This window comes from Budorcas taxicolor, chromosome 18, assembly GCF_023091745.1.
Source record: "Budorcas taxicolor isolate Tak-1 chromosome 18, Takin1.1, whole genome shotgun sequence".
Classification (NCBI taxonomy): domain Eukaryota; kingdom Metazoa; phylum Chordata; class Mammalia; order Artiodactyla; family Bovidae; genus Budorcas; species Budorcas taxicolor.
This window is the reverse complement of record NC_068927.1, coordinates 47,894,882-48,032,594: the sequence shown is the minus strand read 5'-3', so window position 1 is coordinate 48,032,594 and position 137,713 is coordinate 47,894,882. Positions and strand designations below refer to the sequence as shown.

The 137,713-nt window shown below is 50.0% G+C and overlaps 10 protein-coding genes across 13 annotated transcripts in view; 5 read left to right on the top strand and 5 right to left on the bottom strand.

Annotated features, from left to right (window-relative positions):
* Positions 1-3,518, bottom strand: part of CAPNS1 (calpain small subunit 1) — a 6,079-nt gene extending 2,561 nt beyond the window's left edge. Inside the window, exons 1-6 of the mRNA XM_052655343.1 lie at positions 3,313-3,518; positions 2,334-2,367; positions 1,939-2,028; positions 1,713-1,770; positions 1,551-1,615; positions 106-174 (exon numbers count right to left, since the gene is read on the bottom strand). Of these exons, the coding sequence (XP_052511303.1) occupies positions 106-174; positions 1,551-1,615; positions 1,713-1,770; positions 1,939-2,028; positions 2,334-2,367; positions 3,313-3,509 (513 nt within the window). The 5' untranslated portion in view covers positions 3,510-3,518. The remainder of the gene's footprint in view (positions 1-105; positions 175-1,550; positions 1,616-1,712; positions 1,771-1,938; positions 2,029-2,333; positions 2,368-3,312) is intronic.
* Positions 3,519-20,044: 16,526 nt separating this feature from the next.
* On the bottom strand, positions 20,045-28,475 carry TBCB (tubulin folding cofactor B). The gene is made up of 6 exons (XM_052655344.1): positions 28,291-28,475; positions 27,753-27,896; positions 24,298-24,394; positions 23,431-23,622; positions 20,471-20,543; positions 20,045-20,318 (listed from the first exon to the last, which is right to left on the bottom strand). Exons 1-6 carry the CDS (start codon positions 28,402-28,404, stop codon positions 20,204-20,206), a joined length of 735 nt encoding a protein of 244 aa, XP_052511304.1. The 5' UTR covers positions 28,405-28,475; the 3' UTR covers positions 20,045-20,203.
* A 399-nt stretch (positions 28,476-28,874) lies between these two features.
* Positions 28,875-30,303, top strand: POLR2I (RNA polymerase II subunit I). Its single transcript, XM_052656403.1, has 6 exons — positions 28,875-29,148; positions 29,232-29,286; positions 29,576-29,649; positions 29,737-29,811; positions 29,922-29,973; positions 30,201-30,303. Exons 1-6 carry the CDS (start codon positions 29,090-29,092, stop codon positions 30,261-30,263), a joined length of 378 nt encoding a protein of 125 aa, XP_052512363.1. The 5' UTR covers positions 28,875-29,089; the 3' UTR covers positions 30,264-30,303.
* A 51-nt stretch (positions 30,304-30,354) lies between these two features.
* OVOL3 (ovo like zinc finger 3) lies at positions 30,355-32,227 on the bottom strand. Its single transcript, XM_052656923.1, has 4 exons — positions 32,134-32,227; positions 31,995-32,059; positions 31,052-31,253; positions 30,355-30,563 (listed from the first exon to the last, which is right to left on the bottom strand). The coding sequence occupies exons 1-4, from the start codon at positions 32,225-32,227 to the stop codon at positions 30,355-30,357; spliced, it is 570 nt and encodes a 189-aa protein (XP_052512883.1).
* Positions 32,228-37,485: 5,258 nt separating this feature from the next.
* On the bottom strand, positions 37,486-87,266 carry WDR62 (WD repeat domain 62). Its single transcript, XM_052655906.1, has 32 exons — positions 87,090-87,266; positions 76,209-76,300; positions 74,551-74,613; positions 72,243-72,300; positions 71,840-72,010; positions 70,542-70,679; positions 69,954-70,136; positions 67,429-67,589; positions 65,735-65,924; positions 62,947-63,084; positions 61,253-61,431; positions 58,900-58,991; positions 56,533-56,658; positions 53,069-53,136; positions 52,844-52,965; positions 52,035-52,110; positions 50,651-50,762; positions 50,327-50,390; positions 49,497-49,622; positions 47,294-47,427; positions 45,013-45,065; positions 43,597-43,815; positions 41,698-41,825; positions 41,297-41,400; positions 40,833-40,940; positions 40,427-40,561; positions 39,928-40,042; positions 39,705-39,831; positions 39,571-39,622; positions 38,790-39,410; positions 37,844-38,001; positions 37,486-37,749 (listed from the first exon to the last, which is right to left on the bottom strand). Exons 1-32 carry the CDS (start codon positions 87,264-87,266, stop codon positions 37,486-37,488), a joined length of 4,554 nt encoding a protein of 1,517 aa, XP_052511866.1.
* A 634-nt stretch (positions 87,267-87,900) lies between these two features.
* THAP8 (THAP domain containing 8) lies at positions 87,901-101,388 on the top strand. The gene is made up of 5 exons (XM_052656590.1): positions 87,901-88,027; positions 99,071-99,263; positions 99,375-99,731; positions 99,912-99,983; positions 101,062-101,388. The coding sequence occupies exons 1-5, from the start codon at positions 87,945-87,947 to the stop codon at positions 101,200-101,202; spliced, it is 846 nt and encodes a 281-aa protein (XP_052512550.1). The 5' UTR covers positions 87,901-87,944; the 3' UTR covers positions 101,203-101,388.
* Positions 101,389-103,171: 1,783 nt separating this feature from the next.
* CLIP3 (CAP-Gly domain containing linker protein 3) lies at positions 103,172-116,371 on the top strand. The gene is made up of 14 exons (XM_052655918.1): positions 103,172-103,290; positions 103,608-103,831; positions 107,496-107,635; positions 107,720-107,813; positions 108,016-108,177; positions 108,559-108,677; positions 109,177-109,413; positions 111,960-112,095; positions 112,216-112,344; positions 113,210-113,353; positions 113,422-113,545; positions 113,756-113,820; positions 114,191-114,263; positions 114,848-116,371. Exons 2-14 carry the CDS (start codon positions 103,666-103,668, stop codon positions 114,900-114,902), a joined length of 1,644 nt encoding a protein of 547 aa, XP_052511878.1. The 5' UTR covers positions 103,172-103,290; positions 103,608-103,665; the 3' UTR covers positions 114,903-116,371.
* Positions 116,372-116,790: 419 nt separating this feature from the next.
* On the top strand, positions 116,791-122,605 carry ALKBH6 (alkB homolog 6). Of its 4 annotated transcripts, none has more exons than XM_052656225.1 (7): positions 116,791-116,873; positions 117,689-117,771; positions 118,088-118,156; positions 120,046-120,106; positions 120,489-120,640; positions 120,853-120,969; positions 122,186-122,605. In XM_052656225.1, the coding sequence occupies exons 1-7, from the start codon at positions 116,849-116,851 to the stop codon at positions 122,447-122,449; spliced, it is 771 nt and encodes a 256-aa protein (XP_052512185.1). In that variant the 5' UTR covers positions 116,791-116,848; the 3' UTR covers positions 122,450-122,605. The 4 variants fall into 4 exon arrangements, with proteins under 4 accessions (XP_052512185.1, XP_052512187.1, XP_052512188.1 ...); XM_052656226.1 differs by lacking the exon at positions 116,791-116,873 and adding an exon at positions 116,911-117,133; XM_052656227.1 differs by lacking the exon at positions 118,088-118,156.
* A 684-nt stretch (positions 122,606-123,289) lies between these two features.
* Positions 123,290-128,274, top strand: SYNE4 (spectrin repeat containing nuclear envelope family member 4). Its single transcript, XM_052656631.1, has 8 exons — positions 123,290-123,417; positions 123,824-123,974; positions 125,034-125,177; positions 125,724-125,918; positions 125,990-126,238; positions 127,189-127,266; positions 127,950-128,008; positions 128,094-128,274. Exons 1-8 carry the CDS (start codon positions 123,290-123,292, stop codon positions 128,272-128,274), a joined length of 1,185 nt encoding a protein of 394 aa, XP_052512591.1.
* A 6,310-nt stretch (positions 128,275-134,584) lies between these two features.
* On the bottom strand, positions 134,585-135,632 carry SDHAF1 (succinate dehydrogenase complex assembly factor 1). The gene has a single exon (XM_052656379.1). The coding sequence runs from the start codon at positions 135,571-135,573 to the stop codon at positions 135,217-135,219; it is 357 nt and encodes a 118-aa protein (XP_052512339.1). The 5' UTR covers positions 135,574-135,632; the 3' UTR covers positions 134,585-135,216.
* Between the last annotated feature and the right edge of the window lie 2,081 nt (positions 135,633-137,713).

Sequence of the window (137,713 nt, the reverse complement as noted above, 5' to 3'; positions counted from 1 at the left end):
CTGTGGGGACAAGGAGGTCAGGATTCAGCTGGGCCTCATGGGGCGTGGCATTTCCAAGGCTTGGGGCACTGTCTTTGTGCCAGTCGTTTCAGAGGCTGAACACACCTGCCACTTTTTGATGTTGTTCCACAAGTACTTGAATTCTTCGAAGCCCAGTTTACCAGTCGTATCACTCTGGTGGGAGGGTGTTAAGAATAGCCATACCCAGAAGTGTGGACAGTGTACATGATGATGTAAGGACCAAGCAGGGGAGTCTGGGCTAAAACCCCAGCTCCCATCCCACCCTCATCCTGTCACCTTGTGTGTGGCTTCATTGTTCGTTTTGCCCATAGGTACTTTAGTTTGTATTTCTAAATGATAAAGACTCTCTTTACACATAATCACATGAAATCCTCATTTATAACATTCTTTGATAGTAATTCAAACTTACAAATATTAGGACATGTAAAACACCAGGGTATCTTAGAACTCTAGGGAAATGAGGTGATGAGTAAATACCTGATGTACTTGTGATAAAAAGTGAAGGAGATATTGGTATAAAGCCCTCACTCAGCTCAGGGCTGGCACTTGATAAATTCTCAGTAAACAGCAACAATGGCCAAGACTTATCACATGACTTCAGATAGTGCTAAACTTCTCAGGAACATCACTTGTCTCACTAAATCCTCAAGATACCAGCCCCATCAGTATTGTATCTGGGTGACAGAGAAACAGCTTCAGAGCTGAAAAATCTACCCAGGTGAGATCATAGTAACAGTGTGTGCAGACCACTTACTCTGTGCTACCCATTGTGCTAAGCATTTTGCATGAAACGCCAATTTGGTATCACCATTATCACTCACCCAATTTTATCAAGAGGTAAACTGAGGCACAGAGAGGTTCAGTAACCTTGCTAGGAGGCTGAGCTGCATTTGTTTCACCCTAGACAACACATGTATGTCATCACATGACATGCATATATATGTGTGTCTATAATGCTTTGTGCATGCAGTATGTGCCTGTGTCCAAAATCAGTGAATGATGTGTGTTCCCATGCACACGCCTCTACATATCTTCATGTATGTGGGTGTGCCCTTATATATGTGTGTGTGCATGTGGGCAAACCTATGGCAGTTACAAGGTGGGGTTATAAGGTTATAAGGTCCGTTGAATGATTGCCTCTCTAGGTCCTGCCTGGTTTCTTCATCTGTAAAATGGAATATAATAATCATACCTGTCCCACAAGGTGGCTGTCAAGTAAATGTAAGTAAAGTGCCAGTCATGACAGCTGATGTTATTATGTGTTGCCACATGTCCATAGGTGGGTGTGTGTTCTAATGTATACGTGTCCACATCTGTGGGTATGAAAGCTACACCCTGACTGCCCCAGCCACTCTCGCAGAAAATCCCTTCTTGGGAATTCCCTGGAAGTCCAGTGGTTAGGACTCCTTACTCTGTCAGGGCCCCAGTTTAATCCCTGGTTGGGGAATGAAGATCCCACAAACCACGCAGCGTGGCCAAAGAAAATTCCCTCATCCTCAAGTTCTCCACCAGACTACTCTCAAGGATACATCCATTACGGCCACCATGCTTCGACATGTGTCAATGCCAAAGCCATCAGTCTTCAGATCAGGATCTGTGGGATACAGGTTGAAGGTCAAAGGCCAGAGATCACAACTACCCCAGCCACCATGCCTCCAAACCTGCCCTGTCTGCTGACCCCAGTCACTCACGTCGGGTCACCACTTTGTTGAGAATATTCATGAGTTCTGTGGCGCTGACCTCCATGTCCTGGGGGAAGAAGTTAGGAATGGGGCAGGGGTGACTGCAAGGGGTCTGAGGGTGTGATGAAGGAGGATGGGAACTTTGGGACTGCCATGGTGGAGTGTACATGTAAAGGGCAGCCCAAGGGAAGGCATGGAAGGGTTAAGGATGGGTCTGGGGCCCCTGTTTACTTACATCTCCAGCCAGCTGGGCAAAAAGCCTCCGGAACTGCCGGACCTCCTCACTCTCATTGGCCTCGATGTTGGAGTAATGTGTGCGAGGGGGCTGCAGAGGGAGGAGATTTCACAGCAGGTAGGGGGAAGGGTGCCCTGGCCGGGGCAGCAGTACGTTGGGAAAGTCTGAGTGGGCTGAGCGGTGAGTGACCAAATGGCAATGAATAGGAATGGATATAGCTAAGTCCGCAAAGAGTTGGATATGACTTAGCGACTGGAAAATAATAGCTAAGTTTGAGGATTACAAGGGAGAGATTCAGTGAGATAAATTTCGTAAGGAAAGGGATGGGGCTTTTTCAAAGGGACAAGGATGGGTGTTGGAAAAGGCCTCAGAATGAGAAAACAGTGGCGGCTTACCAGGGGCTCTGGGTTGTACTGCGCAGCCGCCTCACTGAAGGAAAACATGGGGGTGGGGGTTAGTGCCAGGGGGCGGGGCCTCCAACCGGCAGCCAGCCCCCACACCCCATCCCTCAACCCCTAGCTGGCCACCCTACCTACTGGCTCCCTCCGCCCTCATCAGTGCTTGTCCTCTCCTGTCCCTATCCTTGCTGCCCTGGTTGTGCCCCCACAGTAAGATCCCCCTTGCCAGAGCACACCTACATAATGGCAGATTCCTCAAAAGACCCAGCCCCTTCGAGGGCTGCCTCATAGAAGCTTGGCCCCAGCTTCCCGGGGCCCCACCCTCCTGGGTTCCACCATGGCTTCTAACGTTTGTGTCTTCTCAATATCCCACCCCAGCTCCATTAGTTCTCACCCCTTCATATCACACTCAATGGCTAAGACCTACCAGGCACCTACCGACCCCTACTCCCCCTTCACTGCTGCTGCTGCTGCTGCTAAGTCGCTTCAGTCGTACCCCTTCACTAGGACATTTTTAATCCAATCAGTTCCCAGCCTAGCCTTGCCCCTTGATGGCCTTTTCCCCAATCCTATAAGGGCTAGACCTCTTCTGAGCACACCTCATTGACCCACCTACGAGGGCCACACCGCGCGCACAAGGCTAGCCTTGCCCCCAAGAAGTGATAACCAGCCTCATTGGCTCCGCCCCCTTAACGTTTGTCTCCAGGTTAGCGGAAGTAGGCCCCGCCAGCCCCATTAAGCCCCACCTCCCAAAGCCCCGCTGGTCCCATCAGACTATGTCCCCTCAATAATCAGAGTACCCCCATGTCAAGCTCCGCCCCCATGAACTCATTACGGTCGGCCCCCTCAAAGCGGGTCTCCTAGCCCAGGGCCGGCCCAGCCTAATTAAGGTTCCTGGTCAGTGTCCAGGTTACCCCATTCTATTGCTGGACAAGCCTCCTCCTCGGGCCACGCCCATCACCAGGCTCCGCCTTACCTAATGGCGCTAATGACCCCGCCCAGGATGCGCATGGCAGTTCCGCCGCCGCCGCCACCGCCGCCGCCGCCTCCGCCACCGCCGCCGCCTCCGGCCCCGCTGATAAGGCCTCCAAGCACATTCCCTAGACCCCCGCCCAGGCCCCCGCCTCCTCCGCCGCCTCCGCCACCCTTCAAGAACGAGTTAACCAGGAACATGGCTGATTCCTAAGGAGGGAGAAAGGGGTTAGATGGCTGTCTCGTCCCTGAGCCCGCCCCTTCCCCCACAAAAATACGCATTTCTGACTGCTGGACGTGAGGAAGTAATATGAAACCTCTAGGCGGAGACCTATCCTCCGGCTGGGGCTTAAGGGCCCATTCGGGGTGAGGTCTGGGCTTCTGGGGGAGGTGGTTCTTGGATGGTGGCATAAGGACAGAAAATCAGGTTTGAAACCTCCTTCCGTTCCAAAGGTCCGCATCTGGCTTGAAAAACTCTGGACTGAGTCTACGCATAGGCATCATGAAGTACCAGGCACTGGCCAGGTCAAGTGGGATTCTCAAGGTGGGAGGTCCCAAGCTAGCGCTCGAATCTGAGATCCAGAGCCCTAGAGGTTTGAGGCGGGTCAGAACCGTGGGTTAGAAATTCTCCGCCTGGAGGCCCCTGACATAGAGTTTAGGAAATCCAGAATGTGGGTTTAAGGATTTAGGTGCAACCAGCAGTGAGACTAGACTCATTGCTGGGTCTGTGGGATCAGGTCTAAGATTTTAAGTGTCGAGCCTCGGAGCCTGGAATAACGGAGTTCCTGTTAGAATTGAAAGGACGGATCGTGGTCCCAGAGGCTGCACCCAGGGCTGAATTTACTGGGTACCTCTCCACGGGCTCCTATTTTAGATCCTGAGAGGAAGGGTGGAAGAGTCCCTGGGGCGGGATAACTAGGCCGGACAGATCTGAGAGCTCGAATCTGAGATCAAGGGTGTAGTGGATCCCTGAGGCTAAGATTTTAGGATCTCTTCGGGTCTGGAGGCCTCCAGGGCCGGAATTACAGAGTGCAGGGGGAGTCCGGACTGGGCGCTCACCGCCTCGTTCACGCGTCCGCCGGTCCGCTCGTCGGTGTAGCTCTGGGGCCTCCGGCTGCGTCCGACTCCGCAGGGCGGGGCGGGTGACTCAGGCTGCCAAGGCCGGGTTAGGCTCTGCGGGGTGGCCCAGCCCGCATCCGCCCGGTCCTAGAGCCGACATTAAGACTGCGCGTGCGCTTATCGGTCCCGCCTCCTGTGATTGGATGCCGCTGCCCAAGGTCCACCCTGCGTTTCTAGTGCCTTGCATTCCCGACACCGCCCTGAGTTGACAGATCTGAGGTCTTTCCCTATTCTGTGTGGTCCCAGGCACCTGGGAACTAGAACTCCGAGGGAACTTGGGCAGTCGTCGTGCCCAAGGCCACCTAGTGTCGATTTTCGCCCCAAAGCCTGCTGCCATCGTCTCACAGATGTGGCTTTCGGTTTCCTCTGAAAACGACTCCCGATACTCTTGGAACTTGTCTCCTATCCCAGCCTTGTCACGACAAACAGCGTCTGTAATTGTGTTTGGCCCACAGTCTGGGACAAGTGCCCGCTTCTATGGCGGGGATCCTGCAGGCAAAGCCCTGATGGTGGTCCAGTTTCACCTACGAATCGGACCGCCTTGTGCCTCCTGCATCCACACCCCTTGACCCCCTGAGCCAAGACCACTAGAATTATTTTTCCTGGACGGGTCCAAGTGTAGTCTCAGTCTTCTAGTCTCTTAAGAGGGGCCCGGATACAGGAAGAATCCGCTGGCCCCATCCTGGTTTCTGAGGCTGGACGTTCCCAGGGTCGGTTGGTGGCCGAGGTGGGAAGTGCAGCTGCGAAGGAAAATGGCAAAGGAGGTCACCTTTGGAACACTTTCGCTTGCTGTCTGCTTCCAACCTGTAAGCGCCCAGGACCTTTTCAGGGTCCCTCGGAGGGAGCTGTCTGTCTCTCTAGCCCTTAGGCGCTGCTCTGGAAGCTGACTCAGGTTGGGGTTGAATCCTGACTTTGCCCCTTAATAACTTGGAATTCCTGAACAGTGACCTGAGCCATGATTTTCTAATCTGTAAAATGTAAATAAAGGTCTCCATGCCCCACTCTCTAGGCTCCTAACAGAATGAAGCAGTAAAGGCTTAGTTAAATAGTAGAGGATACTCTGTGTCTGTTCCTTCCTCCTGGAGCCCTCTTGGGTTCCTGAGGTAGACTCTTGCTCTTCCTTAGTTAATACAGTAAGTCCCCTACATACAAACCCTCAAGTTGCAAACTTTCAAAGATGCAAATTGTGTTTGCATGTCCAATCACGTAAGTTAGTTCACCTGTCTGGTGTACATTGTCAGGTGCATGTATCCTCTATAAGCTGTTGTGCTTTTGTGTGCTTTACACAACTGTATAGAGTGGGCTTCCCTTGTGGCTCACCTGGTAAAGAATCTGCCTGTAATACAGGAGACCTGGGTTGGGAAGATCACCTGGAGAAGGGAAAGGCAACCCACTCACTATTCTGGCCTGGAGAATTGCATGGACTGGATAGTCCATGGGGTCAAAAAGAGTCGGACACAACTGAGTGACTTTCACTCACTCAGTCACTCACTCACTCACTGTATAGAGTACAGTAGTATAGTATGTTTATTTCCAGGCCAGGATGTCCAGAAGCAAGCATAAAAGCAGTGATGATGTACCTGGTACTACTGTACTTTTTAAGGTACTGTACTGTAAGATTAAAAATGTTTTCTTATAAGTTGAGAAAGCCCATGTGCAGCAATGAAGATCCAAAAGTAAAAATAAAATATTAAAAATTAATTTTATTTAATAAAAATAAAAAATAAAAATTAAATATTTTCTTTATTTTTTATGTTTGTTTTGTGTTATTTGTGTGATCAGTATTATAAACCTATTACAATACAGTACTTTATGGCGGTCTGTGTTAGTTGGTACTGAGGCTAACTTTGTTGGATTTATGAACAAATTGGACTTACGAGTACACTCTCAGAACAGAACTCATTCATAAGTAGGGGACTTACTGTACAGATAAAAAGAGCTGCCAAGCACGTTCCCAAGTACTTTACATAGTGGCAACCCACTCCAGTATTCTTGCCTGGTGGGCTTCAGTCCATGGGGTTGCAAAGAGTCTGACATGACTGAGCTACTGACACTTTACATGTATCAGCTCATATGTCCTCATAACAATCTTTGAATGGATGCTATATATCATCTCCATTTCACAAATAAGTAAACTGATTCTGAGGGTAAACTCCCTAGCTTGTACTCTAATTTTTTTTTTAATTATTTAAAATTTATTTGACTGTGTCAGGATCTTTGTTGCATCATGTGGGATCTTACGTTGTGCCCATGAACTCTCTAGTTGTGGTGTGCAGGGTCTGGAGCATGTGGGCTCAGTAGCTGCGACATGCAGGGTTAGTTGCTCCTCAGCCTGGGGGATCTTGGTTCCCTTTTCAGGGATCTAACCTGCGTTGTGAGGCAGATTCTTAACCACTGGACCACCAAAGTGTTAGTCACTCAGTTGTGTCAGACTCCTTGTGACCCCATGGATTGTAGCACACTGACTCCTCTGTCCATGGAATTCTCCGGGCAAAGATACTGGAATGGATTGCCATTTCCTTCTCCAGGGAATCTTCCTGACCCAGGGATTAAACCCAGGTCTCCCACATTGCAAGCAGACTCTTTACCGACTGGACCACCAGGAAAGTCCTTAACCTGTACACTTAAGCACTACTGAAACTGAGCAGGACTCTGTGAGGCTCCTGGGCGTGGAAGCCTTTGTGTTCCCCATTACTTGTCTGCAGGAAATAGGCTTCAGCCTCCTTGACCTTCCTTGAGTTCCAAAGGGCAAGTTCAAACAGTTACAAATCAGGGAAGAATGAAACATACATACTTCCCATGAACAGTATGAAAAGGCAAAAAGATATGACACTGAAAGATGAACTCCTCAGGTCGGTAGGTGCCCAATATGCTACTGGAGAAGAGTGGAGAAATAACTCCAGAAAGAATCAAGAGACAGGGCCAAGCAAAAACAACACCCAGTTGCGGATGTGACTGGTGATGGAAGTAAAGTCTGATGCTGTAAAGAACATATTGCACAGGAACCTGGAATGTTAGCTCCATGAATCAAGGTAAATTGGAAGTGGTCAAACAGGAGATGGCAGGAGTGAACATCAACATTTTAGGAATCAGTGAACTAAAATGGAAAGGAATGGGCGAATTTAACTCAGATGACCATTATATCTACTACTGTGGTCAAGAATCCCTTAGAAGAAATGGAGTATCCCTCATAGTTAACAAAAGAGTCTGAAATGCAGTACTTAGGTGCAATCTCAAAAACAACAGAATGATCTCTGCTGGATTCCAAGGCAAACCACTCAATATCACAGTAATCCAAGTCTATGCCCCAACCAATAATGCTGAAGAAGCTGAAGTTGAATGGTTCTATGAAGACCTACAAGACCTTCTAGAACTAACACCCCCCCCCCACCACCAAAAAAAAATGTCCTTTTCATTATAGGGGACTGGAATGCAAAAGTAGGAAGTCAAGAGATACCTGGAGTAACAGGCAAATTTGGCCTTGGAGTACAAAACGAAGCAGGGCAAAGGCTAACAGAATTTTGCCAAGAGAACACACTGTCAAAGCAAACACCCTCTTCCAACAACACAAAGAAGACTCTACACGTGGACATCACCAGATAGTCAATACAGAAATCAGATTGATTATATTCTTTGCAGCCAAAGATGGAGAAGCTCTATACAGTCAGCAAAAACAAGACCAGGAGCTGACTGTGGCTCAGATCATGAACTCCTTCTTGCCAAATTCAGACTGAAATTGAAGAAAGTAGGGAAAACCACTAGACCATTCAGGTATGACCTAAATCAAATCCTTTATTACTATACAGTAGAAGTGACAAATAGATTCAAGGGATTAGATCTGATAGAGTGCCTGAAGAACTATGGACAGAGGCTCATGACATTATACAGGAGACAGGGATCAAAACCATCCCCAAGAAAAAGAAATGCAAAAAGCCAAAATGGTTGTCTGAGGAAGCCTTACAAATAGCTGAGAAAAGAAGAGAAGCTAAAGGCAAGGGAGAAAAGGAAAGATATACCCATCTGAATGCAGAGTTCCAAAGAATAGCAAGGAGAGATAGTAAAGCCTTCCTCAATGATCAATGCAAAGAAATAGAGGAAAACAATAGAGTGGGAAAAACGAGATCTCTTTAAAAAAATTAGAGATACCAAGGAACAGTTCATGCAAAGATGGGCACAATAAAGGACAGAAATGGTATGTACCTAACAGAAGCAGAAGATATTAAGAAGAGGTGGCAAGAATACACAGAACTGTACAAAAAGATCTTCATGACCCAGATAATCACAATGGTGTGATCACTCACCTAGAGCCAGACATCCTGGAATGCGAAGTCAAGTGGGCCTTAGAAAGCATCACTACAAACAAAGCTAGGGGAGGTGATGGAATTCCAGTTGAACTATTTCAAATCCTAAAAGATGATGCTGTTAAAGTGCTACACTAAGTATGCCAGCAAATTTGGAAAACTCAGCAGTGGCCACAGGACTGGAAAAGGTCAGTTTTCATTTCAATCCCAAAGAAAGGCAATGCCAAAAAATGCTCACACTACCGTACAATTGCACTCATCTCACACATTAGGAAAGTAATGCTCAAAATTCTCCAAGCCAGGCTCCAACAGTACATCAACCATGGACTTTCAGATGTTCAAGCTGGATTTAGAAAAGGTAGAGGAACCAGAGATCAAATTGCCAACATCTGCTGGATCATCGAAAAAGCAAGAGAGCTCCAGAAAAACGTCTACCTCTGCTTTATTGACTATGCAATGCAGGGGGCACAGGTTCAATCCATGGTCAGGGAACTAAGATCCCACATGCCACAGAGCAGCTAAGCCCACAAACCAGAACTAGAGAGTTCATGCACTGCAATGAAAGACCCTGCATGATGCAACGAAGTTCACACAAAGACCCAATGCAGCCAAAAAAAAAGAAAGAAAGAAACAATAGTGCAGCTTTGGGACAGGATCCTCATTCTGCCTCAAGGGATACACTGAATACCTCTGAGCTCTGCAGAATTAAAACCTCCACCGAATGGAAGATGTTAGATGCTTGATGAAGCATTCTTCATTCCAGAGAAGCTCATCAGGAGACCACCAGGAGGTCAGATTAAAGGAGTGCAGGCCCAGCATACTCCCTCATCCTTATCAGCAACCCTGCCCTTGAACCATTGCTCTAAAACTCCTCACCAAGTCCTCCTGAGTTGGTACACAAGTTTTGAGGGCACAAGCCCTCTGTGTCTCCCTTTGCCTGGCAAAGCAATAAAGCTGTTCTTTTCTACTTCATCTAAAACTCTGTCTCCAAGATTCAATTCAGCACTGGTGCACAAAGGCCAAGTTTTTGTCATCACTTACCCGAGTGTATTGACTCCTCAATAATATAATGAATAAATAGCCCAAATAACAAGGTCACAGCAGACAAAACTCCAGTCACAGCTATGCTTCCTGAGGGCTTGTTGGGGCTGCTCTGCAGGCCTTATCTATGATGCAGGATCTAACAGGAGAGAAAATGGAGGCTGGGTCAACTTGCCTGAGTTCACAGAGAATGGCAGGACCAGATCTGAACCTGGGCTTGGCTGATGCCAAAAGTTTGCTTGATGACTGATCTGGATTCCTTTCTGGCCATACCCCTCCCTGCCAGTCTGAGTAGCTTCCTCCTCTGCCCTTTCCTGGGCTCACTTGCTGCCAGGCCTTTGCATGGGCTGTGTCTGGAACACACTTCTGCCTTGTTTGCCTGGTGTTGTAACCACTCAAGCTTTGAGGAGTCACCCCTTCTAGGAAGCCCTCCCTGTCTGAGCCTGAGACTGAAGCTGAAGTTTGCAGTTCCATGCTGGTAGCATACATTCTCATAGCACTCACTGCCAATTACAATCATCTAGGTCTGGCTCCTTCATCTCTCAGTTCTGACCAGCTCTAAATCTTAGTCTGCCTCTCTAGCCCACTCGTGCCATTGTGGATCCCTCTTGTTGTTGTTGTTCAGTTGCTAAGTTGTGTCCACCTCTTTGTGGAGATGGACCCCATAGACTGCAGCATGCTAGGCTTCCCTGTCCTTCACCATCTCCCAGAGTTTGCTCAGATTCATGGCCTTCGTGTTGGTGAAGTTATCTAACCATCTCATCCTCTGCTGCCCTCTTCTTTTGCCTTCAATCTTTCCCAGCATCAGGGTATTTCCCAATGAGTCAGCTCTTCCCATCAGGTGGTCACAGTATTGGAGTCCAGCATCAGTCTTTTCAATAAATATTGAGTTGATTTCCTTTAGCTTAAATTCCACCTCCCGGAAATTTCTTGGTGGTCCATTGGTTAGAACTCTGTGTTTCACTGCTGAGGGCTAGGTTTCAACCCCTGGTCATGGAACTAGGATCTTGCAAGTCACACAGCATGGCAAAATAAATAAATAAATTCCATCTCTAGGCTGTCAGCTTATGCCCAGGTTTCTATCTTCAGCCCAGATATTTCTATCTTTAGGCTCCTCCATTCTGTATCCTACTCACTGTCTCCACAGGGGTCTTAGAGATGTGTCCAGCTTGGGACATCTTTACCTTCCTCCTCACCTTCCCCAACTAGTTTAATGGCATCTCCATCATTCCAGTGACTGAGATCAAATACCCTAGGTTGGCCCTTAAAAATTTTTTTGTTTGTTTATTTGGCTGTGCTGGGTCTTAATTAAAGCTCGAGGTATCTTTTAGTTGAGGAATTGGGGATCTAATTGACTTCCCAGTAGTAGCATTTAAAAGCCAGTGCAGGATGCTCAAAGCTCTAATCTTCTGATGCTCTCAAGTTGCCTAGGCAACCCTGGAAGCTATGCAAGCACTGAGGTGCCACAGGAAGGAAGCTAGCTGGATCCCTAAGCCATGGCAAGGAGCACATCTGCCAATTTCTTTGAGCAAGAAATCAATTTTGAAGTGTTAGTCTACTGAGGGCAGAACTCATTGTCACCACCATATAACCTAGCCTATTCTGACTGATGCATGTATAAGTAATTATGATGCCATGAGTTAACCAGAGAGATGGGATTACTTGTCCAACATCATACAGCTAGGAAGTACCAGGGTCAAGATTCAAACCCAGGAAGACTGACTTTGTAGCTTATGCCTTTTTTTTTTTTTTTGGTCATGCTGCCTGGTATGTGAGATCTTAGTTCCTTAATCAGGGATTGAACCTGCATCCCCTGAAGTGGAAGCATGGAGTCTTAACCACTGGACAGCTAGGGAAGACCTGTGGCTTATGCTTTTAATCCTTACCATTTGCTGCCTCAACGATGTTAATGTTACAATGCTACCACCAATTAATAAACTCATAATAGTCATAACTACCCTAGCTCATATCTCCTGAGGGATTGATGTGCCCAGGCTGAAGTCACAGCATTTTTATAGACAAGTCTTGCCAGGCCTCTCACAACCCTCTTAGAATGGAACTAACGTGAAAAGAAGTGGAGGTTCAGAGAGATGGAGTCATTTGCCTGAGGGGATGGCAGAGTCAGGTATGAACTCAAACGTCGTTGATGCCAAATTGTTTCACGATGACTAATACAGTTTACTGTGCTTTTACCTCACCAGTGTATTAGTCAGGGTTTTCAAAGAAACGGAACCAATAGGATATACGGAGAGAGAGAAAGAAAAAGACTTATTACAGGGACTTCCCTGGTGCGCCAGAAGCTACGACTCCATGCTCCCAGTGGAGGGGGTCTCGTTTCCATCCCTGGTCAGGGAATTAGATCCCTCTGTGTACTGCAACTAAAGGTGCCTCACGCCAAAACGAAGATCACAGATCCTGGGTGCTGCAACTAAGATCCCGCACAACCGAATAAATCATTTAAAAAAAGAAGAATTCAGATCTATGTGGCCTCCTCTTGAATGTGGGTGGATTTGTAGTCACTTTCATCAATAGACAGCGGCAGAAGTGACTTCTGAGGCTGAGTCAGAAAAGGCCATGCAGTTTTTCCTTGGTTCTCCTACGACACTTGCTTTGGAGAAAGCCAGCTCTCATATACAATGTCCAACTACACTGGCACAGCCGTTATGGAAAGAACATCTGAGGTGCTTCAGTTATAGGCCCCACTCAGCTCCCAGCCAACAGCTAGTGTCACTGCCAAGCTGCTGAGTCACTTTGGACATCCAGCCTGCTCAAACCTTGAGATGACTGTAGCCTCAGCCAACTTCTGACTCAAAACACAAGAGAGATCTCAAGTCAAGTTCATCCCAAATTCCTGATCTACAAAAACAGAAAAATGGGAAAAATTAAGTGGCTGTTTTAACTTGCTGAGGTTTAGATAAAATTTAATGTAGTTATAGATAACTGGAATACAGTTACATTAACTACTGCTGTTGCTGCTGCTGCTGCTAAGTCACTTCAGTCGTGTCCGACTCTGTGCGACCCCATAGACGGCAGCCCACCAGGCTCCCCCGTCCCTGGGATTCTCCAGGCAAGAACACTGGAGTGGATTGCTATTTCCTTCTCCAATGCAAGAAAGTGAAAAGTGAAAGTGAAGACGCTCAGTCGTGTCCGACCCTCAGCGACCCCATGGACTGCAGCCCTCCAGGCTCCTCCGTCCATGGGATTTTCCAGGCAAGATTACTGGAGTGTGGTGCCATTGCCTTCTCCAAACTATTGCTGTTAACAAGTTAAAAACCAAGATTGAATAGCCTCAAACAATATCTACTATCTCACATTGTCTGTGGGTCAGGAACTCAGGAGTCCTTCCTCCCGCTGGCCTACTCCAGGCCTATGCTGTTAGCAAGAGGCCTGCCAGCTCCTTGCTGACTGAGTCTTTGCAGGACTCAGTTTCTCAACCACAGGTTGTCACATATGGAAAGCTGGTTTCTCTTGGAGCCAGTGAACCCTGAGAGCAGGATGAAAACACAATGCCTTTTGTGAACTGATCTTAGAAGTCCCACATAATTTTTTCTGTTATATTCTGTTCCTTAGAGGAAAGGCATTAAGTCCAGTCCTCACTCAATGAGAGGGTCTTTTTTTTTTAACAAACTACTGAATTAAAAAAAAATTATTTATTTGGCTGCCTTGGATCCTAGTTGCTTTATGGAGCATTTTTTGTTGCAGTGTGCAGACACAAGTTGTGATGCCTGGGCTCAGAAGTTTCAACACCTACTTGTTCTGTGGCATGCAGAATCCTACTTCCCCAGTCAGGGACTGAACTCCGGTCACCTGCACTGCAAAGTGGATTCTTGTTTTTTTTCCTTTTTATCTTTTAGAGTTTTATTAGATTCATAGCAAAACTGAGTGGAAGGCAAAGAGATTCTCACACACTCCTTGCCAGCATAGCTTTCCCCTTTATTAACATCCCCCACAAAAGAGGTGCATTTATTGATCAATCTACATTGACACATCATTTTCAGTCAAAGTTCATAGTTTACATTAGGGTTCACTTTTAGTGCTACGCATTCTGTGGGTTTAGACCAATACACAAAGACATATATCCATTGTGCAAGGTGGATTCTTAACCGCTGGACCACCAGGAAAGTCCCAATGGGAAAGCTCTTGAGAAATGAGTCCAAAAATTTGTGGACATATTTTATCTATGTATATATTTATTTATTTGTTATTTATGTTCTCTTTTTTTAAATAAAAAATACATACTCCAAACCCCAGAGACCTGGGGTTTGATCCCTGGGTCAGGAAGATCCCCTGGAGGAGGGAATGGCAACCCTTTCTAGTATTCTTGCCTGGAGAATTCCATGGACAGAGCAGCCTGGTCGGCTACAGTCCATGGGGTCGCAAAGAGTCAGACACAACTGAGCGACTAACGCTTCACTTTCTCTCTTTTTTTTAACTGAAATACAGTTGATGTACTTTATGTTAGTTTCAGGTGTGTTGTAGACATATTTTAAAATCACAACAGGGATTACAAATTTAACCTCTAATTCTAATCCTAAAGCAGTCAGACATATCATGTAAATCAGTGAGCCTGGTGTAGAACGACAGGTCGGGGCGGGAACCCTGGTGCAGAGGGGAACCCAGGCCCTGCTGCTCTGGGCTGTACTGCCCCATCTGGTCCTTGCCCTTCCCTTACTGCTCTAGGCCACGGTAGTTCCCCAGTCTCCTCTTCATAGACGCACCTGGGCTTTTGCCAACAGGAAATGTGGACAAGAGACCAGAGAGAGCTAGGAACTTTAGCAGCTTCCTGCTGCACTAATTTCCATTTGGTTTACTGGCTCCTGGTTGGCCCCTCGGCTCCTCCATCTGCTGTGTAACCACCTCCATGTGTTCATGTCCCTCAGTTTTCACATAGGAGTGGTTTCTGCATGCTGGTTCGGTCCTGGCGGGTACAGCAGCTCCAGCCCACTGGGCCGAGTAGAGACATGGACATCCTGGTATGGCAGAAGCCAGAGGCCAGGGCTGTCACAGGGAATGTTTGGATATTTCAAACGCTGGGGACACCCAGGCATTCTTGAGATCTTTTCAGGGAGTCTTTGAAGTTAAAACTATTTTCATAATACCACTAACACTTTTTTCTTTTCCACTCATTCTTTCACAAGTGAACAGAGGAGGGTTTCAGAGGTGATATGATAATATTCAGTAGTTCACATGCAGAAGCAGATGTGAGAACTCAGCTATCTTCTCTTAAGCCTGACATGGTGGGCTTGCTGAATCTTAACTCCCCAACCTGGGCCCTTCACTGTGAAAGCTCGGAGGCCTCACCACCAGACAACCAGGGAGTTCCCTAAAAAGATTTTCAAAATGTAGGAACATGTCACTCTTCTTGCTAGTTTTTTTTCAAAAGTTATTTTTTTTAATAAAAATGTTAATAATGGTAACATGTCTATTTTGTTGGTTTAATTACTTACTTATTTGGCTGTGCCACATCTTAGTTGCCACAAGCAGGACCTTCTTTCTTTGTTGCAGCATGTGGGGAACTAGTTCTTTGATCAGGGGTCGAACCTGGGCCCTCTGCATTGAGAGGGTGGAGTCTTAGCCACTGGACTATTATTTTTTAAATGAAAGTTTAAAATTTTTAATCTCCATAGTGGTAAATATCTACAGATATAAGCCACCTAAACAAAAGCTGTCTGAGGTTCTCAACAATTTTTAAGAATGTAAAGTCCTGAGACACAAGTTTGAGAACCACTGGTCTAAATGTCAGCTGTCATTGCTTTATCAGTAAGTTGAGGTGAAGAGCCACCTCCTGAGTTTAGCAACAAGTAAGGGCTTCAGCAATAAAAAGTTTAGTTTTTGTGGAGTTGGGAGAGGGTTGCAGGAAGGACCACCTAGACATCTCTTTCCTGAAGTTTGGTTGTGGTTTTATAATGGATGGATCAGGCTGACAACACAAGAATCCAACCTTGGATTGTCATGTCACAAAGACAAAGACAATCTGGTAACGTGTGCCTCCTGAGACAAAAACTCAACACCACCCAGAAAGTATATTTATTGCAAAACTGAACCTGAAGCTGACCTAGTTTTTGAATCTACCAGTTTGTAGAACACACAGGGATAGAGGACAGCAGCGGGTACAACCAGCCAAATCAGACTGTGGCAAATCACACAGGGAAACTGTTGTAGAATAGAAGATTTAGAGCATTAATAGCCAAATACAGCGCCTGAACCCTATCTGGATTCTGATTTGAACAAGCCAACAGTAAAAAGTCATTTATGAAACAAATGGGGGCTTTGTTTCGTATATAATAACGCTGACTGTATATTAAGTCATACTAAAGAATTACTGCAGTTTTGTTTGGTGTGAAGACTTCATAACTTTTAGAGATCCATTTAGAATACAGATATACATCTGGATGAGATGATATATGTTGCCTGAGACGTGCTTTAAAACAATGATGGGAGAAATAGGAGGAGGCCAGAAAAACTGAAAACAATTGGCTATATGTGGACAATTACTGGCTCAGTTGGCAAAGAATCTGCCAGCTATGAAGGAGACCTGGGTTCAATCCCTGGGTCAGGAGGATCCCCTGGAGAAGGCAATGTCAACCTACTCCAGTATTCTGGCCTGGAGAATCCTATGGACAGAGGAGCCAGGCAGGTTACAGTCCATAGGAATTGCAAAGAGTCAGACATGACTGTGCGACTCTCACTTTTCACTTTCACTTTTTTCATTGAAGCTGGGTGACAAGAAAAAGGGGGAAAACATTTTTTTTTTTCCTTTAAGATGGGTGCGCCTTGACCCAGCTTGAGAGCTAATCAGGAGTCCGGAGAGTGACCGGCTGAGATGCAGGAAAGCAAGCCGGAGGCAAGAACACGCCGGCCGCGAAGTCGCCTCTGTTCTTTCAGTGCAGCCAGAAAGTGAGCTCTGGTGCCCCCGCCAGGACACTGGTTCTTAGTCTCTGATTAAACCAAGGCGGGTTCGGTAGGTCTCCTGCGTCTGCACTGACCAGCTCTCCGCTAGGGAGCCAAATCCTTTCACCCCAGAATTCCCCGCGCCGCAGGACGGCAGAAAGACCTTCGCTTCCAGACTTGCACAAGGTTAGACCGAGGGTGTCGCTTGGTTTTCTGGGAAACTCAGTTCGTGTGGCAGACTGAGACACCGCCCAGCGAAAGCGGGCCTATGCATGCGTTGCTGCCCCCCGCGGCGACTGAGCGGTCATTGCCCGCATCTGGGACCGTGCAGAGGGTAAGGGTTAGGGTGCTGCAGCTTCAGGGACGTTGGGGAGGCCGGTGCCAGCCTGGAAAACCCTTTAGGAGAGAGTGGCCCCAGACCTCGCCTAGAAAAGATGGGATGGGAAGAAAACGAAGAAATTGGAGCCAGGACCCGCAATGAGGATTAAATGAAGCCAGCATTGTAACTGCTGACCGTATACAGGCATTGTTATTCCTATGGCTTATACAGCATTTACCTGCGTGCCTGGCTCTGAATTTAAGTGCTTTAGATGTATTAGCTCCTTTAATGCTCATAAAATCGTTTGAGGTGATTACTATTATTGGCCGCAATTAATAGAAATGAGTCTGAAACCCAGGGAGAAGGACTTGTTCAGTACCCCAGCTGGTGAGGGACAGAGCTGGGGTTTGAACCAAGGCTGTCAGGCTCTTTCTCCTTAGGTTACACTACCTCTTAACCTATTGAATTATCCCAAGTTTGTAACTGGTACACGAATGAATTCAAGTGAGCCATTAGCATGCTGAGTCAGCCATTTATCACAGTTCCAGGAACCAGGGAAAAGGTTGCATTCACCCTAATTTTGTGTTTAGCACCGGGATCAAGTTTCTGATCAGCATGAATCACTGAAAGGATTACTTCAGGCCCACAAAGCCTAGACTTCTTTTGTTCACATGACTACTATTCAAATATCCTCCATCTCATCCCTTCCCTCATACCAGCACCACCTGGTAGATTTAGTGATTTTATTCTCCTTTCCCCTACGGTCAGTAAACTTTTTCATACGAAATATCACAGTCAAAAAAATAAGAGAAAATACTTGGTAATTATATGTTTGTCTGCCTTCAACTCCCAGGCCCATATGGAGTTCATGAGCCTGTAACCAGCATCAAGTCTGACACCATGGGGGTGGGGAGGACTGCAAAAATGTGCAGAAAGCGTGCTAGACATCCACTGTTTTCCACCTGCATTTACCTGACGATGAAGAGGAGGCTAGTGGATGGTGCAGGTCAGGCATGGGCAGTTGTGGATTTAATGGGTCTGGTGGATCCCACAGCCCTTTCCTGCTGCTTCCCCTGAGACTGTGGAACTAGTGACCCTGTGAAGGGTGGTCAATGCTAGAGCCACCAATATTCACAGTCAGTTTTCAGTTAGCAGCTAGGAGGGAGCTGCTCAGCCCAGGAGTTATGTTCCAAAGCCCACTCTGCATAGGAGTGGCTGCATGACTGACAAGTTCTCACCCATAGAAGCAGAAATGGAACATGTAAATTTTTAAAGAAAATGGTGAAACGTCCCCTATCTGCCACCTGGAAGCTGGTAATTCCAAACACAAGAAAATGATGGAGCCCCAATATGGAGTCTGGGTGTGTGAATCATGGAGACTGCTGCCAATTAACCAGAACCTCTGCACTGGAGTGTGTGTGTAGGGGGATATTGGTTACAGCAGCTGGTATTTCCTTAACACATTGACCACTGTCCCCCTTCCTTTCTGGGCCCCCCTTAAAGCTTAAGCACCAGGTTATTCTGTGAAATGTGTCTCCGCAATCCCTAACTGTGGTTGACTTTTACAGACGTGTTGGTTGCACAATCATGTCCGACTCTTTGCGACCCCCTGGATTGTAGCCCATCAGGCTCCTCTCTCCATGGAATTATCCAGGCAAGAATGCTGGAGTGGGTTGCCATTCCCTTCTCCAGGGGACCTTCCCAACCCAGTGATTAAGCCCAGGTCTCTTGCAGGCAGATTCTTTACCATCTGAGTCACCAGGGAAGCCCATGGCAAGTGTTTCCTATTTAGAAATCACCAGCATGATCCCTTCCATTGTCCTCTGATGGGGACAGCTTCTTCCATGCTGACAGCTGGACGCCATTAAAGCACACCCTGGAAGTTTCTGCTGAGATCTTCCACTGCAGTTGGACAGATCCTCATATTCGCTGATGCTGTGACCTGTGCTTGGAGCTCAAAGGTGATTTTGGGCAATCAGTGTGTCCAGGAAAGCACACGATCTTCCTGTCCCTGTTCTTTAGCCTCGTCACATGGAGGTGCACAGTGGGCCTGATTTTAGTGAGTCTCGGGTCCTCAAATGCCAACCCATTAGCTAATTCTGCTGAACTCTGGCTGAACTTTGATTGGTAGTTATTGAGAATTTGGAGACACCCCCCCAATGCTCCTTGCTCTGACAACTCCCTCATGTGGAACAGACCTAAGCCTTGGGGTCCTTTTCTAAAGTAACCAGTTAGGGGACTTCCCTGGTGGCTCAGTGGGTAAGACTCCTCGATTTGAATGCAGGGGGCCCACGGTCAGGGAACTAGATCCTGCACGCTGCAGCTAAGAGTCTGCATACTGCAGTGAAGACCCTGGGAGCTGCAACTAAGACCCACTGCAGCCAAAACAAATAAAAATAAAAAACAGCCAGTTCTGCTTTATAGATTGACAGCTTCATTGATTTGCGTGTGTGGCGTGTATATGTAGGTGTATGTCTACCCCACAAAGGTGTTTGATGTCAATCTCTGAGTGTATCCTGTGTGCTTCACTCTCCTATGTGGAGGAGCAAGGCTTTGTGCACTGACTGTGTTTCTCTACCTATGATCTGTAGTGTCTATGCTCTCCAGCAGTCAGTCCAGCTGTGTGAATGTTCTGAGTATCTGAGTGAGTCTGTGTACATTACAGTAGGCATCGGAGAATGTATCTATCAGGTTGTAGGTACATGTGAGCACCTTGCCCCAGGACCCCTTCAGCTCCTAAGCATTTCAACCTCATTCTGCTTACTGCAGTTGATCCTACCACTGCCAACTTCTTCTCCAGAAGTTATAATTAATTTGCAACAATTAAGTAGAATCTCTCAACTATTACAGTCAGGAATCCCTCAAGGAGCTAATGAGGGATTACTGCACATGCAGACAGAAACAGGGTGGATCAGGCTCTCTAGAATGCATGGGCCGCATGCACTCGTCACATACCTACAGCCTCACCAGGCCCAATTTGGATTTTGCCCAGCCTCCTGTTTCACCCTCACGCATGCAGCTGTTCACAGCCTCTCCTATAATCACTGAGTCCTCCAAGCACTTCCCAGGTTTTCGGCAAATTTAATACATGTGTCTCAAAAGTCAATGGCGAGGGTAGTCAATAAAATAAAAACAGGTTCACGGGGAGAGGGCCATGGGCACACACAGGGAAGGGCCATGGGTAGGCAAGTTAGCTGGAGCAGGGGGCTGCCCTTCCTTGGCCATCACATCTCATCCAAACCGTAGTCCTCTTCAGGGAAGTCCCCCACAGTCACGACTGATGGCTTGACGAAGGCGCCGTACTTGGCCTGGCATTCAAAGTAGCGTTTCCCATTCACGCTGCAGGACATGATATGGGAGGCATGTCAGAGGGCTCCTACTCCAGATGCTAGCGTGGGTGGGCTCCCCCAGTAGTACACGCATGCACTTACACATAAATGCACACATGTGTGCGCACAGGCACACACAGACACTAGAGTGAGGATCTTTACCTGCCATCGTTTTTCCCTAGTGGTTCATCATAGCGGACGCCGATCCAGTAGCCAGGTTTGAAATCTGTCAGTCCTGCTCAGGGGAGAAATCCTTGTGAAGCCTCCCTTCGCAGCTCATCCCAGATTTGTGCCTGCCACTGACTGTAAAGCCTGTCCAGGCAAAAACCACTCCTTGCTACCACCCAGGACAACCACCACCTCCAGCCCACTCTAATACGGTAGCCCCTTCACTGGTCTCCCTGTTCCTACCTCTGACCCCTTATTCACTGAACAGCCCCAGTCACAGGGGGCTTTGTAAAAACAAAAGGGAAGCAGCACCGCTGGGGTTCTCAGTCCCTCAGTCGTGTCTGACTCTTTGCAACCCTATGAACCGTAGCCCGCCAGGCTCCTAGGGATTATCCTGACCTTGCCCCAAATTCCTCAAAGGCTGCCTATCCCACTCAGCATAAAATCCACAATGTTTATGGCCAAGTGATTTCTGACAAGGGAGCCAAGACAGTTTAATGAGGAAGGAAGAGACCTTCCCTCCAATTGTATTGGGACGACTAGATATCCACATGTAAGAGAATGAAATTAGACTCCCACCTCACACCGTACACAAAACTAATTCAAAATGGTTCAAAGACCTAAATGTAAGTTATAACACTAGAAACCCTTAGAGGAAAACACAGGAACAACTCTTTGTGGCCTTGTCTACAGCACTAGTTTCTTAGATATAATACCCTATACACAAGCCAAAAATAAAAATAAATTGGAGTTGATAAAATTAAAAATGTTTGTGCTTCACAAGTCACTATCAAGAAAGTAAAAAGGGACTTCCTGGTGGCCCAGTGGTTAAGAATCCACCTCGCAATGCAGAGACACAGCTTTAATCCCTGGTCAGGAGACTTAGATCTCACATGCTGCAGAGCAACCGAGCCTGCACACTGCAACTACAGAAGCCTGTGCACCACAATCAGAGTTCGTGCACAGCGAAAGATCCTGCATGCCACAACTAAGACCTCATGCAGCCAAATAAACAAATACTGAAACAAAAAAAACAAAAAAACCACCAACCAACCTACAGAATGGGAGATATATATTTGTAAATCACATATCTGATAAGGGAACTGTACCTAACGTATACAAAGAACAACTTGTTATGGGCTTTATTGTGTTCCCCCAAGTTTAAATGTTGAAGCCCTAATCCCTTGTAGTTTAGAATGTGACTGTGTTGGAGACAGGGCCTTTAAAGAGATAATTAAGTTAAAAGGAGGCCATTAGGGTGGGATCTAATCCAGGCTGAATGACATCCTCATAAAGATTATCTGGACAAAGACTCCAGGGATGTGCCTACACACAGAGCAAAGAGCATGTGAGGACAAAGAGAGGAGAGGGCTGTCTATAAGCCAGAGAGACAGGCCTCAGAAGAAATCACAGCTGCTAAGGCATTAATCTAAGACTTCCCGCTTCCAGAACTGTGAAAAACAAATTTCTGTTGTTTACGCCATGCAGGGTGTGTGGTACTTTGATATGGTAGCCCTAACATAACACTCAAAAACCAAAAAGACAAACAACCCAACTAAAAAATGGGCAAAAGAGCCGAATAATCTGTCTCTCTAAAGAAGACATACACAAGGCATTAAGCACCTGAAAAGAGGCTCAATATCATTAGCCACGCAGAAATGCAAATCAAAACCATAATGCTGGAACTTCTCTGGTGGTCCAGAGGCTAAGTCTCCACACACCCAGTGCAGTGGGCCCAGGTTCGATTTCTGGTCAGGGAACTAGATCTCACATGCTTCATGGGGGTCTTCCCACTAAGACGTGCCACAGACAAATATTAAAAAAACACAGCACTGCCACATGCTACAACATGGACGATCCTTGAAATTATGCTTCTAGTAAAAGAATCCAGTCACAAAAGACCACATATGATTCCATTTGTATGAAAGTTTCAGAAAAGGCAAATTTTTAGAGACAGAACATGGATTAGTGGCCACCGATGTGGACTAGAGGAGCTGGGGTTTCCTAAATGGGGAATAGCTGCTAATGGTTATAGCATTTCTTTTGGGGGTGATGAAAATGTAAAACTGACTGTGGTATGGTTGCACAATTCCGTGAACACACTAAAAAATAATGAATGGTACTCTTTTTCATTTTTATTTTCTTTTAGCCATGCTGCTTGGTTTGTGTGATCTTCGTTCTCTGACCAGGGAGTGAACCTGTGCCCCCTGTAGAAGTCCTAAACACTGGACCGCCAAGGAATTCCTGAATGGTACTCTGAGTGAATTTTATATGGTATATAAATTATAGCTCAATAAAGCTTTATAAAAACAAACATAACCCACACTGCTCTCTCCTGTCCCTGAGGCCTAGCACAGTCCAGCCTTGCCCATGCCCCAGGCCTCGACCCTCATCTTTCCCCTCTGTCACTCCCCACTAGCCATGCTGACTTCCTTTCTCTGCCTCAAACAAGCCAAGCTTGTTCCTGCTCACAGACCAAGCCCTTTCATGGCCTTTGCACTCACTACTCCCCTGGCTCCCTCTTCCCCCTTTCCACCTTCACTCATCCCTTTCCTTCAGATAGCCCTTCCCTCAGGAAGCCTTCCTGGGTTACTCTCAAGGGTCTGGTACTTCCTCGCAGGTCACACAGCCCCCTCAGTTTCCCTCATCACTGCTCTGATCACTTCAGCCTGAGCTTCCCCCATCACAGCCCTAATAATTCTGCTTGTTTCCCCATCTCAGCTCTGATCACTGCACCCCAGGGTTTCACCTTAGAATTGATCCCTCTGGCCTCTGCTTCCTCTGTCACATGCCAGGTCACATGGCTTCTGCTTCCCACTTCCCTGCTGTGAACATACTAGGCTGTCAGTCACCCCTGGAGCCATCTCCCCTCCTGGACTGAGATCCCTTTGAAGGCTAAGTCCCCAGCACTGCCCACTGCAGGGCAGGGCATGAGGCCTCTGTGGGCCACGTACCTACATACATGACAGTGCCCCTGCGAGGGGGCTGCCCAGGTGCCCGCACCTCACAGCGGCTGCCCACAGGGATGGTGCTGGCCTGGGCCTCCTCCTCGATAAGGCGCTTGGAGTTCTCGGCCTCTTGCTGGGCCCGCTCTTCTTCACTGAATCGACCTAGCTTGTTGCGCTTCAGGAAGGAGCGGATTGAGTCTGTGGGTGGAGCAGGTGGTGGGGGGTCAGACATGAGAGACCTGGGAGACCTCTGGCCTGAGGAGATAACCTGCCACCCCCACAGGGCCAACATCCAGAGACAAACTCTCCCGTTCTGGGTGTTGAAGGGCTGTCATCAAGCCCCCCCAGGTCTCCCACCAGAGCTCTGACCTCCCCACAGAACCCCTGGGCTTCCCCATAATCTTGAAAATAAACAGAAGGCGCTTGCCTACAGCCTTTCACGTTACCCCATCTTCCCTGGCCCTTCAACTTCACACTTACCTCCATCCGACCCCTTCCTCATCCCTCCCCCTACATTCGGATCTGTCACCGCACTGGTCTGCACACTGTTCTGTCTGGTCCACATATTCCACCATGCTCGGCCTTCCGCACTGTGCCCCTGACCAGACCCTCACACCCTGAACCTTTCCCATGGCCCTGTTTGTTTTCCCACATGCCCCACACCTCCCAGCTTCCATTCACACCTCATGTCTGTCCACCCTGACTGCTCTCCCACAACCCATCTGTCCCCATGCCAGCCTTACCCCACCCCACACAGCGCCAACTTCCCCTCAGTGTCCCTGTCTATCCTGTGTGCCCCTGCACACACCTCTGCTTGCCTCCACACTTCCTCTAGCCCCCACAGGCCCACATCCATCACTGGGCATCCCGTACCTTGCCTCTGTTCATAGGCTTCTTGTGAGATCTCATATTTCTCCACCTTGGATATGTCCTCATACTCCCCAAGGCGGGCACCGCTGTGGTCAATGACCTGGAATGAGTTGAGGGAGGTCAGTGGGGATCAGGGTGTGGGCACAGAGACCTAGGACGCTGCGGGTGTGTGTGGCTGCACATTCTGCAGATTTAAGTCTCTCCTGCTTCTGAAAAACCACATTCCCCTATCTTCACCTTTATCCCAACCTTCTGTCCTCCCTGGAGCCCAGCTGAAGGGGTGACAGGAGGTGTTCACAATAGGTGTCTCCCCCTCCGCACTCCATCTTGAGGCCCTGGAGGCTGCATCTGCCTCCCATGTACCCCATACACCAGCATCCACATGATTGATGGCCCCAGGCCACTGGAACCCAAGGGCAGAGCTTAGGCCTTGCTCACCCTCTGGGCAGCATGTCTGTCCTCTCGGGACTCTGGGACCCACCTACACTGACCCCAGCTTCCATGTCTTGGAGCATCTCTTCCTGTACCGTCCCTAACATCCATTCACTTGTTCCTCCAGGGTGCCTGCTGGGCCCTGTGCTGAGTACTAGTGCTAAGCCACTTCACCTGTGTCCAACTCTTTGTGATCCCATGGACTGTAGCCTGTCAGGCTCCTCTGTCCATGGGACTCTCCAGGCAAGAATACTGGAGTGGTTGCCACGCCCTCCTCCAGAGGATCTTCCTGACCCAGGGATTGAACCCATGCCTCTTATGTCTCCTCATTGGCAGGCAGGATCTTTACCACTAGCATCACCTGAGAAGCCTGGGTGACAGGTACTAGGGCCACGGTGCAAAATCATATCAATCCCTGCCCTCAAGAAGTGACCATTCTGTTGGGAGGCCAATTGGAAAAAAATGCACAAAGATGTGTATTAAACACCAGACAACGACAAGGTTCTATGCAGACAAATACAACTTGAAGAGGCTTCTGATAGGAAGGGATACCTGAGACAAGGCCAGGAGGAACAACGGGCACAAAGCCCCAGCTGTATAAATGTCTTTAGCTCCTTTGAGGAACAGCAGGGCCAGTGAGGTAGGAGTGAAATGAGCCACAGGGAAAGTGGGAGACACAAAAGACCATTGAGGATTTTGGCTTTTACCCACAATGAGATGCAGCTATGGACGGGCCCCACTAGGAGGGCTCTGATCTGACTCAGGGGCTCACAGGCTCCCTCAGCTGAGTGTGGGAAGCAGACAGAGAGGCACTGGGATGGGGGCAGGGAGAGGCGATGTGATGGCCCTGAGGTGGGGTGGGGTGGGCGGGGTGTGGAAGGGAAGGATGGAGGTGGGGTCAGTATGGGGGTATTGGTGAGCAGAGTTTAGATTCTGGATAGATTTTGTGGGTGGAGCCAACAGGGGCTGCAGAGAGATTAGATGTGGATGTGGGAGAAAGAGGTCAGGAACACCCTAAAATGTTCGGGTGGAGTCGCTCAGCAAAATAGAAATGGCCCTTATCTCTGGCCAAGGATCACTAAGAATGGCTATTTTCTACATTAGGGATTTTTGTAAGTTTGAGATTGCTGTTGTTCACTGCTATAAGAAATAGGGGTGATATTTAGAAACAGAAAAAGAATTTTAGAAAAAATACAGGGGAGGCAGGTGGGAGGGGGATTCAGGATAAGGGGGACACATGTATACCTGTGGCTTATTCATGCTAATGTATGGCAAAAACCATCACAATATTGTAAAGTAATTATTCTCCAATTAAAATAAATTAACCAATTAAAAAAACACAAATTCTCCAGAGGCTCCACCTTTAGGAAACTTTCCTTGTGTGGCCACATTAGTCAGCAGCCAGCCTGTACCTGAATCCATGTGTAAAACCCTCCTGTTGGAGATGCCACTAACCTGCGTGATCCACCCAGCATCCCTAGGGTGAGACTGCCTAGGTCAGCCCAGTCCGTTCTAGGGGCTATGAGTTCTAGTTCACAGTTCTAGGACTGTGAGCCCAACACAGTCCTGACCGACTCCCACTATGATCCAGGACCCATCACTTCAACTGGGTCCTGGACCCAGCTATGGAAGCAGCCTCCTCCTCAGTCTCCCTACTTTTCTGTCCTCCAGTCATTTCCCCACAGGCAGTCAGAGGGCACCTGTTAACACCTGACTCACACCAGGACCCTCCCCTGGCTACCACTTCCCTCCACAAGAGAAGTTACTCTTCAGCCCCCATACCTACTCTGCTCCCTCCCATCTCAGAGTGTACATGCTGTGCCCTCCTCCTGGAGCATGCTTTTCCCTTCTTTAGTTAATTCTTTCTATTCTTCAGGTCTCTGCTTAGTCAGCACCTCCTCTAGGAAGGCCTCCTGGATCTTGCTGATGGGTCAGGCTTCACGGTATATGATCTTCCAGCTCTGTGATGTCCTCCTGTATGGGCCTCATCTCACTAATCCTTCCCATTTATTTCTGCGAATGTTTAGCTAACAACCACCTCACATACTGGACAAAGCTAAAACAGAGACCTTCTCAAACTTGATTCATGGCTATACCCCTGGCACATCATGTATGCTCTATGAGTAGTTATGAATAAATGAAAGAGATGATCTATCCATGTTCCTCCTTAGGAAAGTCAATTCCATCCTGAAGCTAAGTTTTCTCTTCTGCAAAACAGTGTTAATCATACCATTTTCTAAGTCTTATTTTCTGGATTCAATTCATCATTCAACAGTGAATCACTGAGCATCCTCTGTGTGCCAGGCTCTGTTCCAAGTACTGAAGAAAACTCCACAGTATGTCACAGGGAGATTAGTAAGAAGGAAAATCAAATAAAGTGGGAAAGGGAGGTTTAAATTTTATACTGAAGGCCATGAAGCCCTCACACCCAGTGACATTTATGTAAAGACTGGAAGGAAGCAGCAAGCTATGGAGGCATAGAAAAGACAATCACTCAGGCACAGGGACTGGCATCTGCAAGGCTCACCCAGGATGCTGGCTCGTCGGAGTTTTTGTGGGGGATACTGAAAACAGAGAGGATGATCTGAGCTGATGCATGCGGAGGTCCTCTGTGTTCTGGCTTCTGACACATAAGCCTCTTCGCTCACCCTGACCCATCTGACCCTCTGTTCCCTCTGCCTGGCGTGTCCCTCCCACCTCTTCTCTTAGGAGGCCCTTTCCTCATCCTTCAGATTTCAACTCAGGCAACCCGCCTTTCAAGAATCCCCTTCATACACCCCTGGGTGGGGTCAGGCACCTCTGCTGGATGCCTCCAGTCCCCTAGGCTTTTCTCAGCCCAGTCCAGATCGCTGAGTGCCAATGTCTGGGGATGGGTCTGTCTCTCTCCCTGCTGGACTGGGAACTTCATAAGGTTAGAGGCTATCTTGGTTATCACATTTGCAGTGCTTTGGTTTGCAAAGCACTGCAAACATCTGTTGAATAAATAAACGAATGGAAGGGAGGGATCCTAGGTAGGGAGGCCTCACATGGATGCGACAGCCGTCGTCTACAGGGTAGGAGCCCAGCAGCGCATCATCCTGATCCAGCTTGCAGTAGAACTTGTCGTCAGGTCCATGCAGCTCCAATTCCATGCAAGAAGCAGGGCTGCCCACAACAAGCTGTAGTTTACACTGTGAGGATACAACATGGGGGAGGCGGGGAAGAGGTGGAAGGCTGTCGGTGGCCCCACCCTCTGCCCTGAGGCTCCGTCCTTTGTATCAATAAACACCATCCCATCCCAGTTCCTCCAAGAGACCTACCATTTGGGACCCACCGGGTATTCCTCGCCCCACCCCGTTCGGGTCTGCCCTCAACTCCCTGCAACCTCTGATTTTCCCTGGCCCCGCACCCATTCTCTGGAACCTAAGGTTCCACCTGGCCCCGCCCCGCTGAGGTCTCGTTCCCAACCTCTGCAACCTGGGTTCATTTCTGGCCCCTTTCCTGCGTTGTGGAAGACCCCCCATTTCTTCTTGGTCCCGCCCCCTCAACGCCCCGCCTCTCCGGACCCCGCCCCCATGGCCACACCTTGAACTCAGCTACGGTGAGGCTGCGACTGTACCGCTTCTGGGAGCGAAAGCTGTTGAGAGAGCTGCTGATGAACACGTTCACCGTGGGCGCCGACAACCCCGTCACCTCCATCTCGCCGCGCCCTGTGGCGGCCCGCAGCCCGGTCAGCCGCCTCACACCGGCTCCGCAGCCGCCACCGCTTCTGGGATATCAGCCCCGCCCCTGCTCCCGGACCTGGCCAATCCACGCCCTCCCGTCAGGAGAGTCCGCCAATCGCCGCGTCTATTCGCCGTCGGCAGGAAGAGGGTTCTCGGGTAGGCTTGGGTAGGCCCAGCCAATCCTGAAAGGCCTTCCACGGCCTTTCATGGTGCACAGTTCCTCCAATAGCTGCACGAGAAACGGCCTGGCGGGCGAAGGCTGAAGCCGGGAGGAAGAACTGGCAAAAGCTGGCCCAGTCCGCGAAGGGTAAACTCGCGCATGTGCACTGGCCTTCAGCCCGCGAAGAGCTGGGGCGTCTTCATTAATGCTAAGCTCTTTGCGCGTTACGTGACGCATCGTTTTGCTGGCTCTCGTACTACACTATTGTGTGAACTAGGGAAGCACGGCCCAGAAGTTGGAAGCAATTACTCTAGAGTATCAAAAGACTGAAGCAAGTAATTAATCAAACCTCAGGACAGACAGGCGAGCACAAAGCCGCTGGGCACCAGTACACGTGCCCAGCTCCGCCCTTAGTTTGGCGAAGCTAGGAGTTCTGACCCTTCCTGCGACCTGTCGCACGGCGGAGCAAGCGCGGAAGTTGGACCGGCAGTGAGTCGCTATGGAACCCGACGGGACCTACGAGCCAGGCTTCGTGGGTATTCGATTCTGCCAGGAATGGTGAGGCCCGGCCAGCACTGTGGAAGGGCAGCAAGTAATGGCCTCAGTACTGACCTCTGATTTCCCTCGTCCCCTCTTCACAGTAACAACATGCTTTACCCCAAGGAGGACAAGGAGAACCGCATTCTGCTCTACGCGGTGAGCGCCGCCCGCAGGGTATCCCGGGACCGACCCCCTGGTACCCAACGTGGCCCCGCCCTACTCCCGTTGCCGCCCCGACCCCTCCTGGTCTAAACGCCAGTCTGTCCCCCAAATGAACTAGACTTTGTCTTTGCCATCCTGGAGGTGATCCTCGATTACACCCCATGCTCCCAGTTCCGAGACTCCGTCCCCTAGTCATGCCCTCCGGGGAAGACCCTGCCCTTCCTTCCACTCCCTTCGGATATCACCCCTTGACCCGCTTCCTGCCGCACACTCCCTCTCGCAGTGCCGGAACTGTGATTACCAGCAGGAAGCCGACAACAGCTGCATCTACGTCAACAAAATCACGCACGAAGTGGAGTGAGTGGCAGGACTGGAGTTCGGGGACGGGGTTGTTGGCTTGGGAGGCCAGACCAAGCATACTTTGTTCACCCTCTATTCCCTTAGCGAGCTGACTCAGATCATCGCTGACGTGTCCCAGGACCCCACATTGCCGCGAACCGAAGACCACCCGTGCCAAAAGTGAGTGCGCAGCTGGTATTGGGGAGGGGAGGTGACTGGCTTATCCTCCTCACCAAACCGAGAAGCGGGGAGGGGAGGGGATGGCAGGCTCTGAGTGACTGTCCCCTCAGGTGCGGCCACAAGGAGGCGGTGTTCTTCCAGTCACACAGTGCTCGGGCCGAGGTGAGTGGCGCGAGCAAAACTTTCTGGGTGATCTTGGTCTGGTCCTTCCCGGGGGGTGGGAATACCTATATTGGGGAAGACCCTGCCCTTCCGGGTATCCTGAGATGGACAGTTAGCAGTGAGGAAAGCCGTCTATTGTTCTTTTGAGGTGAGGCTTCTCTGAATGGAGGTTGCTTGTACCCTGCTGTGGGTCGAGAGCCTTCCTAACCATGCGTCTTTTCTGCCAGGATGCCATGCGCTTGTACTACGTGTGCACGGCCCCGCATTGCGGCCATCGTTGGACCGAGTGACCCTCTCTCTTCCTTGTGTAATAAATGCTGTGCTCTGTGAGTGCCTTTTCTTTGTTTATTTCCTTCTCATGGGTTGGACGCCGGGTACAGTCTAGGCAGCACGGTGGAGAGCACGGTGCCGAGCGAAGGCATCGGGCTGCGAGCTGGTGAAGCCACAGTCCTCGCACACGTGCAGCTTTTCACGGCGCTCGCGGTAAGCGTAGCTGGCCGGCTGCCCGTGCACCTTGGCGAGGTGTGCTTCAAGTGAGCAGCGCTGCGTAAATGCTTTTCCACAAGCTCCGCAGCGGAATGGCCGGATCCCTGCACAGGTGGGCCAGAGGGAGGGCAATGATCCCCATACCAGAGCCTCCCCACCCTTACCCTCTGTGAGCATCCCCCGCCACACACACACACATTCTTGCTCCAAATTTGCCAGACCTTGGCCTGCATCCCATCATCTGCTCCCTCTCCACCCAGTGCAAACATGGACCAGACACCTGTGTCCCCACCCTCCTCACTATGATGTTCCCTTTTGTACCCTGCAGTCTGGGACCTGAATCCTGTAACCAGTATCTGTTTTCTCCCCATATCCCTCAGCAGGCCCCCAGCTTGGCACTGCCTAACAACCACTGGCTGGGAGCTGAGGTGCATGGTGTTCCTAGCCTGCTGAGGCCTAAGTCCTGCCCCACAAACACAAGCACCACTTGTGCACAGTACTCAGGTGCTTGGAGTCTCTGAGTCCCCTGCACCTCCCTCCATTTCCTCCCATCCCCCGCAAGCAGCCCCTCCCAGTCCCTGCCACGGCTCACCTGTGTGTGTCCTCATGTGGCGCTTGAGGTCGAAGGCGTCATGGAAGCCCTTGCCACAGCAGTGGCATACGTGGCGACGAGCCGGGCTGTGGCACTTGAGGTGCCGGGTTAGCATGCGTTGCAACGGGAAGGCCTTGGGGCACAGCGGGCAGCCAAGGGTCCCAGGGCTACTAGGGGTGGCAGTCAGAGTGCCCTGGGAGGGCTGTGGGAGGGACAGGGGGGTTAGGACCCCAACTCCCCTCCACTGGATGGAATGAAGTGCCTAGAACCGGGAACCACGGAGGTCTGGTAAGGCTGGAGACTGCAGTTTGTGTGACCAAACACCACCCACAAAGCCTTCCCTGGTCACCCGGCCCCCATCTCCCTTACTTTGTTTTATATTTTTCCATAGTACATACTATCTTCCAATGTATTTTTTCCCCTAATTTTATTATCTATACCTGCAACCCCCACCAGCTGATAAGCTTCAGGAAGGAATGAGTTTTTGTCTTACTCTTAAACATCCATAGCCTAGAACAGTCCTGGCTTCCAGTAAAAATTGAAATAAAACTCCAGCACATTCACATCCCGCCTAGGGCTTTCTTTCCTCCAGGGTACTCACAGCTGAGTATCTCTTCTGAGATGCCTCAAGCTCCTCCTCCACCCCTCATCCTGCTCCTGTCACCTTGTCCAACTCTCTGACATAGATCACCATCCATTTATGGGCCTGAATCTGTTCTGCCCCACTGGGCACAGAATCCCTGGGGAAACAGTGCTTAGGGGAAGGCCTAACAGTGAGCCCACTACTCAGAAAGGAAAGGCATTCCCAGCAGAGAGGGCAGTGGGTGGGCAGGTCCTGAGGCTGGAGGGGTCTGTGGGAGTAAGGGGTAGTCAGGGTCTCTCGAGGCTGAGCGCGGGCAGGGGTGAAACTGAGCAGGGTCTTGGGCGCCTGCTGCAGACTCACCGCTGCCCAAGAGTCCCCGAGGCCGGAAGTCCGGTGTGCTGGCGGCCCCCCCAGGTTGCTGCAGTCTGAGGAGAGAAACCAGGTGGTCATGCTTTATGTCTCCCCTGCCCCTCACCTCCAGGCCCAGGGAGGGGCCCACCTGGGACATAGGCGTCTCCCCGGAGCTGGTCAGGCAGGTGGTCCCAGTTGGGCGGCTGTGGACGCCGACTCCTGACCAGAAAGGCACGGGGCATCACCTCTGGGAACAGGGCAACAGCTCCACACACGCGGCTGCTTCCTCCACCTGCTGTCAGACCTCAGGTCCAGGATGACTCTCCCAGGTGGGAAGGGAGGGGGAAGCCCCAGAGAAGCCTTGTTCGCGCCATGCAAATTTCCTGACAGGCCCTGGGGGCAGACTTGGCCAGCTCTGGTTACCTCTGCCTTAGGTCCTGCCACTCCCGCTTCTCCTCTGCCAAGTTTCCCAGCGCACTCTCCAGCCTCCAGGGAAAGACAAGGCTTAAGTCCTCTGAGGAGGTGCAGCAGGGCAAGATGGAACCTAGGTGGCTCTTGAGGCGTGGGGAGAGGAAACAGAGAACCCAGTGAGGCTGAGTGTCTTTCCATAGTACCAGCAGGGCCCAGGACCAGAGGGTCTGTTTGCCAAGCAAATTAGTCACTACCGGACATCCACCAGCCTGCTTGTTTATTCAAATCACAGCAGCTGTATGAGGAATCAGGGGAGGGGGTGCCTGTGATTGCTCCAGAGGGTGGAGGGACAGCAGGGTCTACTTAGTAAGATCAAAGTGAGACTCCATGCTGAGCATCGTCAAGAAGAAGCTCTACCTTTCTGATCCTCAGAGGGTAAGAGCTGATGGTCAGCCAGAAGCACTGTTCAAGCATAGGGGATGTTACAGTACTGGTTTATTCATCGTCCAGGGGCTTCCCAGGTGGTGCCAGTTGTAAACAACCTGCCTGCCAATTCAGGAGACACAGGAAACTTGGGTTCAATTCTTGAGTCGGGAAGATCCCCTGGAGAAGAAAATGGCAACCCACTCCAGTATCCCTGCCTGGAGAATCCCATGGACAGAGGAGCCTGGCAGGCTACAGTTCATGGGGTCACAAAGAGTTGGACATGACTGAGCGACTGAATGTGCACCTGCATGTGGGCACACACACACACACACACGCACACACACTAGTCCAGCTCCTAGTAACTGGGACACCACTCCCCCACCCTCCTATGGTTCAGGAACTAAAAGAGGGGTCACGTGACATAGCCAGAGGCTCCCAGGACCCTAACCCCAGCACTCTGGCCAGGCTCTGTTCTAGATTGGTCATTGGTTTCTTAGCCAGGGGTTAAGGATTTTGAATATTCTCCTGCAGTTAACTTTTTTTTTCACTTATTCACCTACATTTTCCTGAGATCCAACAACAGACCAGGCCTACCTTAGCACTGAAAATGAAGACACAACCTGGTCCATGGAGGAGATACCCAGAATGACCAAGGCTATGGAGCACAGACAGAGGGACCCAGCTTCAGTGGGGAAAAGCCAGGGGGCTCAGGGGACCCAGAAGAGGCTCCTGATTCAGTCTAAGGGCTCAGGGATGACTTTCCAGGTGTGAAACTTGATGGAAGAAAAGGTTGCTGATAAACGGAGGGCTCTCCAGGCAGAAGAACAGTCTGTAAAAGGCTTGGTGGTGGAAGAAGCAATATTTATTCATTTCTTCACATTCCTGGAGAGTCAGTCCTGCTAATGCATTTTCAAAAACAAGGGAGTTTAGCACTGGAAGTCTGCGGCCCAGAGCTTTGCTATTTTATCTCCACGGAACCTGGGCCAAGCCATGTCTAGTTGAGCCTGTTTCTTCATCTGGAAATGGGACTGATGTGTCTTCCTACCACTGGTTTGTGTTGAAAATCCATGTAGGTCACCAGGCGGGGATGCTTTGCATAGAATCTGGCATGTGACAGAGATAAATGGGGGTTGTTTAAAGTCTTTTTTTTTTTTTTTTGGCCACATAGCCATCATGATGCAGGATCTTAGTTCCCCAACCAGGGATTGAACCTGCCTCCTCTGCAGTGGAAATTTGGGAGTCTTAACCACTGGACCACCAGGGAAGCCCTGTTTCAAAGTCTTGAAAGGTGGGGTGGCTAGGAAAGCATCTGAGTTTCAATCACCCGTGAAATGTGATTTTAGGTGTCTCCATCTCTCAATTGCTGGACTTTACGCAATGTGCCTGGCATGCCTAGCCCAGGTCTGGGGGCCCAGTATCTAGGACCTGTCGGTTGTGGAGTGCAGGGCCCAGAGGCACTGAAGAACGAGCCGGTGAATGGGTTATGGGAGCCATTTTGTGGCTCTCTGCTGTCTAGTTTTCCATGCCCAACACCAGGTCTCTTGGGACAACTGGTTCCTGAGTTGTTGCTGAAAACACATTAGGGAAAAACCCTGGGCTTGGGGGTCTTTACTTGCCCCCAATCCCCTTCCAGTCCTGGGTCCGGAGGCTGACCGGGGTGGGAAGCATCACCTGGACCCCTGTGCCTGCTGGCTTTCCGTAGGATTTGGTAATGGGGGGCCCCACAGAAGACGGAGCCCCCCTTGCCAGGGTCACAGCTCCCCTCAGGGCAGCCCCCTCTCTGGGTTCCACTTTGCTCCCTGTGCCTTCTGGCCTGAGCAGCAAGGAATAGCTCTCCTCCAGTACCATCCTAGGGTACTGTACTGGCCCTGAGGTTCCCCTGTCCACTTCTTTACAAATGATCCCTCTGCTGAACTCTCTTTGAAATATCCCACATGAGCATGCTTCCTGCTCGGACACTGCTGCATGCACACATATTCACCAGCAGTGGTTCCTTTTTCAAAAATATTTATTTGGCTGTGCGGGGTCTTAGTTGTGGCGCTCTGAATCTTCTAGTGGCGTGCAAACTCTTGAGTTGCAGCATGTGGGATCGAACCTGGGTCCTCCACATTAGTAGTGCAAAGTCCTACCCACTAGACCACAGCGAAGCTCTAGCAGTGGTTTCTTAACCAGTTGGTTTGTCTAAGGAAAGTCTTGTCCTTCCAGGACTGAAGAGCTTGGCGAAGGTGGAGACTGGCAGACACACTGCCCGCCCACCCTCCCTTTGTGTTGAAAGAACCCAATTTTGCTGAAACAGTAACATGCCCAGGAACGAATGGCTGAATCAAGTAAATTAAAGCCATTTCCATTCCTGTTGCCTGCAACTGCCCTGAAAGGGAAGGGCATCTAAGGTCTGGCACTTTCCCCCCACAACCTTGGTGGGTGCCCAGCTTTGTGCCTTTGCTCCTAGTTAGGGGAGGGTGTATGCTGGGAACCACGGCAGCTGTGTTGCCACCATGAGGGCCCAAGCCAGGGAGTGAAACGCAGACTCACAAAGGGTGGAATAGAGCAGTAACAGAATCCAGAGTAACAAATGTCCCTACAGCTTGGGGCCCCTTAAGCCAGGTGTTTGCTTCCTGGAGTTGAAGACCTTAACTATGATACCAGGTGGAAGGAGGGGGAAAATCCACGAGGGACAGAGGCTCAAGGTGGTCCCCTTGGTGTTCAGTCACCTCAGAGATTTTACAGCTTTGGCTGAGCCAGGCCAGGGCGGGGAGAGTGGTCTTCAGTCTTGAGGGGTGGTCTGTGAACCCAGGTAGGGAGCCTCCCGGCAGAAATGCGGCCCACCTACGTGTCCTGGGCTGCCTGGGCTCCCTAAGGCAGGAAGAAGGAGGGGAACCTTGTGAAATAAGCAACACTGGGCATCTCACAAACACCAAGATCAGGGATTTTATTTAGAGAAAAACCTGTATTGTGAATGTGTCTTGGATTTAAATTTTCTTTTTTAATTTTAATTTTGGTTGCACTGGGTCTTTGCTGCTGTGCAAGAGCTTTCTCTAATGGTGGCAAGCAGGGGCTACTCTTCATTGTGGTGCATGGGCTTCTCATTGCGGTGGCTTCTTTTTGTCATGGAGCACAAGTTCTGAGCAAATGGATTTCAGCAGTCATGGCTCGGAGGGCTCTTTAGAGCACAGGCTCTGTTGAATGTGGGATTCCCTTCATTGGCAGACAGATTCTTAACCACTGGATTATCAGGGAAGTCCCAGATTAAAATGACTTAAAACATCAAGGCCCTGCCTGGTAGGACCCATTTTTCCTCCCACCTCCTCTCCTACCATCTCCTTGAGCCCACTGCATTCCAGCCTCCTGGCTTCATTGCTATTCCTTTCATCCTCATATCTGAGCCTACCACGGGGCCTTTGCACTAGCAACTCTCTCTGCCTAGATACTTGCCCAATTGTACACACTGCCTGTCCCCTCTATCAAGCCTCTGCTCCAATGTCACCTAAGAAAGGCCTTTAACCAGCACAGTGACTGTGAGATCCTTCCGTTTACCTGCAGTTACACAGTTATCGTATTAATTCCTATCTTTTGTTCTCTAGAAGGTAAATGCACAATGCTCTGCTTGACCACTGCTTGTTCCTTGCTCTACTCCTAACAGTGCAGAACAGTGATGGGAGATGGGACCAGGAATTTCCTGGGGGCTGGGAAGACTTTTCAACAACTGCATAATTAGTTCAGTGTTTACGGGGCCAACAGAGGGCCACATCCTCAGGCTGAAGGGCCTGGCTCTACCACCAGGCAAGCCTGGGTTTGAGTCTTAGCTCTGTGGGGCCTTAGGCATGACCCCGGATATCTCTCTGAACCTGTTTCTGGAGAGCCATGATCACATTAGAGCCTGGAGGAACTCACAGGCAAGTGGGGGTTCAGGCCCCACAGAACACGTGATAGGACTGGGCTTCAGGGTAGGGCCCTGCTCCTGCTGCGCTTCCTTTTGTAGACTCAGGACAGTGAAGGCTTTTGTGGCCCCAGTAGTGTCTTCTCAGCAGATACACCACGTGGCTAGATGCCTGCTGCCTGGGGAGGCTGGTCCCAGAGCTGGAAGCCCATGGGATGTTGGAGCTGGACACAGTCCTGCTGGTGAAGGAATTACTGGCTCCAGCTGTTGGGTGGCCTGGGCTGGATTGTCCAGTAGCCGAGCCTGTTTGTCCTTCCTCACTTTCCCCTGCTGCAAATGGGAACAAAAGCCTGGAGCTCATAGGATCCAGTGTGGGCCTGGCCCAGGGGCCGTGAGACAGTGTTGTGGGGATATGTGAATTGGTGGCCAGCATCTGGCACACGGTGGTCATAGCGGCTCCAGTGGGTTCTTGGGCATTGGGAGGGGGCAGGGAAGAAGGGCTGGCCCCTCCCTAGGAGCCAGCAGCTTGGTGGGCTGGGGACAGGCGATGTGGGAGCCAGGTGCTGAGGTCATCACTCCTGCAGTGCCCAAACAGTCCTGTGCGCCCCACGACCGGTGAGTTCCCTGGGCTGTCCTCCTCCCCTCTCTCCCCACATCCATCTGAATGGGGCTTTGTGGACGCACCAGGACAGGCACCAGGTGCCACTTCTGCAAGCTGTCTGTTTATTTGCTTAAAATACCTATTTCCTCAGAAACACAGGGCTGCGGCGGAGAGGTTGCTGGCCCTCAGTCCCCACGTGCCTTCCTCCTCACGGCCTGCACCAGCAGCTCTGAGTAGTGTTCCAGCAGGGCACGCAAATCCGGGCTGGCCAGGGGGCACAGGGTAGGCGGGGAGGGAGCACCTGGGCTGGGCGGGGCCTGGGCTGTGGCCACATCCGTCCCCACCAGCCAGTCACTAGCCTCTAACTGGCTGTGGATCCAGAGGAAAGTGGAGGCCAGCTCAGTTTGTGCCTGCCGCTGTTCGGCGTTCACCTCATCACTGGAGACCATCTGCAAGGGGCGCCCACCTTGTTAGGGGCCACCTGGGCCAGGCAGTGCCAGGGAGCCCCTCAGCCCTTTCCCCTGACCCTGGGGCTTGGCTCACCAGGTGGTAAAGGTCCAGGGCTTCCTGGAAGGCAGCCTGCAGTCTGTGCACGACAGTCCCCACATTGCTCAGCTCCAGGGGGTCTGGGGGCAGGAAGCTGGTTGGCGCCCTGGGGTCCTCCCAGTGTCCAGGGCAGTCCTGGACTGGACTGGGCACTTCTGGGGGTGGAAGGGAGGAAATGAGAAAGACACTTTTACTCCTCAGCTGATCTGAAGAGGCCAGGGTGGCTGGGCCGATCCCAACTGTTGTCCCCTTTTCCTGGGACACTTTCCTCAGTCCCCAGGGCTCCTTTCCCAACCCTCCTGCAGGTCTCTGCTCAAATGCTATCTTCTCGCTGAAACCTTTTCTCATCATTCACCATCCATCAGCCACCTGTCACTCCCTAAACCCTTTCTTTCTCTTCCTTCTCTCCATAGCGCACCTCGCTATGATACACTTAACCCTTTCCTTATAGATTTAGTCTGGTCAGGGAAGGGGGCACAATTCTTGAGGCGCTAGCCTACTGCGTTTCCCCTTTGTTTGCCTGGCAAAGTAATAAAGCCACTCTTTCCCTCTCCTTAAAATAAAAAAATTTAGACAGGGCATCTCCCCCAGTTAAGGTATTAATTTCTGTAGTCTCATTTACCACCAGCTCCCATGGATCGGGAAGATCTCCTGGAGAAGGGCACGGCAACCCACTCCAGTATTCTTGCCTTGAGAACTACATGGACAGAGGAGCCTGGCAGGCATTGGTCCATGGGGTTGCAAAGAATTGGACACGACTGAAGCGACTTAGCACATCCATGTCCCCAGGGCCCAGAACAAAGCCCAATATATACAAGTAAGCACTAAATATGTAAGGAAATGAATGAATGAATGGCACAGCACCTGTAGCCTTTGGAGCTGAGCTAGCTGTTACATGGGATGAGCTTAGGGGCCAATCCTTCATCCTAAGGATGCTACTTACCAGGGCTGGGCTCCCGGAGAGAGGCGATGCTGCCAAGCACCCGAGGCCTGGCCTCTGGGAGCGGGGGACTGTCGGGGAGGACAGGCGTATCGAGGTGCACAGGGGCCAGGAACCTTGGGAGAAAGGCGGACTTGTGCAGCCTCGAGGTGATCCCATCTGCAGGGCTGTGGGCTGGGAAACCATCTGTCGTAACAGTGACATTGCACTCGGTGTCCACAGGCTCCTGGGACCAGACACACGTGGTGGGAGGCTCCAGTTGGGGTGGGGGCAGCAAGAGCCTGTCACAGATGCTTGACAGGCTGAGTTTCAGGCTGGCGCGGGCCTCATGGTTGCCCCGGGAGGGCAGGGCAGGTTCTCGGCCCTCGCTGTCAGAACTGTGTGTCACTGTAGTGGTGACAGCCTGGCACTCCTGGCTCAGGGAGGCCAGCTCCTCCAGGGAAATGCTGCGGGACATCTTGGCATGGGAACTGGCAGTGGCCTCCATGTGGGAGCGGGTGGTGGGGGTGTGGACACCGTGAGCCAGGCCTGCAGCGGGTAGGGCTGTGGGTGCTGGTGGCTTCTTGTCTGTGGGCAGCGCAGAGGAGGAGGGGATGCAGGGCGCCAGGCCCGTGAGGCAGGGGGCTGGAAAGGAAGCAGGTGACTTGCTCTCACAGCCCAGCTCAGGGCTGACAGACAGGGGCCCCCACCCGGCGTGGCTGCATGGTCCGAGTGGCCCCTGGCCATCCCCACCATGGCTCAGTGAGCCACACAGGGCTTTCCACCGGGAGATGGGGACACTCACACAGTGGGGCCCACACCTCCAGCGTCTCCTCAGCCTTTCCTCCAGGAACAACCTACAAACACAGCCCTGCAGTGAGGACAAGGCCTCCCGGCTCCCAAGCCCCGTGTCTCGAGGGAGGTGGCCCCAGTACTCACGTTGGTCCTGACTGGGGAGGTGGAGCCAGCACCCACTCTTGGGGGCTCGCCCTGGAGGTCCGTGAGTCTGACCTCTGAGGACTTCACGAGGTGCCGGGGAAGTCGGGAAGGGAAGGTGTGGGGAAACCTGTTAGGTAAACAGGTGGCAGTGGCTGCCCTCAGGGTGCTCAGGGGCACACAGTCCCGCCCTGCCGGGAGAGTTCACTAATTCACCCGCGCCTACCTGGATGTCTTCTGAAGGCGGGAGAGGAACTGGGCTGAGATGCTCAGTCGGGGGTTGAAGAAGTCATCCTCGGTCTCAGGGGCTTTCAGGTCTCTCAGGGATCCGAGGAAGAGCTCTAGGGCAAGATGCCAAGGGAGCCCTCAGAAACCCTCCAGCCAGCCAGCCCTGGGCCCAGGCAGACCCCACAGACCAGCAGACAGATCCTCAGAGACCCTCAACAACAGATAACATGGGGCTTCCCTGCCGGTCCAGGAAAAGATCCCACATGATGCAACTGAGACCCGATGCAGTCAAAAATAAAAAGCAGACAACACACACCTTGGGAGCAAATCGAGCTGGTAGAGGATACTGTGCTGCTCAGTCCCTAACTAAAAAGTAAAATGCACGCCCTCCCACCACTCTCGCCAGCCCTGCCAGGGAAAGCCGCACCCTGGGGACGTCCACACTGAGCCCAGTCCTCGGTGCCCCCAGGCAGGTGTCAGAGAGGGGCAGGGCTTACCCTCAGGGTGGGCATCAGTAAGCGTCTCGAAGTGGTGGCGGAGGAACTTCTCTTGCTCAGGGGTCTGGGGCAGGGAGCTGTTGGATATGCCTGGCACCTCGGGCCTGGGCAACTCTCCTGCAGTCCCTGGGCATCCTGGGCAGAGGGCGTGGGCAGGGGAGAAACGTCAACACCATGAGTCATGGAAGACGCCCTGAGAGAGCCACCAGCCGTTTAACGATGGAGGAAGCTGGACTCGCCCATCACACACCCTATGGCCACCAGGCGGAGAAGGCGGGGCTAATGGCTGTCTTCTAGGGGAGGGAATTGGGGGTGCAGGACTGATGTATGGCCAGTGGTTATATATTACAGCCATCACTCGGCCAGGCCCACGCACCGCCCTTTTCTGCATGTGGCCGCTGCTTACCTGGTATGGGGGGCATTGTGTCAAACTGAGGTTCTGGGTCTGGCTGTGGAGGAGAGGAATGGATGGTGGTGAAGCTGCACTCCAAGTCAGCCTCTGACTCCCCTGAGTCTGGAAGAGAGTGGCTAGGGTCAGGGGCCCAAAGCTGGGCCCTGACTGGGTGAGTCAGGTAAGGAGGCTACAAGTTTCTGGGCTTCAGTTCCCTCATCTGAAGAAGGGGGACTATAGGACCCATGCCCTATTTTATGGACCAGCAAGGCTACACTTCAAGAGAGATGCAGAGCTGGGCTCCCACTGGTGGGCAGCTGGGCTCCAGAAGTCTCGGGTGAAGACAGCAGGGATGATGTCTGTCTCTATGACAGACTCTGAGCTTCAGGAAGACTGGGTCACAGTCACCATCAGTGCCCAGAAAGGGGTCTGGCCAGATGAAGAGATGACTGCAAGGTGTCCTGCTGGTGCTCACTCACCCTCAGGTGGACTCCGGTCCTTCGAGCCGATTGAGGGGACCGGGAGGAAGGGGTTCCCTTGCTGGTCTCCGCGCGCCTCCACTACCTCCTCCGCACAGTACTCACTGCATGCCAGGGGTGAGGGATGGGTAGGGAGATGGAAAAATGACACACTGGTTAGTAAACACCTGGCCCCTACCCAGAAGCCCTGGACATCTGCACCTGCTCCTGCTGGGAGCACAGCCTCGCCTCTCCTGCCAGCACCAAAGGCGGCCTCCATGCACCTCCTCTTGGAACCAGGGAAACAGGTTGCAGCCTCAGCCCTCTGCCTCCCTCCCTCAGGCCCACTGGGAGAGCGGAGCGCAGTTCTTCCAGGGAGTGCCTACTAGTCGAGGCTTCCTCTCTCCAACTAAGGAACTCACCTGTCCCTCCCTGTGACTGTCACCTCTGTCTCCGGGGGGCAGGTGATGAGCTCGCTGGCCTCAGAAGACTCTCGCTGTGGGGGTGACAAGGAAGGGTGCCCGCAGCCATCCTCCTGGGGATTCTCGGACTGTGGGTGAAGACAGCTCAGCCTCAGAGGCAGCCGTGATCCCCGGGCCCATGTCAGCTGCAAGGCCTGCCACCCACACCGGTGGCGACGGGAAGGATGGCAGGCCTCACTGTCGGATGCTCCCTGTGAGGCAAGACCTGGGCGGGGCCGTACTGAGCTTGCTTTCTGCTGCTCCTCCATTTCATCTGCCCCTTTACAGATAAGTAATAGGTATGGCTCCCCCCCATAAGAGTCTATTCATATGAAGTTCAAGAACAGGCAAACCAATCCATGGGGACAGAGGTCAGCATGCTGGTTACTTCACTGAGGGTACTGACTACATGGGCAGAGGGGTCCTCCAAGATCAAGAGGCAGAAAATGCTCTACATACTTTGACTTAGGGGGTGGATACCTAAGTGTGTATACAGGTATTCAGCAAACTGTGGTTTTAGGACCTGTGCACCTAATTGTACTTATATCATGCCACATATTAAGTCTTTGTGACCCTATGGACCACAGCCCACCAGGCTCCTCTGTCCTTCACTATCTCCTGGAGCTTGCTCAAACTCACATCCATTAAGTCAGTGATGCTATCTAACCATTTTTGCCTCTGCTGCCCCCATCTTTCCTCCTGCCCTCAATCTTTCCCAGCATCAGGGTCTTTTCCAGTGAGTTGGCTCTTTGTATCCGGTGGCCAAAGTACTGAAGCTTTAGCTTCAGGATCAGAAAACTTACATAAGAAAACTTGTATCAAAAAGGAATTTTGTTTGGAAAATAACAGAATAAGATCTAAAGATGTGTTAGCACCTTTTTAGGCCCAGACTCTGTTTATGGCCCTGGATAACTGTAAAAGCCCTCTGAGGGCTTCTTTTTTTAATGACCATTTTTAACTTTTTAAAAAAATTATTTTTTGGTCTTGTCCCACAGCATGTGAGATCTTAGTTCTCTGATCAGGGATCAAACCTGTGGCCCCTGCTTTGGAAGTGTGGAGTCTTTTTTAAGATATTGTTTTGTTTTTATTTATTTGGCTGTGCTGGGTCTTTGCTGCAGTGTGAGAGATCCTTAGTTGCAACATGTGGGATTTAGTTCCCCGACCAGGGATTGAACCCTTATCCCTTGCATTGTGAGCCTGAAAGACATCTTAGCCACTGGACCACCACAGAAGTCCCTTGAAGTGTAGAATCTTAACCACTGGACCACCAGGAAAGTACCTATGACCATTTTAAAAAATGACTTTTTGATATCCTTTTTCTTGGTCATCTTTTTTTTTGTCTTTTTGGAAATGATCGTATTTTTAAAAACCAAAGACCAGAGAATTGAGAATCAAGCCTTGCTGCAAGTTACATAGCCAGGAGTGGGTAGGCCCAGGGCACCACCTGCTCAAACGCCCTCCACTCAGGTACAGGCCTGCCCTTGGGCCCAAGCTCTGATCCCCAAGTGAGTGCCTCCCTGACTCTTGGTCTGCTCTGGACGTTTCCCTGTGCACCAGGCCCAGGGCTCATCCACCTGCTCACTGCTATCTCGTTACCCTCTCACATCCTTGGAGTGGCATCTGCCTGCTAAGTTGCTTCAGTCTTGTCTGACTCTTCGTAATCCTATGGACTACAGCCCACCAGGCTCCTCTGTCCAAGGGATTCTCCAGGCAAGAATACTGGAGAGGGTTGCCATGCCCTTCTCCTAGAGTGGGATGATCAATCTTATTTTCAAAATGCACGCGTGCTGAGGCCCGAGGTCCTCGACCGGCGGCTGTGGTATGTGTGCTATGGGTGGGGCTTGGGCCAGCAGTCCATACCTCGCTCAGCAGGCCTGCCAGTCTCTGTGACTCCATCGCATCCAGGATGGAATCCTCCAGGCTCTCGGGCTTCATGGGGGTGAAGTAGCAGTCCAGGTCCCTGGCATCCAGGATGGTCTTAAGAGGCTCCTGGTCAGCCCGCTCTGCCCAGCGGCCATGCGGCTGGTAGCTGCGCCTGGCATGGAAGGCTGTGCTGTCTGCGGCGTCGTCATCTCCTAGCTGAGGGGACAAGGGGACGCTCAGGCAGAAGGCCAAGTGCTTGCTAATTCCAGTGAGGGTGAGGAACACTGCACAGACCCTCTTCCAGCCTTGTGGCTTTAAACCTCACTCAGAAACAACTTGCAGGTATCTGTCTAAAGCAGAACCTTGCTATTTTTTTTTTTTTGCCATATCACATGGCTTGTGGGATTTTAGTTCCCTGACCAGGGATTGAACCTGCACCCCCTGCAGTGGTGGCACAGGAGTCTTAACCACTGGAACGCTCAGAAGTCCCGAACCTAGCTCTAAACTTCAGAAGTCCTCATGCAACTGCTCCCCATCTCCACATAGATGTTTAGCAATCTTTCAAAGCAAACATGTTGAAGACAACTGACCCTTCCCTCTAAACCAACTCAACCTAAAGTCTTCTATCTCAGTGATTCTTCCCAGCTACTCAGGCCCCAAAGCTTCAGGTCCTCCTTCTTCCTCTTATTCTGTCCCTCACACTTCACATTTCTGCAACTCTACCACTCAAACACACCCACGATATGTACACTTTTCTTCTCTGCTGCTTCCCTGATCCTGCTTACCACTGCCTCCTACTAAGACTTGCTTGGCAGACAGTAGAAGGATGGGTGCTTGAGAACCTGGGCTCTGGAGCCAGCCTTCTAGGGTCAATCCCACCTTCTCTAATTCCTAGCTGTGTGATCCTGGGGAAGTTACTTAACCGCTTTGGGCCTCAGTTTCCTATCGGTGAAATAACAGGGGATATGAAGAGCCCAGACATCAATGATAATTAAATAATACATATAAAAGACTCAACAGAACCTGTACAGAGCAAGTGTGCTGTGAATAATTATTATTGTTTTAGTCGCTAGGTTGTGTCTAACTCTTTGTGAGCCCATGGACTATAACCCACAAGGCTCTTCTGTCCATGGGATTTCCCAGGCAAGAATACTGGAGTAGGTTACCATGTCCCTCTCCAGGGGATTTCCCGACCCAGGGATCAAACCTGTGTCTCCTGCCTTGGCAGGTGGTTTCTTTACCACCGAGGCACCAGGCTAGGCATGCAGTAAATACCTGTGGCATGAATGAAGGGCTGTCTAATCAGAGACTGAAACCATGATAAGGATTCTCCGTGGAAAGTAAAGACATGAGGGGGAAAGGGCACCTGTACTTTGTTAGCCTCTAAGTGTCCCGCTCCCCGGGCAGACTCACCAGCCGCTTCGCCCAGAGCGGCAGCTTGCCGTTGGTCAGCAGGCACTGAGGATCTGAAGAGACACAGAACATCCGTGAAAACAGAATACACAAGTCAAGAGACCACAACACAAAGAGGCAGCTTCTCCAGAGACCACACAGGAAACGACACATCCAAAGACGGCTGGCCTCGTTAGCTGTCAGGGAAAGGCACATTTGTTTTCAAGAGTTCTGTTTTGATGAGGACCATTTTTGAAGTCTTTACTGAATTTGCTAACAATATTGCTTCTGCTGTCTACATTCAGTTTCTTTTTGGATGTGAGGCACGTGGGATCTTAAGTCCCCAACCAAGGATCAAATCCACAGTCCCTGCCTTGGGACGCGAAGTCTTCACCACTGGACCACCGGGGAAGTCTCATGGGAAATGCAAATTTAAACAATGGGATATATTTTCCCCACGCACACTAAATCGCTTCAGTGGTGTCCAACTTTTTGTGACCCTATGGACCATACTCCTCTGTCTGTGGGATTCTCCAGGCAAGAATACGGGCGTGGGTTGCCATTTCCTCCTCCAGGGGATCTTCCTGACACAGGGATCGAACCCGCATCTCTTACGTCTCCTGCATTGGCAGGCAGGTTCTTTACCACTAGCTTAAGATTGACCAAAATTAAAAGGCTTCAAACTATCAAGTACTGGCAAAAGTATGAGGAAATAGCGGGCTTAATACTGACTGCTGGCTGGGGCCGTCACTGGATTTGGAGGGCCCTTGGGGATATCTTTTAAAATAAGAAGTGTATTAATCCTGGGATCCAGCAGCGCCTGTCCTTGAACTTCGTCCTAGAGAAACACCCTCACACATGGCCAAGGAGGTGGCATTGGGCGGGGGTGGGTGGTCAGCACAGCCTCGTTCACAACAGTGTAAAGTCAGAAAACACCCAAATGGGGGAGAAGGCTCAAGAGGGGCTATCTGTATACATACAGCTGAGTCACAGTGTTGTACAGCAGAAACTAACACAATGTTGTAAAGTAATTATACTCCAATTAAAAAATAAGAGTAAATAAATAAAGCTTTAAAAGAAGAAAGAAAATATCTCGGTGAGAGAAAAAAAGATACAGAAGAATATCTGAAGTCTAATAGAATTTGTAGACATAGATGCTCCCTGTGTATATTATGTATATTAATGTTCAGAAAAAGGCCTGAAAGGATCCACACCAAAATCCTAAGAGTGGCCACCTTAGAAGAGACGTTGGACTGGATGTGAGGGTGGTGACAAAGAGAATGAGCTTACTCTCTCGTTTTTTCCCCAGGTTGAATTCTCACATGGCTGCTGCCTACCAATCAGCCATCCAGGGGGCCTTTGCCTGTTTCCTCCCTGTTGGCAGAGCCCACCAGCTTCACTAAGAGCACATAGGCTAGCCACCATTCCCAACTTCTCTCACAGCTGGAGCTATCATGGCCAACATGACCGGCAAGAAGCCTGCAGGGGCTTCTGGGAAAGAAGAAGCCCCATAAAGGTGATTCCAGGAGGGGAATGTCCTCTTCGATCATGTCTCTGATGGCTGGAACTTCAGCAGCCATCTTGCAACATGAGGGCTGACGCCAAGGCAATATGCAAGGAGGCAGGAATTCATGGAGGGCCTGGCCTCTCATAAACTCGCTGAGCCACTTCTCTCCCTTCTGCCTGAACAGGAGGATCTGGTTTGTCTTCTGGCTAACATCACCCTGTTTTTCCCCTGGGACAGCCCCTTACACTCACCCCTGGCCTTTGATCACATGGTTCAAGTGGAGCTGACTAAAGCCTCTGCCCTCAGCGATGACCACACGACTCAGGGCTGGCCAATCACAGTGGCTGGATCAGAAACGGGCTGGTGACTTATAGCAGGAACATAAGTCATGAGCAGAGGACTCCAAACTGTTGGGGAAGAGGTGCTTTCTTCTCTACAGTGTTATAACCTTGAGTTGCTAGGGATACTCTGCCCCTTTAACAGGGAGAGTCTGCCTGAGAGCAAAGTCAACACAGAGAAAAGCAGAGGCAAGAGATGGAGAAACATCTATTTTTTAACGTCACCTGACTACCAGGATCCAGCCAGGCCTGAACCCATACTCTCAAAGTTTCCATTACAGGAACCAATAAATCCTCTTTCTAAATTAAGCCAGTGAGAGTCTAGTTGCTATGACCCTGAAAGAGTCCTGACTGATGTGATTATTGAGTTTCAATATGTGTCAGGCTGTGAAAGTAGTGGCCAAAACCCAGCAATGATCCCTCTGCTGAGAGTTCAAAATAGGGCCCCTTTCCCAACCTGGATCCAAGCTCTCCTTGGATGGGGTCTTCAGCAACTCTTCAGATTCACATTCTTCCTCCAGCTCATCCTCCGTCTGCTCTCCAGGGCTCAGGGAGCAAATCTCACTAGGCACGGATGCATATATCTCCTGTCTGAAGACAAGAAAAAGGATGGCAGGAGAGTGCTGGCGACGGAATGAAACACCAACACTGCAGAGTGGTTTGAATCTTTATATTTTAACCCTTGCTTCTTACAGCTGCTTTATTTTATATCCCTTGCACAACAACCTATAGGGCAAGCTGCCAAGCACTGTGATTCAGAGACTATACAGTGCGCAGGCGCAGGGCGAGATAACCTTTACCTTGACTTATTCACTGCAGCTAAGACTTTGTTTTGGGGAACTTCCTTATCAACTTAGAATCCGTTTTGTCCCTGGGTCCGTTCCTTTTGAGGAATCAGAGAAACATCCTTGTGTGCAAGAAATGTTCTTTTCCCACGGGAACAAACAGGATTCTTAGCTGAACATCTCGTTTGCAAGAATGTTCAGCCCTGGTTGAGAGTCTCGTTTGCAAGCACTTCTCAACCTTCCTTATACCTAGTTCCCTACACTGGTCAGAACATCTCGTTTGCAAGAATGTTCTGCCCTGGTTGAGAGTCTCGTTTGCAAGCACTTCTCAACCTTCTTTATACCTTGTTCCCTACAGGAGAGAAACACAGGTAAATGGGGTGGGGAGACGGGACCTGCCTAGGGCTGGGTCTGTAAGAACACACTCTTGGCTTCTGGTCAACACGGGGCTGGGAGATCTCACCTGCTACAACCCCTCTGCTAGAAACATACTGTCACGATAAATGACATGTAACAAAGGCTGGCCTGGAGAAGGAAATGGCAACCCATGCCAGTTTTCTTGCCAGGAAAATTCCATGGACAGAGGAGACTGGCGGGTTACAGTCCATGGGGTTGCAAAAGAGTTGGACATGACTTAGCAACTAGAAACAACAAAGGTTGGGCTCAAAAAATAAGACAAACTCTTCAAGGCCCACAGCAATGGAATAGAAAGCAAAGCAGATGGTAGGGCATGAGTCCTGAGCTGCTGGCTTCTGTTCCAAAAAGCAGGGTTAGCAATGAGGGCCGAAGAGCTGTCCACTCCCTTGGTGCCTAGATCTGCATCACCTCAAGATGACTGCAGAAAGTGAGGCTCTGTCAGGCCTGGCTCCCAGGGGGAGGCAAAGGCAAAGCCTCAAGACAGAGAGAGAGGACTTCCCTGGTGGCCCAGTGGTTAAGAATCCACCTGCCAATGCAGGGGACAGGGGTTCCAGTCTGGGAAGATCCCCTATGCTGTGGGGCAACTAAGCCTGTGCACCACCAACTACTGAAACCCACGCACCTAGAGCCTGTGCCCGGCAACAGGAGATGCCACTGCAATGAGAAGCCGTGTGTACCTCAAGGAAGAGCATCCCCAGTTCACCACAACTAGAGGAAGCCCGTGTGCAACAATGAAGACCCAGAGCAGCCAAAAATAAATAAATGGAAAAAAAAAAGAAAGAAAGAGAGAGACAGGGACAGCTCCAGGGACAGGAGAGAAGAAAATTTAAAACCTCCCACTCCAAGCGAAACTTCCAAACCAAAATCCCAAATCAAAGACCAGAATAGGAATTCACTCCAAATAAAACTGGTCTTGGAACTTAAAGGCGTAAGAAATAGGTTTAGGAAACTCAGGGATATAAGTGAAACAACAACTTCCATTTAAAGATTAAGAAGACATCTCTGCTCTCCTGGACCCTTCCCTGACCTCCTCCCTCTGCACCAAGGGCTGGGTCGGGGGCCTCCTCTAGTCCCCACAGCCCCGAGGGCTCCACACCAGAGTGCTCACAGGCTCTCCTAGCACTTGTGCTTTTACACTTCAAAGCCTTTCTCATGTGTGTTACTGTAACTTCGTATTCAAAGTCCACTTCCCAGAGAATACATGCAAAAATATAGCTGATTCACTTCCACTATATAACAGAAGCTAACGCAACATGGTAAAACAACTATACCCCAATAAATGAAAACCAAAACCAAAACCCCACAAAGTTCATCTCCTCTTCGAGGCCCTGAGGGCACAAGGGGCAGGGTCTGGGGCCTGGGACTGTCCGGGCCCTGCCTGTGTCCGCAGCCTCACTCCCCACGGGGGCCGGGGCAAGAAGACAGCCCTCTGGTGAATGGATAGGAGGCTGCCAGGACCTGGGGTGGGCGCTCCATGCGCCGTCCTTTGTGTTCTGCTGCTGCTGCTCCCGGTGGTCGATCTCCAGCAAGTGCTGCTTCATGCAGTTGGTGATCTCAGGGCCCAGGTGCCAGATGAAGACACAGCTGCAGAGGCCAAGGAGAGACGCGGAAGGAGGAGGAACGGTGAATACAGAAGTCATCTAACCCACCTGCGTCATCGTAGCCAAGCCCTACTCCCTGGCCTGGAAAATAGCTCCCATCAGCTCAGTGCAGGTCTACACCCTGGTGGGGTCCAGGGCCCCCTAGTAAACCAAGGCTGCTCTGAAGACCTCAAGACCCACGGAAGACAGCCGTGAGGGAGGGTAGTAAATCGAATAGAGTGACAAAAGGGACGCCCTAGGACACCAACCAGGTGCTAAGGAACTGACACATGTCATCTCATTTGACTCTCACCTATGATTCTCAAGGTGGACGCGGGCATCTCTCTCTCTTTTTTTGGCCCCACCATGCAGCATGCAGGATATTAGTTCTCTGAATAGGGATTGAACCCCCTGCCCCCTGCCATGGAAGCTTGAAGTCTTAACCTCTGGACCACCAGGGAAGTCTCGGGCTCATCTCTCTCTTACAGAGGTTCAGAAAGGGGAAATGACCTGCTCAGGGTCACAAGTAAGCAGATCTAGATTTGAACTCAGGGCTTGGCACACTGTCCGGCGAGAGTAAGCTGGCATGCTCAGAGTTCCAGCTGTGGGCACCGGGCTCTAGTGTCTGAGCCCTGGCTCTCCCCATAGGATAGGTCTCACCCTCTCCCAGAGGGAGGCCCTGCTGGGCAGCCTCCAGGCCTTTCCCACCTGTCTCCCGACACGGTGATCAAGTGACGGCAATCATAGGTGAACTTCATGCCGGTGACAATTTCTGCAAGTAGAGCAGAGAAGCTGCATTGGTCTTTTTCACTTCTTTATTAGACTGCACTGGGTCTTAGCTGCAGCATGTGGGATCTTTAATCTTCATTGTGGGATCTAGCTCCCCAACCAGGGATTGAACCCGGGCCCTCAGCATTGGGAATAGGGAATCTTAACTACTGGACCACCAAGGAAGTCCTGCACTGGCCTTCTGAGCTAGAAGGCTGAGTGAGGGCAGGTGGGAAGGGGTCCCAAGCAGAGAGGCACACCCACCTGAATGGCCAAACATCTTGGCAACACACTCGCCTGAGTAGAAGTCAATCACTGAGATGCTTTTGTCAGAGCAGCTCGTGGCCAGGAAGGTGCCGGAGGGGTCCACGTGGACCTGCCGAGAAGAGCGCCCACGTGACACCGGAGTGGCCTCCTTCTTCCCAGAGGCTGGGGTCTCAATATCACAGCCCCACTGACCAAGGACCCCCTTGTGCTGGGTGCTAGGTACGTGGACTCATCCCAAGTTAGCCTCACGACACACCCCATGGTAGGTAGAAGCTCCTGTCCCCATTTCACAGGTAAAGAAATTAACAACCACCACAATGGTACTAATGGCGGCCAGGCCCTGTGCTAAGTACTGTTTGTATGTGGATTTATTTCCCCCACAGACCCCTGTGGTAGAGGCTTAAAAAAAAAATTTTTTTTTAATCCTAATTAAATTAGTTACAGTATTGCTTCTATTTTATGTTTTGGTTTTTTGGCCATGAGACATGTAGGATCTTAGCTCTCTAACCAGGGAATGAACCTACCCACCTGCACTGGAAGGCGAAGTCTTAGCTTTTGGACCTCTGGAGAGGTTCCTATAGAGGCTATTTTTATTTGCATTTTAGAGATGATGAAATAGGATTGAGAGGAGATGACATTTACCCAAGGTCACAGACAGCCCGAGGCAGAACTTTAAGAGGATCTGACTCTGGATATAACAACTCCCCTAGTCCAGAGACTCTTGAGAAGGTTCCCACCTCATTCTGGATAACACAGGCCGGGGGGAAATTTGAAGAGGGACCCCAGACCTCTCTGATTTTTCCCACCACACTCTATTGCCACTCAAACGGAAACCACTTAAATGTCCTCACTTGGGAAAAGTGAAAGAAAGTGGCTCAGTTGCGTCTGACTCTTTACGACCCCATGGACTATAGAGTCCATGGTATTCTCCAGGCCAGAATACTGGAGTGGGTAGCCGTTCCCTTCTCCAGGGGATCTTCCCAACCCAGGGATCGAACCCAGGTCTCCTGCATTGCAGGAGGATTCTTTACCAGCTGAGCCACCAGGGAAACCCAAGAATACTGGAGTGGGTAGCCTATCCCTTCTCCAACGGATCTTCCCAACCCAGAAATCAAAGCAGGGTCTCCTGTATTGCAGGCAGATTACTTACCAGCTGAGCTACCAGGGACACCCCCACTTGGGGAAGGGTTCAGTAAATAAATGTAGAGCTGCTGGGGCCACTCCTGGCTCCCAAGCATCCTTAGTCAGCCAGGCCAGCATGTGATCCACTGATTCCATGCCAAGCAGGACCCATATTTCCGATGGCTCAACAGGGCAGGAAATAGACAGGGGTGTGTGTGTGTGTCTGGCCGTGGTTGCAGCCAGGGCCCCAGTTCCTCACCTTCAGCAGGGACCCCTCGTCACCCTGGGAGCCCTTGTAGCACTTCTTCTGCTTCCCGTTCACGGTGTTGTAGACTCTGGAAGGTGAGGGCAGGAGTGGCTAACATGGCCCCACCCACACCCCTTCTCGTTCCAACCTTGCCTGCTGCTCTCCTCTCCCTGGGAAGCCCCCAGTACCTCTTTTCCTCCGCTGCCTAGATTGAAACCTCGTATCAGGGAATGGGACCCTGTCTCAGGCTGAGGTCATGGAGGTTATGTCTGGCACCCAATTTGAATAAGCAAATGTAGGAGATGGAGAATCTCTTAGGACATGCTCATTCTTCCATATCCTTCCCAGTCTAAGCTCAGATATCCCTTCCTGTGAGCCCTGCTTGAGCCCCAGGTGGGATGGATGTCCTCCCAGGGTCCCCCAAAGCCTTTGGGCTCTCCTCATCCCGGCCCTGACCACTCCATGCTGTCACTATCTGTCTGTCCTCCCCTGCACTCCACGGAGGCAGGGCTAGGGACTCCCTCTCTCTTCTCCGCAAACAGGTACTCAAGAAACGAGGGTGAATGGTTTATGAGCCATGCCAGCACCTCTTGGTTACCCCATGCAGGCTCCTGAGAGCCAGGGAACCCACTGTTGACCTGGAGACAAGGCCTGGGTGAGCCCAGCTCCTAAGAAACACCCACTGGGTCCCTCCACTCCACCCAGCTTCTCAGGGACTGATGGGCAGGGGAGGAAAACTCATGAGAAGACAGACCCACAAAGGCCCTGCCCAGAGACCAGCCAAGGCCAGGCCAACCGAGCCGCCCAGGGCAGCTCCTCACCTCACATTGCGGTCCTGGCAGGCCACGGCCACATACTTCTGGGTAATGTCGATGTCCATGTCATACAAGGTAGTCTTCTCAGCTACGTGGTGGGTACGGACAAAGTGCAGTCCATCTGAGGCCTGGCAAGGCAGATGGGGTGTTTTTTTTTGGCAGATGGGGTTTTCAGAGGACACCCCTGAGGAGCCCCCACATCCAGCCCCCAAGGAGGCCACCCCACTCTACCCGCTGGGCACTGCGGAAGTAGATGCTCTTGTCGGCGCCACAGCTGATCATCTGGATGTCTCTGTTGCCTGGAGGAGGAGGCCGTCATGAGGTAGGGCTGGGCCCCTCTGAGCCCAACTAGGGCTAGGGATCCTAGCTAGGGAACCCTACTATAAGGGAACTCTGCTGGGCATCACAGAGGGCTTCCTGGAGGAGGTGACAGGAGTGCTGGCAGGTGGGAGGACTCTGTAAGCTGTGAGCCATGTGCGTGAAGATGTACGGACGGTGCAGTGGGCAAGGCAGGCCTCTGCAGAGCAAGAGCATACAGGGAAACAGGCCAGGGTATAGCAGGGGCACCAGGCTTAATCTGGGATTCGGAAAAGTGACTCAAGCCACAGAGTGGAGACGTGACTGAAGCAGGCAGCGAGAGGAGACAGGCAGACTGCTGAGAGGCTCATGCCATCAAGAATGATCAGAAGGACTTCCCCGGTGGTCCAGTGGGTAATAATCTGCCTGCCAATGCAGGGGACATGGGTTTGATCCCTGGTCCAGGAAGATTTCACATGCAACTAAGCCCATCCGCCACAACTACTGATGCCAGTGCGTCACAACTAATGATGCCCATGCACTCTAGAGCCCGTGCCCCGCACCAAGGGAAGCCACCGCACTAAGAAGGCTGTGTGCCACAGGGAAGAGTAGCCACCAATTGCTGCAACTAGAGAAAGCCCGCATAGCAATGAAGACCCAGCTCAGCCACAAATAATAATATAAAAAAGAATGATCAGAATATCCGTATAGGGACTCCCTTGGCGGTCCAGTCGTTAGGACTCCACGTTTCCACTGCAAGGGACTTGGGTTCAGTCCCTGGTCAGGGAACTAAGATCTCACAAGCTGTGTGGCACAGCCAAAAAAGAAAAAAATCCACATAGATCCCAGGCCAAGCCCTATGCCACTTGAGCCTCCCCCTCCTGACTGTCACCAGCCACATTTTTGCAAATGTGAACCCAGGGGCTCAGAGTTACACAATCCTTGTCCCAGGGTGCAGAGAGTCAGGACCAGGCCAGGGCTGATCCAGGCATCCTCTGGTTATTAAACACTGTGCTCGGAAGCCAAGCTTTCTCTTCCAAGCCTCAGCTTCCTGTCTGTTCAATGAGCCTGTGTCAGCTACTGCCCTGTGGAGTGGCATGGAAGCCCCTGGGACAGTGGCTGCCACCTGGTAGGTACTATCGACGTTCTTGCTTTTAGGCTTCTCTCTATAGAAGACGAATAATCAGAGCACAAGTACCTCACAGAGTTGAGGTGATGATGAAAAGACAGAACGAATATAAAACACGTAGAGCCTTGGTACAATGGATGCTGCTCCCTCGTGACAGGACATTTGCAAGCTCCCAGGCCTGACATTACAAGCTAAGATGTTACTCAAGTGGGAGTCACTGGTCTTAGAAGGGAGAGAGCCCTGTGTGTGGGAGGAACCCAGAGAGGGCCTGGAAGTTACTGGTAATGTTTTGCTTCCTAACCTGGGGTGGAGACTCCACGTGTTTAGCAAGATTAGGACCAGGATCAATCAGAACAATCTCTAGCTAAAAACAAGGGGTGTGTCTAGTTCAGGCCTACCGACTGTGAACTTTGATGTGGATATTCATTGTATTATGCTGTAAACTATTCACAGATTTTCTGTTCACTTTTTGGAATATATGATTCAAAGAAGAGAGTTCAAAGACTAACATTCTTTAGCTGGGTAGCTTCAGTTTCCGGTTGGCTGGTGCCCAGTTAATACAAATCATCAATGTTTCGAGCACAATGCCCAGGTGAGCCAGCTCACCAGAGCGGGGCTCACAGGAGCTGGGTTTAGGATGCCCATCCTCTCACACTGCCTGGGGCTTTAACAGAGGTCCACACTGTCAGAAGGACCGACTCGTGGGTCACCCTCTTGGCTAGTTGTCACCTCTCTTGGATTTAGACCATTCATTAAAGCTAAGGTCACTGCTGGGCACAGCACAAGGTTTACTGATCTATTCTACCTACCTCTCCCCTGTGGAATGGGATGGTCTAAACAGTTTTTTTAAGGCTGTCTGAGAAAGTTGAGCTGATCAGCATTTGTTAGGTCCTTACAAAGAGATGCAGGTTTGATCCCTGGGTCAGGAAGATTCCCTGGAATAGGAAATGGCAACCCACTCCATTATACTTGCCTGGAAAATTCCAGGGACAGAGGAGCCTGGCAGGTTATAGTCCATGGGGTCGCAAAGAGTTGGACATGACTGAGCAACTGTACATACACACACATACCCACACCCACACACACATCACAACACAGCAAACACTGTTCACCTGTTTTTGCTCAGCTCCCACCCACCGTAGACAGAGACAGGGCAGAAAGTGGGGAAGACCAAGGGATACATTCTCAGCCACAAGATTATATGTACAAAACTCTTCCTAGTCAAGAACATGGAGCACAGAGATGTATTCTCTCCATAAATGGATTCTTCTTGAATACAGTTTTGACTCTGTTCTTGGGTTCTGATCATTTAAACTCCTACAAGGGCCTGCTTCCCCTCCTCTTGGAATCCCTTAGGGCCAGGGATCTCCAAACTGAATCTTCGCAGTCTTGGAGGGATCCCTTCAATTGCCTGTTTGAGTGAGGGCTTTGAAGGAAGACAGCCTTCTGCAAAATACTCGCTGTGTGACTCTGGCTGTCAAGTGGGGTAACTGCTGGGACAGCACAAGGGTCATCACCCAGCAGAGAATTAACCTCCAGTAATTGTCACTGTCACCCATTTTTCTGCCAAGGTCCCCAGCACCCATCCCATCCTGGATTGGCATTCTGACTTCCTTTTGGGGCACTCGCCTAATGTCAGTGCTCCTGGATCAGAGGTGGAGGCGGGTGGGAGCTGGAGAAACGGGAGTCAGACCCAGCCTAAGAGGATACGCCAAAGCTCCAGCACCAATAATTGTCCTGGAAAGGGGTGGCGCCTCAAGTCAGCACCAGGAAAGTCAGCTCTCAATTTCTGCCAAAGTGATACGAACAGGGGAAGTGTCTTTCCAGCAGCATGGGAACGACTGAGACCCTGCCCACCCCAGAGAGGCACAGCCGACAGAGGGAGACAGTCTGGATAACTTAAAAAAAATTCAGCCTTTGGGGGACTTTCCTGGTGGTCCAGTGGTTAAGGCTCTGTGCTCCCAATACAAGGGGCCCAGGTTCAATCCCTGGTCTGGGAACTAGATCCCACACTAAGAGTTCTCATGCCACAACTAAAGATCCTGCATGCTGCAACAAAGATGGAAGATCCTGAGCACCACAACTAAGACCCAGCACAGCCAACTAAATAAATGATAAAATAAAAAAAACATTCAACCTTTGGATCCAGCCGGGCTTGAATCCGATGTTGCTGCTCCCTTTTTTCTCTAAGCTGAAGGGGGCTCTGCTGTTATGTGCAGCCAAAGGAGCCTACTGAATGAGGCGCAGGATGCAGAAGGCAGGGGCTTACCAGCGAACTTGATGGCCGTGATGGATGAGGAGTGGTCATCCAAGGTCTGCTCCAGGTTGTAGTTCTTCTCCACGTTCAGCACGTGGATCAGTCGGTCCCGACTGGCCGAGGCCAGCAAAGTCAGCCCTGTGGGTGAGAGGGAGGTCCTGGGTTCCCCGGGGACCGCTTGATGGCTTGGCCTCTCAGACTGCAGTGTGACCAAGCTTTCCTGGCCTTGAGGAAGGGGATCTCTGGTTTCCTAACTGCAGCCAATTTGCCCCAGACCCTGGCATTCTACATCCCTCGCCACCAGGTCGTGCAGGATGAATCCTGATGTACACATGGACACTCCTCCACCTGTGTCCATATCAGACACTTCAGCAAAGCCCAGCATACCTTCCTACCCAGTCTAGCTACTGGCAGCCATGGGAGGCCCTGCCAACTTCTCAGCCTCTCCAAAACTCCACCCACCCCCTCACTCTTTGCACTCTGGCTTCGTGAGCCTCACGTAGGCCCTACTGACCATCTGCTGCCACCCTGCCTTCAGACATTGGACATTCGTGCTGGCCCCCTCAAATGGTGCCTACCCTGGGCACCTGCTAGGTCTAAGGCCTAACATGTGATCTGAGGTGGAGGGGAGCTCAGGAGAGGTGTACTGGATGAAAAGAAATGCAGAGGAAATTTGGCAGAACAGAGTATGGGAGAAGGAAGGAGAGAAGAAGAGCATGAGAAAGAATATTAACCTCCTCAGCACATAACTTCATCAGCATTATATTCCTGCCAAAAAGGTGTCATCAGAATCAAAACATGAGGAAAACAAACAAATCCAAATGGAAGGAAATTCTGTAAGATGATTGGTCTGTATTCTCAAGAAAGACAAAGTCATCAAGACAAAAATAAGCCTCAAGTCAGCACCAGATCAAAGGTGACAAAAGGGCCACGACAACTAAAGGGTGAACCTGGACTGGAAAGACAAAGGCGCTGCAAAAGACAACCCTGGGTAAGCTGGCACAATGGGAATAAGTTCGAGATACGGACTGCTCTGGTGAGTCAGTGGTCAAGACTCTGCCTTCCAATGCAGGGAACAAGGGTTCGATTCCAATGCAGGGAACAAGGGTCGAGGAGCTAAGATCCCACATGCCTTGAGTGCTGCAACTAGAGAAGCAACTAGAGAAACCAGTGCTCTGCAGCAAAGACCCAGCACGGCTAAAAGAAAAAAAAAAAAAAAGCCCAAGAGAGATGACAGATTTGATAAGATGTGCATTGGACAAGTGCACTGTGGTGAGGTAAATAGATGTTCCCATTGCTAGGAAATGCTCACAGAAGCATTTAAGAGTGAAAGGACAGCATGCCTTCCTCTCAAGTAGTTTTAACTTCCTCTCAAGTGGTCTTGCCAGGAAAATTCCATGGATGGAGGAGCCTGGTGGGCTACAGTCCACGGGGTCACAGAGTCGGACACGACTGAGCAACTTCGCCTTCGCCAAGTGGTTTAGCGAAAGAAAAAAAAAAAACAGGGCTTCCCTGGTGGCTCAGTGGTAAAGAACCTGCCTGCCAATACAAGAGACATGGGTTCGATCCTTGGTCTGAGGAGATCCTGCGTGCTATGGAGCAACGAACCCCGTGCACCACAACTACTGTGCCCTTGCTCCAGAGCTTGGGAGCCGCGACTATTGAGCCCACGTGCCGCAACTACTGAAGTCCACACACCCGCAAGCCTGTGCTCTGAAACAAGGGAAGCCACTGCAACGCGAAGCCCATGTACCGCGACAAGAGAAGAGCCCCCTTCGCCGAAACTAGAGAAAAGCTCAAGCAGCAATAAAGACCCAGCACAACCAAAAGTAAATAAATAAAATTACTTTTTTAAAAAAAGAAAAAATTATATACATGGCATTATTTTATCATGAATGTGTATATACACACACATGCACAAATCGAGAGAAAAGGAGAGAGGGGAAGCAGTTAATGTCATATGCCTATTCACAGGGTCAGATAGGATTTAAAGAAAAAACCTGGGGAGTTGTGAAGAATCTACAGGTGTTCATGATAACATTCTTGTAAATTTTCTGTAAGCATCAAACTTTTTCAAAAGAGTATGTTTGACTACTGATCGATCTTTTCCAGCAGAGAAGGAGCTCATCCATCCATTTACTCATTAACCTTGACCTCTTTAGCCTGAGCACTGTTTGGGGTGCTGGGGACCAGGGTAAGCAGGTCAAGTCCTGCCTGCTGGGTCTTGCTTTCAGGAGTCCCAGCCACCCTGGTCCCAGGGCCTGGCAACAGGAACTCATTAAATGCAGGAGCCCTAGCTGTCATTCACAGTCCCACCAGACACCAACTGCCCCTCCCGGGGGCTCTGCCAGGCAGGCTGTGCCCCCACCGCAGGCTCACCTGTCTCCGGCTTAGAGTACTCCAGGCATAGCACTTCAGCATCGTGGGCCTCCACCTTGACCAGCTCATCCATGAAGTGCAGCTCGTGGATCCTGGGAGACACACACTGCCTGCTGTACCCTGTCCACTGCCCCAGGCCTCAGCCCCAGGTGCTCTGCTACTAGAGAAGGTCAGAGCAGCCAGGCGGGGGACACAGAGAATACCCTGCCCTGGCCAACTAGTCTACAGGTGCCTGACCATTCTCGGCACCCAGAAAGCTCCCAAGCTTGGGGGCACCTCAGCAGGCACCCCGCCCCTTGTGGTTCCACGGGTTAACATCTAGGATGGTCCCTGGGGAAACAAGTGTTAGGGGAGGGCTATTATCAGAGTTGATCACTGGGGGTGGGGCAGGGGTCAGAGGTCATACTCAAAGATAGGCCCTATGGGTGGGAACATTTTTGTTGCCTGTCTTGCTTTTGGTTTTTGGCCACGGTGTATGGCTTGTGGAATCTTAGTTACCTGACCAGGGATTAAACCTAGGCCTTTGGCAGTGAAAGCACAGAGTCCAAACCACTGGACTGCCATGGAGGTCTCAGGTGGGAACATTTGAAATATATATATTTATTTATTTGGGTGTGCCTGGTCTTACTTATGGCACACAAACTCTTAGCTGTAGATGCGGGATCTAGTTCTCTGACTCGGGACTAAACCCAAGTCCCCTGCATTGGAAGAGCAGAGTCTTAGCCACTGGCCCACCAGAGAAGTTCCCCAGGTGGGACCATTTGATTCTAACTGTTTTGGCCACACCCCAGGGCTTGCAGGGTCTTAGTTCCCTGACCAGGGATTGAACCCAGGCCCTTGGCAGTGAAAGCCTGGTCCTAACCACTGGACTGCCAGGGAACTCCTTCTCACTCTTCAGTTCAGTTCAGTTCAGTCGCTGAGTCGTGTCCGACTCTTTGCGACCCCATGAATCGCAGCATGCCAGGCCTCCTTGTCCATCACCAACTCCGACTCACGTCCATTGAGTCCGTGATGCCATCCAGCCATCTCATCCTCTGTCGTCCCCTTCTCCTCCTGCCCCCAGTCCCTCCCAGTATCAGAGTCTTTTCCAATGAGTCAACTCTTCGCATGAGGTGGCCAAAGTATAGGAGTTTCAGCTTCAGCATCATTCCCTCCAAAGAAATCCCAGGGTTGATCTCCTTCAGAATGGACTGGTTGGATCTCCTTGCAGTCCAAGGGACCCTCAAGAGTCTTCTCCAACACCACAGTTCAAAAGCATCAATTCTTTGGCGCTCAGCCTTCTTCACAATCCAACTCTCACATCCATACATTCTAAAAGGTTCTCAAATCCAGACTTTCCTCATATTCTTGCCAAATGAAATCAGAGAACAGGTCATCCCAGCTCCTCCGTTCTCTACCCGTGTGATCGCAGCCCGGCCACTCGGCCCTTCTTTCCATCTGGAAGTGGTGCGAATTGCAGCACTGACACCGGAGGGTCGCTGAGAGGACTGAATCAGTCTGTACCCATGGCGCGCAGGCCGGCGGCCGGCCTGGGAGAAGACCTTGATGCCTAGCTCTCTTTACTGTTTTCCGCCATTCACACCAGGATGCTGTCAACCGGAGCAGCCCCCTGACCTGCTCGGTTTGCCTCATCAGCGACTGACGTCGAAACAGCTGCTAACATTTAAAAACCATAGAATTTCACAGGAAAAAATCTGCACAGGAAGTTTTTTTCTGTCGTTCTTGGATGACGGCATATGTGACAACGTGGAGCCTGTCTGCTGGCGCTGCGTGGCGGCTGCCCCTTCATGGGGCGCACGGTCTCCAGCGGCCCTGGTCCCTTCCATCCCACCAGAGACCCAGCACCCAGGCTGTCACTGCTGTACCCTTTCATGTTACACCTGATTCCTGTGGCAGGGCTCATATTCTGGCAGCACCTATCAGGCCTGCCACATCTTGAAAAACCTCTGCAGGGTGGTAAACAGCCAGAGCCCTCAGATGTCCCATCCTCCGACCCCTCTCCTAGCACCCCCAGCTCCAGCTGGCATCTTCTCTGAGGGTTCAGCAGTGGTGCCATGGGGCCAAGAAGGTGTCACCCTGCTCTGGAGTCATGCAAGTGTGCCTGTCCACTCGGCAGGCAAAGCTCACATGGCCCAGTCCCTAGGTGGCTACTCTGATATACTGGGAGCCAGCCCTTCTGGAAGCCCCTGCTCAACTTATGTTCCCAGGGCGGGCTGGCTACCAGGCTGCTACCCACACTCCCTCATTCCCAATGGGCAGCTGGAGGTGCCAAGGCCAGGGCTCCTCCCCACTGCCCTGAGCACCCAAGCCCAAGCTGGGAGGTGTGCAGTAGACACCGCCAGGGCCCACTTGCCTCAGATTTCCACTTCGGTCGCCTGAAGCCAAGTGTTGGCCATCAGGACTGACCTGCATGACTCGAACACCAGCTTTCACGTCCACGAGCATCGCGTTCTCACTCCCCCGGTCTGGGAAGTGTGACATGTCCTGCAGGTGCTGGATGTCGTTCTCCACATACACGACCTTCAGCAGGGTCTGCAGAGAGGAAAAAGCTGAGGTCAGTGCTGTAAGTAGCTCTGAAGCACTGCTGCCATTGTGTCTCCTTACAGCCAGTCTCCCAATCTTGATTAGCAAGAGAACTCCGATTCTGACTTGGAAGCTTCATCACTCAGAATAATTACTATGCCTCCCAGACTCCTTTGCATCTAGATGAAGTTGTGTGAATAAATTCTGGTCAATGAGATGTAAAGCAAGTGAAAACTCTTCTTCCTTCCCACTGTCCAGCTCCCTGGAACTTGGATGTGATGACTGGTACTCCAGTAGCCATCTTGGGTCATGAGGATAAGGGCCACTCCTTCAAAATGGATGGTTCTTAGGTCTCTAAGTGCTTCCTAAAGCTGCCAAAACAGCCTGGACTTGTTACCACTAGGCTATTTTTATGAGCCAGAAAATCAAACATTTACCTCTTGTTTGGGCTTTTTCTATTGTGTATAACCAAATACAACACATACATCACAGGTGCAGAAGAGAAGATGGTTGGGGGAGCAGAGGTGCTAGTGAGGGTAGCAGGAAAGGAGCACTTGCTTTACATATCCTGCATTAAGGCCCTGTTCTGGTCCAGTGTTACTGGACCTCTTTTGGGTTTTCCAACTCACCAAGCTCTTTCCTATCTCAAGGCCTTTGTGCCTTGGTGTAGAACACTCTCCCTTCCCCTCTTTACGCTGCCCAATCTTCCCATCTAAGTTATCTCTTTCTCTAGAGGCTGCCCCTAGTGCCACAGATAGAATCAGATGAATATTCATGTGTCCTACTCATACCTCACAGCTTTGTTTCATGGTACTTATCATGCTTGGAATTGTATCACAGTGTGTGTAGTTACTGGCACGTTGTCTGCCTCCTCCACTAGACTGGAGGTGCTATCAGTGTCTTAGTCACTGATGTATCCCCAGCATGCAACACAGCACCTAGCACTGACCTTGGTAGTATCTGCAGAGTCAGTGAGTGCATGATTTGGGCCTTAGCTCCTTGGAGAAGCTCTCTCACTGACCTGGTGACACCCAACATTTCTCCAGCAAAGTGTTTTCTCCCCAGCCTCTCATCATGCCAGCACCCTATCTCTGACCCCAGTCATTGCTAGACAGGGGACACCTCTGCCTGGTTTGGCCCATCACGTGCTCCCCAGGGGGTTTCTAGCCCAAGACTTGGGGAACAATTTCTTCTTTGTTGAGTATATTGGATTGCCTGGAGTTGCTGTGTTCACATACACTTAAGAGAGTAGGAGCCGACTCAAAGGAAAGCAAAGAGGAAAGACCATTAGAGAGGGAGAGAAAGAAAACAGAGAGGAGACAGAAAGTGACCTGCCTTGGTTCCTGGTTCCTGCCCTTAGTGAAGTCGAACAGCCAAGTTCCATAAAACTCTTTCCTGCCCTCGACAGGGAGGCCTGGCGTGCTGCGATTCATGGGGTTGCAAAGAGTCGGACACGACTGAGCGACTGAACTGAACTGATGCCTTTGTTCCTCCTAACAGACAGATCACAATGAAGCCACTCACATTACTGAAGATGTTCTTCTGCCAGTGAGAGTCAGGGTTGCTGTCCATATTCCAGAAGCGGATGGTATTGTCTGAGGAACAAGTCAGAAAAGATCCTGATGGTAGACAAGCTCTCTGATCTTCAAACTCAGGATACACCTACAGCCCCCAGAGAATAAGGCAAAGGGTGTTTCAGTACAACCACTTTGATGACAACACTGTGACCTACTATTGGATTTTTGTGAAAAAAAGTAAGTTGCAGGGCTACCCTGGTGGTCCAGTGGTTAAGAATCTGCCAGGCAATGCAGGGGATACAGGTTTGATCCCTGGTCTGGGAAGGTTCCACGTGCCTTGTGGCAACTAAGCCCATGTGCCACAGCTAGTGAGTCTGTGCTCTAGAGCCTGAGGGCCCAGAGCTCATGCTCTGCAACAAGCGAAGCCCTCGTGCCACAACTAGAGAAAGCCTGCAGGGAGCAACGAAGATCCAGTGCAACCAAAAATAAACAGACAAATAAATAACAAAATAAAATCAGTGTTGCTGAAAATCCAATGATGATGTTATGGGGAGGGAGGTGGGAGGGGGGTTCATGTTTGGGAACGCATGTAAGAATTAAAGATTTTAAAATTTAAAAAAAAAAATTTACTATTTCCATTTTGTGCTCCCTTGGCTTTTAAAAAATAGCTAGTCTAATATTTAATAAAAATTGATTAAATGGAGAAAAAAACAAACAAACAAAAAGAAAATCCAATGATGAAAATATTGAATAATCTGTGACAATAACAACATAGAGGGGGAGGGACAGAACTACATAAAGAGCAGAGTGTTTGTATACTATTGAACCTAAATTGCTATCATTTCAAACGAGTTTCTTAAAAATGTAAGATGTTACTTATAATCTTCTAGTAAGAAGGTAACTTTATACAAAAGAAGAAATGAGAAGCAAATCAAAATGGAACAATACAAAAAAATCAAACACTAAAGAAGGTAGTGATAAAAGAATTAAGAAACATCAAAGATATAAGAAAGCAAATAGCAAAATGGCAAGAGTAAATCCTGGATAGCATCACCACCAACTCAATGAACATGAATTTGAACAAATTCCGGGAGGTAGTGGAGGACAGAGGAGCTTGGTGTGCTACAGTTCATGGGGTTGCAAAGAGTCAGACATTTCTTAGTGACTGAGCAACAACTTAAGTTCTCTTATGTGGCATAGTAAGAGTAAGACCTACTTTACGAAGAATTACTTTAAATGTAAATGAGTTAAACCATCCAATCAAAAGGAAATAAATAGCAGAAATAAAAGATCCAACTATATGTTGTCCACAAGTGATTCAGTTGGGACTTCCCTGGAGGTCCAATAGATAAGACTGTGCTTCCACTGCAGGGGGCCGTGGGTTTGATCCTTGGTTGGGAAACTAAGATCCTGCACGCCATGTGGTGTGGCCAAAACAAGAAAGAGAGAGACTGACTTTATATTCAAAGATACATACAAGTTGAAAGTGAAGGTAGAGAAGAAGACACTCCATACAAATAGTAACTAAAAGGGAGCTTTGCATGTCTATAGAAGTGTTAGATAAAATAGACTTTGAGTAAAAAGCTATTAAAAGATCAAAAGAGACTTTAGCTTTATCTGTAATATTTCATGTTTTTTCCCAAGAAGAATGTTTTTATGCATAAATTTTGAAAATTATTTTTAAAAAATATTCTTGTTAAGTGAGAAAAGTACAAGGAACAGAAACGTCAGATCCATGAAGGCAGATACATTGAAGCAAAGAGCTGGATAATGCCTATTCAAAAGAATGAAGTTATTTCTCACAGTCTTGAATTGGGCCACTGAAAACATCACTTATCTAGCACAAACATTCTCAGAAAAAAAAAAAAAATTGGATACAATTCTTTCTCCAAGAGTTGCTTTCTTGGCAAGAAGTACTTCGAATACCTTCAGAAAATGAAAAAGTCCCACAGATTCATTCTCAGAAAATAAAGACTTCTTTAATACTTAAAAAACAACAAAAAAGCAAGCTTCCCTGGTGGCTCAGTGGTAAAGAATTTGCCTGCCCATGCAGGAGACTCAGGTTCGATCCCTGGTCTGGGAAGATCCCACATACCGAGGAGCAACTGAGCCCATGCGCCACAACTATTGAGCCTGTGCTCGAGAGCTCGCAAACTACCACTATGGAAGCCCCAGAGCCCATGCTCCTCAACAAGAGAAGCCCGCGGACTACACCTAGAGAGGAGCCCCTGTTCTCTGTGACTAGGGAAGTCCATGAAGCAACAGAGATCCAGCAGAGCCAAAAATAAAATAAACCCCAATAAAGTACACAAATGCCCTTGACAGAAAGCTCCCTGAGGCACACATGCTCCTGCTGTGGGGTCTTTGAGCCTGCCATACCCCCAGTGGTGGCTGGCCTCACCCCTCTCTTCCTGCGAGTCCCTCACTAGAAGAATGTCACACCCTCAGAGAGGCTTTCCCTGACCACTCTCCTTTCTAAAATAGCACCTCTGATCCCATTCCCTGCTGGGTGGCTTTGTTTCTCTTCAGAGAGGTACTGCACTCGGCATGTTCTAGATTGATGTGTTCATAGGTGTACTCTACCACCTGGATGTGAGCTCCAGACGCGGACTCACGTCAGCTTCCTGCTCAGACATGTCCCCGGCACCCAGAACAGCACCTGGCACATAGCAGGGGTCCAGGAGTATCTTTGGCAGGTATGGTTGAACGGGCTTCCCAAACTCTGCAGAAGCTTTCTCAGCTGAGCCCCCAGGCTGGGTCTGAGCAGGGGTGGGGAGAGGGAGAGAGGGGCTCACCTCCACGTTCCAGACGTAGGAGCTGTGGAAGAGCTCCGACCACACCTTGCCTACTTGGTTGATGTCTCTGACATCCCAGATGTAGATGCTGTGGTCCTTGTACACGCAGGACAGCCACTGGTGCGTGGGGTCAAAGGTCAGCGCCACTGTATCCGGGTAGGTGGCCTCTGCCTTCCTGTGGAAGAGGAAGCTGACAGGGCCACGTGAGTCGTCAGTCACCACCGATGTCACTGTGAGTAGTGACAGCTGCCTCTGGTGACACCCGAGCAGCCTCCTGCTTGGCAATGCCATCTCTGATGATCTCTGTGGTAACCCAGCTCTCCCACTCCGACCTTACTGCTCGCTCCATCTTCTTCCTTTGCTTTGCTTCTAATACACAGGCTGTAAACTGGAAGCTTCTGCCTGGCCCCTGAGAGTTTTCAACTTCTGTCAACATTTCTCTCCCCTCATTTTACTCGGCACAAAATCCATCCTCTCTGAGCACAGGATCATGGCCTTCTCTCTTGGCCTCAACACATGATCAAAATTTCCTGTACCAGTCCTGGCCTGGGACCTTCCTACCACAGCTACAGTTTACTGAGCCCTCCAGGGTGCTGAGCTGAGAGCTCTAGCTGTGTTGAATTCCCACAACCTCCAGGAAAGGCAGGTACTATATTATATGTACAGTGACCTGCCTGAGGCCACAGAGCTCACAGTGGAAAGTGGCAGAGCTGACCTCTACAACACACTGTCGTCCATCTTCTCCTTCCTTTGTGGCATCTGGGCACCCTCTCCAAACGCTTACCCAGGAGGTAGTCCCAGGCACCCAGCACCCCCACAGACTGACAACAAAGCAGGCAGATATACCACAGCTCAGCCCCTCCACTCTCTCAACACGGCAGCCAGAGGTCTACTCCTCGAGGCCTCACCAAGTAACACCAATGCCTGAGGTCTCAGAGGCTGTTCACTGACTTCAGGATAGGCTCCAAGCCCTTCCAGCAGCTTCCATCAATGCTCTCACTTGTCATCCTTCCCCCACCCGGCACACCAGGCCCCAGCGACCTGGCCTCCTGCTGTCCCCATGACACACTGAGCCCAGTGTGCTGTCCCCTTAAGGCCTTTGCATTCGCTCTCAGGACCCAGTTCTCCACACAGCTGGCTTCATCTCACCGGGAGGCCTCCCCCAGCCACCCAATCAACACAGACCCATCCCAAGACCCTCTCCTGGAGTCCCTGCTTTATTTCAGCAAAGCATTTATGACTATCTGAAATGATCTTTTCTTATTTTTCAAATGTTTATGTACTCATCCATCACCCAGCACCTTGGGGCTTCCCAGGTGGTGCTAGTGGTAAAGAACTCACTTGCCAATGCAGGAGACATAAGAGACTCAGATTCAGTCCCTGGGTGGGGAAGATCTCTTGGGAGAGGGCATGGCAAGCCACTCCAGTATTCTTGCTTGGAGAATTCCATGGACAGAGGAGCCTGGTGGGCTACAGTCCATAGGGTCGCAAAGAGCTGGACACAACTGAGCGACTGAGCACGTATGCATTAAACTACAGACATCACGAGATTTTACTGCCTCCTAGGGTCTGTACCCTGCTTCCAGCCCAGGGCTGCCAGTAAGCAGATGGATCGGGAAGCATGGGTAGATACTGGCAGAGGAACTCTAGGTGGGCCCCCCCCCCCGCCCGCCCCTCCCCGTGCCGGGCAGTACCTGGGCTCCAGGCCCTGGGCCACATCCACCCCCAGGTAGTGCGGCTTGGGCAGGTTGGTGAGGTACTGTAGGCTGTGGGCTTGGAAGATGCGGACTATCCCGTCAGTGCAGCCACAGAAGATGAGCTCCTGGCTGACACAGAGGCAGGAAGACAGGGAGACCTGTGGGGGCAAAGGGACCCAAGTGGGCTTGGGGCTTCATGTGGCCCAAATCAGGTCAGCCTTGGGCCCCCAGAAAAGCTTTATAGTTTTGGGATTTAAGAAGCCCATATTTTGAACTTACTTACACAACAGAAAGAGACTCATAGACTTAGAAAATGAACTTATGGTTGCCAGGAGGCAGGTTAGGGGGAAGAGATAGGGAATTTGGGATGGACAGGTCCACACTGCTATATTTAAAATGCATGACCATCAAGGACCTACTGTACAGTATAGGGAACTCTGCTCGATGTTGTGTGGCAGCCTGAACGAGAGGGGAGTCTGGGGGAGAATGGATACACGAACACGAGTGGCTGAATTCCTTTGCTGGCCACCTGAAACTATCATGACATTGTTAAGCAGCTATACCCCAACACAAAATAAAAAATACTTTTTTAAAAAAGAAACCCATTTTTTGCAGATTTTAAGATTTTTGAAATCAAGACATAATGTACAGTCACTGTGGAAGAAAAGGTGGCAGCAGGCACACAAAGGCATAAATTGGGGCAGAGCTGTCATTGCTACAGAGGAACTCAGCTGTGTATGGAAAATATCTCCTTAGCTGATTGAGAACTCTGAGGTCACCTGCACTAGAAGTGTTGAATTTTAAGCTTAAATTTGGTTCCATATTGCTTAAAAATAACTTCATAGAGAGTATATACTTCAAAGCAGCACAGAAAAAAAGTTACTATCTTTTAGGAAGGACTATCCAGTCAACCAGGGCATGCACATAAAGGGGTAGGACATGCCAAACTTCTAGATACAGCTTAGAGTAGTTAGGCCAAATCTAGAGAGACTCAGTTTCTGAGTCATGTAAAACCACTGCTCAGGGACTAAGCATCTATCTATCAAAACTTCTGACTTGCTTAAAAGCTTCAGTAGTTCTAGGAGGAGGATGCAAATGAGAAAAATAAATAATGTTCACTGCAGCACTGTTTACAATAACCAGGACATGGAAGTAACCTAGATGGCCACCGACAGATGGATGGACAAAGGTGTGGTACATGTATACAATGGACTATTACTCAGCCATGAAAAAGAACACATTTGAGTCAGTGCTAGTGAGGTGGATGAAGCTAGAGCCTGTTATACAGAGTGAAGTAAGCCAGAAAGAGAAACATAAATACTGCATATTAACGCATATATATATGGAATCTAGAAAAATGGTATTGATGAAACTATCGGCAGGGCAGGATTGGAGATTACAGAGAGTGGACTTGTGGGCACAAGAGTACGGGAGGGGGAGACGGATGGAGAAAGTAGCATCAACATATATGCACTATCTGGTGTAAAGGGGATAGCTGGAAAGGCTGCTGTATACCACAGGGAGCCCAGTCTGGTGCTCTGTGATGATCTAGAGGGGTGGGAGGGGGGGAGGGGAGGGAGGCTCAAGAGGGACGGGATGTGTGTATAATTATGGCTGATTCGTGAGGTTGTATGGCAGAAACAACACAACATTGTAAAAATTAAAAATCAAAACAAACAAACAAAAAAAAACGATGTTTAACCAACTAGGAAAGACAGAAAAGGCTGAGAATTCTCTGCATGCCTCCTGCCAGGCCGTTCACCCTGAAGCTGAGGTCCGGAAGAGAATCGCAACAGCAGGGATAGGACAAGCAGGAAAACTTTGGATGCTTCTGCTAACAGCCAAACAGGCACCCAAGCCCAGGATGGAAAGACAGCTTGGACTCAAACCCTCAGATCCTGAAGAAAAGTGGTTCTGCAATTCACTGATACATCATTTTTTGGTTTAAAATTTTATGTGTTTTTTTAAAACTTTTAATTCTGGATTGGGGTATAGCCAATTAACAATGTTGTGATAGTTTCAGGTGAACAGCAGAGGGACTCAGCCATACATATACATGCATACTAAATTTTTTTGTATTTTATATAGCCTTTGATTGTAAAAACAACATAAAACTTATTAAGTCCACGATACCTTAAATTAAACAAGGGAAAAAAAGTGGTCCTCCCCCCAGCCAAGAATGCCCAGTAAAGAAAACAAATGTGAACTGGATCACACAGTGATGGGGAAACAATTGTAACCCTGACCCATTACAGGGGCCAGGCAATGTCCTAAGTGCCTTACATATACCATCCCACAGGACACCCCTATCAACTTGGTGAGGCAGAAAGCAGTAGTCCCATTTTACAGATGAGAAAACCGAGGCTCATAGAGCCTCTCCCAGAATCAAATAAGCAGAACCATAAATTAGACCCTGAGCTGGCGTGACCAGCTATGATGCAGGGGCACTGCTGTGTCTCTGGAGACACATGTCATGGGAAGAGCGTTTCCTGCACTGACAGCAGAAAGAGGGGTTGGGGTACCTTCAGGTTGATCCACTTCTCCAGCACCCTCTTCTCGTTGAACTGACAGAGGAGGCCCGAGTAGGACACACAGAAGGTACTGCCTGCCATCTGGCCCCGGCCACAAGCCACACCACAGAAGACGTTGTCATGCAGCTCACCCAGGATGCCTGAGCGCCCCACCAGGGGCACCGTGCCCGTCACCTGGAGGGAGAGTGGGGCACAGTGAGACCCCGAACAGCCAGCCTAGTCCCCAGCCAGGTCATGACAGGCTCTCCTGACCAGTGGACAGGACACAGCTAAATGGGAGAACTCGCAGAGACACCTCCAAGTGAAGAAGGAAGAACAGAACATGTATGCCTCCAGGCAGAGTGGCTGGAGGCCACAGGCCCGGAATGAGGGGTGGCCCCAGGGCCCAGCAGGGAAGAAGAGGTTTCCCAGCAGGTCTGGCAGTCAGTCAGCACCTGGAGAGCAGTCGCAGAGACAAAAGGCCGCCCCACTAAGAGGCTATACAGCCACTGCCCCCGAATCATAGCAGAACCAGGAGTCCCTACTACCCTTGACGGTTCTCCCCTAGGCCTGGCTAAGGGGGTGGGGATGAAAACTCACCTTTGCTTCGGTGGACACTTCCAAGAACCAGAACCTCACGTGCCGGTTCCCAACAGTGACAAAATAGCTGCTGTCCTCTGAGAAGGAGAGGGCAATGACCCGGCATGATACCTTGTTGGAGGCCACCAGGATGTCTTTCTGGAAGAATCAGTGCAGAGAAGGTCACACCAGCACCCACCTCACCAGACTCTTTGAGCCTCTTCTCTCAGCCCTGTGTCTCCCTGCCCTCACTTGCTCCAAGGGTGTCTTCCTCAGGCCCTTCTTTTTGGGGAAACCTACATGTGACCCTCTTTCATTCCCAACACAGAGGAGACTGAGGCCTGGAAGGGCTTCCACATGAGAGGAAGTTCCAGAACTCTCCTCGGGAGTCCAAGCCCTGCAGCCCACACATGGTGTTGAAGACGGCCACAGCTAGAAGCAAAGGACGGTGCAACCCATGTTGCTGGAGACTGGGATTCCACTCTGGGCCCCGCTGAGCCCTTCACAGGACAGCTCAGGAAACCCCTCAACAGTCCTACGAGGGAGGTGCTTCTCCCCTACCCCATCATGCTCAGGGAGGACTGTCGCATGCTCAAGGTCACACAGCAGGTGATGAACAGAGCCAGGACTGACACCCGCTTCTGCCAACTCTAAATCCTCCCCCAGCTGTTCCCAAGCCCAGCCTTCCAACGCATAGACTGGAGTTCTCCCAACTCAACAAAGCAGATACTATTACATCCATTTTACAGACGAGGAAACAGACTCACAAAGAGGTTAGGTCACTTGCTCAAGGTCACAGCTGGTCAGTATAAAAAGAATGATATGTTCCACTAGTTGAGAGCTTGTCACACGCCCTACAACAAATGCCTGGAATAGGGTTTGGCAGGGAGTAGGTGCTCAAGAAATATTTGCTGGATAGGGCTTCCCTGGTGGCTCAGTGGCAAAGAATCCGCCTGCCAATGCAGGAGACACGGGTTCAATCCCTGGTCCGGGAAGATCCCACATGCCGTGGAGCAACTAAGCCCGTGCCCACAACTATTGAGCCTGTGCTCTAGAGTCATGATCCACGACTACTAAAGCCCGCACACCCTAGAACCCCGTGCTCTGCAACAAGAGACACCACTGCAATGAGAAGCCCAAGCGCTGCAACTAGGGAAAAGCCTGCACAATAGAGACCCAGCCAAGAGTAAAAATTATTAAACAAACAAAAAGTGCGTTGGATAAACGCTTTACCAAGTTCTCTCATTTAGTTCTCCCCATGCCTGAGACTCAGGGTGTTCCGGCAACCAGCTGTCTGCCACCCACCCACCAGCTCTTACCTTCCAGTCCCAGACGTTGAGCACCATGTCGTGCTGGTAGCCCATGGACACAATGTGCTTCATGTTGGGGGAGAAGGCCACGCAGGCCACGCCATACTTGTGGCCCAGCATTTCCGCCACCTGACTCTTCTCTTCCACGTCCCAGATACGTACAGCAGGCCTGTGCCCATTCTGGGGAAGATGGTGCCATTTACTGCTGCTGGATTCTGCACTGGGCGAGGCTGGAGGGGCTGTCAGGGCTGAAGCTGGTACTGCCCCAGGGTGTGCCCGAAAGCCATCCCCCACCGTCCCTTGCCGCATCTGGTCCAGGAAGGAGCTATTCCAGGGATTCCTCAGGTCTGCTGGGGCCAGAGGAATGGCCCCAAGACCCCTCCCCACCCACTCCACCATGATCACCACTCACCTCCCCCGTCACTATGTACTTTCCATCAGGGGAGAAGGCCAGAGCGCTCAGAGACTTCCTGGGGACAAGGGAAGGGGTTGATCACTGGTTCCACTAAGGGTGGGCAGCCAGACCCCAGCCTGGCTGTGCTCACAGCACCCGGTGCATTCCCAGCACTTCCTGCAGCCAGGAGAAGCAGGGGCAGTGCACAGAGAAATGAGGTTTTGTAAAGGCAAAGGCCCTTTCCTCCTCCAAACCTCAAGCCCTGATGGAGTGGATGCTGCACAGCCTGTGTGATCGTAGTTCCCCGACCAGGGATTGAACCTGGGTCCTCGGCAGTGAAAGTGCGGAGTCCTAACCACTTGACCAGCAAAAAATTCCCAGAGACAGAGAATGATAAAGCAAATGTTGGTAAAATGTTAGCATTTGGAAAATATGGGTGAAAGATGTACAGGTGCTCTGTGTACTATTCTTGTAGTCTGAAATTATTTCAATGTACGAAGTTTAAAAATTGCCAGTGCTTACGCCTTACTCCATACTGATTCTGCCTTCTCTGAGGGTGAAGCCCAGGATCAGGTGACTCTGAAATGCAGCCAGGATGGAAACCTCCACCCTGGCCACACCGCCTCCTTAGACAGACCCACCAATGACCGAGAGTAGACTCTTCTCAGCTATGTGCTTCAGATCAAGGCGACCTACTCTACCACCTGTGGGCGTTGGGAAGGCAACCGGGAGGATGAGAAGAATTGGCCAATGGAGATTCTAACAAATGCCAGCAAGCTCCAGCCCATTCCTGCCATGGAGAATGTGGGCCCCAGAGATGTGAATCTCTCACTTTTCCAAAATGAAAGGGCATCTGGATTTTCGTGTAGAAAACTTTGAAGGTTGTCGAGTAAGTCCAATATTTGAGACAAGCATTCAAGAAGTATTTCATTTGAGATCACAAAGTGAATAAACATGCTTGGATGGGGACCCACCTCTGCCCTCATCACCAGTGACAGAACCCACAGTCAGAGCCAAGGGTCCAAGAAGCCCCTTCCAAGAGAGAATCTGTATCTGCCAAACCATATCTCAGGGACTCTGCCTTACGGATCGTAAAGGAAGAAGAAAACTCGCATCTTCTCTGTCCACCTGGAGAGCTGGGCCAAAGGAGCTCAACTTGAGCTATCTGTGCAGTATTTGTGGAATAAAAAGTTGCAATGAGGGGAAGGACTGGTGGTCCTGTGGTTAGGACTCTGAGCTCTCACTGCCAACGTCTCAGGTTCGATTCCTGGTTGGGGAACTAAGATCCCACAAGCCAAAAAAAAAAAAAAATCGCAGTGGAGTGCCTTCCTAAGGTTACAACTCAGTGGGGACCAAAGCCCAAGGATGACACAGTGATCAGTGGGCCACCAGGCAGACCCCAGGTACCAACTTGGGGCCAAGAGTCTTCCCCAGTAAACTGGCAACTGGAGGGATCTTTCTAAAACCCAAACTACGTTCATTCATTCATTCAGGAAACAAGAAGTGCTGTCAATGTCCTAGACACTGACCTAGGGTATAGGGACACAGAAATTAACTAAAAGAAAGTCCCTGCCCCCAGACAACTCATCTTGTAGAGAAAGACAGTAAATATCATCATTGAGGAAATTAGAAAGTATATCAAAAAGGAGTACATTTTGTGGGAAAAAGGAAAGTGGGGAAGGGAAGTAGAGCATGCTAGAGGGCTCGGGTGGCTAAGCATAGCCTCAGCCTGCAATCGCCCTCTAGTGGCTTCTCTTTGCAATCAGCATGATAGCCAACCACTCCCCAAGGTGATCTGACTTCTGGGGCTCCAGCCTCAACCATGGAACTCTGACTGCTCCTCCAACAACTTAAGATTCTTAGCTACTCAACCTGAGATTCAAAAATGACTGCTCTTGCTGTCCCCTCTGCCTACAATGCTCTCCCCACACCTTCACATGGGTTACCCCCTCACTTTCTCCTGGTCTCAGCCCCAGGAGGGCTCTGATAGGACTCTGATAAGGGTCCTCTGCCTGCCCACCTTCCCGAACACATCCTCATTTCCTCCATAGCCACAGTCAAGGTCTGATGGTTGGCTAGGAACTTGCCAACTAGTTTAGTCGGTCTCCCCCACAAGCTGTCAGCTCTGTAGAGAGCAGCTTCTTATCTCTTTTGTTCATGGCTGTGTTCCCAACACCTGGACCAGTGCCTAGCACAGAGCAGACTGAACCTGAACCGAGTGAGTGAATGAATGAGTCACCCACAAGCACCTCCAGGCAGTGTGGGGAAGGAGGGATGTGTCAGGACCTTGATCCTACCCTTACCCCTTGCCCAGGCCCCAGCTTACCTGGCAGTATTAAGAATGTGCTGCTGCTTGTTCTCCTTGGGGTTCAAAATCACCACCACACAGCTGGGGAGAAAGAGGAAAATGTGCCCAAACTGAGGGGAATATTGGGGTCCAGGGATGACTGCACTCCCAACATAAGAGCCCACATATAGACAAGGCTATGTGAGAGTTGGACTATAAAGAAAGATGAGTGCTGAAGAATTGATGCTTTTGACCTGTGGTGTTGGAGAAGACTCTTGAGAGTCCCTTGGACTGCAAGGAGATCCAACCACTCCATTCTAAAGGAAATCAGTCCTGAATGTTCACTGGAAGGACTGATGCTGAAGCTGAAACTCTAATACTTTGGCCACCTGATGAGAAGAGCTGACTCGTTTGAAAAGACCCTGATGCTGGTAAAGATTGAAAGCGAGAGGAGAAGGGGACAACAGAGGATGAGATGGTTGGATGGCATCACCAACTCAACGGACATGAGTTTAAGTAATCTCCGGGAGTTGGTGATGGACAGGGAAGCCTGGCGTGCTGCCATTCATGGGGTCACAAAGAGTCAGACACGACTGAGCAACTGAATTGAACTGAACTGATAGACAAGGCTCTTTCTGTTCAGAAGCTTCTCTCTTCAGTCTCCTCCTCCCCCATTATCTATGCTGAGAATTCTAGGGCACTTATCATTATTACTGATACCAACAAATTCTTAAAAAGAAGCCAACACTCCCTCGGTAGTAACTATACTGCCAGGCTCTGGTCACTAAGTCGCATCCGACTCTGCGACCCCATGGACTGTAGCCCGCCAGGCTCCTTTGCCAGGGGATTTTCCAGGCAAGAATACTGGAGTGGGTTACCATTTCCTTCTCCAAGGGATCTTTCCCACCCAGGTATTGAATCTGCGTCTCCTGCATTGGCAAGCAGGTTCTTTATCAGTGAACCACCAGGGAAGCCCACAGAAGACTTACTGTGTACAATATCTTTAAATCCTTACAACTGCCAAGTGAGGTCAGCAGTCTTAGCTGCTTTTCATAGATGATGAAACTGAAGCCCAGAGACAGCAGTTCTTTGTCCAGGGTTCCCCAGCAGATCAGGGAACGAGTGGGGATGTGACTCCACACCTGTCAGATTCAAGAGCCCCCCCGTCCTATATTCTGGCTCCTTCCCAAAGACTCAGTAATAGATGCTGTTCAGCAGGAATTACTATGGCCTTGCCCTGCCCTGTGGGGGGAAGGGTCCCTTCGGTGCCTAGAACAGTATAGGTTAGACCAGTATTTGTGGAATAAATGGTTGCAGATGACGTTCAGTCCTCTCTAACTACCAGGAGGAGGGTATCACTAGTTTTGTTTTACCAAAGCAGAGGCTAGGACAGGGGCATGTGTGGTGGAGCTAGGACACTAATGCTGACTGCCTGACACCAACCGTGGCTTTGATCTTAACCTCCTGTCTTTCCCAGAATCGCTGCCACCTCCCACTTGCAGTCACAATAAGGCTTTCTTAGCACGCACGCGTGCCTGTACCATTCTAGACATAGAGGGGCCGGCAGAATCCTTCCCACAGCCTTCAGAGGCAGGCAGCATTATCTGCACTCTACAGAGGGAACAGCCAAGGCCCAGAGAAGATCATCAAAGACTTCAGGATCCGTGATTAGAGGCTAGGCCCACCGACTCACTCACCCTGCCAGGTAGGCCACGTGGCCTGTGCTGGGGTCACAGGTTAGGCCGCTGCTGTTCTGGGCTGTGATGCCAAGCACCTTCTCCAGTGATACCTGCAGGGAAAAGGCCCAAATCAGAAGTGCCTACCCCAGTGGGTTCCCCACCCCTCAGCCATCCATTCAGTCTGTTATTTCCAACATGTCCACCGAGCTTCTAGGATCATCTACCAGCAGCTAATGCTTATCTTCTTCAGTACTGCTTTGACAAGCACTGTGCTAAAGCATAGAATGGTGAGGAATGTAGTCAAATCCCTGTCCTCCTGGAGCTCACATTCTACTGGTGACGGGATGGCAGACACAGGAAACGAACAGAATAAATATGTAAAATAGATATCAGGTGATGATGGGAGTGTTAGAGAAAAACTAAGCATGGAAGGAAATTGAGAGGTCAGAGGAAGGGGAGAAGGCCTCAATGAAAAGAGCAAGTCTCTATCCGTCTTATATGAAAGACTCGAGAGCCCACAACCACCCAGGGAAGAAGGCGCTGTTATCAGCCCTATTGCACAGATGAGAACACGGAGGGCCAAGGTCCCACATCTGTGGAGTAGCAAGGCTGGGATACAAACTCAGGCAGTCTCTGGTTTCAAAGTCAGCACTGTGCTCACAGCAGTGAACAAGGAGGACACTGTCCGTTTGCTCAGTGAATTGACAGTCTAGAGGTTCAGTGAGTAAAGAAAACAGTCAACGGGAACAAGCACACTTAAAAGGTAAAAATTCTCTAAGCAAAATAAGTCAAATGAGCTAGTTCCCATCATGGCTGATTAAACATTTACAGAGGATGGACTAACAAATTGTGATATTTTCATATTCTTAAGAGATTAGTTTCTAATTATTATAAAGTAAAACACTCTCAAACAAGGTGTTGGGCCTCAGAAATGAGATGCATAGAGAGGACAGTAACAGTCAATATTTATTGAGCATCTGATCAGGAGACAGGCGCTGTTTATACAACTGTATTAACTTATTTGATGCTCACAATAACCCTGTGATACAGTCACTATCATCATCATCTCCTTACAGATGAGGAAAGAGAGGCCTAGAAGGGTAATCCGTGTGAAAGTTAGCAGGATTAACCCAGGCAATGGAACTCATGTTGTTTTTTTAATCTGTTAATCAGCATTACTGGGCATGAGCGTAGCTGGTCATTTTTAGACCAGGTCTTTGGCAAGCTGGATGGACTGCACCACCAAATAGGAAAAATACATGCCATCAGTCACCCAAAATACATAATCACAGCAGTAGTAACTAACAGCAATGGAGTACTTACAAATGTTTTTCTAAGTACTTAAGATATGTGAGCTTACTTAATCCTCACAAATACACTATAAGGGAACATTTATATTATTATCCTCATTTTACAGATGAGGAAACTGAGGCACAGAAAAGTTTAAGAAAAAAAGAAGAATTCAGGTTAAAACCCAGGCAGTCTGGGTCCAGAGGTGGTGCTCCTAACCACCTTGCTATACCACCTCTCTGGCGCTAATGGTAAAGAACCTGCCTGCCAGTGAAAAGACTAACAGATGTGGGTTCGATCCCTGGCTTGGGAAGATCCCCAGGAGAAGGAAATGGCAACCCACTCCAATATTCTTGCTTGGACAATCCCATGGACAGAGGAGCCAGTCCACAGGGTCGCAAAGAGTTGGACACGACTGAGGCGACTTAGCACGCACATACCACCTCTCTGAAACTGATTGTTACTCCTCTCCTTCATATACTTTAAAGCTCACAAGGCACTTTCTGAAACATAAGAGATAAAAGCTATGCATATAAGGTGCTGGGTGAGAGACTGAGGTGGGTGACTGCTTTAGGCTGGGGCTCAAGAAGGCCTCTCAAAGGAATAAAAAAGAAGGCCTTTCAGGGTAGAGATAATCAGGCTGAGACTCGAAGAATAGGTGCCAGTCAGGTAGACTGCAGCAAAAAGCCCAGAGGACTCACCGAACACAAAGGCTAAGAGGCAGAAAAGAGCTTGGAGTCTCAAGAAAACAGAAAGCAGGCCAATGTGACAGGACCTTTGTGAGAGGAAGGACATGGGCAGTGTGGCCAGAGAGGTGAGGAGCAGGCACATGCCCAGCAACTTGCAGCCAGGAAGCCACGGAGCAGGAACAAGATCCACCCGCAGGTGTTGCGTATCGACACTTTATCTGGCATATTCACAATTTCCTTTCATCTCCCTGCAACACCATGGCTATTGTTATCACCATTTTACAAAAACAGACTTCGCAGCTCTGCAAGTTGGAGAATGATTTTTTAAACTGCTGCTGTGTGGGCTTTCCTGGGGATCCAGTGGTTAAGAATCTCCCTGCCAATGCAGCAGACACAGGTTCAATCCCTGGTTTTGGAAGATTCTGTATTTCTTGGGGCAGTTAAGCCCCTGCTCCACAGCTACTGAGCCTGCCCTGTAGAGCACAGGCTCTACAAGAGAAACCACCACAATGAGAAGCCTGTGCACCACGAGGAGCCCCCACGCCTTGCCACAGCTACAGAAAGTCTGCAACACAGTAACGAAGAACGGGCACAGTCAAAATTAATAAAAACAAACAAATATATTTTTAAAAGTTGCTGCCGTACTATTGGAATTTCTTCTACCTACTCTAAAGTTTTGCATCTCGGTTTAGAGAACTGGTCTATACCCATGCCCCTCCCCACTCCCTCCGCAGTGCTGCTGAGATTCTAAATATTACTCACATCCTCTCCATAATTTAAGGCGGCAGTATGGAATAAGCATCCCACCATGATAAAGGAGAGAAAAGAGAAGGGGGGATGAGGGAAGGCAGGCGAGAGCCCAGGAGACTTGGAACAAGTAGCACTGGGGACTGAACCCTGGTAGGGACCCTAAAGACCCAGCGGGGGATGAGGTCAACAAAAGTGTAAGGGCCCAGAGAGACTTCTAAAGGTGACTAAGGAGACAAGCAGGAAAGCAGGACTAGGAGGTGACTAGCAAAACTATAACGCGTTCCAAAGGATAAAGTCAGGTGGGAACCCTGGAATGATCCAAAGGCTGAGGGCTCCTTTGTTTGCCTTTCCTACTGTTCTTTTCCCCATGCAGTTAATCTTTAGTGATATAAATCTTCTTCATCTACCTCCATTTAACTCTGCATATCTATTCTTTCTTTCTTTCCTTTCCTCTCAACATATTTGTTAGTTTTGTTTTTATTGCTTTATTCCCCACTTGACCCCTTGCTTTAGTTTTGTTTTTCGGTTTGTGCTTTAGTTAGTTTTGTTCTTACCTGGTAAATATACTTTTTGATTTACCTTGTTCGCTGTGTCAATCTACTGTATTTTTGTTGGACTGTCTTTGCTTTGCTTATGGGTGTGTATGTATATGCGTATATTGTTACTTTATTATTATTTGCCTGATTTTATAACTGCCATTTGTCTGGGGTTCATCTTTGGTTTCTCATTTTTGGATATTTGTTTTAATCTCAATTAATGCCATAACAAACCATTTGTGGAATTTTCATTCCTGACTAGAGATCAAGCCCTGAGCCTCTGGAGTGGAAGCACTGACTCTAACACCCTAGACAACCAGAGAACTAACCCTAGGGAGTATCAAATAGTGAGAACTCACACAAAGGAAGCCACTTGAATACAAGACCTGGCATCACCCAACCACCAGTAGCATCCTGTGCAGGATGCCTCATCTAAACAACAAACAAAACAAATACAAACCCAATCATCAGCAGACAGGACTACCACCTCACTCAGCCTTGCCCAACAGAGGAAAATCAGACAGAAACTCAGTACAAATCTCACGCTATACAAAGCTTACACAAACCACTGGACCAACCTTACGAGGGCAGAAACAAAAAGGAAGAAAGAATTCAACCTTGAAGCCTGGGAAAAGGAGACCTCAAGCACAGTAAGTTAAAATAAAATAATGAAAAGGCAAAGAAATACTACACAAATGAAGGAACAAACTAGAAACACAGAAATCCAAATAAATGAAGAGGAAATAGGCAAACCACCTGAAAAAGAATTCAGAATAATGATAATAAAGATGATCAAAAACCTTGAAAACAAAATGGTGACAATGTAAGAATCAATTAACAAAGATCTAGAAGAAATAAGCGTAGAACAACAAACAACACGATTACTGAAATTAAAAATACTCTAGAAGGAATCAATAGCAGAATATCTGAAGCAGAAGAATGAATCAGTGAGCTGGAATATGAAACGGTGAAAATAACTTCTGAAGAGCAGAATAAAGTAAAAAGAATGAATAGAACTGAGGATAGTTTCAGAGACTTCTGGGACAATATCAAATGCACCAACATTTGAATTATAGGGGTCTCAGAAGAAGTAGAGAAAAACAAAGGGTATGAGAAAATTTTTGAAGAGATTATAGCTGAAAATTTCCCCAAAATGGAAAAGGAAACAGTCAATCAAGTCCAAGAGGCACAAAGAGTCCCATACAGGATAAACCCAATGGGAAACATGCCAAGACACATACTAATCAAACTAACAAAGACTAAACACAAAGAAAAAATATTAAAGGCACCAAGAGAGAAGCAACAAGTAACATACAAGGGAAACCCCATACACTTAACAGCTAATCTTTCAGCAGAAACTCTGCAGCCCAGAAGGGAATGGCAAGATATATTTAAAATATTGAAAGGGAAAAATCTACAACCAAGATTACAGTACCCAGCAAGGATCTCATTCAAAATTGATGGAGAAATAAAAAGCTTTTTGAACAAGCTCAGTACCACCAAACCAGCTTTACAACAAATGTTAACAGGACTTATGTAGTCGTGAAATACAAGAGAAGAAAAAAGATCAAAATCAACCTCAAACAATTAAGAAAATGGCAATAGAAACATATATATCAATAATTACTTTAAATGTAAAAGGAATAAATGCTCCAACCAAAAGACAAAGACTGGCTGAATGGATACAAAAACAAGACCCATATATATGCTGTCCACAAGAAACCCACTTCAGATCTAAAGACACATATAGACTGAAAGTGAGAGGATGCAAAAATATATTCCATGCAAATATATTTTGCATGGAAGCAAAAGAAAGCTGGAGTAGCAATTCTCATATCAGATAAAATAGACCTTAAAGTAAAAAAGATTACAAGAGATAAGGAAGGACACTCCATTATGATCAAAGGATAAATCCAAGAGGAAGACATAAAGAGGAAGACATATTGTAAATATCTATGCACCCAACAAAGGAGCACCTCAATACTTAAGACAAACACTAACAGACATAAAAGGAGAAATTGACAGTAACATAATAATAGTAGGAGACTTTAACATCTCAGTCACACCAATGGACATATTATCAAAACAGGAAATTAATAAAGAAACACAAGTCTTAAATGATACATTAGATGAGACAGATCTCATTGATATCTTCAGGACATTCTATCCAAATGCAGAAGAATTACACCCTCTTTTCAAGTGTACATGGAACATTCTCCAAGATAGGTCCACCCACATCTTAGGTCACAAATCAAATCTCAGTAAATTTAAGAAGATTATAATCATATTAAGCATCTTCTCCAATCACAGTGCTGAGACTAGATATCAATTACAAGAGAAAAACTGTAAGAAACACAAACACATGGAGAACAACACGTTTCTAAATAACCAACAGGTTACTGAAGAAATCAAAAGGGAAATAAGAAAATTTCTAAAAAAAATAAAAATGAAAACACGACAACTCAAAACCTATGGGATGCAGTGAAAGCAGTTCTAAGAAGGAAGTTTATAGCAATACAATCCTACCTCAAGAAACAAGAAAAACATAGAATAGACAACCTAACTTTACACCTAAAACTGGAAAAAGAACAACAACAACAACAACAAAAATCCAAATTAGTAGAAAGAAAGAAATCAGTAAGATCTAAGCAGAAATAAATGAAAAAGAAATGAAAGAAACAATAGTAAAGATTAATAAAACTAAAAGCTGGATCTTTGAGAAAAAAAACAAAATTGACAAGCCTTAGCCAGACTCATCAAGAGAAAAAGAGAGAAGAAAATCAAATCAACAAAATTAGAAATGAAAAAGGAGAGGTTACAAAAGACAATGCAGAAATACAAAGGATTATAAGAGACTATTAGTATATGGCAATAAAATGGATAACCTGGAAGAAATGGACAGATTCTTAGAAAAGTTCAATCTTCCAAGACTGAACCAGGAAGAAATAGAAATTGTGAATAACAACAACAAAAAAGAAATTGTGAACAACCCAATTACAGGCACTGAAATTGAGCCTGTGATAAAAAATCTCCCCCAAAACAAAAGCCCTGGACCAGATGGCTTCACAGGAGAATTCTATCAAACATTTAGAGAAGAGCTAATGCCTATTCTTCTAAAACTCTTTCAGAAAATTGCAGAGGAAGAAACACTTCCAAACTCATTCTACAAGGCCACCATCACCCTGATACCAAAACCAGACAAAGACTACACCAAAAAGGAAAACTACAGGCCAATATCACTGATGAACATAGATGCAAAAATCCTCAACAGAATTTTAGCAAACAGAATTCAGCAACATTATCAAAAGCTCAAACACCATGATCAAGTTGTTGATTTGATTCCAGGAAGGCAAGGATTCTTCAATATATGCAAATCAATGTGATACACTATATTAACAAATTGAAAGACAAAAACCATATGATAATCTCAATAGATGCAGAAAAAGCCTCTGACAAAATTCAGCACCCATTTATGATTAGAACTCTTCAAAAAATGGGCAAAGAAGGAACCTACCTCAACACAGTAAAGGCCATATATGATAAGCCTACAGCAAACATTATTCTCAATGGTGAAAAACTGAAAGCATTCGGCCTGAGATCAGGAACAAGACAAGGGTGTCCACTTTCACCACTATTATTCAACATATTTCTGGAAGTCCAAGCTACAGCAATCAGAGAAGAAAAAGAAATAAAAGGAATCCAGAACAGAAAAGAAGAAGTAAAATTCTCACTGTTTGCAGATGATACGATACTGTACATAGCAAACCCTAAAGATACTATCAGAAAATTACTAGAGCTAATCAGTGAATTTAGCAAAGCTGCAGGATACAAAATCAATACACAGAAATCACTTGCATTTCTATATACTAACAATGAAAAATCAGAAAGAGAAATTAAGGAATCAATCCCATTCATCACTGCAACAAAAAGAATTAAATATCTAGGAATAAACTTACCTAAGGAGACAAATAGGAAAAGGAGTACGTCAAGGCTGTATATTGTCACCCTGCTTCTTTAACTTATATGCAGAGTACATCATGAGAAACGCTGGGCTGGAAGAAACACAAGCTGGAATCAAGATTGCCTGGAGAAATATCAATAACCTCAGATATGCAGATGACACCACCCTTATGGCAGAAAGTGAAAAGGAACTAAAAAGCTTCTTGATGAAAGTGAAAGGGGAGAGTGAAAAAGTCAGCTAAAAGCTCAACATTCAGAAGACAAAGATCATGGCATCCGGTCCCATCACTTCATGGGAAATAGATGGGGAAACAGTGTCAGACTTTATTTTTGGGGGCTCCAAAATCACTGCAGATGGTGACTGCAGCCATGAAATTAAAAGACGCTTACTCCTTGGAAGGAAAGTTATGACCAACCTAGACAGCATATTCAAAAGCAGAGATATTACTTTGCCGACTAAGGTCCGTCTAGTCAAGGCTATGGTTTTTCCAGTGGTCATGTATGGATGTGAGTCGGACTGTGAAGAAAGCTGAGCACCGAAGAATTGATGCGTTTGAACTGTGGTGTTGGAGAAGACTCTTGAGAGTCCCTTGGACTGCAAGGAGATCCAACCAGTCCATTCTAAAGGAGATAGGCCCTGGGTGTTCTTTGGAAGGAATGATACTAAAGCTGAAACTCCAGTACTTTGGCCACCTCATGTGAAGAGTTGACTCACTGGAAAAGACCCTGATGCTGGGAGGGATTGGGGGCAGGAGGAGAAAGGGACGACAGAGGATGAGATGGCTGGATGGCATCACTGACTCGATGGACGTGAGTCTGAGTGAACTCTGCGAGTTGGTGATGGACAGAGAGGCCTGGCGTGCTGCGATTCATGGGGTCGCAGAGAGTCGGACACGACTGAGTGACTGAACTGAACTGAACTGAAGGAGACAAAAGAACTGTACACAGAAAATTATAAGACACTAGTGAAAGAAATCAAAGATGACATAAACAGATGGAGAGATATTCCATGTTCCTGGGTAGGAAGCATCAATATTGTGAAAATGACTATACTACCAAGTGCAATCTACAGATTCAGTGTGATCCCTATCAAATTACCAATGGCATTTTTCACAGAACTAGAACAAAAAATTTTCACAATTTATATGGAAACACAAAAGACTCTGAATAGCTAAAGCAGTCTTGAGAAAGAAGAATGGAGCTGGAAGAATCAACCTTCCTGACTTCAGATTATACTACAAAGCTACAGTCATCAAGACAGTATGGTACTGGCACAAAAACAGAAATATAGACTAATGGAGCAAGATAGAAAGCCCAAACATAAACCCATGCACCTATGGGTACCTTATGTTTGACAAAGGAGGCAAGAATATACAATGGGGCAAAGACAGCCTCTTCAATAAATGGTGCTGGGAAAACTGGACAGTTACATGTAAAAGAATGAAATTAGAACACATACCAACACTTGTGTATGGTATGTGTAACACCATACACAAAGATAAACTCAAAACGGATTAAAGACCTAAATGTAAGACCAGAAACTATAAAGCTCTTAGAGGAAAACATAGGCAGAACACTCGATGACATAAATCAAAGCAAGATCCTCTATGACCCACCTCCTAGAGTAACGGAAATAAAAACAAAAGTAAACAAGTGGGACCTAATTAAACCTAAAAGCTTTTGCACAGCAAAGGAAACTATAAGCAAGGTGAAAAGACAACCCTCACAATGGGAGAAAATAAAAGCAAATGAAACAACTGACAAAGGATTAATTTCCAAAATATACAAGCCGCTGATACAACTCAATGCCAGAAAAACAACCCAATCAAAAAGTGGAAAAAAGACCTAAACAGACATTTTTCCAAAGAAGACATGCAGATGTCTAACACACACATGTAAAGATGCTCAATATCGCTCATTATTAGAGAAATGCAAATCAAAACTACAATGAGATATTATATTACCTCACATGGGTCAGAATGGCCATCAACAAAACGTCTATGAACAATAAATGCTGGAGACGGTGTGGAGAAAAGGGAATGCTCTTCTTGCATTGTTGGTGGGAAGATGGTATGAAAATTCCTTAAAATACTAGGAATAAAACCACCATATGACCCAGCAATCCCACTCCTAGGCATATACCCTGAGGAAACCAAAACTGAAAAAGACACATGTATCCCATTGTTCACTGCAGCACTATTTACAATAGCTAGAACATGCAAGCAACCTAGATGTCCATCAACAGATGAATGGATAAAGTAGTAGCAGTACATATACACAATAGAATACTACTCAGCCATAAAAAGGAACACATTTGAGTCAGTTCTGATGAGGTGGATGAACCTAGAACCTATTATACAGAGTGAAGTGAGTCAGAAAGAGAATGATAAATATCATATTCTAAAGCATCACTTCATGGGAAATAGATGGGGAAACAGTGGAAACAGTGTTTCCAGACTTTATTTTTTGGGGCTCCAAAATCACTGCAGATGGTGACTGCAGCCATGAAATTAAAAGACGCTTACTCCTTGGAAGGAAAGTTATGACCAACCTAGACAGCATATTCAAAAGCAGAGACATTACTTTGCCAACAAAGGCCCGTCTAGTCAAGGCTACGGTTTTTCCATTGGTCATGTATGGATGTGAGAGTCGGACTGTGAAGAAAGCTGAGCGCCGAAGAATTGATGCTTTTGAACTGTGGTGTTGGAGAAGACTCTTGAGAGTCCCTTGGACTGCAAGGAGATCCAACCAGTCCATTCTAAAGGAGATAGGCCCTGGGTGTTCTTTGGAAGGAATGATGCTGAAGCTGAAACTCCAGTACTTTGGCCACCTCATGTGAAGAGTTGACTCACTGGAAAAGACTCTGATGCTGGGAGGGAGTGGGGGCAGGAGGAGAAAGGGACGACAGAGGATGAGATGGCTGGATGGCATCACTGACTCGATGGACGTGAGTCTGAGTGAACTCTGGGAGTTGGTGATGGACAGAGAGGCCTGGCGTGCTGCGATTCATGGGGATCGCAAAGAGTCAGACACGACTGACCGACAGAACTGAACTGAAAGCATACATATGTAATCTAGAAAAATGGTACTGAAGAATTTATTTACAGGGCAGCAGTGGAGAAACAGACATACAGAATAGACTTACGGACATGGGGAGAGGGGAGGAGAGAGTGAGATGTATGGAAAGAGTAACATGGAAACTTATATTACCATATATAAAATAGATAACCAATGGGAATTTGCTGTATGGCTCAGGAAACTCAAACAGGGGCTCTGTATCAACTTAGTTGGCTGGGATGGGGCAGGAGATGGGAGGTAGGTTCAAAAGGGAGGGGATATATGTATACCTATGGCTGATTCATGTTGAGGTTTGACAGAAAACAAAATTCTGTAAACCAATGATCATTCAATAAGAAAAAAAAAATTTTTAAGACTGAGGGCGGGGCCAGGGGTTGAGAGGTGGGACTAGGGGTGATGGGCAGTACCCGAGAGAGGAGGAGATGAGGAAGTGGGAGGAGCCTCATCTAGGGGCGGGGCTTAGGGACAAGGCAGGCCAGAGAGCAGCCAGAGGGGTACCAGCCGGGGGCTGATAGGCGGGGCCAAAGATTTAAGGGTGGGACCAAGGACGAGCAGGGAACCTGGAACTGAGATGGACAAGGCAAGCAACTCCTCACCCGATTCTGCACCGTGTCCTCGGGAGCCGCCGGGAGTCGCGTCCGCCGCCGGAGGCAGAGCGGTGGAGCCGGGGGCGGAGAAGACTGGGCCCTCCGCGCCGGAACTCCCGCCATGACTGATGGCAGCTTCTCAACTGTATCATTCCGCGCGTAGCCTCCGGACCCCATGGCCGCCATCGTCGCGTCGGAGCTCGGCGACCGTTACACTTCTCAACCGCCGCAGCCGCCACGGTCCACTTGAATAGCAAACGGCCGCGGGAAAGCCGGCGCCGCCGCCCATTGGGCGCGGGGGGCTGCTGGTCTGGCCAATCTCAGGGTTACCCGGCGGCGCTTTTGACCAATGAGGGCTAAGAGGCGGAGCGGGGGTTCCGGCTGGGTGGAGCCACGGCTTCTTAGCTAGATGTTTGATCGAACGTTGTGGAGTTTTTTTTAAATCCCGTCTGTGTTTTTATCATTCACTGAATTTCACTTTTGAACTTTTACGAGGCTAATGCCAAAGCCCCCTACCTCCACCCTAGGCCGACTATCCTCGCAGTAGCAGTCGCCCGGATGTAAGCTAGGGTGGAGCCGAAAAAAGACTGAAGACTTTGCGCAGACTCAGAAAGGTCCCCAACACGTGATGAAGTCCCGCGTCTCAGAGCCGGTTTTGCTTTATCCACTTGCCACGTGATGTGGCAACGCCGTCTGGCGCGTAATCCGCAGGCGCAGCTTTCCTTCCCTCGGCATGTGACGAGGACCCAAGGGCTGTCACGTGAGGCAGGCGGCGAGCGCGCAGGTGGGGCGGGGTTCGGCGGCGCCTGGTGAGGATCAAAGTGCGGCTGCAGACCGGGCAAAACCCAGCTGGGCTGGAAAGCCATGCCCAAGTACTGCCGGGCTCCGAACTGCTCCAACACTGCGGGTCAGCTGGGCGCGGACAACCGCCCTGTGAGCTTCTACAAGTGAGCGCAAGCGAGGGGCGGGGCTTAGAGGGAGGCGGGGCTAAGGGCGGGGCAATGTGGGGCGGGGCCCGAGAATAAATGCAGCGGCGCCGGGCTTCTGGTCCAGGTTGCAGGTTTTGGAAGCAGGGTTAGCTGGCTGAAGGGACCATGTTCCCCGCGTTTCACTTGCAGTAAACACGGTACATGTAAACGTGCAAAGGTATGATACAGCAGGGATACACGATTAACTGCAGGTAGTGAACGGGGCGAACGGAGGAAAGGGAGGGCTGTGTAGAGGAGTGAGGTTGGTCCAGGCTCAGAAAGAGCTTACAGTTGCCCACTCGCCATCCGCACAAACTTAGGCATCTCAAACTCAAAACATCCGAAATCGACCTCCTGACTCTCCCAGAACTTCCCATAAGCTTTCCCATCTAATAGCTTTCCATCCTTTACTGTCTTTCAGGCTAGAAATGCTTAGAACCAACTTTACTTTTTTCTCACACCTGAGAAAGTAAAACTTAGCTTGAATTTTTAAAACAAACCCCAAAAAACCTGCCTTCTAATTTATTTAGGTGGGATAACAGATGGGAAAAACTGGCTGAAGAGTTAATAGGAAAAAAATTTTCTTAGGGACGTGCTGCAGATGTGAAGTAGCAAAACTTCCCTTCTTTAAGCGACTACTGCTTTTTTACTAGGAAGCTTTGTTCTCTAAAATCATAGGCTATCACAAACTTTGCTGTTTGAAATTACAACAGTAGGAATGAAACTTCTTACTTAAGGCCTGGAGAAGTTAGGTCGCTGTAACACAGAGAAGCAGCCTTGATTTACAGTCCAGGTTCAAAGCTTCAGGTAAGGGGTTTCTGGACACAGTAGTTCACATCTATCCAAACTTTGTTGCTTCCAAGGAGACAGACCCTGGGCCCACTTTGCAATCCAGGTCTGATATTGATCCATTTACTCACAGTTCTGCTCTGCTTTGATCTTAGCCAAACACTGTTTCACTTACATTTCATCTAAACTTTACCCATCCCCCAAACCCCAATAATGATGCTTCCCAGGTGGCGCTAGTGGTAAAGAACCCAACTGTCAATGCAGGATATGTAAGAGACCTGAGTCAGGAAGATCCCCTGGAGGAGGGCACAGCAGTCCACTCCTGTATTCTTGCCTGGAGAATCCCATGGACAGAGGAGGCTGGCAGGCTGCAGTCCATAGCGTCACAGAGTTGGACATGACTGAAGCGACTTAGCATGCAAACCCCGATAATAATTATTTTCCTCTGTTTGATGAAATTCCCCACAGTACTTCTGGTGTGCAGTTCACTTATTGCCATGGTAAATAAACCTGACTTTATTAGACTCCAGGTTTGTCCCTGGTGGCCTTAGTCTAAATGGACCAGGACACATTCCTCATCTGGTCCATCAGCAAATCGTGTTGGCATTCCCTTTTAAAAAAAAAAAATTTTTTTTAAATTTATTTTTGGCTGCACTGGGCCTTCCTTCATTGCTGCACACAGGCTTTCTCTACTTGAGGTGAGTGGGGGCTACTCTCTAGTTGTGGTACCCAGGCTTCTCATTGTGGTGGCTTCTTTTGTTAGAGAGCGCGGGTGCCGGGGTGTGGGGGCTTTAGTAGTTGCATGAGTGTGCTCAGTAGTTGTGGTCCACAGGCTTAGGTACCCTGAAGCACGTGGAATCTTCCTGGACCAGGTGTTGAACTCATGTCCTCTGCATTGGCAAGTGGATTCTTAGCCACTAACCACCAGGGAAGTCCAGGCTCTTCCTTTAAAGTCTATCCAGAATTGACCACTTCTGTCCCCCATCTTTGCCCCGACCCTGGCATTGGCTACCTCCTGACTGCACTATTTTAGTAGGCTCTCCATTAGACAAGCTGCTCCCACAGTCTGTTTTCCACGTGCAGTCACAGGGGACTGGTAACCCCCTGAGTCAGATCAGGGCTTAGATGCCTCCCCTGGCTCCCACCTGACTGTATAAAAGACAAGAAGGTGAGGCTGGAGCAGGCAGAAAGCAGGCCCACGAAGCCCTACAGGCACTGGATCCCCACTGTCTGGCCTTGTCTCCTCTCTCCTGCCCCTTATTCACTCCATGCCAGTGTCCCTGCCTGTTTGATGTTCCTCTAGCATGCCAGGCACTTTGTTGCCCCAGGGCCTTTGCACAGAAAGTTCTTCTCTTTATGACCACTACTCTGTAAAATGATAACCCTCTCCCAGTACGTACATATTTTCTTTACTCGCTTCCTGCTTTATTTTTCCCTTTAACCTTAACACTGTCTGGCATAACACATGTTTGATACTAGGTTGGCCAAAAAGTTCATTTGGGTTTTTCCACAAGATTGTATAGAAAAAGCCAAACGAACTTTTTGGGCAACCAAATATATCCGTTCATTGTCTCCTCCATTAAAATGTCAGCCTCTTGAAGGCAGGGGTTTTTGTCTGTCTTATTCCCTGTTGTGTCTCTATCGCCTCGGACAGTGCCTGGCACATAGTGGGTGTTCTGTAAATACTTGTTTAATTAGGTGAATGTGTCTCATATGAGCTTCCCAGGAAACCCAGAACTCCACATCGCAGCTATTCTTTGAGGGACCCTGTTTCAGGGCAGGAGGAGAGTAGAGTGGTCTTTGGAACTGAATCAATACATCCAGACTTGCTTTTTAAAATGTATCACTCTGACGGGCATATGCGTGCTAAGTTGCTTCAGTTGTGTCAGACTCTTGTGACCTTATGGACTGTAGCCTGCCAGGCTCCTCTGTCCGTGGGATTCTCCAGGCAAGAATACTGGAGTGGGTTGTGTGCCCTTCTCCAGGGGATCTTCCAACCCGGGGCCCAATCCACATCTCTTGTGTCTCCTGCATTGGCAGGTGGGCTGTTTACCACTGGTGCCACTTGACACCATTTGTTAATTCAGCAACCTTGAGTGTCTCCTGCAGTAAGCCAGCCCCTGCTGGACACAAGGGACACTGACACATCTTGTTCCTGCCCTGACGGAGCTCATGGAAAGGTGCAGGGTCAGTCACTGACGAATTGAGGACACAAAGTGATCCTCTTTTCTTCAGCACCACTGCCCCCAGTTCAGTTGAGTTCAGTCGCTGAGTCGTGTCCAACTCTGCGACCCCATGAATCGCAGCACGCCAGGCCTCCCTGTCCATCACCAACTCCCGGAGTCCACCCAAACTCAGGTCCATCGAGTCGGTGATGCCATCCAGCCATCTCATCCTCTGTTGTCCCCTTCTCCTCCTGCCCCCAATCCCTCCCAGCATCAGAGTCTTTTCCAATGAGTCACCTCTTCGCATGAGGTGGCCAAAGTATTGGAGTTTCAGCTTCAGCATCAGTCCTTCCAGTGAACACCCAGGACTGATCTCCTTTAGGATGGACTGGTTGGATCTCCTTGCAGTCCAAGGGACTCTCAAGAGTCTTCTCCAACTCCAACACAGTTCAAAAGCGTCAATTCTTTGGTGCTCAGCTTTCTTCATGGTCCAACTCTCACATCCATACATGACCACTGGAAAAACCATAGCCTTGACTAGATGGACCTTTGTTGGCAAAGTAATGTCTCCGCTTTTTAATATGCTATCTAGGTTGGTCATAACTTTCCTTCCAAGGAGTAAGCGTCTTTTAATTTCATGGCTGCAGTCACCATCTGCAGTGATTTTGGAGCCCAGAAAAATAAAGTCTGATACTGTTTCCACTGTTTCCTCATCTATTTGCCATGAAGTAAGTGATGGGACCAGATGCCATGATCTTAGTTTTCTGAATGTTGAGCTTTAAGCCAACTTTTTTACTCTCCTCTTTCATTTTCATCAAGAGGCTCTTTAGTTCTTCACTTTCTGCCATAAGGGTGGTGTCATCTACATATCTCAGGTTATTGATATTTCGCCCAGCAATCTTGATTCCAGCTTGTGCTTCTTCCAGCCCCCAGTCTATACAGTTAATCCATGCTTAAACTCTACCCTCTGATACTCCCCATCCTGCAACAATCACAACAAAACCCCTCTTTGGAAATACAGTTACAAATGCCAGTGACAGAATCTTCACTAAACTATTAGGAAATAAAGAAAGGAAAAAAACCCACCACGTTCCCAGTCTGACTACTTCGTATCACCTCTGCTATCACAGTGTAGTCCAAGCTGTCATTCTCTTTTAAGATTTTTTTTTTTAATGTGGACCATTGTAAAGTCTTTATTGAATTTGTTACAGTATTGCTCCTGTTTTGTTTTTTGACCATGAGGCCTGTGGGATCTTAGCTCAGCTCCCTGACCAAGGATCACACCCAAGCCCCTTGGATTAGAAGGTGAAGTCTCAACCATTGGACCACCAGGGAAGTCCCTGTCATTGTCTCCTAATGAGATGCTGTTATAGTTGCTTGCTGATCTCCCTACTTCCACTCTTGCTTCCCTTACAGCAACAACAGTAATAACTTATTTAGAGAGCACTTACTGTAGGCCAGGTACTGTTCCAAGCTCTTCACACATAATAATGAGAACAATAATGACTGTACACAGCAGCCAGGTGATCATATAAAAATCACTCCAGGGAATTCCCTGGTGGTCCAATGGTTGAGTACTGGTTAGTACTCCACGCTTTGACTGCCGAGGGCCCGGATTCAGCCCCTGCGTGGGGAGTTAAGATCCCAGAAGCCACTTGGTGTAGGGGAAAAAAAAAATCAGTTCACATCTGTGTAGTTGAAATCTCCACCAATGGCTGCCAAGCTGTTCCTCACACAGGCTGACCCATTCCCACCTCAAGGCCCAACCCTGAATCACTGTTGCAGAAGCCATTTAGCTAAGAGTTTGATGAGAAGTAGGCTCCAAAGTAGATTCCAGAGGGCATGGATGCTAGAAGGAACAAGGTGAAACAATGAGCAAAGTACTGGGAAATAACTTGAAATTCCTGCCAGGGTGCCAAAAGACACATTTCATTAGCTGTGTTTTAGACCCTTTTAGCACACAGGAACAAATGACAGTCATCTCATGGGGGTGGGTGTCTATGGGGTGTCTATCAGGTATGAATTGCAGCTGTCTGGCAGTTAACAAAGTCCTGAAATAGTAGTGGCTTAACCAAATTATGGGGTCTGTAGGAATCAATCTGGCCAAGTTATGCTACAGTAACAAACTCATCGAAACTCAATAGCTTATGGCAACAACGGTTTATTTCTCACTCAGACTAATGTCCTTTGCAGGCCATTGATGGCATTTCTCTACTGTATCTTAATTAGGGGCTCAGGCTGGAGGAGCTGCCCCTAGGTGGAATGTTGCTGATCTTGTGGGAGGGGGAAAAAGAGAAAGTGGGGAGAAGTCACCCAGTGGCTCCTGGTAACTTGTGTACTTTGAAGTGGCCCATGTCACTTTTCACTGCTTTCACAAGTCTATAGCCAGCATCAGGTCAGTGGAGTGGAAATGTGTCTCTGTGTGGGGAATGGTAGCAAATGTTTTGAACAATAATTCAGTCTACGCAAGGTTTGTTTTTCTCTCATATAAAGCAAGTACGTAGGTTGGCAGACCAGCACTGATGTGGCAGCTCCATAGTCATCGGGGATGAAGGTCCTGTCTTTCATATCCATCCTCCAGCTGCCACGTGCCCCAGCCATCATGCCCTACCATTTCTGGTAGGGAGAAAAGGGAAAGGAGGAAGAGTAAAAGGGACTCAACTCTAAACCAAGCTGGTCCACTTCACAAAGCCTTCCCAGAAATCCCACCCAGTGATTCTTCATCACTGGGCATTGCAACTGCAAAGGATGCTGGGAAATGTAGTCTTTTTGATAGACCTTTAACCACCCTGATGACATTTTGAATTATGTTAGTAAGGTAAAAAAGAAGTAGCAGTGCTCTAGATAGAATGGCTAACAAGACTAAAATATTTCTACATATAAAAAAAGATTGGCTGTCCACTTAAGGTAGATTTTGAGAGAGGGACATTTCCTATTATAGATGTTGCTATCTAGAGAGAACAAAAGAGAATAAAAATAAGACCAAATTAGGAAGGGGGTTTTAAATGATATTCCTTTCCTCCTTTGCCCCTTGAGCTGCTTCTGATTCCACTTGAGGTTGCTTCCACATTTAAGGTACCATCTCAGATGTCTCACCCAACATGGAAATATTCATTCGCCAGGACTTAATTGCATGGCCCCACGATGGCAAAGAAACCCAGGAAACAGTCATTTCACAGGGCACATTATGGCCTCAAAAAAGTTGGAGTTTGTTAGTAAGGATATGGAATAATCCTTTGGCAGTCTCTGCCCAGGAGCAGGTAGGTTGTGCTATTACAGGGTTATTTCATGTCCAGGCAGAATGAGGCTGGTGAGAGCAGCTGGATCTCAGCTGGGGGCTGAGGGAAGTGCAGCAGCGGAGTTCCTGGCTCTGTGCCCTGGGGTTCTTCTCTTGGGCTGCCATCACTCCCCTCTGAGTCAGCCCTCAGTCCTCTTTGACCAGCTAGCCACCACTGTCTGCCCACCACCAACCTCTGTCCATCCCATCCACCTCCTCCCCACAGGTGGCCTCTTTAACTTCTTATGTGGCTTTCCCAGTGTTGCTTTATACAAATACAGTATATGTTGGTTAGTTTCCTGTGGCTGCTGTTTCAAACTGCTGGTGGCTTAAAACAATAGGAATTATGCTATCACAATCCAGGTTGGTTTTACTGGGCCAAAATCAAGGTGTCAGCAGGGTTGCATTCCCCAGGAGGCTCTAGGAGAAAATCTGTTTCTCAGTCTTCCAGTTTCTGGTATCCACAGGCATTTCTTGGCTTGTGGCCACATCACCCCAGTCTCTGCCTCTGTGGTGACATTGCCTTCTCCTCTTTTGTCTCTGGTAATAATATATTCTTTCACTTCCCTCTTACAAGAATACTTGCGGGACTTCCCTGTCAGTCCAGTGGTTCAGATTCTGTGCTTTCACTACAGGGGACAGGGCTTCGATCCCTAGTCAGGGAACGAAGATCCCACATGCCATGTGGTATGCCAAAAAATTAAAAACAAAAAACAAACTTGTGATTGCATGGAGGACCAACCCGGATGATCTCTGATAATTTCCCCATCTCAGGATCCTTAATCACATCTTTTGTCATGAAATGCAGTATTCACAGCGTCCAGGATTGGGACAAGGATGTCTTTTGCGGGACTATTATTCAGCCTACCACAATTATGAAAGCTGGTGTACTCCATTTGGAACCTTTTTTCACATAATATCTGCCTAAAAACAGCATTTCAGTTCATACAGTGCCTCCAACTTATTTTAGAGCTCATAGTATTCTTTTGTGTGCATGTGTTTGAGTTTATTTATCTTGTCTCCTATGGATGGTACTGTCCCCTACTTTCTAACACTTCTTACTCTTCCTTTTTAAGAAAGAGGGTACAGACCTTATAGCCCTCAGCCTGTTAAGATATCCGGGTGTTTTTATGGTTAACTCCTATTTATGGAATTGAGACTGATTTTCCATTTTCAATTGTGATTTAAAGATACGTTTCTCTTTTAGGTATCTTTGTTTAATACTTAAAGTTGGTCAATTTTTTAAAAACTTGTCATTTTGTATTGAGGTGTCACCAATTAACAATGTTGTGATTGTTTCAGGTGAACAGCTAAGGGACTCAGCCATACCTATCCACGTATCCATCCTCCCCCAAACTCCCCTCCCATTCAGGCTGCCACATAACATTGAGCAGAGTTCCCTGTGCTATGCAGTAGATTCTTGTTGGTTATCCATTTTAAATATAGCTGTGTGTACAGGCAACTATAAGTTCATTCTCTTTCTGTTTTGTGAGTAAGTTCATTTTGTATCATTTCTTTTTAGATTCCACATATAAGGGATGTCATATGATATTTCTCCTCTAACTTATAAAATTGCTCAGTTTTAAGAAAAATATTAAGTAAATAATGTCACCTTGTGGAAGACTTTGTGAACGGGGGATGTGGATAACTATTAGTTATCTAACGCTTCATAACATTTAGCAGCTTAAAATAAACCTTTTGTTTTAAACCTCACAATTTCTGGCAGCTACCACAGGATCAGCTGGCCGAGCTTAATGACACCAACAAAGGTCCGTCTAGTCAAGGCTGTGATTTTTCCAGTGGTCATATGTGGATGTGAGAGTTGGACTGTGAAGAAAGCTGAGCGCCGAAGAATTGATGCTTTTGAACTGTGGTGCTGGAGAAGACTCTTGAGAGTCCCTCAGACTGCAAGGAGATCCAACCAGTCCATCCTAAAGGAGATCAGTCCTGGGTGTTGATTGGAAGGACTGATGCTGAAGCTGAAACTCCAATACACTGGCCACCTGATGCGAAGAGCTGACTCTTTGGAAAAGACCCTGATGCTGGGAAAGATTAAGCACAGGAGGAGAAGGGGACAACAGAGGATGAGATGGCTGGATGGCATCACTGACTCAATGGGCAATATTGGAGTAGGTAGCCTATCCCTTCTCCAGCAGATCTTCCCAACCCAGGAATCCAGCTGGGGTCTCCTGCATTGCAGGTGGATTCTTTACCAAATGAGCTATCAGGGAAGCCCGAATAATCATTAGGGATTTGACTTAGGTCATACTGGAATGGCCTAGTGGTTTTCCCTACTTTCTTCATTTAAGTCTTAATTTTGCAATCGGGCTCATGATCGAGCCACAGTCAGCTCCCAGTCTTGTTTTTGCTGACTGTATAGAGCTTTTCCATCTTCAGCTCCAAAGAATATAATCAGTCTGATGTCAGTATTGACTATCTGGTGATATCCACATCTAGAGTCATCTCTTGTGTTGTTAGAAGAGGGTGTTTGCTATGACCAGCGTGTTCTCTTGGCAAAACTCTGTTAGCCTTTGCCCTGCTTCATTCTGTACTCCAAAAGTCAAACTTGCCTGTTACTCCAGGTATCTCTTGACTTCCTACTTTTGCATTCCATTCCCCTATGATGAAAAGGACATCTTTTTTGATGTTGGTTTTAGAAAGTATTGTGGAATCATACAGTATTAGGACTTTTTTTTGTGACTGGTTTATTTCACTTACCATAATGTACTCAAGGTTCATCCATGTTATATAGCATGTGTCAGAATTTCTTTCCTTTTTTTTTTGGCTGCACTGCCCAACATGTTCCCTGACTAGAGATAGAACCCATGCCCCGTGTAGTGGAAGCATAGAGTCTTAACCACTGGACTACCAGGAAAGTCCCAGAATTTCTTTCTTTTTTAAGGCTGAGTAATATTTCATTGTGTATGTGTGTGTATTGTATATATATATATATATATATATATATATATATATAGTGTATGTATATGTGTGTGTGTGTGTATATATATATATATTCCACCTTTTGTTAATACATTCATTTGTTGATGGACCCTTGGGTTTCTTCTACCTCCTGGCTATTGTAAATAATGCTGTTATGAACATGAGTGTGCAAATATCTCTTTGAGACCCTGCTTTGAAGTTTATTTTGGGGGGCATCTATATCCAGAAGTGGGATTTGGATCATATTGTAATACTGTTTGCAGTTTTTTGAGGAACTACCATACTGCTTTTCATAGAGGCTTCTCCATTTTACATTCCCACCAACACCACACAGGGTTCCAGATTCTGCATATCCTTGTCAATACATGTTATTTTCCTTTTTTTTTTTTAATATAGTGGTTATTCTAATGGTTATGAGGCAATATCTTGTGGTTTCAATTGGCATTTTCCTAATGATAAATGATGTTGAACATCTTTTCATATGCTGGTTGCCATTTGTATCTTCTTTAGAGTCTATTCAAGCCCTTTGCCCATTTTTTAATCAGTTCATTTTTTGTTGTTGTTTAAAAACTTTTTGTCATGTTTTCAAGCAAACACAGAAAATAGTGTTGTTTAAATGAATCCTCATGTATCTGTCACTCAGTTACACCAGTAGTCAACATTTCACTAATCTTTTTCTTCCACTTTCCTCCCACGTACATCTTTAATGCAGTTATTTTAAAGTAAATTCCAGTCTTTTATTCATAAATATTTCAGAATATTTTCCCAACAGATGACTATTTTAGAAGCTTAAATCAGTGTAATGATCACACCTAGCAAAATTAACTTCTTACAATTATCTAATAACCAATTCATGTTCAATTTCCCCCAACTGGATTAAAATGTCTTTTTACAGAATGGTTGGTTGCAGAGGAAGCCCAGATCTGCCTTTGTGTTGATGTTTCTTAAATCCCCTTTAATCTATAGCCCCACCCTTGGCCCCATGAATATAGGATCTCCCACGTTCTAGATTAGTCCAAGAAGGCAATGGCAACCCACTCCAGTACTCTTGCCTGGAAAATCCCATGGGCAGAGGAGCCTGGTAGGCTGCAGTCAGTGGGGTCTCCAAGAGTCGGACAGGACTTCACTTTCACTTTCACTTTTCACTTTGGGTTCCTCTGGAGGAACAGATGAGTGGGGAGGGGATAGTGGCCATGGAAGAGAGACCAGGAAGGAGACTAGAGGCTTTGGGGGATAGACAACGGATTGTGGGAGAGGTGGGCTGATGTTGGGTGTTTAAAAGGTGAAAGTGAAAGTCGCTTAGTTGTGTCTCTTAGACTGTTTGTGACCCCATGATCTATATAGTCCATGGAATTCTTCAGGCCAGAATAGTGCAGTGGGTAGCCTTTCCCTTCTCCAGGGGATCTTCCCAACCCAGGGATTGAACCCAGGTCTGCCACATTGCAGGCGGATTCTTTACCAGCTGATCCACAAGATGGAGCCAAAAAATTAGATATGGGTAGAGGCAGAGGTGGGCTTTCCTAGTGATTCAGATGGTAAAGAATCTGGAAACCCAGGTTCCATCTCTGGGTGGGGAAGATCCCTAGAGGAGGGCATGGCTACCTACTCCAGTACTCTTGCCTGGAGAATCCCATGGACAGAGGAGCCTGGTGGGCTACAGTCCATGGGGTTGCAAAGAGTCGGACAGGACTGAGCGACTAACACACACACAACTTGGTTGGGAGGCATGGCCAGACTCTGGCCCAGGGGAGGCAGAGGTTTGGCACTCAAGGCTCTCTGGGTGTGCGCGTGCTGGCGGTTGCCGTGGGGCGGGAGTTGGACCTGACATCACTGACCTCGCTCCCCTGGCAGGTTCCCGCTGAAGGATGGCCCCCGGCTGCAGGCCTGGCTGAGGCACATGGGCCGTGAGCACTGGGTGCCCAGCTGCCACCAGCACTTGTGCAGCGAGCACTTCGCCCCCTCTTGTTTCCAGTGGCGCTGGGGCGTGCGCTACCTGCGACCCGACGCCGTGCCCTCCATCTTCTCCCGAGCGCCGCCTGCTCAGGTGAGCTGGGGAAGCCCTTTAGCTGGAATCGGATACCCAGCCCTCCTCGCCTGGGGAATTTTCCCTTGGAGTCTGGCCCTGATGTCCCCCACCCCGCGCCTTGTCTTCCAGAGGCAGCAGAGTTCCCGAAGCACGGAGAAACCCATCATGGCTCCGCCTCTGCAGGCGACCCCATCCTTGGCCCCTGGGCCCGTACAGCTCTTGGTGCTGGGACCAGCCTCCGGGGCCCCCGAGGCTCCAGCCACCGTGTTCCTGACGCCCCTGTCGCTTCAGCCGGCTCCTGCGGGGCCGCGCCCTGGACCATCGGCCCAGCAACCCCGGGCCGGGCTGGGCGCGGCGCTGGGCGCGCTGCAGCGGCGGGTGCGGAGGCTCCAGCGGCGCCACGAGCGGCACCAGGCGCGGCTGCGGGCCCTGGAACAGCTGGCGCGGCAGCTGCAGGCGCGGGCGCACTGGGGCCGGCTGTGTGCGGTGAGTGCCCAGCCTGGCTCACACAGCCCCAGTGTTTCCGTCTAGAGTCCAGAGTTGAAAAGTCACAACATTTCACCCAGGTTTCCAAGCTGCTGCCGTGAAAAAAATCAGTCTGGCGATGCTAAGCAACTATGGCCGGGAGCTGAGTAGTGGCTGCTCCCTTTATTAGTAATACTTAAGCACCCCTATTCTCTTCTAGGGGGTTCCCAAGTGGCACTAGAGGTAAAGAACCTGCCTGCCAACGCAGGAGAAGTAAGAGACGTGGGTTGGATCCCTGGGTCAGGAAAATCCCCTAGAGGAGGGGACAGCAACACATTCCATTCTTGCCTGGAGAATCCCATGGCCAAAGCAAAGTTTCCCAGAGTTTACTGCTGGGAATTTTCTGGGGTGGGAAGTGAAGAGGACCATGTTTTTAAAAATCAAAAATTGGCCAGGCCTTTTTCCTCCTTAAAACCCCAGGGGCAAACTTGAGGTCCCAGGGCTCTTGTTCCTGCTTGGAAAAGGGAGGTGGGGAGGAGTTTCTGAAAGCCCCTGAGGTGCCTCTGTAGCTGAGGTGTCCTCACCTGACAGCCAGTGGGGTGGACCTGGCCCACAGATACCATTCATTTGGCCTCACTAATGCTTTAACATATTTTCTGGCCTTTCCCGAAGGCTCAGCAGATCTAGCAGGACTGGGTTCATATCCCAGATGGTAGCAGTCAGCTGGAGCTGCAGTGGCCGTCCCTGGAGGCTCTGTTTGAGACTGGCCTGAACCAGCCATGCACCAGACGGACATGCTGGTGGGGGAGGGGAGAGGGACAAGCACAGAACTCAGACTCAGGCCTGAGGCTCTTCATGGAGCCTGCCAGGGCCCCTGGGCTGACGTGTGTCTCTCTCTGCCTCCCCTGCCCGTCTTCCATCCCTGTTTCTCAATCTCTTCTTCTCTCTCCCACATTCATCTTTGTCTTTCTGCCCCCCGCCAATCTCTCTGTCATCCCATTTATCTCCCCATTTCCCCGTGTCTCTTCATCTGCCTCTTTGTCTGTCCCCCATACCCCTGTCCCTGTCTCTCTGTCCCTGCATTTCTCCCACCCCCGTATCTGTCTCTCCATGTCTCTATCCCCCTCATCTCTGTCCGTTTTCCCATACCGCCTCATTCCCTCCTGAATGTCTCTCTTGTTCTCACCTCTCTCTCTGCCCATGTCTCTGTCTGTCTCCTGACACCCCCTCCCCTCTCAACCTCCCTGTTCCTCATGGTTTCTCCCCCTGCCCCCACTTCTTCCTTCCCTCCTCTCCTCCTTACTTCCCTGTGTCCTCCATCTCTACTACTTCTTTCCCTGGGATGGCCCAGCTCCCTCGACCTGAGGAATCCCAAGCCTTCACCATCATCTGTGGAGGGCCTGACATTGCTGTGGTCCTTGCCCATGGTCCTGCACCTCCCACGCTGGATGCCAAGCCTGAGCTCCTGGACACTCAGACTCCCAGTGCATAAGGACCAGGACAGATAATGTCGTGGGAAGGATGACAGAAGACAGAGGAAGAGACACACATCACACATAGGCCTGGCCCGCATGCCTGGGGCATAGCACTGCCTCCCTCAAAGGCCTGGCTCCCACCACCTCCTCCTAGGAACCCCTTGAACTTTAGGGCTGACCTGGGCCCAAGACCTCTGTCAGCAGTGATGACCCTGGGTACCAGGTCCCAAACCCACCTTCAATCTTTGTGGTCAGTAAAATATTCTCAGAGCAGGACAAGCACTGTTTGCTTGGGGAGAGTTGTAACTGGTGCTGAAGAGCCCCTCATACCCTTTCCCAAGACTGGTGCCAAGCTGGGGATACAGCAGTGAACACGGCTGACAAAAGTCCTGTCCTCATGGTGCTCCAATTCTGCTTGAGTAGAAGATGAAATAGTGAACTAATAAACAATATAATTTCAGACTGTGATAAGTGCTATAAAGACTGAATGAAAATATAATGGGCTGCAGCGAGGCGGGTGTTGGGGGGTGGTGTGGGCAGAGGGAGGGAGGGAAGATTCTCTAAGGAGACAGTGTTTGAGCAGAGATCTGGATGATGAAAAGGAGCTGGCCTGGAAGGCATGCAGACTAGATGTTCCAGGGAGAACAGCCCTTGTTCTAACAGCATCATCTAAGGTGTAAGCTGGAGGAGGGCAGTGTTGAATCAGGGAAGGGAGTGAGTTTGTAAGGAGGGTGGGGTTGGGAGGTAACGTTAGATAGAGCCAAAAAGGTCTCATTGAGAAGGAACCAATAAGTGCCTAAACAAGAGGAGAAAGATCAGGTATTTGGGGGAGGAGCATTCCAGGCAGAAAAAACAGCTAGTGCGAAGGTCCAGGGGTGAAGGGGGACAAGGAGGCCAGTGTGGTTACAGTGGAGTGAGTGACAGGGAGAGTGAGAGGAGGTGAGATTGGCGAGATGATGGGACTTGTGGGCTATGGTTGAGACACTGGCTTTTATCTGGGGTGAGGTGCAGCAAGCAGATGCCTTTAGGAAGGTCCTGATGTGATAGGTATTAATAGGTCCCCTGTGGCAGCATATTGGGGTGTTAGGGGGAGCAGGGAGAACAGGGAAGAGGCTGCTGCCACAGTCCAGGTAGGAGAGGATGAAGGATGGACCAGGGACAGGGCCTGGGATGAGGGTGAGGGATGAAATAGCTTGGAAATACCTTGAATGGAGCTACTGGGCCAGCCCATTAGAAGGATGAAGGGTGGAAGGCAAAGTCAACCAGTTCTATTCAGATCAGAGTGGACACGGCAGGCCATAGTCAGGTGTGAAACAGCCAAGCCACTGTGATGAAGCCATCCTGGGCTGGCTCCTGGAGGCCTTTCTGGGGAGGGGTCTGTTGGCAGAGATGTACCCTACACTGCCAAAGTCAGGTAGCATGGTGATTAAGCCGGGCTACTTGGATTCAAGTCTTAGCTCCATTTTACCCACTTGCTCTATGCCGTTGGGCAAGTGGCTTAGCTTCTCTGGCCTGGTAAGTGCGTGCGAGCACTCTGTGACAAGTACCGTGACAATGACCTTAGGAGTCTCTACAAAACCATCCCTCTGAGACATCACTTGTCTAGGGCGAACATGGAGAAGAGGTCAGGTCTGATACGTCAGAGAGAGAGAACACCTGTCACCACCACAGAGACCCCTGCCCTAACTGGTCTGGTTTGCAGGCCTGCGGGGAAGGCGCTATCACAGCGGTAAGGACTGGGCCGGTTTTCCCAGGATTTAGCGACTGAACAACTGCTTCATCTCTCCTGTCTCCAAGCCTCACATCTTTCTTGGTGGCCATTTCTTCTTCCCCATCCTCGGTGTCTCTTCCCTTCCCATCCCTGCCTGCAGCCTTTTCATCAATGCAAACAGCCTCACGCTGTCTCCGCCCCCGCGCCTGGTCGGGGGTGACACGGCGCATGCGCTGTCAGTGCCCCTCCCTCTCCACCCCCATCCCCCCGTCGGCGTCTGGGCCTCATCCCCTTCTCTCTGTCTCCTTCTCCCCCATCACTTCTCCAGACAGTGACACCCCATTACTCCAGTTTCCCCGGCTTCAGCTTTGGTCTTCAGCCCCATCCACCCGAGGTAAGACGGGTAGAGGGGAGGCCAGCGGAGAAGGGGAGGGGCAAAGCATCCTGCATCCTGAGATAAACAAACCCGGGGAGGGGGCGGCCTAGACTGAGGGGCCTGACGCGGGAGGAGAAGAATGGGGGACTGGCCTGGGGGAAATGGTAGACCGTAGGCCCACAAACCAGGGTCCTCTGATGGGTGACTGACATCTCCATGGTTGCCCAAAATCCAGTGCTGGGGGCGTGAGAGCCATCCGGAGCCCTGGGAGCGTTTTGAGGGGCTCAGATTCTGGAGACTGCGGATCACCCTCTCTAGTTGACCTCTGCCCCTAGGATTTGCCTGAAGCCCACCCCCAACTCTGCACCTGTCCCCCGAGAGCCACCGAGGACCATGACTAAGACAGATCCTGCCCCCATGGCCCCGCCGCTCAGGGCGGAGGAAGAAGAGGAGGAGGAGGAGGAGGAGCCTGTCCCGGAGCCCCCCAGCCCCACCCAGGAGCGCCGGCAGAAGCCTGTTGTGCACCCCTCGGCACCAGCCCCCCTCCCCAAGGACTACGGTAACCCCCCTCCCCATCCTGCAATATGGCCTGGAGCCTTGGGTGGCCAGGGAGGTCTGGCTGAAAACTCCGCTGGTGGAGATGGTGGGAGGACTCCCGAGGATTTGAAGGTGGTCTGGAGGAGTCATGGCCCTTGCATCCCTACCCCCCTTCATTCATTCATTCATTCACCCACTGGAGAATGGAATTGGGATAATCCTAATATTTGATTCATGACACATCATTCGGTCCTTTAGTCATTCAACAAGCATGTTTTGAAAGCCTGCTATGGACCTAGGAGGTGGGGCAGACAGATCTAGTCTTTGCCTAAGAAAATTCACAGGCTTCAATAATGGTCACACAAATAAGTACAAAAATACAGGTACATAATTAAAGACATGATGAGAATCGTGTTTGCCAAGAATAGGAGTCTGCAAGAGCCTTTTAAGATACAGTTTTCCTGAATAAATAACATTCAAGGGAGACCCAAGGATGGACTGAGGGTTAACAAGGGGAAGGGGATCCCAGGAGAGGTGACCACAGGAGTGAAGGTTCTGAGGTAGGAAGCTGTGGAGCTGAGAGGGAGGTGTCCTCTTAGATAAATAGAAAGTGTCTACTCATTCACCAGCAGTACTATACTCGGTGACCAGCCTTTGCTGGGAGACGGAGATTTAATGGTGAGCACTCCAGGCATGATCTCTGCTCTCAGGAGAGAAGGCAAGACTAAACAAGTAACAGATATATAAATCAGATAAGTTCAGGGACTTCCCTGGGGGTCCAGTGGTTAGGACTTTGCACTTCTACTTCAAAGGGCATGAGTTCGATCCCTGGTCCGGTAACTCTCACATGCCATGAGGCATGGTCAGAAAAAAAAAAAAAAATCAGATAAGTTCAGATTGGAGTGAATGCTATGAAAGAAATAAAAGATGGAGATATAATAATAGAGAATGGCTAGGGGGCAGCACCTTGAGATAGAGCAGTCAGGATGGGTCTTTCTGACGAGGAAGCATTTAGGTGGAAACCCTGAGCATGAGGGGGGCTTCCCTGGTGGTTCAGTGGTAAAGAATCCACCTGCCAATTAGGAGATGTGGGTTCAATCCCTGAGTCCGGGAGCTCTCCTGGAGAAGGAAATGGCAGCCCACTCTAGTATTTTTACCTGGAGAATTCCATGGACAGAGGAGCCTGGTGGGCTCCAGTCCATGGGGTCGCAAAGAGTTGGGACACGACTTGGTGACTAAACAACAACTGAGCAAGAGGAGGAATCAACCATAGGAGACCTGGAAAAAGAGAGTTCCAGGCTGTAACCAGCAAGTTGCAAAAGCCCTGAGGCAGGACTGAGCTTAGAACAAAAAGAAACTCATGGTGCTGCAGTTAGGGAGTGATCAGAGTTGAAGTGAGAGGTTGGCAAGGGCTAGATCTGGGAAGGGCCTTCAAGGCTACTGTGAGGACTTCGTGTATATTTTAAATGTGATGGTGGGGAGAGCAGTTGGGGGCGGGGGCATGGGTATTTAAAAGCAGGGGAATGGCAGTTCTGATTTATATTTTTAAAAGCTCCCTCTGGTTACTGCATAGAGAGAGTGGAGCTCAGCCAGAACTGGGTATAGGAGGAGGCTTTTAGATGTTGGCTGAGAATCCTCAGTAGCTGTATGTTCAACTAGGTTCCAAGTTCAGAGTGTAGGCACCAGCAGGATAGGGCAAGAGGGATGGCCTCTGTGGACGTGTGTCACTCCCTAGAGGGGGATCAGAGAGGCTAAAGGTTGCCCTCAGTCTGATAGAAAAATAACATTATCTGGGTGTCCAGGGCAGGGTATCCATCCCGGAAAACTGGAAAATTTCCTTTGGAAATGTAGCTGGGGCCTGTGGCCTGCTGGGATGTCAAAGAGCCTAGGGTGTCTGTTCCCCACCCCCAGGAACCCTGCTGCTTGTGAAACAAGGAGGGTTTGGTCACAGAAGGTGAAGGAATCTGAACATGTGGTTGAGGCCAGAGAGAGGGCTAAGGTGGACTCCGAGAGAAACTCGTGTACGTGTTTATTAAATGTGTACATTGATTCAGTGGAGACTGAGCATCTCCTGGATGCCAGGGCCTTGGGGATAAGGGAGAACAGAAATGTCCCAGTGAGGGGGACAAGTGAGAAAGAGAGATAGAGGGAAAAGAGGGAAGAAGAGAAAGAGGAAAAGAGGAGGGAGGAAGGAGTAAACAAGTAATGGGTTTTGGTTTTTTTTTTGGCCACATCATGAGGCATGCAGGATCTTAGTTCCTTGATCAGGGATTGAACCCAGGTCTCTGCAGTCTTAACCAGCAGATGGCTGGGGAAGTACCCAAGTAGTGATATTCTTAAAGAAATTTTTAAAAAGGCAAGAGGGACTTCCCTGGCGGTCCAATGGTTAAGACTCTGTGCTTTCAGTGAAGGGGGTGTGAGTTCGACCCCTAGTTAGGGAACTAAGATCCCACATGCCCTGCGATGCAGCCAAATTTAAAAAAAAAGAATTGGGGGCGGGGGGAGGAAGAGATGGAGAAGGGCAGAGGTGCTTACTTAGCCAGGGTGGTCTGGGGAGGCCTCTCTGGAGCCTTAAGAAGATCTGAGGAAGGCTGGCCCTGGCAAGAAAAACAGCAAGCACAAAGCCCTGAGACAGCAATTTGCTTGGCAAACTGAAAGGGCGGAAGGAGGCCAGTGTGACTGGAGGGGAATGAGTGAGGGGGAGAGAGCAAAGAACAGACAAGGCCAGTTGGTGCAGGGCCTTTGGCCAGAGTGAGATTTGGATCTGTACTCGAGTGTGATGGGAGCCAGGGCAGGGATCTCCGCCAAGAAGGGCTGGGGTTTTAAAGGAGCACACAGGCTGCCGGCTGGAGACTGTATGGTACTTCCCTGGGCTCTCTATCATCTGGTCATTCATGTGCTCATCCATTCAACAGGCACTGAGTTCCCATGACATGCCAGCCCTGTGCTGGGTGCTGAACATTATTAGAGGGCAATCCTCAGAGTCTAAAGCAGGGAGATGGAAGTTCCTCTGGGTTTCCCCCTGGCTGGCCACAGGTTAGATCCTGCCCATGGATACATTTTATGTGGACTGCACAGTAGCTGAAAAATTGGGGAGATTTTTCTTAAAAACTGATTTCTGGCTTTTAAGTTTTCTTTACTCTGGGACTTCCCTAGTCATCCAGTGGCTAAGACTATGCTCCCAATGCTGAGTGCCTGGGTTCAATCCTTGGTCAGGGAACTAGATCTAGATACCGCCTGCTACAACAAAGATCCCACATGCCGCAGCTAAGACCCAGTGCAGTCAAATAAATAAATCAATATTAAAATTTTTTTTCTTTACTCTGGAGATTCGGCCTAATCGTGCCCAGACTGACAGGGTACCATGGGCCAGAACAGTAGCAATCCCCTTTGGCATGCAGACTCCTTGTCACACTTGTTTCATGAGGTAGAGGTGGCTGTTATACAGGAATTGCCTGATCTTTAATTTTTCAAAACACAGAGGGCATCCTAAGTTTTATGTGAAACCTCTTTATTTTGAAACCTCATGCTGGCCACACAGAAAATGCCCAGGGCCCAAAGGCCACCAGTGTGAGACCCTGCCTTAGGAGGTCTTAAAGACAAAGACCTAGGGCTGCTGTATCTCAGGGTGGAAGGAGGCGGGGTCAGGTTGCCTGGGGGTGACCTTGGACCTCTCACCACCCCAGCCTTCACCTTCTTCGACCCCAACGACCCTGCCTGCCAGGAGATTCTGTTTGACCCCCAGACCACCATCCCTGAGCTGTTCGCCATCGTGCGTCAGTGGGTGCCCCAAGTCCAACACAAGATCGACGTCATCGGCAACGAGGTAAGGACACTGGTGATGCAAGGGAGGAGGGGAAGGGGTCCCTCACGTGTTTGGGTAACCCTCCCTGGTCCCTGGCACCCTTAGATTCTGCGTCGAGGCTGCCATGTGAATGATCGCGATGGGCTGACCGACATGACACTGCTCCATTATGCGTGCAAGGCTGGGGCCCACGGAGTCGGTGAGGGTCCTAGCCCCCAAACCATGAACCCCCAACCTAGGCTCCCACGCCCGACATTCTCAGAACTCCAGCCCTCCAACCTCCATCCTGAGTCCACAGCCTAGGACCCCAAAGTGCAGTCCCTGAGGCCCAGGGTCTGCCCCATGGCCCTGGCCCCACTCTCTGGAGGAGGGGACCCAAGCTGACCTGGGCTGTCGCGCAGGGGACCCCGCGGCGGCGGTGCGCCTCTCGCAGCAGTTGCTGGCTCTGGGCGCAGACGTGACCCTGCGTAGCCGCTGGACTAACATGAACGCACTTCACTACGCCGCCTATTTCGACGTGCCCGATCTCGTGCGTGTGCTGCTGAAGGGTGCGCGGCCCCGAGGTGAGGAGGAGGGCCAGGCTGGGAGCGGGCAGGGCCCAGGAGAGGAAGGAGGTCTTGAAGCAGGAGGAGGGTGCTCAGGTGTAGGGAGTGAGGAAGGGTGGGAAGATGACTAATGGTCCCGGCTTGGGAGGCCAGGATAGGAGGCGGGAGGCGCAGGAAATGGGGCTCAGTGGTCCTTAACGCTGCTGGGACCTGGCAGGAGCTAGTCGGGAGGGGTGTGGCCGAGGAGGGGCGGGGCTCTGTCCGAGGCTGCGGGAGGCATTGGAGCCTGCGGGTTAAGAGAGAGATGAAGAGATGGACTTCCGGAGACTGGAAGGCAGCAGCGAAAGGGCTGGGAGCCGAGGGCGCTCACTTGGAACCGTCCTCTCACCCACTTCCCAGTGGTGAACTCCACGTGCAGTGACTTCAACCACGGCTCAGCCCTGCACATCGCTGCCTCCAACCTGTGCCTGGGCGCGGCCAAGTGTTTGCTGGAACACGGCGCCAACCCGGCGCTTCGGGTACTGCCACCCTGGCCCAGTCCTGTTACCTTCCTTTTCCTTCCTTCCCAATCCCTTTCCAGCCAGCAGGCCTCTGCAGAGGATGGGAGGGGGGCAGGACCACTTGCCTTTCTTGAAGCTCTCATTCCCCATTGGCCCAGTTGGACCCTTGACCTGGTACCACAGGAGCCCATCTTCTGTGTTTGTCCTTCCATGGCCCCATTTCTGGGCTTGGGGTCTTGGCCCTGAAGGCATGACCTACACTACTGAAGTGGGACGTTCATTCCCCTTTGGCTCCATACTTGACATCCCCAGGCTGGGGTCTTAGGGGTGGGCTTCCCTGGGGACCATGGTTTGAACCTTAATGCCCCATCCCTTCCTGTTGCCATGTTGGCCCAGGCCATGACCTTACTCCCATCTCTGCTTCACCTTGACCCAGGATCTCTGGGGGCATGGCCTCAGTGGGAGGGCAGCCTACCACTACTGAGTTTTCTCCCCCTCTCTTCCTGTTGGTCCACAGAACCGAAAGGGACAAGTGCCAGCAGAGGTGGTCCCAGACCCCATGGACATGTCCCTGGACAAGGCAGAGGCGGCACTGGTGGCCAAGGAGCTAAGGACGCTACTGGAGGAGGCAGTGCCACTCTCCTGCGCCCTCCCCAAGGTCACACTACCCAACTACGACAACGTCCCAGGCAATCTCATGCTCAGCGCACTGGGCCTGCGCCTGGGAGACCGCGTGCTACTGGATGGCCAGAAGGTCAGGAACTGGAGCAGGGAGGGGAGGGCAGGACTCAGCACTCAAAGCTGGGGCCTTGGGCAGAGTCCAGACTCGCCCCCTCTGTCTGTCCACCCTCCCGGGCATGCACACAGCGTTTATTTCATCCAACAGTTGTTCTGCTAGAGCCTCCATTATGCCCCACGCTGGGCTGAGCTCTTAATCCAAGGGGGACAACAGATCCATCTCCTGACAGTGACAGCCCAGAGCAGTTGTGGCTCTTGTGGGGAAGCACAGGCAGAGTGATCAGCACAGGTCGGCCCCATTTGGGGCCCCCTGGGCCTTGTGGTCCCCATTCAGGGGCCACCTGTGCTCCCAGAGTGATCACTCCTTTGCTTGGGAAAAAAGTATGGATCAGAGCAATCAGGGGTGTGATGGGGAATGCACCCACTTGAAGATGTGGAGGAGTGAGCCAGGAGAAGAAAAGGAGAAAGGGGGGGGTCTTAGGAAGAGGGAGCAGGGATAAAGTCCCAGAGGACAGAGAATATCTTCATTCATCCAGGCATTCCAAATTGAATTCATTCACCTGATGTCCCTCAGGCTCCATCCTGGACCCAGCCTGTCCTTGGGGGTAAAGACCTGTGTCAGCCCCAGCCTTGCTCTCATAGAACTCCATTTCTATTGAAGAAGAGACAGTCAATAAAGTCAACTCACAGTTAAGATAATTTCCAGGAGCAAGGGCTTTGAAAACATTTATTAAATGAAAATATTTAATAAATTGGCCCTGGCCGAGGGCAGAGGTGGTTTTAGCTAGGGTCTTCTGAGAAGGCATCTCTGAGGAGGTGATATACGGGCTGAGATGGGAAGGAGCTCATCTTGTAAAAATATAAGACAAAGGAAACCAGAGGTACAAAGGCTCAGAAGAGTGTGCATGGAGGGGAGTTATCTAGGGGGAGTGAAGTGGCAAGGTTAGCAGGGGCTGGATCATACTAGACCTGCAGGCCACTGCAGTGACTGAATTTTGTTTCTTTGTGCAGTGAGAAGCCATAAAGTCACACTTTTTTTCCTAATCAAGAGTTTTGCATGCATCAGCCCCCTTTGGAAAGTTCTTGTACGTGATCTAATCAAATCAGTGTCCCAGTTTTGAAAGCAGGAGGGGTTGACTCTCTCCATTTTACAACATAGAAGACTGTAAGAAATCCAGAGTGGTGGAACCTTTGTCTGGAGACATGTAATAACAGTCTCTGCCTGGAGAGAAGCAGCACAGCACAGTGGTTATTAGGATTTGCTCAAGCACATCTCAGCTCTGCCACTTGCCAGCTGTGGGGCCAGTGATTTCACCTCTCTGGGCATCAGTTTCTTCATCTGTAAAAGGAAACTAATAATACCCATTTCAGAGGGTTGTATGAGGTTTATTTTAAAAATGAATTTGTATTTTACAATGTTGTGTTAGTTTGCTTCACTGTACAGCAAAATGAATCAGTTACACATACACACATATCCATTCTCTTTTAGATTCTTTCCCAAGTTTAAATTAGTTAAAATGAGTAAAGCCCTTAGAACAGGGCTTGGTGTACACCAAGTGCTCTTTGTGTGCCAGCCACTGTTCTGATCCCCACACCAACTCTCCAAAGGAGGCACTATTATTTAGCCCATTTTATAGACAAGGAACTGAGGCTTAGAGCAGTGAAGGAACCTCACCTAAATGATAATAACCACACTCACTGCAGCTAAGCAATGTCACATATATTAAAAATGTTTCTACCAGATGACTAGACTCTGAGGTGGACTGTTATCCTCATTTTACAGGTGACACTGAGGCCCATGCAGTCCCTCTACAAAAGGGACAGTATACTAATAGTCAACACGTACTGATCCCTTACTCAGCACCAAGCCCTGTACTGAGGGCTTTTCTGTCTCTGTAGCATTCATGTCCAATAGACTTTGTGAGATTGGAAATGTTCTGTGTATTTATAGTCCAGTGAAGTAGCCACAAGCCACATTGTGGTTATTAAGAACTTGGAATGTGTCTACTACAATTGGGGAAATATTTAATTTTAGTTATTTTTTTTTCTTTTTTGGTCACCTTGCTCAGCATGTGGAACTTTCCTGACTAGGGATCAAACCCATAACCCCTGCAGTGGAAGCATGGAATCTTAACCACTGGACCATGGGGGAGGTCCTGATTTCAGTTAAATTGTCATTATGTGGCTAGTGGCTATTTACTACATTGGACAGGGCAGCTCTGTAACAATCCTGTAAGGTGGGTGCAATTTCTACTCCCATTTCGCAGATGAGGACACTGAGGCACAGTATGGTTAAGTCACATAGCCAGTGAATGGTGATGTCCAAGCTGAGATGCTGAGATTTGAGCCTGGGGCTCCCTCATACACTCCACCATGCTGCTTGTTGCCACTGATCGTTTGTTTTTTTTTTGGCCACTCTGTGCAGCTTGCAAGATCTCCAGGGACTGAGCAGTGAAAGTGCTGACTCTTAACCTCTGGACCGCCAGGGAATTCCTTGTGCCAGTGATCTTATCATGGCCTCCCAAGGCCCACCCAAGCCATATCCTCCCTTGTTTTCTCCAGACGGGCACGCTGCGGTTCTGTGGGACCACGGAGTTCGCCAGTGGCCAGTGGGTGGGCGTGGAGCTGGATGAACCCGAGGGCAAGAATGATGGCAGTGTTGGGGGCGTCCGGTACTTCATCTGCCCTCCCAAGCAGGGTCAGTCCCACTGGGGTCCACTCAGCAGTGATGCTGCTGACTGAGTGGTGGGGACAGGGGTGATGATGGGGCAGGGGCCAGAGGCCTGGACAACTCCCAGCCCAGGCTCTGTCCCCCCAGGTCTTTTTGCCTCTGTGTCCAAGATCTCCAAGGCAGTGGACGCACCTCCTTCATCCGTCACCTCCACACCTCGGACTCCCCGAATGGACTTCTCCCGTGTCACTGGCAAGGGCCGCAGGGAACACAAAGGTCAGGCGGAGCCCACGGGGTGACAGGAGCCAGTCTTGAGGATATTCTGTGGGTAGCCCAGCTTCTGTGACTCAGTTTTTGCTCAGGCCCAAACTCCCATTTTAGAGGACAAACTCTTGAGTCCCTGACTTTTTACCTGAGTTTCTCCTTTGATTCAGTACTGGTCCCACCCAGTTCTTGGAAGGACCTGTATGTGTTCCCTGCCCCCTGTGACTTAGCTTCCCCTTAGACCCAAAGGCTTTCTCCCAGTTTTAGGGAACAATCTGTGGGGTTCCTGGCTTTAGTGACTTGCTTTATCCTCAGACCCAACTCCCTCCTTCATTTTATTTATTTTCCCCTCTTCATATTTTTATTTTAAAAATTTATTTGCTGTGCTGGGTGTTAGTTGTGGCACATGGGATCTTCCATCTTCCTTGCAGCATGCGGGATATTTAGTTGTGGTATGCAGAATCTAGTTTCCTGACCAGGGATTGATGTGGGCCTCCTGCATTGGGAGTGTGAGTCTTAGCCACTGGACCACCAGGGAAGTTCCCCCCTCTCCTTCATTTTAAAAGGACAATTTCTAACTTTTGACACTCGGTTTTTCCTTTGGCCTCAATATCCTTGAGAAAGAGTTTTTGGGGTTCTCTAGGTTCTTGACTCAGTTTTCTCCCACACGCCTAAAGCCCCCAACCCCAGTTTCTCTGGCAGCTGGGGTTTTCTTTCAAGGCCCCCAGCCCCCCACTCCTGTTTCAGAGAAGGGCTCTGCAGTTCGTCTCATTTGATCAAGGACAGAGTTCCTACCTGTGGTTTTCTGGGTGGCACAGCGTCCCCTGGGCTGGCATCTAGAGGCCTCACCCTCAACCCTTGTCCCCTCCACCCCCAGGTAAGAAGAAACCCTCATCATCCCCGTCTCTGGGCAGCCTGCAGCAGCGCGAAGGAGCCAAGGCTGAGGTTGGAGACCAAGTCCTCGTCGCTGGCCAGAAGCAAGGGATTGTGCGCTTCTATGGGAAGACAGACTTCGCCCCAGGTGAGGATCACGATATGGGCCAGGGGGCAGGCAGGGCCTCAAGGCATCCTGACCCCCTCCTGTTTCAGGGTACTGGTATGGCATCGAGCTGGACCAGCCCACCGGCAAGCACGACGGCTCTGTCTTCGGTGTCCGGTACTTCACCTGCCCCCCGAAGCATGGCGTCTTTGCACCAGCATCTCGAATTCAGAGGTGAGCCCAGACTCTGATCATCGCCCAGGGGGGGTACTACCTAGAGCCCTGATACCCGCCATAGATGTCTCCTCCTCTTGGACCAGGAGGATAGAGCGGACACCCACCCCCATACCCTAGCGCTTTCCTCGTAGGCCCCCTGCAGCTCAGCTCCTGCCAGACCCTGGCCTCTTGTGGCTCTGACTCCTCCCACTTCTCATGTCTCCCCAGGATTGGTGGATCCACTGACCCCCCTGGGGACAATGTCGGAGCCAAAAAAGTACATCAAGTGACAAGTGAGTTGAAGGATGGGTGTGCGGAGGAATGTGGTTTGAGGCTAGGCAGGAAGGTCATGGGTCCTTAGGTATATGCTGGTGACAGGATCTCCAGTATTTAATTGGGGATCCAGGAAAATGATGAGTCGGACCCCCAAAAGGATGGGTGTTACGGAGAAGAGGATGTTGACAAGGCTCTGAGCAGGCACTGGGGACATGGGTAGGTCTCAGAGGACACAGGGAATATTATTGAAAAGAGAGTCTAGATGGCTGTTGGAAGTGTAGGATATTGGGGATGTAGATAAATATTAATGACAAAGAGTCTGGGTGGATACTGAGGACAGAGGTGGGTCTGTCATCCCATCACCTGAGACCTTGCCCCTCTCTTCAGTGACGCAGCCCAAACGCACTTTCACAACAGTCCGGACCCCAAAGGACATCGCATCAGAAAACTCCATCTCCAGGTGCGTAGCAACCCTTGGTCCCCTCTCCTGTGAGATAATTCAGGGAAAGCCATCCACCGGGCCACTGGACAGAGGGGTCTGGAGTTCTGGTTGGGGCTGGAAATAGAGGTTAGGAAAACTTAGGACTTAAGTTAGCTTACCTGGAAACAGTCTTTAGAGAGTGAGGCCCCACCATGAATCCTGGTGAATTCAATTTTTAAGAGGCAGGTAAGACCTTCCCTGGTGGCTCAGTGGTAGAGAATCTGCCTGCCAAGCAGGAGACAGGGGTTCAGTCTCTGGGTGGGAAAGATCCCCTGGAGAAAGAGATGGAAACCCACTCCAATAATCTTGCCTGGGAAATCCCATGGACAGAGGAGTGACCTACATACAGTCCATGGGGTCGCAAAGAGTCAGACACAACTAGCAACTAAACAAAAATAAGGGAGACAGAACACCCTCTGCTCCAGAGGAGCCCGAGAGAGCCGGAAAGGTGGAGGCAGAACCCAGAAAGGGCAAATCCCAGACCCTTGGGGAAGAGCCAGGTGGGGATGGGCCCAGATGCTCCCACACCCTGCACTGGGCTGTGACACAGTTCTTTTCCCCAGGTTGCTCTTCTGCTGCTGGTTTCCTTGGATGCTGAGGGCGGAGATGCAGTCTTAGAGGCCCTGGACATCTGACAGAGACACAGAGCCCCCTCTAGCGTCTCCTGACACAAGGAACCCCCGAGTCACCCTGAGATAGAGATTCCCAGTAACACATCCAGAATAGAGACCCCATTAGCCAGCCCTCGATCACTGAGGCCCTATTAACAGATTCCCCCATGATGACCCCCCAAATACAGACCCTATGTTACCCAGAAGGAGATTCCCTGAGTGTAGTACCTTCAGGCTAGTCCCACCCCTCAGATCAGACCCTCCAATTAACAGATTTCCATCTCACCCCAAATGATGGTGACTTTCTCTACATAATGCTCCACAGTAGAACATTCCTGAGTCACTAGTCACTGGAGCAGAACCATCCCCTATTAACAAAGACCCTCCCCGCATCAAACCCCCTTGAAAGAAACATCTCCAGAGAAGAGTAACAGACCCACATTTAATATCAGTCCTGTCAAGATGTTGTGACTCCCATGGTCACCCCAAAACCCTTAGACTGCAATCGGACACTCCCTCCATTAACAAAAACCTCTACTCTTACCCCTCAAGAAGAGACCCACATTAACCAGCCCACTGTCACCCCCAATTTACAGATGCCAAAACAGTCCTGGAAGTGCTAATTACAGGACCCCCAAGTCTTCCTATCCTCTGCACCCTCAAGAAACCCCCAGTGCCTTGTATGAAGCCCACCCCATGTGGCCCACAGCACCTGTGCTGGCCAGGCTCCCAGAAAATTCTCTATTTTTTAAGTAATGATTTCCCCCTTTGGGGGACCCCAAAATTTGGAGGCCCCATTCTGGGACTCAGGATCCCAACCCCCAGAGTACATGTCCCAAACTTCCCTCTGCCCTTAATTCCTACAGCCCCTAGGAGAGCCCCAAACCCTAACTCCCAGGACCCCCAAATCATGGAACCCCAAATCCCCAGGGAATCCCAAATTTTAAAAATCCGATTTCAAGCCCCCAGGAAACCCAACCATGGAAGTCCCTATGCCTGAGATGGAGGAGACTGTAGTCAGGATATGCATCCTGGGCATCCAGGGCATGTCAAGCCCTATTCATAGGCACCAGGAGACCCCCAAACAGAAATTCTCATCCCTGGAAACCAGAGGACTTCAATGCCCCGAGTCCATGGATCTCAAGATACCCAAATTCCAAGAGCCCCAGTCCCAAGGGAATCCCCAAATCCTCAAGCCTCCCTCTCTAATAGATGAGGAGCATCGAGGCCTTGAGGGGATCCCAAATCCTGGAGTCCCCATTTCAATCTACGTTCTGGTCACAGGTCCAAAACGCCAAATCTAAGTTACTGGCCCTGAAGGACCTCAGAGCACCCTGGACTGACCAGCAGAAGCCGACGGAGACCCTGAAGGCCCAGGGTGTCCAGGGCAGACCTGGGGCCCTGAAAACCAAGGACAGCTCACGACTGCCCCTTCACTGCATGTCCCCAAACTCAGCATGACCCCTATCCCCTTCAATAAAGACGTTTCTATGGCTTTCTGTGTGGGGTCGGTGTTTAGGGAGTTAATGGTCGTGCCTCTATACCCTTACTAGGGGAGCATGGCAGAGGAAGTCCTTCCTTCAGTCTCGTCTCCGTACGGCTCGTATATAGGATGGCCTAACCTGCGGGGGGTCCTTCCAACACATCCGTTTTCCCTGTGGGCTCTACTTTGGGCTCAGTCCGCAGTGTGGACGGATTCGGTTCTGAAGCTGTCATTGGTCGGTCCAGACGAAGCTCGGTCTCTGAAGGGTCCAGTGGCTCAAAGGCCAGGAGGCATAGCCTATCACCGAACGAGGGTGAGGGGGCGGGGCGACACCCTGTGAGAGCGCCTATTGGGTGGAAGGCGGAGCTTTAGCGCCTGTGAGAATTCCCATTGGTCTGAGGATGCCTGCGTCGGGCAGTCGTGCATGGGGGCGGAAGTAGCTGGGAAGGGAATTGGAATGTTGAATTCGGATGTTGGAGGGGTCACCGGTGGACGGTCAGTTTGCGGGGTGGCCGAGGGTGGAGATGGCGGTCCAAGAGAGCTGAGAGTGGGGACCCAGGGAAGCGCATATAGGAGTCCGAGGAAGCTCAGAATGTGGAGTTCTAGAAGACAGAGTCGGGGGATCCAGGGGGCTCGGAGCGTGGAAGGAGTCAGACTCAGGGTCACAGGTCCAGGGTTGCTGCAGTGAAGGGGCGCTCCGGAAGAGAAATCTGAAGGGAGCCTAGAGGAGGGGGATCCGAGGAGACTGAAAATGGGTATGTCTGAGGAGGCTTAGACTGGGGGCACAAGGGTGCTCAGAATGGAGTGTCTGAAAGGGCTTGAGGAGGGAGGAGGGTCTATGAAGACCTTGAACACTGTTAGAGAGCCAGGATTGCAGTTTTTAGGCATGCATGCTCTGCTGTGCTTAGTCAGGGCATGGCAGTTTTTACGATGAGGTCTCAAATCAAGGTGTTTAAAGGGACTCTGGTGTGTAGCCCTGGGGGATATGTGTGGAGCTCTTGGGAAAGGCGGCGGATGGAGTCAGAGGCTGTTCTCTGGGGGAGCTTAAGACAGCAAATATGTGTAATTTGATGGACCTTTGGTGGATGGAGTTTGGGGGAGTATTCTGGGTGCTCATTGTGTCCGGGCAAGTGTGGGGGCTGTGCACTGAGTGGCTTTTGAGATACTGAGGACTTAGGTTTTAGAAACCAAGAGAGCTTCCCTAGAGGTCTGAGCTGAGGCTGTGGCCCATGGTAAGAGCAGAAAGCTGGATCATAATCTGAGGGTGGCAGGCTTGGTTACTTCAGCATGTTCTTCTCCCCTCCCCACAGGTCTGACCGGGTACCTGGAGTTGCTGTCGATGGAGGATCAGGATGCCAGGGTCCCAGGCCTGGAGCCATTCAGGGTGGAGCAGGTTGTCAGGACTGGGGGTGCAGAGGGTGAAGGTGGGGACTAGAGGGTGGGAGATAAGAGTGGAGATGGATAGGGAGGCTAACTCCTGTGTTTGTGGGCTGGGACTGACCCCTCCCTCTCCATTCTTACCCTCAGGGTCCAGCCCTATCCTCACCCCCACCTCCTCATCCCCCAAATAGTCATTGGTCCCTTGACTTAAGGCCCTGGCCTGTCTGGGGACATCCTGAGCTACACTCCAGAGGAAGGGCTGTGCATGGGTGCTAGCACTAGTCTGCGGGTGAAAGGGCCACACCTTCAGGGGGATCTCTCTGTCCTAGGCACCACCTGTAATTTACTACATCCCTGACTTCATCTCCAAGGAAGAGGAGGAGTATTTGCTTCGACAGGTGACCTCAACACCCTTCTGGTCTGTTCTTCTCCTCTTCCCAGATCCCTCTCCAACCCCCAGCTCTCATGTGAGAGCCGACAAAGCCACAGTGAAGACCCTGGCAGAAAGGAGAGTGCCGCCCAGCACCCATCCCTCACCTTCCCTATTCCTTTCTCAGCACCTGCTGGGGCCTGGCTAAAGAGCTTTTCCCAGGAGGCTTAGGGGAAACCAAACTGATTTTATTTTTTTTTGGCCAAGTCATACGTCTTGCGGGATCTCATTCTCTGACCAGGGACTGAACCCAGGTCACAGCAATAAAAGCGCTGAATCCTAACCACTAGAGCACCAGTGAACTTCCCAAACTGATTCCTAGAAAGGTATGGAGTTTAGGCTGTCTGTGCTAAGACAACCCAATCCTGCTACTGTTATAAGGAAAAGGAGGTTACAACAAAGGCTGAAAGAGCCCAGTTCAAGCCCTTGAGACAGGCCCTTGAGATTTAGGGAATGAAGAATTTACAGTGTTCAGATTTCTGTGCTCAAATAGTTCAGGCCTCAGAATGTTAAGAGTAAACGCTTCCCTCCGCTGATAGCTCAGCATAGACCCAGAGCCTTGGGAACAAGGTTACCAAGCCCAGACCACCTGTGTTAGATAGTACAGTCTGTAGTCTATTCTTAAGGTTTGGGGAAAGAAGAGAGTTTTACAAAGTTCAGAATCCATGCACTGGGATAGCCCTTTGCAGCCCCAGAGCCTTGGTTACAGAGCCTGAACCTGCCCTGTGCAGTCTCAACTACTCCTATCTTGTTTGAGGCCCAGGAATGAGTTAGGTTGAGAGCTCAGACTCTCCTACTGAGACAACCCATCCCAGCCCCATTACCATGAAGGAAATAAGGAGATTTCTTAGGCTTATTTTTTTAAAGATGCTTTTTGATTAATTAATTAATTTTTGGCTGCTCTGGGTCTTCCTTGCTGTGTGCAAGCTTTCTCTAGTTGCGGCGAGTAGGGGCTACCCTCTGTTGCGGTGCACGGGTTTCTTATTGAAGTGGCTTCTCTTGTTTTGGAGCACAGGCTGTAGGGTATGTGGGCTCAGTAGTTGTGTACACAGGTTTAGGTGCCCTGCGGCATGTGGGATCTTCCCAAACCAGGGATCGAACCCATGTCCCCTGCATTGGCAGATATATTCTTAACCATTGGACCACCAATGAAGTCCAACTTTTTATTTTTTAGTATTTATTTGGCTGTGCCGGGTCTTAGTTGCAGTATTAAGGATCTTCAAACTTTGTTGCGGCATGCAGGTTCTTAGCTGTGGCATGAGGGTTCTTAGTTGCAGCATGTGGGGTATATTAATAGTTCCCTGACCAGGGATCAAACCCAGGCTTCCTGCATTGGGAGTGTGGAGTCAGCCACTGAACCATCCAGGAAGTCCCTTCTTAGACTTCTTTGAGACAACCCTTTCTAGACCCCTGGGGTCTTGGCAGTGGAGAATTTTCAAAATACTCTCTTGACTGTATTGAATAACCCAGTTTAGCACTTTTTCTCCCCCAGGCAATAGGAACAAGGAGGTTCCAGAACTCAGACTGTCCTGAGATAGCCCAGGGATCAGAAAATTAGAGTGCAGACTGTTTGCTGAGCAGAAAGAGCCCAATCCAGCCCAGAGCTCTGGGTAGATTCAGACCCTGATTGTATAGCCCTTTCTCCATCCTGGTAGACACAGGTCAGCTTTGAGGCTTGTGGTCTCCACAGGGGGAAAAGGCAAACAACAAAATCCTGGGAACATTATCCCAGAGAATGATCCCACAGACACTGAGATGACCCATTTCCACCCCAGGTAAAAACCGCTTTGTTGGCCTGGGTGGGAGAATCAGAGAGGGTGGTCCTTGAAAAAGGACTGACCCCCTTCTATCTCCCAGGTCTTCAATGCCCCAAAGCCAAAATGGACCCAGCTCTCCGGGAGGAAGTTACAGAACTGGGGTGAGTGTCCCTGACTGTGAGCATAGCTGACTTAGGGATGTGGGCTGGGGTAGGCATGTCAGGTTTGATAGTCTCAGGACATTGAGGCGAAGGTCCGGTTGGGGGGGGGGGTCCCTGAGGGCTCAAGGGATCCCAAGGGCCAGGATGATTCTGAGGGGTCAGTAGAGGTCTTGAGGGGTTAGAATTTCCTGATGGGTTGGGGGGTATCTCTAGGTTTTGGAGAAGCAGGAAAGCTTTGAAGAGTGGAGTGGGGATCTCCAAAGAGTCAGGGGTCCCTGAGGAGGTCAGAGTGCTACCAACCACTAGGATATTCCTAATGGGGGCTCCTTGGTGCCAGAGCTCCTTGGTTGGGTGCCCTCAGCACCCCACTATCCTCCCCCAGGTGGGCTCCCCCATCCCCGGGGGATGGTTCCTGAGCGACTGCCACCGTGGCTCCAGCGTTACGTGGACAAAGTGTCTGACCTCAGCCTTTTTGGGGGTCTCCCAGCCAACCATGTCCTCGTAAACCAGTATCTGCCTGGGGAGGGCATCATGGTAACCACTCTCTCACCCCACCCTCGAGACCTGGGACCCACCATGGGGCAGGGCATCATGTTGACCCACGTCCACTCTCATTAAGCAGTTCACATAGCCCAACCAAGCATTCGCCTCCCTGTCCCCAGCTGGGGGACACCTTTCACCTCGGAGGGTTGGGGCTGGGGCTGTGTGGACTCCTGCCCCATCCAGCCCTGGTACTCACTCCTCAGCCCCACGAGGATGGGCCACTGTACTACCCGACCGTCAGCACTATCAGCTTGGGCTCTCACACCATGCTGGACCTCTACGAGCCTCGGCAGCCAGAGGATGATAACCCAACAGAGCAGGTGGGCCCTGAGATGCTGCCCCAGCCACTTGTGAGTGCTCTGACCTCCCATATCCTCCAAGAGACCTTGGTTCCACCCACCTATGAGGTAGCCCTGATACCCATCTACCTGCAGGGTGCCCTAGAAATCATGATCTTCACAGATACCCCAATACCCCCACCTGTTGAGCAACTATCCTGACATCCTACAGATGTCCTGGCCCCACATATTTAGAGTGAGCACTCCAATACGGGAGGCAGGGCTCCCCAGTTCTCCAACAGACACTGATATCCTGATACCCCGACAACCATCCCCTCAGGGGTGTCTCTGACATCCTCCCAGACACCCTGACTCTCAGTGGCCACTGCATAGGCACCCCAATACTGACCTCCTCCCTCCCACCCCAATAATGTGATCTGTCACGCAGGACACCTCCTGATTCTCTTGGCACCTCAACCCAGGACTCACTGCTCAAGCCCCCTTCTGTGAGGGCTGCTCATGACAATTTCCCTGACCTCTTTCTTTGATGCATGTCTGACGCCCCAGTGTTCACAGAAACTACCCTGGATACCCTGATCACAGCTGCTCCTTAGGGTTCCCCCTTAAAAAAAAAAAAAAAAAACACAAACTTTTATTTATTTGGCCATACCACCCAGCAAGTAGGACCTTAGTTCCCTGGCTAGAACAGAAACTTCATCTCCTGCAATGGAACCATAGAGTGTTAACCACTGGATCCCCAGGGAAGTCCCGGGGCTCCCTTTGTCAATCCTACATGCTCCTGTCTGCCCCCCACCTTGCTGGTGTCCTCAAAGCATCCTGAGATACCCCATGTCCGCCCAGACCACACCTGCTCCTCTCTCCCTCCCTTCTTGGCTTCAGCCAAGTCCTCGGCCCAGTTTCACCCAGTTTACTGGGACCACTGATCCCTCAGTCCCAGACCCTTGCAGATTCTTTAGACACCGAGACGCCCCCATCTGCAGCCTAGTTCCTACCCCTTCCCAAAAGACTGCCGACCACTCCCCTTTCCCTCCCCCCGCGCCCCTCCCCTCCAGGCCCTGGCCCTGTCGCCCTTGGGATTTTCATTCCAAAGCCTTGATTCTTAGGAGCACACTTGCCCCTCAGCCTTTGCCCCTGGAACTCACTGACCTGAACCCCCTGAACCCCCAAACTTGCTGAACTCTCGTCTGCCTCCGCCGCCAAATTCTGGGGACCCGCTAACCTTCAACCTTCCCCGCAGCCCCGGCCCCCGTCCCGGCCGGCCACCTCTCTGCTGCTTGAACCGCGCAGCCTGCTGGTGCTCCGTGGCACCGCCTACACGCGCCTCCTCCACGGCATCGCGGCAGCCAGCGTAGACGCACTCGAGGCAGCCTCCCTGCCGCCCAACGCCGCCGCCTGCCCCTCGGCGCAGCCGGGAGCCCGCCTGGTGCGCGGCACCCGCGTCTCGCTGACCATCCGCAGAGTCCCCCGCGTGCTGCGCGCTGGCCTCCTACTCAGCAAGTGACGCCAGGGCCCAGGACCTGCTCGGATTCCCGAGCTCGCTCCCGCTCTGGACTGCTACCTTCCTGTGACCTTGGATCTCTGGGGTAGAGGCGGCTCCCCTCGGGTTATTTTCCAGTACCTGTGTGGAAACCACAGGAAGAGGACCCATTCCAAATAAACCAACAACAAAAAAGTCTTACTCTGGTTTTGGACATTTGGGGGTGGGGGTGGGCAGATGTTTGGGTTCCCGAAGGGGTCTGCGTCTGTGACCTTGGATGAATGGTGTGAGCTCCCAGGGGGTCTTCCCAGGTGGCTCTGTGATAGAGTCCCCCTGCTAATGCGGGAGACACAGGTTCAATCCCTGAGTGGGGAAGATCCCCTAAAGTAGGAAATGGCAACCCACTCCAGTATTCTTGCCTGGGAAATCCCATGGACAGAGGATCCTGGCGGGCCACAGTCCATGGGGTTGGCAAAGCCTCCCACATGACTGAATATGCATGCACACGCAGATGTGGGTTCCCAGGATGAGAGGTCTGGGTCTCAGAGTGGTTCAGAACTTGGGGCTCTTGAGCAGGGAGGGTCATATCTGGAAACCCTTTAGTTGGGTGGGGTGAGCTTGAAAGTCAGCTACTGGTATACTAGGGAGGAAGGAGTTAAGTGGAGATAGGGTCACCTGAGCTAGGCATCAAATTACCTGGGTCCAGGTTCCACCTGGAAGGAGGTGGAGCTGAACCTGCCCCTGGGCTTTTGGCTGCCTCAGGCCTGGGTGAGTCCTACTGAGGAAGTCTTCAAGGAGACTGGGGCTAGAAAAAGGGCTCCTGCTGGGGGTCCTCACCGACTCTTCGTCCCCAGGCTCCCAAATATGGCCCGGCCCCCACCTCTGGGCCCTAGATCGCCCTCAGAGCCCTTCAGTCACCCCCCTGGAGCGCCTAGGGAACTAGACGCTACTGGAGACACAATCTGCATTGCATCTGGAGAGGAGAGCATCAGGTAGGGGCTGGGGCTTTAGAAACTGGGGTCCAAAGTGGTGGGGGCATTACCAGGGTAGGAGGTATTGTGGCTAAGACCCCCTGGGGACATGGGGACATGGGAGAGGTAACCCGGGACAGGGGTGGGGTAGAGTGAATAATGGGCACCTAGCTCACCTGGTGGCTCAGATGGTAAAGCGTCTGCCTGTAATGCGGGAGACCTGGGTCCAATCCCTGGGTGGGGAAGGTCCCCTGGAGAAAGAGATGGCAACCCACTCCAGTACCCTTGCCTGGAAAATCCCATAGATAGAGGAGCCTGGTATGCTACAATCCGTGGGGTTGCAAAGAGTCGGACATAACTGAACGACTTCACTTTCACTTTCACTTAAGACTCACCTAGGGGCCTGTCATTGTCCTCCACCTCCCAGGTCAGAACAGGCCCAGAAGGTGGGGCAGGACTCTTTGGACCCTCCAGAGCACTTCCGGGGTGGGCCAAGGGGCCTGGAGCCTGTTGCTGGCCTCCCCAGGTTGCCAGCTCCCTCTTCCCTTGAGGAGTCAGCTGGAGCAAAAAACCTAGAGGTGAGTTGAGGTGACCCGGGCCCCTGGGCCAGCCCCCACCTCCTGTCTGTCTCCCAGAGTCTGCCCTCCACACCAGGGATGATTCTGGAAAAGTGTTGGCCAACTGTGTGGAGGTGGGATGCTCTAGACAATGATTCTTGACCTGTCTACTGCTTCATATTTTATCAACTGAGAGAGAATTATGTTAATATTTTTTTTATTTATGGCTGTGCTGCGGAGAAGGCAATGGCACCCCACTCCAGTCCTCTTGCCTGGAAAATCCCATGGATGGAGGAGCCTGGTAGGCTGCACTCCATGGGGTCGCGAAGAGTCGGACACGACTGAGCGACTTCACTTTCACTTTTCACTTTCATGCATTGAAGAAGGAAATAACAACCCACTCCAGTGTTCTTGCCTGGAGAATCCCAGGGACAGGGGAGCCTGGTGGGCTGCTGTCTATGGGGTCGCACAGAGTTGGACACAACTGAAGCGACTTAGCAGCAGCGGCAACAGCATGGCTGTGCTGGGTCTTCATTGCTGCATGTGGGCTTTCTTTAGTTGCAGACAGTCGTTATTGTTGTTCAGTTGCTCCAATGTGTCTGACTCTTCGTAGTGGGGCTGCTTTCTAGATGCGGTGCATGGGCTCAGTAGTTGAGATGTGGTGCGGGCTTGGTTGCCACACAGCATGTAGTCTTTGGACCAGGGATCGAACTCGTGTCCCCTGCATTGGCAGGTGGGTTCCTAACCACTGAACCACCGGGGAAGTCCAAGAATTATCTCATCATTGGCCCTGGTGTTCCCTGTGGGAGTAATTTGGTTCCATTACCCTTCCCTCTCCAAGACCCCCAGGCCCTATATGGACAAGTTTCTAGGAGCCTTGAAAACCTGGAGAATTTGAACTAGAGGTTCTTGGGCCTGACTCCACTGGGAAGTTTCTCTAGGTGGGAGCGGCCCTGGGGCACACCCACAGATGGACTCTGCTTCAGAGAAGCGTCCAGAAGGCAGGAGCCTGGGTGCAATGGGAGTGGGAACAAGGTCCGGGTTGGCTCACTGGCCCTGACTCAGCCCTGTGTTCCCCAGCCCCCCATCTCTAGCCGAGAGGTATTAGAGGCTGACCAGGACAGTCTGCATCTTTGTCTTCTGGGGCTGGGCGTCTGGCTGCAGGACTTGGAGCGAGGCCTGGGGCCCTGCGTGTCAGCCCGGAGCAGGATGGTCCAGCTGCAGGTGGGTAAGGGCCTCAGGAGTGGGGGCCAGCTTCCCTTGGAAATGGATCTGTTCCATGTTCCCCATGTCTGGATGCGAAGAGGGTGGGGGTAGTAACTCCAGTCCTAGGTCTCTGGTGTTCTGGTGCCCCTGTGGTGTGTGTCTGTGTGTGTCTGTGTGTAGGCAGCGGGGTGGTGTGGTGTGGGCTGTGCTGATGATGTCCAACCATGTGTACCCAGTGTGTGTGTGTGTGTGTGTGTGTGTGTAGGCAGCAGGGTAGGGTGTACTGATGATGTCCAACCACGTGCACCCAGTGTGTGTGTGTGTGTGTGTGTGTGTGTGTGTGTGTGTGTGTAGGCAGCAGGGTGGGGTGTACTGATGATGTCCAACCACGTGCACCCGGTGTGTGTGTGTGTGTGTGTGTGTGTGTGTGTGTGTGTGTGTGTGTAGGCAGCAGGGTGAGGTGTATTGATGATGTCCAACCACGTGCACCCAGTGTGTGTGTGTGTGTGTGTGTGTAGGCAGCAGGGTGGGGTGTATTGATGATGTCCAACCACGTGCACCCAGGCGCTACAGGCAGACCTGCGCGGAGCAGCTGAGCGTTTAGAGGCACTGCTGGTGTTCGGGGAGGGGCTGGCACAGCGCAGTGAGCCTCAGACCCGGGCAGCCCTGGAGCAACTCCTGAAGGCCTTCAGAGCCCACCAAGACAGCATCTTCCGACAGCTGTGGCGGCTGCAGGCCCAGGTGGTCAGCACCAGCCTGGTATGGCCCACCCTGGTGGTCCCTGGCGCGGGTGCCAGTCTCAACCTTCATGACCTCTGTCCTCTGAGCAGGTGTTGGAGGAGGCCAGCACACTGGAACAGGACTTGGAGTTCGAGGGGGACTCAGATGGGCCGGGCCCTGGTGGGGTCTGGGGGCCCTGGGCACCCAGTAGCCTCCCCACGCCAGCAGAGTTGGAATGGGACCCGGCGGGGGACGTTGGGGACCTTGAGCCTTTAGGGCAAAGGACAGCCCGGATGCCAGGGGCTCCGTGTGAGCTGTGTGGCCACAGGGGCCCCCAGAGCAGAGGACAAAGCCTGGAGGTGAGAGCAGGTGGGGTGACCTCCTCCCTCCAAGCACCCATGGGACCCTCTGTGTGTCTCCTAGCAGGGTCCTTGCCTTTCGAGAAGGCCTTCAAACCTCTGGCTCTGTCTCTCCCACTGTCTCTTTCTCTTTTGGTGTCTCAGTGTTCTTCCGGGTCTCTCTGCCCTCACTTCCTCTCACTCTCCCCCTCATTCACCCCACCACAACCACACTACCCTCCTGACTCTTCAGACATTTCAAACACACTCCCATCTCCAAACCCCCAGATGCATGCCCAGCTCCCCTCCTCCTTCATTCCAGTCTCTCCTCAAATATCACCCCTTCAGAGAGACCTGCCCTGGCCTCAGAACATTATTACTCCTTATCCTCTTACTTGGGCTTCCCTGGTGGCTCAGCTGGTAAAGAATCTGCCTACAATGTGGGAGACCTGGGTTTGATCCCTGGGTTGGGAAGATCCCCTGCAGAAGGGATTGGCTACCCACTCCAGTATTCTAGTATTCTGGCCTGGAGAATTCCATAGACTTTGTAGTCCATGGGATCACAAAGAGTCGGACACGACTGAGTGAAAAGTTAGCACCTAACAGTACTTACCACATCTTGACATTATATGCTTATTAAATTACAGTCTCTCTCTCTCCTGCTAGAATATAAACTCTATGTATGCCAGCATTTTGCCTGCTTCTGTGCCCACTGTGTCCTCAACTCCTAGGACAGTACCTGGAGTGTAACAGACACTCATTAAATATTTGTTGTGTGAATGAATAAATAATATCTCTCTTTTCGGGTTTGCTGTTGTTGTTGGGCTGTGGCCCTCTCTTCATCTCTCCCTGAGATCTCGCTCCTCCCCCAGAATCTCATCTATATGACACCATACTGCCATCGTGGCCCTTCCTCAACTTTGTGTCTGTCACTGATTCGCCAAGGAACCCACACCTCTCTCCCCCCACAGGACATGCTCATGTCGGGCCTCAGCCACCGAAAACACATAGCAAGTCACCGAAGACAACCCCTGCTCTGGAAGTCTCGAGTGAGTTGGTCCTCAGCCATGTGTATCACTCACGAATCGTGATAGCAAGTGACAGCAACCCAACCCTGACTGAATTACACACAAGAAGGGGATGCTGGGTTGTTGTTCTTTTTCACCACTTAACTTAAAAGTCCAGATGCTGGTGAATTTCAGACCTCAAATACTGCCAGGGTGCAGTCCCTCCCTGTCTTGGGCTCTACTTCACGGTGGATTTCTTCTCAGCAACATGGCTGCCCCAGCAGCTACACATTCTCTTCCCACTGGCTCACTCACCCCGGAAGAGAATGCTCCGGACTCACAGGCAGCAAAAGTTCTAGGTCGGACTCCCGCTTCGCCACCAATCACAGTAGCCAAGCTGACGGAGGGCTCTGATTGGCCAGATCTGGTCACATGCCTAGTTATGGAGGTAGAATTGTGAATTCAGAATAGTGGGGAATTATGATACCGTCCTCTCCAAGTTGAACCACCGTTACCGGGAAAAGGGGGACTGCATGGAGGGAAGGCACAGACAGACCTCCACTACACTTGGAGCTATTCCAAGTCCCCATGGGGGCTTGAGGATGGAAGGGGTGCTAGGAGAGGAGGAGAAATAAGCCCAGTTCTGCCTGTCTATGGTAGTAAGGTAAAGAGCACATTAAATGTCACTTCCACCCATTCTGCTGCTGGTGGCTCTCTATGTTTAGGACAGGATGAGGCAAGCATCTCCCAGTCTCCAAGATGTGATGCTGGAGGCGCACCCTGGGTAAGACGTTTTGGGAGAGGAGTTTGGGGGACAGGGCTCATGGTGGCACCCACTGGTACATTTAACACTGTATTTCCCTTCACAGAGTGCCCACTCCTTCATCCAGGCGACCTCTGACCTTCTTCCATCTCCTCCTCCTCTTCCTTTTCCTGGTGGGTATCACATTGTTCCTGCCCACGTCAGGGGGCTCCTGCTGCTCTCCTGCGCAACTGATCAGAACACCTTACCTGGAGCTCAGCTATGTCAATGGTCCCCCTCCAATGTGAGAAGGCCGTCTAGACATAGACATAGGTAATAAATAGTCCCTGTTAAAGGATATGTCTTAGTCTGTTTGGGCTGCTATAACCAAATAACATAGACTGCGTGGCTTAGAAACAACAGAAGCTGGTTTCTCACAGTTCTGGGTGCTGAAAAGTCCAAGATCAAGGTGCTGATAGATTCAGTGTCTAATGAGGATCTACTTCCTGGTTCATCGATAGCCATCTTCTTCCTGTGTCCTCACATCAAAGAGGGGCCAGGGAACTCCCTGAGGTCTCTCTCCCTCTTTTTCTTTTTTTCGGCCACATGGCATGTGGGATCTTAGTTCCCTGGCCAGGGATCGAACTCACACCCCCTGCATTGGAAGCATGGTGTCAACCATTGGGCCCTAGGGAAGTCCCTCTTTGGGGTCTCTTAGAAGGGCACTAACCCCTTTCATGAGGCCTCCACCCTCATGATCTGATCAGGTCCCAAAGGCGCCACACCTCCTAATACCATCACATTGAGGGTTATGAGTGTTGAGGGGACACAAACCTTCATTCTGTAGCAGGATGTGTGAGGATACTGGATGCTTGAATATTGACAATGTTTGATATGATCCTGGTACATCTTGACAACCCCTTCCACAGATCCCTTTGCCTTGAGCACAGAATATAGAATTGAATCAGCCCATCTTGGGTTGGGTTCCCCCAGACCATCAGACAAAGATTCCAGCACAGATAGTTTTTTGTTTTTAAAACATAGTTTGTATATATATTTATACACCCCATTTTTTTATGGGGTATTTTAATTTAATTATAATTTGTCTGTGCTGGGTCTTAGTTGCAGCATGAGGGATCTTTAGTTGTGTCATTTGAACTCTTGGTTGTGGCAGGTGGGATCTAGTTCCCTGACCAGGGATCAAACCTGGGCCCCCTGCATTGGGAGAGCGGAGTCTTAGCTACTTGACCACAAGGGAAGTCCCTCAAGCACACGTAGTTTTTTTTTGGGGGGGGGGGGGGGGGCGGTGATCCTAAGCAAATTGATAGGGGAGTGGGAAGTGAACCAGGGAAGGGAGTCAATGAGCTGGTTGCTTCTCTGGGCATTGGTGTGCCATCCCCCTAGGGACCTCTGGGAGATTGTGGGACACACAAGAGGTGAAGGACTTGTGGCATATATGTACCAGCTCTCATCTCTCATTGATTCAGGATTAATCCTGGAGATGTTAACTCCCCAGCACTTCCAGCCTCTCCTGTCTGTAAAGACCCTCAGGCAAAGAGGTACAGGTGCTTGCCACAGGCTACTTAGAGGGGTAGCCTGCATTCATCCAGGTGCTCTGTTCAAACACTACATGGTGGGCTCCCAGGCTGGCCATCACTAACTGGACTGTGAAAGCCCTCTTCTCTCAGGTCACCAAGCTGAACTGCCAGCTGGGGAGTCCAGTCCCCAGCCTCGGGTGTCTAAGCTTATCCTCTCCCAGAGCTTAAAGTATTAGGACAAGAGGTAGAGCCGAACCAGACTCAAGAACAGAGGCAGGAGCCCCATGCTAGTCTCCTGGATGTGCACTTAAGACAGACACTTCCTTGAATTCTCACAACCACCCAATGGTGTGTCCCTGCTTAACAGAAATGGGAAACTGAGGCTCTAGAGGGGAAGCCACTAGCCTGAGGCCACACACAGAGCAACTGAGTGAAACCCAGTCTCCATTGATTTAAGGATAAGACAGTGAACACCCTATGCAGGGGGCCCAGGTTCCACCCCTGGTTAGGGAACTAGATCCCACATGCTGAAACTAAGAGTTCGAATGCCACAACTAAAAAAATAAAAAGAACCTGCATGATGCAACTAAAGATTCTGCATGCCACAACTAAGACCCAGCGCAGCCAAATAAATATTTAAAGCAAACAAAAACAATAGTAATCCTTGAAAAAAATTTGGGAATTAATAATTAATTTTTGTGGGTAATTTAAAAGTTCAGGACTGCAAGCACAGCTGGATCCAGGGGCTCAGTTCTTTCCTGTTCTGGCTTCAGTCTTATCCAAATGGTGGGGAGTGCCCCTTGAAACCGCCAACCCTACATGCCACCAATTTAGCAGTCAATAGAGAGGTGTGTGTGTGTGCTAAGTCGCTTCAGTCCATGGGATTCTCCAGGCAAGAATACTGGAATGTGTTGCCGTCCTGTCCTCCAGGGGATCTTCCCAACCCAGGGATCAAACCCGACTCGCTTATGTCTCCTGCATTGGTAGGCAGGTTCTTTACCATTAGCACCACCTGGGAAGCCCAATAGGAGAGTTGCACTGAAGTGAAAGTTGCTTAGTTGTGTCTGACTCTTTGTGAACCCATGGACTGTAGCCCACCAGGCTCCTCTGTCCATGGAATTCTCCAGGCAAGAATACACTGGAGTGGGTAGCCATTCCGTTCTCCAGGGGATCTTCCTAACCCAGGGATCAAACCCAGGTCTCCTGCATTGCAGGCAGATTCTTTACCGTCTGAGTCCTGAAGCCAGCTCCTCTAGCTAGTGTCACATGCTTCACTGGGGGCTGCAGTCAGCCTTGCTTGTGCTGAAATAGGTAGGGGGGAGTAGTTCTCAAAAAAAAAAAATCAGGGAGCTGTTACCAGAAGGGGGAATGGACCCTGGGTTGGGGGCAGGGGGCAGGAAGCAGCAGATCCTCAGAGTAATTCGACATTCAGGGAGAAGTCTGCAAACCTGGGTCTGTTCTCTTTCAACTTCCAGACCAGGTCCTTGTCCCCAGCTGAGGAGGAGGCATGGTGTCCCTGGGATCACCAGCAAATTGGATGGATGGGCAGAGTCTTGGCAGTATCGTCCTAACCGATTGAGTAATGGAGCAAATCCATGACATTCATTCATTCATTTACTACTCACTGAGTGTCTGTTATGAACCAGGTCAAAGAGCAGGATTATGCCTGTGAACAAGACAGGCTAAAATCCTGGTCCCTGTGGAGCTGACATTCTAGGGAGAGAGAGATGGACGGGATTGGTGGGAACTTGCAGGTTTGACCTGTGGCTCCTCGTTTCCCAGAATTCCCCAGGGCCCCCCTGGACCACCTCATGCACCTGGTCACCCTTTTGGAACAGTGGAGCTTGTGACTCAAGACAAGAACATATTCTAGTGATCTGTCATTCCCGACAGGGTGGAGATCAGAACCTGTGAGGGAGAGCAGATGTTACTATTTTAAAGGTCAGGAATTTAAATTGATTGCTAAATCTGTGAGAAAGTTATGCATGAGAGATCTATCCAAGTCTCAGAAAATACAGGCTTTGCTTTTCTCAAATCTCTTGTAAAAATGTACCCTGTGTGTGAAGATATGTGGCATCCAAAGACAAAATGACCAGTAAGACACTGATATGACCATTGTCTTTTTGGTAACTTTTTGTTTTGTTTCAAATTCCTGAAAAGCTTTAAGACTGGTAACAAGAAACTCTCACATACCCTTTACCCACCTTCATCAATTGTTAACATTTAACCCCATGGGCTTTGCCATTCACACTCTCAGTAATATATCTATGCACATATTTTGGAACCATCTGAGAGCAAGTTGTAGACATGATGCTCTTTACTCCTGAATACTTCAGTGTATAGTTTTTAATGTCATGGACACTGTCTTACACAACTACAGTACAGTTACTGGATTCAGGAAATTTCAACACTCAATTCCATTATTAACCCACAATCTATATTCCAAATTATTCTAACCCCCTAAGTCCTTTATAGCAATTTTCTTAGATCAGGAGATTCTTGACAGGCTGAGAAGCAGTGACCCTGTCCCTTAGAAGAGTGAAAACACAGCAGCAGACACAGATAGGACCAAGGGGGGTGGTTTAACATCAGTACATTCTGAGATAAGGCCTTGAGTGAGGTGGTTTATTTGCAACGTGATCCCAGGAGGCAGGAGTTAGGGAATGAGGAGAGACAGTGAACAGGCCAAAAGCAAAACAGATGCTTATGGTGCGGGAGCCACTGTGAGTAGCTGGGGCTCAGTCCCAACGGACAACAGGCAACTGGGGCACTTATCCAGTGACTGTAGTCCCCCACAGGCTGCAGTTTGCTCCTGAGGGCATTAACCCACCTCTCATAATTCCTAGAAAGCCCTCAAGCAGAAGAGCAGAGATGCAGGGGCTCGGAGCAGGAAGCTGGCAGTCTCTTGGGAACCCTCCTCTGCAGCTACAAGTGAACTCAAGTAGACAGGAGGGATATGGAGTTGGGACATCACCCTCTGCTGCCACAGGTATTTAATTCACTGTGTCATAATGATGACTGCACCATGATATTAAAAGATGCTTGCTCCTTGGAAGAAATGCTACGACCAACCTAGACAGTGTTTTCAAAAGCAGAGACATCATCTTGCCGACAAAGGTCTATATAGTCAAAGCTATGGTTTTTCCAGTAGTCACGTGAGAGTTTGGACTATAAAAAAGGCTGAGTGCCAAAGAATGGATGTTTTCAAAGTGTGATGTTGGAGAAGACTCTTGAGAGTCTCTTGGACAGCAAGGAGATCAAACCAGTCAATCCTAAAGAAAATCAATCCTGAATATTCACTGGAAGGACAGATGCTAAAGCTCCCAATACTTTGGCCACCTGACACAAAGAGTCGATTCACTGGAAAAGACCCTGATGCTGGGAAAGACTGAAGGGAGGAGGAGAAGGGGAGGACAGATAAGATGGTTGAATGGCATCACCAACACAATGGAGATGAGTTTGAGTAAACTCAGGGAGATGGTAAAGAACTGGGAAGCCTGGTGTGCTGCAGTCCATGGGGTTGCAGAGTCAGCCACAACTTAGCAACTGAACAAAAACATACCATAACAGCTGCATAGTTAGTGTGCCTATTTGGCAGATAAGGATGTTGAGGCACAAGGAGATTAAATCACTTGCCTCTGATCACGTAATCAGTAAGTGTTAGAACTGCGATTCAAACCTAAGCATTCCAATTCCGGAGTCCAAGCTCTTAATCACCCGACATTCACCCTGTAACTCCCTTCTGACCAGGACACCCAGCCCCAGTGAGAATTCAATCACTGCCTGCAGCCCTGCCAGAAGCTCCCATCCTGGACCTTATTAGGGCTCAAGATCTTGGAGCCAGGAATGAGCAGGAGGAAGAGGAGAGAGATACAAGGGGAAGAGGAGGGAGATGCAGGTGGAGCTCTAATTTGGGCTGGATGGGTAGGACTTAACTCCACTAGCCACTTTCAAGATTTTGGTTTTTACTCTGAAATGCAGCCAAGCCAGGATTAATAGCAACACCCTGGTGGAAGAAACTGAGGTGGACAGATGAACACGGGCATGGAGGCTGAGTACCAAGCAGAGACAAAGCTGAAGTAGAAGCCACTTGCATGAACTGCACAGCCTGTGCTCTGGGGCACTCCAGGCCCCAGCATTTCTCCCGTTCACCCTCTCCAGGCCTTTACCCACACGGTCCCCCTGCTTAGAAGCTTATCCCTACATTCTGGCAAACACCTCATAATTCTTCAGATTTCAACCTCATTTTATAACTATTTGAATATCTGCCTCCCCCACTGGGACTGGGGGAGAGACTGTGTTTCTCTTCGGTCCATCCTACCTTTGGAGCTTCCCAGGTGGTGCAGGGGTAAAGAACCTGCCTGCCAGTGCGGGAGACCCAAGAGACGTGGTTTCAATCCCTGGGTTGAGAAGATCCTCTGGAGTAGGAAACAGCAACCCATTCCAGTATTCCTGCCTGGAAAAAACTCTATGGACAAAGGAGCCTCACAGGCTACAGTCCATGGGGTTATAATGAGTCAGACACGACTGAACAGCAGGCATGCCAGGGCATCCTACCTTTGATCTGAGCTCTGAGTTCCTTTCCTGAGATCCTCCTCCTCTCAACTGCTTTTAATGGGTGCAAATACAGCTGAGGGCTACAAAACGCAGCACCTCAGGGAATGTCTAGGGCACGTCCCTGTGGGGGCATGGGAAGAGCTATGTCTGTGGCCTATGGGTCCACCTCTCCTTTCCCACCCCTAGGCCTTGCTAACAGTTCCAGCTTGTAGCTGAGGCTGGACTCCTTAGCAAGGTTTGAGGGTCCCACTACTACTGCAGGGATTACCAGCCAGGCCTCCTCAGCCCCACCATTCCTCTTCCGCCTCACTACCTTCCATTAAGGTGTCAACAGGGGCTTCCTTGGGGGTCAAACCAGGGTGGCTTCCCTCCATGGATCTGCCCAGGAGAAAGAACTATGCTGCTCCAACCAATCTGCCATTCTAGAGGGTTCCCCACACCCATCCCTTGCCAGAGGGTCACTTCTTGATAACCCTCAAAATCCCCCAAACACATCAAATCTTTACCACCACCAACAGGGAAGTAAGCACACCCCCATTTTATTGCCTTTTTGTCCAACAGTCCTGAGCAGGGAAAGGGGCAGGAATCGGGGTGGAGAGGGGGAGGTTTCACCCTCAGAACCATCATGTAGAGGTCTTGAGGGGGTCTTTAACTGATTAGCGGGGTGAGAAACCCCTTACCCCCTTCCTCACCAATCCCAGTTGGTCTCAGTGGAGTAAAGATTTTTCTGAGGGGGTTTCCAGGCTTCTCACCGGTCCATCAGGGCATCGTCCCAAACTCCTCCTCATCTGCTCTTCTCAGAGTTAAGTACAGGAGAGAGGAGTCTCTTTGAGGAGCCGCCAGTGGTATTTCTCAGGGTTCTAGACAAGGGCGTGTCAGTCTCTTTCTGTCCAACAGCGGGGCGTCTTGGCTCCCCAGGCCTTAGGGTAAGCAGCTTTTAGTTTGACAGCCCGCCCCAAGCCTCATTGGTTAAGTCTGACCCGGTACCATACAGCAAGTAAAGCCGGGCATTTCTCGCCATCGCACCCCACGTCCCAGGAGAGCTCTTCAACTACCTCAATCTGTCGATCTAGTTTCTCAAGACCTCTCACTTTCCATCGGGTGGCTCCCCGGTCCTCCAGTCCCCCTGAGCCATCGGCAGAGCCCTTCAGCCGGTCACCGTCCATCCAGCGGGGTCTTCGGTGTCCTTATGCTGTCTAGCGGTCTCCTCCGGTCGTCACCTTCATTAGACAGGGTCCCTGGGGCCCCCGCGCCGTTGGACTCCTCGGTCGGGTCCTGCGTACGGACGAAGGCACCCATGGCCGTGGCGTGGCCCGAGCGTAGCATCTGGAGCTGGCGCCGACCGCGGCGGTACAGGTACTCAATGCGAAGTACGTCTGAGCGTGGCAGGCAGGCGTGCTGCCGGAATTCAGCCCGCACCCGTGCCTCGGCGCCCGGCTTCCCGCGCCCGGCGCGCAACAGCTCGCGGTACAGGCTCAGAACTTGCCTCTGCAACCGGCTGTGCCGGCTCATGGCAGCAGCTGGGCCGCGGGGCACGGAGCTGCGCACCGGAACAGGCGGCAGAAGCGGTGAAACACTGCCCCAGGCACTTCCGCCTCCCGCTCCCAGCTTTGCGGCGCCGTCGCGCCTCATAGGTTGTCGCTGCTGCTACGTCACAATGCTGTGAGTAAGGGGCGGAGCTAATGGTTCACTGGCCCGCCCCACTGGACATCAGTGTCCTTGAGAGGACGGTACTCCTGAGGGCCTGGAGGAGGAGGACGCTGGACGCTGAGACTCTTAGGTTTGGGGTCGGAAGAGACCAGGGGATCCTGACCCGACTCTTGGGTCCTGCGAGTGGAGAGAGCTAGAGGTTAGGGTCCTTGTGTTCCCCAGAGCGCTGGGGGCACTGGGAGAGAGAAGACGGGCACACACGTGGGTTTATCCTCATTTATTAAAGCAACCATGGGAAGCTCCGTGAGTCCCCACTCCCAGAGCAAGTGTACATCGAAGGCCCCCAACCCTTGGGGACGGGAATACCCGGTAAAGTGTTGGGTCACAGCCGGCAGAACAAGCCTCTCGGTGCTGAGAAAATACCGTGGGCTATAAGCCCCCAAACGCAGCCTGTTTGGGCCGGTAACGCTCTCTGCCGACGTGAGTCGGAGCTGAGGGTAGGAGAGGGAGGGGCCTCCCTAGCTGTTAAAGCCGAGTCTAGCCCACAAGGAACTCTTCGACTATGTTGGCACTCCGCAGACCTCCAGGAATTATCAGGTAGTCAGCTGCAGTTCCGTTATAGTTCCCGCAGGCTATTCGGAGGCGGCCTCGTAGCGCTGGGAGGCCCGCAAGGCCACGACCCGCTCAGCACCCTACCAGCACCTACCAGCACCTACCAGCACCTACCGGCACCCGGAGCGTGGGGAACCAGGAAACGATAACCCGGGACCCCTACGCTGGCCCCCGCACATCTGGTCATGGGTTCTTCCGCAGGAGGCTAGGCTAGTCAGGGGCTGAGGAGAGGGCCTGAGTCTGGGAGTCGATCAGTTCAGTTCAGTTCAGTTGCTCAGTCGTCTCCGACTCTGTCACCTCATGGACGCCAGGCTTCCCTGTCCCTCACCAACTCCCAGAGCTTGCTCAAACTCATGTCCATCGAGTAGGTGATGCTATTCAACCATCTCATCCTCTGTCCTCCCCGTCTCCCCCTGCCTTCAATCTTTCCCAGCATCAGGGTTTTTTCTAATGAGTCAGTTGTTCGCATCAGGTGGCCAAAGCATTGGAGTTTCAGCTTCAGCAGCAGTCCTTCCAATGAATATTCAGGACTGATTTCCTTTAGGATTGACTGGTTTGATTTCCTTGCAATCCAAGGGACTCTCAAGAGTCTTCTCCAACACCACAGTTCAAAAGCATCAATTCTTTGGCTCTCAACTTTCTTTATAGTCCAACTCTCACATCTATACATGACTACTGGAAAAACCATAGCTTTGTTTAGATGGACCTTTGTCAGCAAAGTAATGTCCCTACTTACTATGCTGTCTAGGTTGGTCATAGCTTTTCATCCCAGGAGTAAGTGTCTTTTAATTTCATGGCTGAAGTCACCATCTCCAGTGATTTTGGAGCCAAGTCCATGCAATTCTCCAGGCCAGAATACTGAAGTGGATTGCCATTCCCTTCTCCAGGGGATCTTCCTAACCCAGGGATCAAACCCAGGTCTCGAGCATTGCAGGCAGATTCTTTACCAGCTGAGCCACAAGGCGAGCCCTGGGAGTCAATAGGGAGATCTGAAACTGCTGTGATTCCTGCTGGTATCTCTCTGTCAGAAACACATACCAGGTTCTTTGCTAGAGGAATAAGGTCGGATTTGCTTTAAAATCCTACAGCACAAGCAAAACAAAGAGTGGGAGGAAAAGATGAAAGCAAGCATGGCAAAATATTTGTAACTGTAATGGGGTTTCATAACACTATTCTTTTGTGATGCTTGAAATTTTTCATAATAAACACTGTCTCAGAAGGGAACTTTAGAGAGAGGAAAAAAAAAAAGCCTCTGGAAACTGTCACATCTCTCATCTATGTCTTCATAATCTAGTAACTGTTTACTGAGCACGTACTCTGTGCCAGGCACTCTTTCAAGTGCTGTAATATTTTATTTATAAGATAATGTATAACAGTAGGTTAATAAAAT

Coding starts and splice junctions, on each gene's coding strand:
- TBCB (XM_052655344.1), bottom strand. CDS start 28,404: ATGGAGGTGACGGGGTTGTCGGCGCCCACGGTGAACGTGTTCATCAGC. Junction 27,897..28,290: donor TCACCGTAGCTGAGTTCAAG/GTGTGGCCATGG, acceptor GTATCCTCACAG/TGTAAACTACAGCTTGTTGT. Junction 20,319..20,470: donor CTAGGGAAAAACGATGGCAG/GTAAAGATCCTC, acceptor CATGTCCTGCAG/CGTGAATGGGAAACGCTACT.
- POLR2I (XM_052656403.1), top strand. CDS start 29,090: ATGGAACCCGACGGGACCTACGAGCCAGGCTTCGTGGGTATTCGATTC. Junction 29,287..29,575: donor ACCGCATTCTGCTCTACGCG/GTGAGCGCCGCC, acceptor TCCCTCTCGCAG/TGCCGGAACTGTGATTACCA. Junction 29,974..30,200: donor CACACAGTGCTCGGGCCGAG/GTGAGTGGCGCG, acceptor CTTTTCTGCCAG/GATGCCATGCGCTTGTACTA.
- OVOL3 (XM_052656923.1), bottom strand. CDS start 32,227: ATGCCCCGTGCCTTTCTGGTCAGGAGTCGGCGTCCACAGCCGCCCAAC. Junction 32,060..32,133: donor GGGAGACGCCTATGTCCCAG/GTGGGCCCCTCC, acceptor TTCTCTCCTCAG/ACTGCAGCAACCTGGGGGGG. Junction 30,564..31,051: donor CCACATGAGGACACACACAG/GTGAGCCGTGGC, acceptor CCACCTGTGCAG/GGATCCGGCCATTCCGCTGC.
- WDR62 (XM_052655906.1), bottom strand. CDS start 87,266: ATGGCGGCCATGGGGTCCGGAGGCTACGCGCGGAATGATACAGTTGAG. Junction 52,966..53,068: donor ACTTCCGCAGTGCCCAGCGG/GTAGAGTGGGGT, acceptor CTGCCTTGCCAG/GCCTCAGATGGACTGCACTT. Junction 40,562..40,832: donor CACAATGCCCCCCATACCAG/GTAAGCAGCGGC, acceptor CCCTCTGCCCAG/GATGCCCAGGGACTGCAGGA.
- THAP8 (XM_052656590.1), top strand. CDS start 87,945: ATGCCCAAGTACTGCCGGGCTCCGAACTGCTCCAACACTGCGGGTCAG. Junction 88,028..99,070: donor CGCCCTGTGAGCTTCTACAA/GTGAGCGCAAGC, acceptor CTCCCCTGGCAG/GTTCCCGCTGAAGGATGGCC. Junction 99,984..101,061: donor TGCCTGCCAACGCAGGAGAA/GTAAGAGACGTG, acceptor GGGATGGCCCAG/CTCCCTCGACCTGAGGAATC.
- CLIP3 (XM_052655918.1), top strand. CDS start 103,666: ATGACTAAGACAGATCCTGCCCCCATGGCCCCGCCGCTCAGGGCGGAG. Junction 107,636..107,719: donor TCGACGTCATCGGCAACGAG/GTAAGGACACTG, acceptor TGGCACCCTTAG/ATTCTGCGTCGAGGCTGCCA. Junction 109,414..111,959: donor TGCTACTGGATGGCCAGAAG/GTCAGGAACTGG, acceptor TGTTTTCTCCAG/ACGGGCACGCTGCGGTTCTG.
- ALKBH6 (XM_052656225.1), top strand. CDS start 116,849: ATGTTGGAGGGGTCACCGGTGGACG. Junction 117,772..118,087: donor AGCCATTCAGGGTGGAGCAG/GTTGTCAGGACT, acceptor TCTCTGTCCTAG/GCACCACCTGTAATTTACTA. Junction 118,157..120,045: donor AGGAGTATTTGCTTCGACAG/GTGACCTCAACA, acceptor TCTATCTCCCAG/GTCTTCAATGCCCCAAAGCC.
- SYNE4 (XM_052656631.1), top strand. CDS start 123,290: ATGGCCCGGCCCCCACCTCTGGGCCCTAGATCGCCCTCAGAGCCCTTC. Junction 123,975..125,033: donor CTGGAGCAAAAAACCTAGAG/GTGAGTTGAGGT, acceptor TGTGTTCCCCAG/CCCCCCATCTCTAGCCGAGA. Junction 126,239..127,188: donor GCAGAGGACAAAGCCTGGAG/GTGAGAGCAGGT, acceptor CTCCCCCCACAG/GACATGCTCATGTCGGGCCT.
- SDHAF1 (XM_052656379.1), bottom strand. CDS start 135,573: ATGAGCCGGCACAGCCGGTTGCAGAGGCAAGTTCTGAGCCTGTACCGC.